Here is a 144,179-nt window from a genome sequence, read left to right on the forward strand (position 1 = left end):
AAGAGCAAGCACTTGCGATAAAAAAGTGGTGTCAATACATGACAAAAAACTCTTATCAATAGTGAAAAATTCTTTTTCATCAGCACTACCAAACATATCTTTCATTGATCAAAAGCTGTATTTATAAGTGAATTCTTTTAATCTGATTAAATTTACATCTCTTGCACAACAGTGTTTTGCATCACCCTGGTATTTATCATTTCCCTATCTTTGTAAGACAGGACTGTCTATTGTTGTTGTTAACTTGAATATTTAAGTATTTTACAGCTTAATTTCCTCATAAAATTGTATATCAGATGGAGAATGGGAAAGAAAAAGCCTGTCATTCATAAAAATACCATGCCCTTTTTTATCATCTCTGGAAGACAGTTATGTTCTATGTTGGTAATTTCAAATACAAAGGTTTCTTCATGCTCCTAGTCATTCTCCTGGGCTGTGATTGACTGTTTGAGTTGATTTGTTTCAATTTGAATGTCAGAGAGTTTATCTTAACTGAGCAACAGATCAGTCAGGGTTTGTTTCGCACCCTTATTTCAAGAAATGTATACATACTCTCTAGCATGTTGCTAGTAAGAAAAGCTATTTATTGTGGTTGGCATATTAGAACACTAATTTCCCTTGGAAAATCTCCTTCACTGAATGAAAAGCAATATTCCTATAGGCATTGCTTCAGAAATGCTTACAGATTATTCGTCATGTGGTTAGGTCAATCTAAAGCTCAATTTTTGTCATGTGTAGGTAAAGTTCACCTCCAAGGAGAGTCAGCAGAGAGTACAGTTGTCTAACTCAGAGTAGACAAAATAATACAATGCTATGAATATACTAGTTGCATAGCTTGGGTTTGATAGTTTGTGTTCACTGAGTAGAAGTTTTCACTGAATCTTCCATGATTCTTTCTGCCTGTCTTTTTTATTTTCCCTGAAAGATTTGTTACTTCAGAGCACATATAATGTGGACAGCACATGGTACAGAAAGAAAACACTCTTAAATAAAATCTCTGAATGGATACATGAAAGAGTAAAAAGCTAAGAATTTTAGGGAATTTTGAGAATATTCAGAAATCGGTTTTATTTTTATGTTAGCTGACTAAGCTGAAGAATTTAATGTGTTTATCCAACTTGCTGAAAACAGTTAGAGGAAGGTAGCAAGTACAGAAGCAACAGATCTTAAAAGCTCACCAGGCTCAAACCCTGTCGACAAACAGGGTCAGCGAGACCTACACAATTCCTGACAGATGTCTGTCTAGCCTTAATTATCTACAAGGAGATACATCATATATCTCCATATTGCAACCTATTTCAGTGCCTAATATAATCTGCAATTGGAATCTTCTAATGACAAATGCAAATCTCTGCTTTCTTGCCTGTTTTCAGTATATATTACTCTGTTCCTCTTTTACATGTGAATACTTTTTCAATGCCTACCGTTGCTTTTCTTCTCATCAGCCTAGATAATCACAGAGTTTTGAAGTCTGTCCTTGCAAGTCATGTTTTCAAAATATCTGATAGACTCCTGATGGAACAAGAGTTATATACAGAGATTTACATAAAAGAGCTATATACAGAAAGCACTGCTCATATTAAAATAAAATTGAGCCATCACATTTTCAAGCAGCTATTAGAAGAAGATCAAAAAGAATTTGTTTTTCTGTAGAAGTTACTACTAAATATCCTTATAAAATAGAAACTCTTTCGGGGGGGTAGGGTAGTGGTTAGAATTGCCAATCTTACATTAAAACCACGTCCATTTCATAGCTTCATTAAGAGTTGCACTTACTGTGTGGGTAGAAGACAGGAAACATTTATAACAAGGTTCTGAAGAGAGCTGAAGGAGTCTGTGTCCCCAGGAAAGCTGATTTTGACCCATGACAGACACTGAATATTTTTATTATCCTTTGAATTATAGATTGGATAGAAGAACCTGAAAACCACATACATTTGCTGGTTACTTTAAAGAAGCATGAAAAACATTTGTCTTGAGTCCAGAAGCATTTATGAAGAGGAAGAGAACTTTTCCCACTACTTAAGATTAAGAAGTGAGACTTACTGGAGAGCTAGATTGTCAAATGTTTTTCACCACTTTGACGTGTCAGCAACAGGATTTGGGCAGGTGCTATGAGGAAAATCGAGTACGTGTTTACACATATTCAGCACCCCCCTAGAGGCACTCTTTCCTCACACTGTCATTTGGGCTGCATTCAGCACATTTTATCCCTTCACAGGGATAAAAATACCATAGATTTTTTATTTTTGCAGAAGACAATAATGTTTAAGAAGGGAGACTCTGAATAGCTTTGGAAAGAGCTATGATACCTGGGTTTATGCTGAGAAAAAGGGAGGAGATGAATATCTGTCCTGTACAACTGAGATGTCTCTTTTCCTAGTTGTGCCAGTACAGAAAGTAAATCCCTGTAAGGTCTATGATATTGCTAGTATGCCTGCCCCAGCAAACAAGAAATAAAATGTATTTGAACAGTAAACTTCCATAGAGAAATTGATTTCTTAGGTGCCCAAAGCAGTAGTTGTAGGTACAGTTCAGAGATTCTATAACAAGGTATTTGAGACCTCCAAGGCCAGGTTGGACAGAGCCTTGGGTGCCATGGTTTAGTGTGAGGTGTCCCTGCCCATGTCAGGGGGATTGGAACTAGATGATCTTAAGGTCCTTTCCAACCCTAACTATTCTATGATTTTGTCTTTCCTACAGATCAAATATCAGATCTCTTAATCTAACTGAAATTCAGGTAAAATTAACTTTTCCCAAAGAAACTGGCAAATATTTGCACAAGTTTAGGGTTCATCTATTTGCTTGTTGTTGGGGGCATTTTTTTTTTGGTTCTTTTTAATCTGCATCAGGATCATTTGCAAACTGAACCAGCTGGAAGTTCCTGATGTTTTTATTCTAACTCTCATTCAACTAAGGAAAATGTAGTGATATCTAAACCTAGACACATAGCAATTTATTTACTAAAAAGCTTTTCTAAATCAAAAGTGGTTTACACTTTCTCTTTACAGAGAAAATAAGGAGATTATTGGTACAAGTGACTGTCAGCATATTCTCCCTTTTGGAGCCTCGAGTTATTTCTATATTCCTAAGAGGTATATAATAATACAAAGTCACTACTTTCAGAATGAAACACTTAAAAATAAGAGGTGCCACTGAGGTCCTTTCTCAAGTGAAAGAGGGACAATTTGTATTATGTCATTTGTCAAAAGATCTCAAGAATATGTTGAAATATAGATGAAAAATTATAAACGAAGCTTACTTAGGGACTGAAAAAGTACACACTTAGTGATTTTAACTGAAGATTGGTACTGAGGAGACCACTAATGTTTGTCAGGCATGCTAAAGATAGAAGTCCAATCAAGTAAGAGTCCAATTACGTAAAAAGCAATGATGGATTTTTTTTTATTGGTGCTGATGTAAATATGCTTATATGCCCTTTGTAGACTGGTCTTAATTCCCTGCTATGACTTTACTATAAGAAAGAAAAACAAAGGAGGTGGCATTGTAGTTTTAACACAGTAATATATGAAAATACAGGATTACACAGGAAAGACAATTTTGAGTGCTTTTCACTCTAATATCATTTGGACATATGTTACAGAAATATTACTAAGTATGTCTTCATTATCACTTCCTGACTCTCTTTAACAGATAAAGACAAACAGGGAATGTTTCTTATTAGAATTTTAATTAATTTAATAATCTGCAATTACGCTGCACAGATAAGGAAACAGATAAGGAAAAATATCAATGTTGGATATGTAAAGGTTAGTAGAAAAATACCAGCATGATATATTCATTACTAACAGACACATAACAGCACAAGGTCACTACCCTGAGAAAGACACCTCAAAATATTTAGATGTTACTGATGAGTTTAAGTCAGCTGATTTTTGTCTTGATTCTTCAATAAGTTCCCAGTTTTCTTGTTGGTTGCACAAAATCTTGTGTACAAATTGCTCAGGGACTCATAATTTTTAGGTCCATATGAGATATCCCAACAAGATATGCATGAAACCAAGGCTGAAGTTCTTTCCATGGAGGAGGAAAGGTGGTGTACTATGACTAATTTTTATTTTCTTCTAATGAAAAATAAAAAATAACCATCAGAAAAAAAACAGTGCTTAAAAAGCACAACAGTTTAAAGAAAAAAAAAAGAACAGGTGGAAAAATCAAAATAAGAAACCTAAAAATATATATTCCATAAAAGTTCTGCAGATGTCATTTATGTAAAATAAAATGTATGTGGTATTGGCCAAGCTATTAATTGTCCTGTCTTAAATCCATGTTGACTTTGCAGGAAGGAAAGCTGCACAGAAACATTTGTGCTACTCAAAACTGAGCAGCTAATTCACAGGGGACATAACGACTGGGGCAAAGATGGTGACTCTGCTCCTTTCATTACTTGGTCTCACATCTCTAATTTGCACCACATAAATTCCTACAGAGTTAGCTCAAGGATTTCCTAAAAGAGCCTCAAAGTCTTTTTTTCTCTTTTTGGTGATGTTTCACAATAACAATGACATTATTGTGAAACTTTAAATCTGCCTTGAAGTCTTAAGATTGAGCTCCTGGTTTTTTTAAATGTAGAGCATGTTCTTGTCTGCCTGGCTGAAAATGTTACACTTACTTACTTTCTAAATTAAGACAGGTAAGGTCATCCAAGCAGTGTAATTTCCTACTCCGTTATAGCACTAAACAGCTAATAATAAGTGAACTTCTGAGAAATAATGGGGCACCTAGAATTGTTGTTTTTCAGTATAAATCTTGATCAGCTTGCTCAGGCTGCACACATCTTTAAATAGACAATTACAGTTATTTTATACATCTCTTTTTTTGACTTAACCACTCTTTGGGAAATCTGGCTTTTTAATTAAAAACATTGCCATCCATGAATCATATACAAAAGGTGAAGGTAAAGCAACTTATCTATAGGTGTCAGTCTCATTTATTTTGGATGGTTGGTTGATGTCTGTAATTATATATACATATACAATAAATAAATAAATACAATAAATACATATACACTTGTCTGTCAAGAGTGAAGGAGATTCACAGTCTCTTTATATATGCACTTATCATATCTACATACCTGCAGATACAAGTGTTGCTAAAGGAAAGTCATTAAAAATGAGTGTTGGTGATCATTGGCAAATAGAATTTCTCCATTCTCTTTCTGTCTTTGGGAAAAAGTTCTGAAGTACTTTTCAAACTGATTGACAATCCTTTCTGAAAGCTGAGAAGCTTACAGGAATAAATTTAAAAATGTTTTTGCTATTGGAAGATTTTTATGCAAATACTTAGCCAGAGATGATTGTAAGGATTGGGTTTTTTAGTTGTTTTTGTTTCCAAAAGAAACACTTTTTTCGTCTTCTCTACCATCAAAAGAAAGAAGACAAATATGGCAAAATACAGCACTTAAGGCTTGCCAAGTGTAAAAAAAACCCAACTGACAGATTTCAACTTATAACTGCTTTTAAGAAAAGAAAATACTTGGATTAAGTCTTTTTAGGAGACGAAGATAGATACAAAAGCAGTGACTGAAGGCTAGCCAGATACATCTTGTGCATTTTATTTTGAATGCATGGCAATAACAGTGGTTAATAACTGTGGGTGTGGGGAAAGTAAATGTGCATTCTTATATTCTGATCTCATTACCTTATGAAAGATAGGCTTTCTCTAAATAAGACATACTGGGTTTTATTGCAAGAGTGAGGAAACAGTTCTGTAGGCCTCTTGTGATTTGACTAGATGACAAAGTGAACTTTTAATGTCTTTGAAATGTACTAATCATTTACAAAAAGCTTCTATATTTCTTTTTTGATAATATGACAAGTCTCTGAACCTGAGGATAATGTAGCAAAGAAGCACTGCAAAGTACATTATTTTTATTTAACATTGAAAAGCTGACAGTCAAGATATGAAAGCATATAGTTTTGAGCTGGAAATATGTTACTGTAGGACAGCCATATTTAGCAACAGCCAGGCTCCAATCCAGCAAAGTTCCTAGGTGTGAGTGCAATTCTAAGCTCAAAAACATACCTAGCAAGGCAAATAAACTAGAAAATTTATAAAGCTGTGTATGTGCTTAAATGTCTTTTTAAGCAAAACCCAGTGCAATAATGCTTGTGGCTCACTGGGTGTTACAGCTGCCATCATCATGAAATGCATTTAAGAGGTAAACACAGCATGAGAAGCACTTCTGCAGCATTATGCAAATTGGAAGTGGGATGTTTTTGTTATTGCAATTAAGCGCAATGCTTTGAAATTGCTATTAAAAACTAAATTGGCAATTCAGAAATAGTTGAACTCAGCAAAATAAGAAAAGAATACTTTGCTCAGTTTCATGGGAGGAAGAAGTTGTGAAACATTTGCTGTTTGCCTTGCAAAGCCATTTTTACCATTTGAGAAATAGGAGACCCAGTGAAACCATATAAACATTGAAACAAGGTATTTAATCTTAGTAGAGACTGGATTGTACATGGCCTCAGTAAACAAAGAGGGCTCATCTCTGAGTCCCATACTGATTTGTGAGGTGGCTCTAGTAGAAATGGCTGCTCTCATACTTATGTAAATATTCTATCTACTTTTCTTTCCACAGTTGTCAATAGTGGGTCCATTAGAGCTGTAGCATCATTCATATGCTTGAAGTAAACAAATTAAACTGGACGTCATTGCTATTATGAAAAAAATTAATTTTAAAAAGATAAAATGAGTCAAAGCAATAGCTACGGAATATCTTAATCCTCTTTTCTCTTACTATTTTTGCACAGATGTTTCTGTTAGGAAAATCCCCATCATCTTCAAAACAATGCAAAAAGTCCTTATACTCCTTTAGATTAATAAAAAGAAACAGTAGCCTTGGTAAACAGTATGAGCCAACCTCCTATTTCAATGCAGGTTCACCACCTTCACTCTGTTCTAGTAGGACCCTAAGAACTAGCTGTCCTTAATCTGATCTCTATCAGTCAATCAGGTTTCATCCTCAGCAGTGGGGAGAAGATTCCAGTGTTGACACTTAATTCCTGTGTGCTGATGAAGTACTGCTGTGTAGTGTAATCAGCATGCTTCTAGAGTCTTGAGTATTCCAGTTGGTTCTGATATCCGTTTGTTAGGTACTAACTAAGCAATCTCTCCTATGGAACCTTGGATAGGTATGTTATGGATTCTTTTTGTTTCTTGCAGTCTATTTTTATGTCAGGATTTAATAATATTAGTCTAGGGCTAGCTTTAAGGGTTACGTTGCATAAAGGCTGTTGTTGGTTTATCTCTAGCACAGTAGTCACATAGGTGGGTTTATATTTCCTGAAAAGCAGTGTCATTTAATAGGGCCTTTTGTCAGTATTTTATTTCCTTTTGCATTACTGTGAAGGTGCAGCTACATAACAGAAACCATAGGTAATAGGTGGGAGGGAAGTAAAGAGGTGCTTGTGAATTTTAGTAGGTGTTTCACTTTAAATGTGCTTGGAATTGGCGCTCTTATTTCTTTATAGTAGTTGTAGAGGAATTTGGTTTACGGATGTATTTATTTATTTATTTTTATTTTTAAGGATTTAGTGTTTTGGTATTCTGGAAAAATTAATGAGATGAAAGCTAATGTGAAGAGTGAGTCAAGACTTTGTAGAAAGAATTTTGGTGCCAGAAATGGCTTATATTTGTATAATTCTTCAGTTAAAATACTGCCAGAAAATATGGATTCAACTTTGGAATAAAAAAGAATTTTGGACAGCATTTCTTTGTCCTTTTCTGAAAGGTACTTGATCTAGTCATTGTATGAATATCAAAATGTACTTAATCTGTTTTAGATTCTTCTAAACTAAAAAAAGCTGAGGTTTAATTATAAGGGTAAAGTTAATTAATGTGATAAATTAATGTTGATAATATTTCTTCTAATGACAAAATTGCTGTATTTAATGGGGAAAGAGTTTAGAGAAGGTTTAAAGGAATTATGATGGCCACTGTCCATCATATTTGAAAAATATGGTTTTTTGAAAAACCATATGAAAATCTGGTGAAGTTCCTGACGACTGGAAAAAAGGAAATATAACCCCCTTTTTCAAAAAGGGGAAAATGGATGACCCGGGGAATTACAGATGAGTCAGTCTCACCTCTGTGCCTGGCAAAATCTTGGAGCAGATTCTCTTGGAAGGCATGCTAGGGCACATGAAAAACAACAAGGTGCTTGGTGACAGCCAGCATGGCTTCACTAAGAAGAAATCCTGCCTGACCAATTTGGTGGCCTTCTATGACGGGGCTACAGAAGTGATGGACAGGGGTGGAGCAGTTAACGTCATCTACCTGGACTTGTGCAAACCATTCGACACTGTCCCACATGACTTCCTTGTCTCTAAATTGGAGTGTCAACAATTTGATAGGTGGACCACTCAGTGGATAAATAACTGGCTGGATGGTCGCACTCAAAGAGTTGTGGTCAATGGTTCAATGTCCGGCTGGAGACCAGTAACAAGTGGTGTCCCTCAGGGATCGGTGTTGGGACTGGTCTTGTTCAGCATCTTTGTCACTGACATGGACAGTGGGATTGAGTGCTCCCTCAGCAAGTTTGACGATGACACCAAGCTGTGTGGTTCCGTTGATACACTAGAGGGAAGGAATGCCATCCAGAGGGACCTTGACACACTTGTGAGGTGGGCTGATGCCAACCTCATGAAGTTTAACCATGCCAAGTGCAAGATCCTACACCTGGGTCAGGGTAATCCCAGGCACAGCTACAGGTGGGGCAAAAAGGAAATTCAGTGCAGCCCTGCGAAGAAGGACTTGGGGGTGTTAGTCAATGAGAAAATGAACATGAGCCAGCAGTGTGCACTCACAGGCCAAAGCCAACCGTATTCTGGGCTGCATCAAAAGTAGAGTGACCAGCAGGTCAAAGGAGGTGATCCTGCCCCTCTACTCTGCTCTCATGAGACGTCACTTGGAGTATTCTGTTCAGTTCTGGTGTCCTCAACATAAAAAGGACATGGAACTGTTGGAACAAGTCCAGAGGAGGACCACGAGGATGATCAGGGGACTGGAGCACCTCCCATATGAAGACAGGCTGAGAAAGTTGGGGCTGTTCGGCCTGGAGAGGAGAAGGCTGCGTGGAGACCTCATAGCAGCCTTCCAGTATGTGAAGGAGGGTTATAGGGATGCTGGGGAGGGACTATTCTTTAGGGACTGTAGTGACAGGACAAGGGGTAACGGGTTGAAACTTAAACAGCAGAGGTTTAGACTGGATATAAGGAAGAAATTCTTTCCTGTTAGGGTGGTGAGGTACTAGAATGGGTTGCCCAGGGAGGTAGTGAATGCTCCATCCCTGGTAGTGCTCAAGACCAGGTTGGATGAAGCCTTGGGTGATATGGTTTAGTGTGAGGTGTCCCTGGCCATGGCAGGGGGGTTGGAACTAGATGATCTTGAGGTCTTTTCCAACCCTAACTATTCTATGATTTTATGATTAGTCCATAGGAGTTTAATGAAGCACTTCCTCATATATGCATGTGCTCTTAGGCCCTGATTTTATTATACCTGTTGGTAAAGGGTAGGAGTAAGTTTTGTATGGCACTTTAATAAGTATTTGTTTTTCTTATGTAAGTATTTTGTTTACTTCTTATAACCTTTAGGTTTGGGAGTAGGGGAACTACATGAAGTAGAAAAATGGATGAAAAAGTAATGTTAAGGTCATGAACAAGGGATATTATGTGGAATTATACACTTATGTGAAAAATAGATTTACTGAAGAAGTAGTGTTTCTGTAATATGAAACTAGATCAATGAGAGTGTACATATAAATTATCTACTGACAATCTGCAAGCAAAATTAGTATAGCTCTTGATGTTAAGACAAATGCACTATCTTAGTTTGGTGTGCATTTTCTCTTCCTAAGTTAATTACATATATATGTTTATTTCATTATATGTTATATACTACATATAATAATGTTTTGGCTAGTCAACTGTTACTGAAATCACCTCAGTGTATGAGAGTTCCTATATTTCTGATGTCCACCACTACATCATAATTTACTAACAGTGGTTGTTCTTACAGAAATATGATTTTTAAATTGAAATACAGTGTTAAATATGTGTTATCTAGAGACTTTCAAAGCAATTTTTCCCTTCTTTCTTGTAGCTCTTTAACTGGTGAGTATATTTCTGGAATTAGGAGGCAGATAGAATGGGATCTGCAGCAATTTCTGGAACTGTGAAAAGTCGTGTTAAACCTTTGGGAATCAGTGATTGGGTCAAAAGTAGGCAATCATAGTACTTCGATAGTACTTTCCTCTTAAGAGAATTTAGAATAGATGTAGCAGATGTTTTCTAATGCAATCTAAGTACCCCTATTAGTTTTAGTTAGTGGGTTGGGGTTTTTTTTAAGTGGCAGAAGTTGGGTGAACAAATAAAAGAAACTATGCCTCAGTTAACAGTCAGTAACTGGAGGAAAACTAATGGAGTAAGTAAAGAGAAAAAAAATTAAATGAAATAAGATCTTCCTGTGAAAACTGTCCCTTTTTTCTTCTCAGAGTGGAAATGCAGTCATTAGAAAGGTGTTTGGTTTTTTTTCTTTGAGATTGTACTGTTGATAACTATTTTTAGGTTGTTATCATGTTTTCTACACTTATTAGAAATGTGGGCCCTGAATGCCTGAGTAATTATTGCATTATTCCCTGCTCAGTGGATTTGGACAAATTAATGCAATGCATACTATGAAAAGAAAACTTTAAATGTGTAAAATGCACTAGTTTATAATCTCTAATTTCACTTTTTTTCTCCTTAATGGCAAGCAACTAAAGTTTAAACATAGGGAAAGTATACACTGAAAGTAGCAGTTTGATTTACCTCTCCCCACATCCATCTGCAGATCTGGCTGGTTAGAATCTAATTAACAAACACTGCTATGTTTGTTAAGCAGCTGATTGTTGTTTTTCTTCATCTTTGATGTGTGATATTTATTTATTTATTTTATTTTATTTTGTGCAGCCAAATTCCTGATAAGTACCTATTCCTGATTTCTGGAAAAGCTCAATGGAAGAGATAACAAAATGTAACCTCTTATTTTGTCAGACACCATGCTATTAGTCATTCAGCCTATACAGCCTAACAGTGTGAGATGGTTATTTGCAGGCAAAACTTTGGCCAGACCACTAACCAGAAAAAAAACCCCAAAACAAAACAGTCCAAATGTATTTGCATTTACACTAAGGAGGGATTAGACTTAGCATTAAATAAAAAGGAATCTTGTTTCTGAATCTTAAAAAGTTATCTCTTTCAACAAGTCCAATATGCTAAAAAAGCCAAACACGCAAGAGTTACTATTAACTCTTGTACTGAAATTTTTGCAAAAGTTACACATAGAGCAATATAGTTAGGTGAATGTGTGGGAAACTTGAGAGCTAGGAAGGAAAACTGGTACTCCTCAATTGATCGGAGTACTTGGTAAAGGAGACATATCTGCTTCAGTTCATTTTGGAATACACTGTTCCTCTTTAATTGCTACTTGTGTGCTGTCCTTATAGGTGTCCATTTTATTTATTTAAAAATACTTCAGAGGATGTTAATCTAGAAGGAAAAGACCGAAGATTCAGATTCTATTTATCTGATACTCTGTTGGTATTCTTGTGTGCCATCCTTACATACCAGAATGTGCTAATACATCATGTAAAGCATACCTGTGTTTAAATCATGTATTAAAATATCAAAATCTGTTTACTTAGTCAGTAATGGAGATAGTAACACTGTGAAATTGCATAGAGTTTAGAGCTATGAAAAGTCTTACTTGCAAGAAGAGTGTAAGATTTGCCAGTGTGTGAGGTTTTGTGTTTCGTATTCGGTAGTGTAATAAATTGCCTAGCAGTCAGAAGGCCACGGTGGCTATTCTGTTCTTGTAGAAGCATCATGTGTGCCATAAGCCTTTAGCAGATCCAAATGTACAGAAAAATTGACACTATGCTAAATTTTTATGGTCTTTGCAGCAGGACATCAATGTGCAAGCATCATTTACTCTGTCTAAACCCAGTTATCTTCCCAGTTTTGTGGTCTGTGACTGCAAGGCAGTCAGCAAGGAAAAGAGAGTCCTTTCATCAGGGAGGGAGAGTGAAGACCAAATGCTTTAGATAAGCACACATCTCCCTTCAGTATTTAATAAAGAGACAAACCACAGAAAGTAAACTCAGAGAATATGGATAACTGATGTAAAATATAATGTGGCTAGTGAATAGACAACTGAAATAAATGGGTTAGGAAATGCATTTTAATACTCACATCTCTTAAAAGAGCTTGGAATCACTTAAAGTGTCTAATCATAGAATGCTTTGGGTTGGAAGGGACCTCAGAGATCATCTAGTTCCAAACCCACAGTCACAGGGAGGGACACCTTCCACTAGACCAGGTTGCTCAAAACCTGTCCAGCCTGGCCTTGAACACTTCCAGGGAAGAGGCAGTCACAGCTTCTCTGGGAAGCCTGTTCCAGTGCCTCACCACCCTAACAATGAAGAATTTTTCATTATAGGTCAGGAAAACCAAAAACTGAGAGACAGTTCTGATGGTGGTAAGTTCATACTCTTCAAGATATTTCTTGCTCATAAGTATTGTATTTACGTTGGAATAGTCTATTTCAGAGGTGTTATTAATACAGTTTTTATAGTGACATTTCCTTGACATAAGAGCTTGCAACTATTTAGGCTCTAAAACTGAACTATGAAATACACTAAATAACTCTTTCTACAACCTACATTTACCTAAAGGAGCAATACTCTTTAGGACTATGATACTTATTGCAGTGTCTAATTTTGCTACATGTATATAAGTTTCATTTCTCGCATAATGCAGTTGACCTTAATGTAATGTGCATGAAATGAAAAGACATACTCTGAAAGCAGATACTACTTAAGACTAAGAAATCTAATAACTTGAGAACTTTCTGAATGTCACAAAGTTAGTGTTCAGAAAAGTTTAGAACTTTAAAGCTCAAAATCTTGCTGAAGCCTGGTATGTTATTTGAGTTAGTAGGCACCTGCTAGGTAGTGATCATGTCTTTCTTCATATTAGTATCTTATATTGTTTCAAAAGTGCTCCATCTTTTAAATTAAAAAAAAAAGATACCAATGAAAAAGCTATTAATTTCCATGCCTACAGACAAGGTTATGTTTATATGTACAGTTCAGGTCCTAAAGGTAATCACCATAAGATCTTAGAGGTGAAAAGGTTTTATGTGAAATAAGGTTGGAAGTTTTTTTACCTGAAAGGCTGAGAATAAATGTGGTACTATTTTCAAAAAGCTTTATAAATGTCACCAAATGCTTGGACAATGTCTTCCTCTTACTTGGGCATACGGAATGAATATTAAGTCACAACTCAATCAGCAATGTGGATTTCCTTTAAGAGAAGGTAAGTAACCAAATTATAGAACATCTTAATAGCTGAACTGCGTAGTAGAATATGAACCAAACTGTACCAGGCACTCAAAAATGCCACATTAGTGAGAGCTGTAAAAATTACCTAATGATTTTCAATGATAATTCCAGTTTAGAAAGACTAATATAAACAAGATCTGCCACTCTGTTGCCAGAATTCAATTACCTGTGTCTATTCAATAAGCTCTTTTTTTTTTCCCCCTTTTTACAAATTGCCAGAGTTTTTAAATAAACAACTCGGAGCATCTGACATAGAGAGAAAACAACATTTATTCTAAATTGACAGGAAAAACTTGCTTATGAAACCAATGTATTAAAGACCATCTTAATGCTATTATATTAAGATATTTAGGGTAGTATTTTCAAAGTATCAGTGTTAAACTTTGAGTAAAACTGAGTAAAATATCAAGTGTCTAACTTTATTACCTACCTGATGAAGAAACACAGTTACTGTTGCCTAAACCTTGGAGGGAAAAAAAATAACGATGTCAGTCTCCCAACTCCCAAATGAGTTCCCCATTCACCAGATTGTTTTGGCCCCGTAAACTTTCCATCACTGTTTCATGAGCTTTTTCAGCTTCAGAAAAACACTTCAAAATACAGGCTGTATTTGGTGACTGATTACTTTCCTAAGGGGGAAGGACAAATCTTGTGACTTTTGCATCTGTAGTTAATGACCACAGCTCTACATATATTTTTGTGCTTAATATGGCTGGAGCATACTTTAATGTTTGTTTATTGTTAGTGTTCCAGCAGCCTGAAACACATCCTGAACATTAAAATAGCAGGAGGAAAGGGAGATTATTTTTTTCTTTTTTTTTTTTCTTAAACCCTAACTCACTCTGAGTTGAGTGAAGTGCTTCTGAGTCATAGGCAGCTGTACTGACACTTCTTTCTATTTATCTCTCTGAATGTGAAGTCCTGGATATTGACATATCTATTATTTATGGTTTAGAGTGGTTCCTAAAGACACTGAATTGAACGAGAAATAAATGAGAGAATGCAACTTAAAAGATGAGAGGGAATGATTCCAACAAGAACCATCCCATTTCTCACTTTATCATCTACTGAAACATGTTATTAGCTGTAGAAAAGTAAAATAATTAGAGCAACTATTCCTTTCTTCTGATGAAAAGGCAGGCTTCTAGTTGCCCCTTAAATTTTAGGTTTTCTTATTTTAGGCTACTGCATACGTAAAACTAAGATGCTACAGAACTCAGTGGCAATGCAAATTGGTTATACCTAGAGAAGCTGCTATTCTAATTTGCATTTTTCTTTTGTTTCACATCAGATTGTAAGCATTTATTTATGACTATATAAGGGGAAAGCTGTGAAATACTGAATTCAACTAAAAGAAGAATCACTATTAACTTACAGATGGAGAGCTGATGTAATTCCCTTTTCATCTACTGCACAATATCTCAATAGAAAAAAAATAAAATTGAATGTTTATTCTGAGTTATACCAGCTAAGTTTCTAAAATAACAAAGCAGCATCATTATCTCCAATTCTGAAGTTAAATCATCATGTCATTGATCAGGCTTTATTTAAAAGGATTAAGCAGACTTCCCAGGTAGGCTCATTTCCATCCAAATCAAATCTGTCCCAAATGGTAACCCCACCCTATTTGTAATGCCTGGTGGGACACTTAGGGCTTCTGTTGTTTATGAAGTATTGCAGTGTAAGTAATTTGCCTGCATAAGAAATCTATAGCTTGAAGGTCAAAGGTCTTGACTGCCTGTGACCCAGAAACAAGAAAAGTTTATCCCTGTGTGTACATAAAGTTTAGCCACTTCAAAACCTTTTGAATATGCCTGTGTGGTGCCCCTGCAGCTTTATGTGGCTCTTCTCCCAACAGTAATTGTTTTTAAAATTCCTTCAAAAATAGTACCTTGCAGGGACTGCTTGACCTCCCAGAGTGTGAATAAAAGATACATTCATAGTCACAATCAAGCTCTAGGGACTGAATGATATACACTTGCCTAATAATTTGTTGCTTTAGGTTACTGTGTAAGCAGTAGCCTAAGTTGTGATTTTACAGATAATATTTACCCTCATGGTTTAAATGACTTGTGCAACTTTTGGTAATTAGCCTTGCTGCTTATCCCTACATTCCATAAAATCTCAGCTTACAATAATGAGGAATATATAAATAACTTGCATATGTTACCTTAGAAAAGAACTTTAGTTAACTTCAGGTATCTCTCAGATGCAAGACAGGATTTTGACAAACAATCTGGAATATATCACTGCAGCTGCTGGATCAGGCGGTAAGGAAAATTAATCCAAAAATATGCTAAAAATTTCTAAAAAATGCTAAAAACAAATTTCAGTGCAGTCTCCTTCACTGAGAGTGATCTAAGCAACATTTTAACTCTAAAGCATGCTAACCAGTGTGTGATGGCTTCTCAAGATTCTTGGAAATAAGATTTTTACAGTGAGTTGAATCTCTCCTTTGCCTCAGGGCTCTATTAGTTCTTGTAACATTCCTTTTTTTTCTTGTTTGGTAGAATATTGTTATGCTTCTAAGAGTCCTGTTAGAAATATATAGCCTAAATCCACATTAGGCAAAATGATTCTGAAGATGGCCAGTCAAATTTCCCTAGGTCTCCAATTTGCACTTTGTTCTTTTCAATACTGATGAACAGAGGCTGGTAGCAAAATAGGGTCTTAAAAGTCAAAACCAGATTTTGTTGTGGAACTAGTAAATGGTGGGTTAATGGGGAGAGCAAGGCTCTTTATCTGTCAGTTGATCATGATACAAACTTATTTTTGATTCTGAGCAGAAAAGCTCTCCTTAACACTACCCCACCAAAAAGCTTCCCATATGCAACCGTGTTGGTCTCTTTCACTGTGTACAGCTGAAACGTAAGGGTATACAGTAGGCAAGTCATGGTGAAGTGTAATTAGGATAAGAGTTTACACCAGCAACTGTGTAGCAATTCTAGAAAAAGTCATCTAAACTTGGTGTTTAATGGGTATTCTGCAGTAAATGGAGTGTCTCTGTTGCTCCAGTTATGTGCTTACTTAGCATATACACCAATTATTTTATTTGATTTGAGTTTTTATGTGTACTTAATCTCTGAGCTACATGCTTGTTAAACTTTTCAAACACTTCCCTTTCTTTTGCAGCCTTTTCTTATGGAAAGAGGGATTAAAGAAAAGCATGTTTTGACTATTAAAGCTTCTATATTTTCTTCTCAAGGGCTGGGGTGGGGTAGAAAGAAAAAGCACCGTTATTGAATGTGGCTGTGAATGAATTAGCAGTAGTCAGTATAAAGCAAATACAGATAAGTCATGACTGTACCTTGTTGTAAATTCTTTATTAATCATAGAATCAACTAGGTTGGAAAAGACCTTTAAGTTCAAGTCCAGCTGTTACCTTGGGCCTGCTAAGTCCACCGCTAAACCATATCACTAAGGGCCTTGTCTGCACATTTTTGGAACAGACAAAAGAGCCTTCTCTTATTGACACTAAACAAACCCAGTTCCTACTTTTGCTCCAGTTACCTCAGGTAAACTTCAGAAAAATATTTTCATTAATTTCATTAAGCTAAATATCTCTTCTTGTTTTTGATGTGGTTAAACAACAGCTCCTAACAGTGTTGAATGCATGTTTTTATGGTGTTTTAAAAGGTCTCTGTTTAAAAGGTCTCTGTCCCATTTAAGCTTTGGTTATATGCTAACCAAAGGCTAAAGGTAGGATGACCACTGAGAAACCTAGACAGAAGGAAAAACTAGGATACATTTCTGTATAACAGTTTCTAAATTATTCATTTTACTTTTTTATTTGTTTTAGTGATATTCATATGTTGCTGTTGATATAGAAACTGGAACATAATGTGCTTTTCTAACTACATCTTCTTTGCATAGCATGGTACACTTTAGTTGTAGATATCAGTGTACTCTTACATGGAAAATGTAAGATGAAAAGTGGGTTACTTAAGATAACCCATTTAATTGTAATTCTGAGGCAGACATGGCATGCTTGTGTTTACTGATTGTCACAGCCTAACTTTAATTGCTATAGCTGGCAATGTTTTATCTCTTTTATACATAGCTCTTAGTCCTTCATAGATTAGATCCCACTATTAATTTTCCTTGAAGCGATGGGGACTTACAGGTCAGTGATGACTTTAAATTACCATTTAGTTTTAAAGAAAGTCAAGTAGTCTGTTGACCATGTGGGCTGCTTTTCACTTTGAAAGATACCCATATTTGTAATGCTATTTGTCATTTTAAGACTTGGAATATGACCTGAGTTCGCAGGCCCACATAGCAGATAAACACTTGTGTCTCTTGGGAGCAGTACTAGTAGACTGCCACTAACTTTGGCTCATTATACCAAGATCACTGGACATTTGGTCCTTTTGATGTACTGTCTATGTGATATATGAGAATGAGTGAGTGGGTGTTGCTTGGAAATGTCCTCTGTTCATCCATAATATAAACAGGCCATATTTGCAGGTCCCTAGGTAACCAGTTTCTGACTCAATGTTTAATCTGCAGCCTCCTGAAAAGGTTGTATGTTGGACCTGATTCTGTTTGTATTCGGAAATTATCTAGGGTTTGTAGAAATCCTAATGATTTACTGTACATTTTTTTCATATATAACCTAAATTGAATGTCCTGATAATTCCCTTACCCTATATATCATAGATGCTTAAGAAATAAATCATTCTAATCTTCAGGTTAGACTGTGTGCAACAGACCCCTACAACGTCTTTTTCTTTTGGAGCTTCCAGTACACTGAACTTCATTAACTATGAGCTAACTTTCTTCTGCTAACTGCCTACTTCTTAATGATATTACCATCACTTTTAAAAATAATTACTAATGATTTATGTATAATAAATCATCTCATTATAGTGATTTGAAAATGTTTTTTTCCCATTTTCAGTTCTCCGTCTGTTGTCCCAGAGACTCAGAATTAGAAAACAGAAAAACCAGAGGGGGTGAGGCATCTGTGCTTCATCAATTATATTTTTCCTCATTATGCTCTTACTTGTATTTCATTTAGCACTTCTTGCACTGACAGTGTGGATTCTTTTAGCTTTTCTGCCCTGTCTTCATTCAAATGACAAATTATCACTCTCCTCAGTACAGTGGAGTCTTTCACTTCACAATCTTTTTTTTCCATTAGAATCTGGAAAATACCGTGAGACATTCAGCTAGCAGAAACATTAATATTTGGTTTTGGGTTTTTTTTCTGCATTAGCAGAAAGGGGATTGTAAAGGTGAATTTTAGTATTCCAAAGAGGCAGTACAGGCTTTTGACTGTCGTTTTTCATTATATTCCACTTCTAGAAAGTTCACAGTTTTAATATTTACTTCAGAATGTAGGGCTCAGAGGTACTTCAAATAATAACTAAGAAGTAGAGTGGCAGAAATGGGGCTTATCACCTGCTTGTTGTTTACTGCTCACTTGAACAAATTAATGTACTAGTTCATCAGTGCATCTGGACCCATTTATGTCATTTAAACTGCATGTCCATCATATATTCTGTACTGGGCAGCAGAAGAAGAAGCAGAAAAGTGGCAAGCACAGGAAATCGCAACTGGCAGCTTGGTAATTAATATGGATAGCACTCGTATCTGAAATGCACAGAATTTTTAAGATTAATGCAATTAAATGTATACTGAAATTCCTAAGTCCATATTGCTTACAAGTTTGAGTGGTGTGAGCTTAAACAGTAACAAATATTTTCTGTTTTGTAGCCTCTCTTGTTGAGTATTTTGATGCAACAAAGTACTAGTAAATATTGCATATTCATAACTATACCTTCAGAAAAAGGAAATATGCCTTCAAGATCCTTGCTACACACTTTGCACTTTGTCACCTGTGAGAGCAAGGTCATTTGATTAAGAGGAAAAAAGAAAAAGGCACATAGTACTATTGAGTACTCTGTTTTTCTAGTAAGCTTTACTAGGAGTGAGAGAGGGGAAGGAATAAAAAGAAAGTTGTAGTTTCCCAGATTTAAATCTGATCAGACCAGCATAAAAAGGTATGCAAGAATATGTTACCTTGAGATTTGTAACCTAGAACTGTCCTCAAAAAGAGCATATATATTTAATTAGAAGACTTGTAGCAATGATTTGTTTCAGTGAGTGTCATGCTCACTAATTACATGTAGATGATCTATTTTCATTTGTACTTGCTTTAGTTTGTTGGTTGTTTTACATTTCTGCTAAATTAAGCATTCTCATTTCTTAACTTCCATTGGTTTTTCATATGTTTTAAACTTTCTGAAGCAAATGCCTAAAATAAAGGTAACATTAGGCTTGCAACAAGACTGCATCTTATGTCAGTTAAGATTTTCAGTTAAAATTTTATGGTATAATAGAGAATGTAAACTGAAAACCATAAATCTTTTGAGAGCTGGCAGCAGCAAACGACATGATAACCACAAACCCAACGGAATTTTTTATCTTGCATGTACATGAATGTAATTTTCCAGAAATGATCGTCAGTTAAATGACTGTGACAGATGTCACTGTCAGTTGTTCATCAGGAAAAACTGCCTCTGATAGGCTGCCTAGTAAATACATCACCTTCAGCCCTTACAGAAGGTGAATTTGCTGCTGCAAGTGTATTTTTCTTGCCTTGGTTCTTACAGGGGTTTAATATAATACTGTATATTTATATATAAATAATATAAAATTTGCATTTAATATAATAATATTGTCCATTACACAGCAAAATGCTTTCAGTTCAGTGGGGAAATAGGAAAAAAGACAGGAAAAATAGCATCAGGTCATATTCTAGCAGAAATGGTAGTGATAGCCCCTTCAGGTGTTTCAGTGCAGTATTGAGCCTTTTCTTATCCAGAGTGAAGACCTCAAATATTAGTGTGTCTTTATTACTTAAGAAGTTTGTGTTCATAGCAAGTTTCTGGATGGTCTGTATGAGTTAGATAGGATTTGAGGGAATAATTCTTTGCAGGATTAGAATGTTATCCTGAAAACACTAAAATTACCTCTTAGTGAGGACACCCTTAAAACACCACTGAATCTTTACTTTTAAATTCTAAAATCAAGTATAGCATCTGTAATTTACATTGAGCCATAGGTTTAGCAAAAAAGCTGCATGCAATATGAAAGAATTTTGTTTATTTAGATTTCGGAAGCAAATTTTGTAAGCATATAAGGAATATTCCTTTATTTAATGATTAGTAATAAAGAAAGAAATCAATGTTATGAATTATTAGGAATCAAATAGAAAAACCCACCAAGCTGATTTAAACCCACAACAAACGCACATGAATTGTATGTAATCCTTTTTTCTTCATTTCAGTTGCAGATAAAAATGGGGTTAAGGAGGGTGGAAAAGATAACTGAATGTATAAGACTGTCTTCTGCATAAAAAACAAAACAAAACATACTAGCTAGGAACCTTTGGGTGCGTGTGTGGAGGAAATAAAGAAAACTAAAGGGTGTACAAAAGGAGGTTTACAAAATCAGAAGTGTAGAGGAGAATGTGGATAGGGATTTATTTCAGTTCCACCATAAAAACGAGAGGCATAAAATAAAACCAGTGATATTCAGAGCAAACCAAGGAAGATAGCTCTTCATGCAACACATTATTAAGCTGCCACATGGTGTTACGGATAGTGAGCATTTATATGATCTCATAGGGTGACGGTTCAGATTCCTGGAAAGAAAAATAATTTAAAACTGTTATATTAAAAAAGATAATGCTTCTGCTCAAGAAGTTTTTGAGCTGCATCTTGCTGAGATCTAGAAAATATTCTGGGGAAATACATCTATGGGCTTGTCTTCATCTTCCTCAGGTACCTGCTGTTGGTCACAGTCAGGGTCAAAATACCAGATTAGACACATTCTCCCTGGTATTTTCACTCAACATACAAGATGCATCTATTTCTGAAATACTTGAGGGAACCTCATAGGAAAACAGAAAGTAGGAAATAATTTTGTAAAACATATCATAATTTACTTCTGGAAATAAATGTCTTACCTCTGAAAAAGAAACAGTACTTTGAGCTTAAAGCTGTCCAAAAAAAATAGTTTATATGGGTTTGGTGTTTATTATTCCTCAATCACTTCTGGTTCAAACAGGTTATTATTGCAAAAGAAAGTCTCTCTTTGTGAGTCATGCAGGCTGTTGTGTATTCTGGATGTTAGATTGGTAGGCAGTGACTGTTTAGTGGCATGGACGAAACAAGAACTCTTAAGCATTTGTTACCTAACCTATTCAGGTTGTATTATCTCTGAAGGCAATTATATAGCAATTTGATCAGGAACTTTTTAAATTCCTAATATATTGCATCAAACATGCTTTTGCATCTTTTAAAAATATGTGCTTGAGTTCTTTGAGGTCCTTAATGTTTTCCTTCATTGACGTTTTAGGTAGCTTTCATAGTTACACAGTTTGCACAACAATGTATTTCATATTCACTTTTTAAAACAAAGAAAATTCCAGTAGTGTCTGTTATATCTCATCTAATTTGATACATGCTGTCTGAGTTGATTACTGTTGTTCTCTCTTGCTTGCTTAGTTCTCATTCCTTAGTAAGTTACCTTAAAACACTGTGGCAAAGAGTAAGATGAAATAGTTGATTATATAACACTTATTTTTTTACTAGTTTACTAGTTCTTTTACTTTATTCTGCCTAATACTTTGTTTGTTTCTTCCTTGTATTTTCCCTGTTTATACGGCCAGAAAGATTTTGTCCCAAATCCAAATTAATTATGGAGAATTCAGTTTTAGAATGAACACAAAACAATTCTCAGATAGGATTGGCAATGCTAAATTACACACTTCACAGTTTTTCTCTGGTCGAAGCACTAAAATGACTTAATATGCAGTCTTACAACTAAATGCACAATCTTACAAACTCTTGGACCTTAAGTTTGCAGGCTAAGGTGATACACTGTCCATTACAGATGAACTTTTATGGCTTTAAAAATCCAGCTAAATCAACTTTACAAATTTGTAATTGTATTGGGCTCAAATAGGAATTATTACATTTATTTTAACAGGGGAGAAAAAAATAAAATCTTAGGCTATTACATGTTGGGTATCTGGAAAGAAAAAGTCTGGGTTTATAGCCAATTTTCCCTATTATATAGTATTTATTATTATTCATCTTCAGTGTTGCAAGATAAAACCTAAAACCCCAGTTAAGCATTGTCCTCTCTTTCTGAATGTGCACACCTGTAAGCTACCACAATTGAAAAAAGAGTGTTTCTGTTTGTTAAAACAGTATTACCTGCTTAGATTCTGGGCTTGCTTTTTTCTATTCAAAATAAGTACTAATTTTTAAATGGAAAAGCAAGTATTTTTGTAATGACAGAATCAACTCATCTTGTCCTTAAATTACATTTTCATTCCTATGGAATGAAGAAATAGAAAGATATAATAGTGAGTATGCCAGGTTGAAAAGGACTGCTTCCCCTTGCTTTCAATACACGACTGAACTTAATGGAGAATTAGAGATTGGTTTTGCAACACAAAATGCTGGAGCTATGTTGCTATCAATTTTGCCAAGATCAAAGCATTTGAAAAACAAAGTATCTATAGATTTCTTCATCATGCACTGTTCTGCCTAAAATGCAAAACACTGGGGTTGAAACTTACTACAGATAGTGAAAATTTTTGTTACTGATTTTTAATAAACTTTGGATTTCACTAGCATTGGAATACCAGGTTTGGTGTTTATTTTTCTCATTTGTTTTAAACAAATAATGAATACAAGGCTCTAAATTGTGTCTGAAGTGGAACTTCTTATAACACTGTGATTTGAGTCAAATTCATAGATTAAAAACTTGGTAAAATTTTCTGCTAAGTACAACATATATTCTTACTTTATTTTAACACTTTGGTCTTTGAATTGAAAATAAAATGCTGCAGAAGGGAAATGGGAGAAATCATGAGAATGGATAAACCAAATCTTTAGAGTAGAACAAAACAGTGCTTTCAGAGTGAAATATCAGATACCAAAAATGGGAAAATACCTTATTAATCCCGTATTTGTAGAATTTTTATAGCTATATTTTTTTCTGTAGATAGCCCATCTTAAGTAACATTTGGCTACATGCTTTGTTAATTTTAGCTATTCTGGTAGCATGTATATGACTGGACAGCAGGATGTCTCTAATGTACAAAGCACCAGCTATTAGTTAAACTACACTCTTGTCAATCTTTTATTGAAGCATCCCAGCAGATCTAATAAAGGTTTGTTTCTTTCTACCAGTACAGGACAATTACAAGTACAGGAGGATAACAGGCTGAAAATTTCCTATAAACAAGTATAAGTAAATATTTTGATAAAGTATAAGTGTGCTGTAAGAGTATTAGCGACATGTTTTCTACTTTTCACAGAATGTCTTGTGGCCTTCTGCCTAATCTTCGGAAACAATAACTGTGACACTGATGTATTCACAGCTATTGTGCCTGTTGTACTAGAAGGAAAAAAAAAAAAAAGAGGATACTTCAGAATAAGACATTCTGTGTAAGACACATTTGGACAAACCAGGGGGTAAATCTGCCTGGGAAAATTAAGTGTCTAGAAAACGAGATTAGCCTTTTCCATTTGATTTTTGTTGAAATCATGTTGAACTGAGATGTTTCAAAGTTGACAGCTCCTACTGAATTCGCTTTTTCTTCATGTTACTGAATTGGAGAGCAGAGGTCACAGGTTCTGCTACCCTTTTATTGTCTTATAGCTCTGTTAAATCAATTCTCATGCAAGAATTCGTGTTGTGTTTATTGAGTAGTTAAGGCTTCACTAAGAGGATTTGACATTATAATAGATTTCCAGTCAAAATTATGGAGAAAGGTTAGATGGGTTCAAATCTCTGTGATTAATAGGATATGTTACTTCAAGCAATTTTTTTTTTTTAAATAAGAATACATAATGAACGTCATAATGTAATTATAGTCTGCAACTTTGTAGGATTACTACCTCAAATAGATGGCTAAAAAGGTAAATAACAACTCTCTCTTGGCTTAATAAAAATCAAGCATAAGCCTCTGTAGTTAATGCAAAAAGAAGGTTATGTGCTACTTTTTATTCACTTATGTAAAGATGAAGGCTACATATATGGCATCATTAAAAAAAAAAAGGGAAAAAAAAAGTACTACCACCACAGCTGTGAAATCTATTGTGTGTCAGACCAGCTAAATTCAGAAGAAATAATTCCACTGAAAAGTCTTATCTGTTCATTATGTTGTAAGACACCATCAATGCTCTAAACAGATTAAAAATACAGGGACTCCAAAGATTAGATCTCTCATGTGGAAGCTGTATCTCAGCTGGTGCTCTCTTTCTACTCTGCTATTAATTCAGTTGACCAGTTTGCATTTATTGCACAAAAAGTTGGAGTGTTTAAGTATAAAACCTCCTCATTCACAGGTCAACATTTACTGTTTGCAATGAGAAGGCGTATAGAGGCATTGGCCAGAATTTTCTAAGCTCAGCCTCAAATGGTGGAGAAAACAAGTGTTGAATTCAAAGAAACTAAACTTAGTAGCTCTTGTACAATCTGATACTTCTGAAAATCAGACTACTTATATAAAATAATTGATATTTAGCTATACATGAAAGAATACCTGGAACACTAATGTCTACTTTCCACTTATTTCATGCTTGTGAGATATACAAAGGAAAAACACCACTGTTTAAATCATAACCATAAATTTGTTTCCAACAGAAGGCAGGGGTCAACTTCTCCTGAGTTTTTCATATCTGGTTTGCTGAAAAAAACATCCCATAATACATGCAGAGTGTAAGAATCTACCAAAGCTCTATGTGAGAAGGGAAGTTCTGTGTGCTTTTCCACTAGTTCATGAAATTCTGAGACTCTTACTGAGAACACCATTCCACAGTAGTCTTCAAAAAGCTTATATGGGTATACACTCAGTCATATACAACTGGACCAGAATCAGTGATGATCAGAGCTATGTTTTTGAATAAAAGGAGTGCCTTTGCTATGAGACAGACATAGAGGAATGCATTTTGTCTCAAGTATCTGTATTTCCAATTTAGAAGACTTTATAATTGTGGGTAGAATGCTTCCTATTTTTCACCTCCTCAAGGAGGCCTGTGGTGATTTCGGGGAGCAAACTATTGCTTCACAACTCCTAGCTGGCTGGTTGGTTGGTTTTGGTTTGTTTTTTCTCTGAGATTTTTTTTTCCTTTTCTCCTTTTTGCTGGGGGCAGAACAGTATTCTAAATCTTGTCTGAAATAGGAAAAAAAATTTTGTTAGATTTTTAACATTTAATATTAGCTGTATTGTTCATCCATGATATTATCTAAGAGGTTTTCTGTAAGATTTTGTTAAATGTATTTTTACCTACAATAAAATCAGACTTGTAAAACACTTCTGCCCACTTTGTTACCTGGCCAGGCTTAAGATATGTTTTGTATACGTTATGTCTTATCAATTCCAGGAATTAACATCCTTTATAAAACAGTAGGTCTATAGAAATTTCTCCCAATTCACAAAATAAATAAATACCTTACATAGGTATTTATATAGGTATTTATTACCATACAGCAAGGCAGTTTACCACATTAGATGAAAATCCTAGTAAAGTTATGACTATTAATAATACATGTTGTAAAGGTTTGTAGTTGTGGTGCAAGAAAAAGGAAAGAAAAATTACATGCTCTTTTGACAAAAAACGTGAACCTATAAATATGGTTTCTTCTTCCTTGATAAAACAGTAACCTTTATTTATTAAGCAGTATCTATTTGTTTTGCTAACCAGAATATTTTGACTGCATTATTCCTGAAATACTAAAGGAGCCATGAGAGAGTCAGCTGCACCTACCTATAATGCATTAATCACATCATCAACATTGTTAGCAATTTTCTCTCACAAAGTAGTCTTTTATAAGAGAGGTTCTTTAACTAGTAATAGCCAAATTGGTTTTTTAGTTTTCAGAGTTTACAGGAATGGCTGCAAAAATCAGGAAAAGAGCAGTAATAATTTTAATGTCTTATTATTGAGCATATTCTGGTTACTAGTAGAGTGTGAATATTGTATGGCTAGAAAAGAAATCATAGAGTTAAACTGGTTCTATAATTCTTTATACCAACTCAAGGCACCACAGTGTATTACAGAGGATGGCAATGGAAAAAGACTATGCACTATATAGTATATTTGACATTCAGTGAAATTTTACTTTCCTGATGTAATTCTTGTTCAGATAAATTTGTTTTAAACTATTTCCTGAATAAGAAATTCTTTCCTGTTAGGGTGGTGAGGTACTGGAATGGGTTGCCCAAGGAGGTTGTGAATACTCCATCCCTGGCAGTGTTCAAGTCCAGGCTGGATGAAGCCTTGGGTGACATTGTTTAGTGTGAGGTGTCCCTGGCCATGGCAGGTGGGTTGGAACTAGATGATCTTAAGGTCTTTTCCAACCCTAACTATTCTATGATTCTATGATTCTATTTCTGTAAATAATACTTTATTCTCAGTCTCTATAGTGACTGATTATGAAAAGTACTCAGAACTTGTTTCTAAGCTTCTCAGACTTAGTAAAAATAGAAGTTACAAGTACAGTTTGTAAGTATTAAAAATGTTTAAAAAATGCAAAACTTTGATTTGCAACTACAAGTTTACCTTCCTGACATTGAGATCTATTGTACCTTTCATTTTTTGTTGAATAAAGAGCAGAAAAGAATGAGTAAGACATAAATCTAAAATAAAAGCACAAAATCAGCAGTCAGACACTCCTTTTATTTTATCAAGTATGCCACTACTACCTTTGCTCTGTTTTGACAGTCCAATTGCCAAGTTGGAGACTAATTTAATGGATTTAATTACTTACCTTGCTTTAATTCCTGGTCTGCTTTCCTCCTGTATTTCTTGGACAGCCCATTATGGCACTGGGGCTCCCCAAGGACAGATTTTCCAATGTGGATTATCAGCATGAGACTTCTGTAATTTTAAGGGTCTCACAGTTACCGTGTAGTCTCTCACTATTACTAACAGAGCGGAAACATATTTGAGTAAATATCCTAAAGTAAGTACCAAATAAATGGAGAATGAGTTGCCCTTCAGAAGGGGTCTATCAATTGACTGTAATGGACAACCAGACACTTTCCTTTAGAACAGAACTGTAATTCTGGGATGACAAAAGGGAGACAAGGTCATCTTCTGTTTGTTTTACTCTTTTTGGGTGCAGTTAGTTCTACTGAATGTCTGCCCACTCAACTGCTGTTGAAAACAATTGTAATTCTCCTTTTGGATTTCACATTCTTTGGTCCCATGTGAATTGGTGAATGCTCACATGATGTGAGAACAATATCAAGGCAACAGTGAGCTTGAGGCACTCTGGCATTTGCATGAAATTTGGGACTTCAGTGTATTGTGATGGCTGGAACAAATACAGTTCAAGTTATGAAGTGAAGAAAATGTCAAGCAGAAATTTTTTTAATCCTTGCATGGTAAAAATCAGTAGAAATAGCCTATAAATTTCTATTTTTAAGAAACTATCTCTGTTAAAGAAAGGAAGTAGTTAAATGTGCTTTGAAATGTCAAACGGACAGCTCTGTTTTGTTAAAATCAAATGGTTTGGCTTTGCATCTTAGGAGGGGGGAAAAAAAGAGTTTACTTATAAGGTCAAGTGTTCAAGCCAACCTGAAAGAATGAGTAGTGTTATAATTACTCCCACTGCTGTGCAAACATGAAGCTGACTGATGAAATGAGCCTTCTTAATTATGAAGTTTGATATTGTATATTTACAGTAAGCTTTTGAAAACTCACTGAGTTTAGACCCAGCTCTTTTTGACCTAGACTGAGAGTAGACTGAACTCAAGAAGTTGGTATATTCCTACTGGCAGTCAGCATTATTATTTAACAAGGCATCTGCTACACTATTTAACTAAACAATAGGTCTCACAATAAATAATCAGAAAAAACTTTGAAGCTACTGTACTGAAACTTCTAGACTTTGAAGTTCTGTTTGGAAAAAAGGGAATACAGTTTTCCTCTGTAGTTTTAAAACTCAAATGATTTTTCAAGACCCCCAATGAATATTAACATCTTTGCTATTAATATCACTACATACATATATCCCCATCTCAGTGAAATAGTATTTATCTTTTTTTGATAGATCATTGACACAATTGGAGAAGAGCAAGAAAATGAAAACTCTCTTGCAAAATCAGATTTTATAAGTGATTTCAGAAGCCTATTAAAATTTAAAAGGATATTACTACAATTAATAATTGTTCCTAATTCCCTCTGCATGCTTTGAAGATTTCAGTGCAAAACTGTGGGCTAGAAACATTATCTTATCAGGTGAATGTAATGTAATGTTCATGTCACAACTATGTGGAAACACATTCCTTTGGACTATTTTAATTTTACCAGCTAGAATACTAGACCTCCAGAGATCCTGCAGTAAACATCCATTTTCATTACAAGAGATTAGAGATTACTAAGAGTAACCCAAGAGCAAAATGTGTGATGTGCAGCTGTCTATCTGCAATCCCTTGTAAGCATAAGACATCATCATGTTTTTAAAGCATCATCTCTCTTGTGGCTGTCTTTGTAGCATGCAGCAGCAGCATCATGTAGTTTGAGCACAGTGAGTTTCACCAGATTCTCCAACAGTATGACCTCCTCTGTACCTCTGCAGGTGGGGCAGCACAGAACCCAGCACCAGTGTGTTCCTTGTCACTCAGTCCTTCTGCAGTACAGGGGCTGCTCCTGGCTGGTCCTATCTTAAATGACCAGAAAAAGAAGATGGAAGTATGACTAGGTCTTTCTCTATCCTTTTCAGGTGAAAGAGCTGTGAGTGGTCATATGGGGACTAAACTGCTAGGGTTACTAGGGAGGAAAAAGAAAATCTGGCTCCAACAAACATTAATGACAAAGCTGGGGTTTTGACCACTCATAAAGTAGAAAAGATAAGCAAAGGTGACTTCTGTGCATCTCTGAAAATTATTTTAATGTTATAATCCATATTTTGAAACTACCTCTTTTTTTAATATATAAAATGTTTGCAAATTTTAGCTTTTTTATTTTAAATGCTTGTTTCTCTACCTCTTCATTCTCTGTCTGGATCAGCTGGCTACCCTGGGAAGATGCCATCACTACAGGGAGTCTTACTAAGAAGCTGGGGTTGGTTTTAGTTTTGAATACACTCAGGCTTATATTCATTATCAATAGAAAAGATTAGGTTGAGTTCCACAGCTGGAACCTGCTACTGAAAATGGTCTGTTGCTCTACTCTTTGCACTTAAGAGTTTTTCGCTGGGACAGATTAGTTGAAGTGTCCCTGTGGAGTATAGCTGTAGGTTTGTGATGGGATAGGAATTTTAAAAATAGCCTAGGCCCAGCATGCTACCCGCTTATTAGATCAGTAGTAGCTGCTTAAATTCAAGTTACAAAGAGATAAGCAACCAGAAAGACGACAAATGGGCTGTGCTGTACTGAAGGCTGCTTTGCTGAATGATGATCTGGTTCCATGTTGCAAATACCAGCTGCCTAGTCTAGCCTGGAGTGTTGAAAGTCAAGAGACTGGCTAAAGGAGGTAAATTAACATTAACAGGCTGTGCTGAAAGGAAGAAGCAGTCAAGAGCTGGTCTAAGAATGTCTCTTATTACATAAATTCATTAATGATAAAGGGGGAAATTAGCATGACTTTCACTGTACCACAGGGAACTAGGATCTGTGTCACCCAGTGTTGAGTGCTTAGGAAAATGAAATTTCCTGGCTAGATACTGAGGGAAGGAATTGCTTGTGGGCTCTGGGGCAATCTGCATATCAATGCACCTTTTTGTTCTTTAATTCGTTGTCATTGGTCATTGCCCTCCCCCCCTTTTTCTTTTATCTGTTTGGTTTTTTTAGGCATTGAATTTTGAATTCTTACAGATGGTGGGCCCTCAGCCTTCTAGCTTTGTGCCCAGGATGTATCTTCAGGCCTGAGAGCAACAATAACACTCTAGATTCTGCACAAAACATACAAATATTGAAGGGAACACGTTATGGTCTTTATTAAGCAATTGTTTAGTAGAAAACAATAATCTTCTTAGTAACCAAGTTAAGCATGGTGCCAATTAAAACTATTAGCAATTATAACTTCCTGACCAAAAATTGGTATGTTGGTTTTTTGTTTTGCTATGTTTTACCATTTGGTTTAAAAAAAAAATTAAAAATCTGCTGCTTTGGCATATGTATCCAGAAAGCGGATACATGAAGTTTTTTCTAAGGTGGAATGATTTAATCTAATTTAAATGGTGATAGCAATAACACTCTTTATTAATTTCATTGTAGATTATAAAGAATATTTTACAGATTGGATTTCCTGTGTACTTTCTTCCAACCCTATCTGTTGGACTGGCTTCTGGTGCAATAATGATGTGTAAAAAACAAAGTATTGTTGTTATGACTAAGTGTATGTGGTCTGAACACAAGACTAAAAGACAAGAACACATTTACTTTGTGGTTTGGACCTGAATCAATGAGAAATTGATTCACTTTCCCTTAAAATATATGAAATGTCCTATTGGCTCCAACAAACCATCTGTCTAGACTGTCTATCTAGTTTTCTGTTTCCAGCAGTTGCAATTGAACATGCTATTTAGGGAAGAGTACACAAGACTGTCTGCTTCTGCAGTCCATTTCTTTCACACTTTTTGCAGCATCTGCATGCATTGAATTAGGCATACAAAGTTTGTACTCCTCTGCTCCTACTTTTTTTTTTTCTTTCCTGATCCTCTTTAATTTGTCTGATCCATTTTTAAACCTCACAGTTTTCTGCTTCCAACTTCTCATAACAGCAAATTCCATAAGTTCACTACCTGGTGTATCAAGAAAAGAATAAAACAACCAAAACCCAGCCTAGGCCACAAACCTCTCCTTTCCATAATTTTTAGATTAATCTCCACCTGTTTTGAACTATGTGAAAAATAAAGATGGGCCTAAGCAAGAACCTCAGATCTGAATGTCCCCACATTTTGGCAATTTTGGTTTCTGAATCAGCAAGATGGGCTGCAGCAAACCCTGCAGTCTGAACCAGCACCTCAGGAGGAAAGTTTCAACCTTCAGCCAAACCTTGCAACAGGTCACTAACAATTCTGACAAGGAATCAAAGGCAGCATAGGTTGAATACACCTTTACTTTGTTGTTTACAGATGAGATCGAGCTAGCAAGGACAGCAGAGACAGGTAGGCTTAAAATTTGAAGTTATTTTAATAAAATCAAGAATTTACTAGAAAAAAAGGAGGCAGTGGACACCGTTCTTCTGGGAAATGTGTTTAACTTATGATGGAAGAGTCAGATCAACATCTGCAGGAAAGGGAACAGCTGGCTGGATAAAAAGTCCTCAAAAAACACCCGAGTTACAGCTGATTGCAAGCTGAATGTGACTGCCTAAAAGGCAAGTATTGTATGGGAAGGTACACACGGAAGAGTGGGTTGGGGTGTTTTGTTCTGCTCCATTTCATTCTGTACAACACAGGTCAGTTTTGAAGTACTCTTTTTTTTCCTTTTTTTGTCAGTTTTGGCCATCACTTTTCAAAGCACTCCTGAATCAAAGAAAGTTCATTCAAATAATAGTTTTAAGGTACATTGATAGTTTTAAGGTACATACCATGATAGAGGTTTGTGTTTGTATGTTTTGTTAAATCTGAATTTGTTTATATAGTGACATCGCTTCAGTTACACACAGTTTAGATGTGCACAGCTTTCAGTTAAGAGGCAGCATAAATTTACAATCATTGTTTATAGTCAGACGTTATAACAATGAACGTCACTAAGTGGAGAAATTAATTAATTTACAGGATGTTAAATCAATATTCTCTTGTTTGAGACTCTGCATCACAAGATGGAAGACAAACTATAGTAGAGAGTCTAATGTAAGACAGCTGAATATGTGCCAGGGCTTTCTCCATTCTAAATTTAGGGCAGCTTTAAAGATCTGTAATTTGCTTTGGGTAATTCAAACACTTTTCTTGAGATACTGCCTTGTCTTGTCCTTTTTTGAATCATGTTAACCCCTTATTCTAGCAAGGGTTTTACACTTTTGCACTCATCCAGTCTGTAGCCTAGAAAAATTCTAATGTTGGATGCCAGTAGTCTTGATTTTAAGTTTGGAAAGAAAAGCCCTGAGAACAAAGAAACCCCAATAATCCTGTAATTCCCAAATATCAAACAATGTTAAAGGCTGAAGACTAAGGATTCTTGTTAATTTTCAAGAGGGAAGAACTTTTATACCAAATAGAAAAGAATTTTCTAGGTAATAAAGTGCAGGTTGCTAGGTCAAGCATTGCAGAAAATGTTTTTGCAGCAGTGATGTCTGTCTCATTGCATTAAAGTTATTCATCCTAACAACATTTTTAGAGAAGATAAATGGATAAATCTAAATTTAAGGAGTCCTAGCTGGAGATCTGGTGCAGAGCAGTTTCCCATGGGTTAAGTTTTATGGTGAGGACGTCTGATCAAAGTCAAGGAAAATATTTTAGTTACTTTTGATGAACTTCAAGCCACAATGCTGATTCTTTTCTAGGATCTTATAAGGAAATACTATGTGAGGGCCCATTAAAAAAAAAAAAAGGTATGTTTTTAAATCTGCTTGTGAGGAATGAGGAAGGCCATTATGCACATAATCAGTAAACCTGTGGTACTCCTAAATGTTCCCACTAAATCATATATGTTTTGTATAAAGAAAGGGGTTTGAGAAGTGGACTACAGCCTGAAATCCACTGCACCATCTTTTTTTTCTCAGTAGCTAAGTCTTCTCTTCCATAGAACTGGTTACGCCAAGTACATAAGCAATATGATACGAAATGTGTAATAAAACTTGGGATTGAAAGACTCAGTTGGCAGAAGATGTTTTAGTGAACAGCTGTTCTAGTAGTTTGGCAGTGAATCTGAAATGTCTTCTCAGTTTCTTTTCCCTATACAGCCTATATCAGGCTCTTTACACTATTTACATAAGACTTTGATATCTCAAACACTGATCAATATCCTGATTTTTTTTCCCATGCTTTTAAGCATGAGAGGAAATATAGGGAAGTCCTATCTGTAGAGGAACTAAGGACTGAAGCTTACTATACTGCCTTCATCTTTTGGAATGACTCCAGAATGGCACATCCATAGTCTTTTGAGTTGCTGCACTTAGGGAACAATGTTTTCTACCTTTCACATTTACATTAAATATAAATTCAATTGAAACTCACCAGTAAGCCTATGTGTGCTGAAACATGGCTTGTTTACAATTAGCAAACCATGCTGATTCTAACTCTTGCCTACATATGTCTATATATGCCTCTACATGTCTGTTTAAGAGGAGAGTGCAAAGGAGATTGGTTTGAATCAAACACAAAAAAATATAAGGAGAATGTAAATAACATTTTGTGGAAAGAAAACATTTAGTATTATCACTTAATTGTACCATCAGCAAGTAGATCAAATTACAGTAGCATCCTACTGACTTTTCTTGCTGCTACTGACACTTTCTATTCCCCAGTCTCAGTTCACTTTTCTTATACTGATTCCTCTCTGACTTTTTGTACTGCTGATGAATGGAGATAGGAAACAGGTATTGAAACCCATCCACATTTCAGAATGGATACAGAGAATTTATCAGAAAGGAATATACCCGGTATGTCTCAACTTAGAAGAGGAATATGCTTGACAGATGTACATTACACCAACTTGAACAACAGAATGGGCTCTGGATTTTTTTAAATGCAATTTTAAAACAACATCAAGAGAATTTATTTGAAGGCATTTTACATCTGATTATAAAAAGCTTCCTTTGTTTCTCAATAGTAGCTGTCACTGCCATTGAAACATAACAGAGTAAGACCTACACCTGTATTTCTACACTATAAGGGATATCTCTTGTGTCTTTTGTGCTTATAAGGTCAATTCACTTGCAGTGTACTGACTGCCACTTAGAACTTTAATTCTGTAGACAGATTTCTGATTATTTTTAAAACAAGAGGAGAAATATTAATTATTAGGAGGTGAGAAAAGGAGAAAATATTTTAAATCAGTAAGCCTTTAAATAAGCCATCTTTACAGGATGGAAAGAAATACAGCCTGAATTGAGGAAAACCTTAGTGTCCCAGAGCCATTGGAATACTTGTTTGTAAACAGAAGATATAAAGTATCATAGATTTAAAGCATTTTATTTTAAAAACCTTATGATTAGACTGTGAATTGAGGTGCTATGACTGTGATTACTAGCTTTCAGTTATAACACTTTAAACTTGCTATACAGAGCAGTTGGTGGAAATGCTCTCTTGTATAAAGGCTTTTGATCCTGTGATGGATGTTCTATGAATTGGGGGAGGAAAGGGACAGAATGCAAGTGCTGTGGAACTGGGGAAATAAATAATGAAGCCAGCTGATTATCATGGCACAGCAGGAGTTGTATGTTCCATCCTGGTTTGTGATTTAGTTATGGGACACTCTTTGCATGGCACTCAGTTATTGAAATATTATCTGTGCATGGTTTGTCAGGCAGATTTTATTAATCTGCTGCAAAAGTATTTGCTTTTTACAGTCTGTGATGTACCTGAGAGGTTTTAACGTGTTTAAACTCAGTAATGCTGTATTTCTATTTAAATGGGTTTTGCATCCTGGCCTGTGCTCTCTTTAGGCTTTAATCCTGTGCTTTGATCCACAGCACTGTAAGGGTCCACTGAAGAACAATAGGCTTCTTAATTTATGTACACTATCATATCTTCATAGCTTGTCTACTTAACTTCTACCACTGTCTTTGCTTCATGGCTTTACTATGTTGTGCAAGATGTTAAAAACTGTTAGTGCTTTAATTACTTTCTAGTAACTATAAAAACTTAAAATGCATCTCTACTAAAACTTCAGATTTCATTCTGATTACAAATGTGGTGAATACTTCCTAGCATCGAAATAATGTATTGTAGCAGCAAGGTGAAATACCATCTTGGAAACGGTAAGAAATAAATAAAAAAGAACAGGAGGTACCCAGAGGCCTGCTAGAGACACCTTTATGCATAACCCCCAGAATGTTGTTCCCTGAGCAGGGGAATTCACAAAGAATAAGAGCAGTGTACCATGAGGAGATTGCCAGCATCCAGCCAAGGCAGTCAGGGGTCTGCTCTCACAGTTTGTTCCCACACAATCTCAGTACCAGAAGATACATAAAAGTGATGCAGAACAATTTGAAAAGCTTTCCAAATATTTACCCAAGATTCAAAAATCCTGTTCACATTGAGCAATAATAGTAGTACAGGGAATATAACATTTTCCTTTTGCATGGCTGAGATTTGAGCAGGCTACAGTGGGACACTTTGTCAGCAATGTTCAATCCCTTTTGGGTTTACGGCTTGACTTTTCTTTTTTTTCTGTTAATCACAGTGTAACTGGAGCACAGTGTCTACTCTCTGTTTTATTTAGGGCTCTGAATGGGGTGTAACTTCTGTTCAAAGATAGCTCTGAGATGGCATTGATAGAAGTTTATAAAGAAATATGTTACTCTTGAGTTACTCGTTTCCAGGATGGCAAAATCTTTTTCTCTCTAGCCGAAACTCCCTCAAGTGAAGGGGAGTACTGCTCAACAAGTACCTGACTAGGATTAACTGAGGTTTTCTTGCGTGCTTTTTCTGTGTGCATTTTACCCAACTGCATCTGCCAGAATGAAACAAGCAGGCACTTTGCTTTCTCCTCGGGGCTGGGACCTACAGCGGGATGCATCTTCGCAGGGCCAAGGCTCGGGGCGTGACCAGCCCGACTCTGAGGAGCCGCCTGCGCCCGGGCAGTGCGGGGAGTTTAGGGCCTGTCCGCCTCCCTTTCCCGCCACAGCCCTGACGCGACGACGCGCTCCGGGCGGCGTTTTGCTCGCGGTGAGGGGCATCCACTCCCCGGGGCGCCAGCACAGCGCCGGCGGCAGGCGGCAGCAGCAGCAGGAGGAAGAGGAGGAGGAGTTGGATTAAGGCCGCCGCCGGCCCCCTCCCGCCGCGCAGAGGAGCAGGCAGAGGGCGCTTTCGCCATGCGTGGCCCCCGCCGCAGGCGCGCAGCCCCAGGCGCCGCGCACCCCCCGGGCGCGCTGCCGCTGACAGCCGTCCGGACAGACCTCCGCGAAGGGCGGAGCGGAGCCTTTCGGAGACCCTCGGCCCGGCCCAGAGAGAGGGGAACTCCCTGGGTGCGACTGGCTGTTCGGTCCCGCGCTGCCCCTCGGTCGTGCTCTGTCTCTCTCTCCTTTCCCTCCCTCCTCCTCCTCCCCTCTGCTCTTTCCACCTCCTCTGCTCCTGAGTGAGCGCAGCCTCGGATGTCCGGTTTCCTGGTGGGTTTTTACCTGGCAAACTCCGGATAACTTTGGTGAGAATTTGCAAAGCTGCTGAGAAAGTTCGGAACTCCACTGCAGGCGTCTAGGAGCTGCTGCTACCGCATCTTCTCCATCCCACGGATTTTACTGCCTTGGATTTTGCGAGGGGAGGGAGGGAGGGACGGAGGGAGAGGAAGAGAAGGAGTCTCATAATTTCGCCTGCATTCCTCCAAGTGCTCCGCAGCCCCGCTCCTCGCCCGCCCTGCCATCTTTGCACAATGCACTTGCTGGAGGTTCTCTCACTGGGCTGCTGCCTCGCTGCCGGCGCCGTGCTGCTGGGGCCGCGGCAACCCGCCGCTGCCGCCGCCTACGAGTCCGGCCACGGATACTACGAGGAGGAGCCCGACGCCGGAGAGCCGAAGGTAAGCCTGTGCCCCTGCGACAGATGCTTTCGGGGCATGTGCCTTCGGGTCCGTTTGCACGGACGGCGTGCAAAGCCCACTGAAGAAAATATTTGGGAGAAGCCTTTTTGAGGGTTCTTTAGAAGTGAGGGAAGGATTTGTTTAAGGAGAAAATAAACTACATTATCAAGATTTTCAGGATTGCTGGAAGGAAAGCTGCCTGGGGAACAGCTGCATTCACAAACGCAAAGCACCTGATGGGTAGAGGCAGCCCGTAGGCTCCGCTCCTGCAGCCGTGCGGAGCTCCCTGAGGGGAGCGGGCTGTGGCGGAACCCGGGCAGGACAGTGGCCCGCCGGTTGCAGCTGGTCCCAGCAGCCGGGCCGCGGGTGCACCCGGGACTGCCGCGGCACGGGCGAGGCTCTGGGCTCCCGCTGTGGGGTCCTGCTGCGGGCTTGGCCGGGCAGAGCCGGGAAGAGCGGGCGGGAGGACTGAGAAACGCTCCAAGCAGTAGCTGTGCACGGGACGAAGCGGCGAGGGAGGCGTGGAGGGACGGTGACCAGAACAGCCGCGACTTTCTATTTGTTGAAAAGCCTCTTGAAGTTACTGACACTTTGGATGAGTTGCTGCTGTGTGACAGAGGTGACGGGAGGTATAAGGTGACGCTCGAGTATGAAGATTCTCGTTTTGCCCAGGCTCAGGGGAAGTCTGGGTTTAAATTCTCAGATTTCAGACACAAATACTTAAAATCCTGTGTTAGTTTTTGTTTGCATAGGAAGTTTCGTAATGTAGCAGTCAAGTACCTTTGGTACTTGTGGTTGCAGTTCCCGGTATGCTGATGCATAAAAATGATGCATGGTATGCCGTTGTATAAGCATGTGGCATTACTAGGAAGATCTTTGATGTCTGAACTTTTATCAGCGCTTGCCTTCATCTCGTTGATTTGAGGATTTCTGACATAGTTACTGAAAGTGATCATGACCCAGCTCATTCATTATTCTTTTTAGTATGGGGCAGGGAGGGAAGTGTGTGAATTAAAAGTTAAGGTGATATTCTGATTTCCCCCCCACCATTCCCCTGTGCTGTTTGTTTTACTGAATAGAAATTGTACTGTACCTATGCAGGAAGCCAAGTTTTGATTGTGTACATTGCCTGTACCTATTTCAGGTATTCAAACTGTTGCAGACCTCATGTTGCTCATGGAGTTCCTGCTTTTCAAACAATATTCTGCGTGGAAAAAGTTACTGAGTATAGTGTAATGTCTCTTAAAATATTTTAATTACAGCTGAATGCTTACCATTGCAGTATTCTGAATGCTAATATACTATCAGTAATCATGTTGCTTACATCTTTATCAAGTACTTAAAAATAGGAACACAAAATCAATTCATCTGGTTGCTCTTACCACTTAGACTACTTCAAACAAATGCAGAACTTAGTGAAGGGTAAAAATACCTCAACTCTTTCCAGTCCATGACTGCAAGTCAGTTATTTACTGGGTGAGACAGGTGTTTGAGTTGAAAAGCCTCAGAATAGCTTATGTTTAAAAGGTAGAAAGAATCGTAGCTGCAGTGTGGTGCATATTTTGTACATCTGAACTGCTGAGGTGGAACAGCTGATACTGAAGATACTTTCCTTAGGGATGATGTATGTTCCCCTGCATGTGTTGTGACAGTCACTCTGTTTCTTGAAGAAACCTCAAGGTTTTGAGGAATTGCCACTGTAGTGTGTTGTGTGGAAGTGCAAATGCTCCCTGGAAAAAGGGAAGAAAGGAAGAAAAGGAAGAAAGGTCAAGAGACTGGGAAGTGAGTGGGATAGCATGTGTTAAGCGACTATGTTAACAGAAAAATGTTTTTGTGTCTGACTACTGATGAGTAGTAGAAAGAGGGGGGGGGGGGGGAATGACTCTGGACCCAACCAGACTTAGTCATGTTGGAAGCCTTCAGTTAGAAGTTTGTTGCTTTTGCTGGAACTGAGTGAGTACTGCACATTATTTGTTCCTGTGATGAGAGAATGCTGAGATAAATGCCTGAAGTAATTTTGAAAGGATTAAATAAGTAAACTGTAAGTAATTGTTTAAAGGAAAATATGATTATATCATCATGCATTTGAACTTTATTAACTTAAGTGTGAAATGTGTAGTCACTTGAGTTTGTGTTCATAGATGTTACGCTTCCTCTATTGCTTTCCATCCATATGGCATACTGCTGCATATTAAACTGATGCTTAAGTGCCGGTCATACAGACTTTTGGGTCAACTTTTTACACATTGTATTTCCCTTTGCTCCTATTTTAAGAACTTCAGCTTTAGAAACATTTTTAAAAGTTAATGGAATTGAGGGTCCTCCAGCATAGGAGTAAAAGCTGAGCAGAAAGTAAGGGTATTGTGTTTTTATGCAGGTAAATGTTATGCATTAATCTTATCTTAGATATTTGCAGCAACCGGGAAGCATTACAGATAAAAATAGTAACTGTCCCTCATATACACCTCTTGCAAGGGCGTATTCTGCAACAAGTGGGCACTGGTAAGCCTGTGCAACACTGTCTCCCCCTTATTTTTTTTTTCCAGCCTAGGGGTAAAGTTCATTATTTAACACGCTTATGGGGTCCAGACTAATACTTTTCAGCTGAACTGTCCGCTCACTGGGATGGGAATGAATCCTACCCACAAATCACCTCCTTGGGATTTCCTGCAGCACGGAGGATTGCCCCCATGAGCTGAACCCCCTCCTTTGCAGACACTCCCCAGCAAGGCAGGAGACAGGGTGGCCCTGCTCCCTCTGTCCCTCTGGGTGGCCTGCTGCAGAAGACAACCTGGTACTTCAAGTGTCTTTCTGTCTCAGTTGGGACCAGGGAAATCAGCCCTCTTGTCCTCAGTGTTCCTGCAGTTTGGATGGGACCCTCTGCCCAGCATGGATGCTCCAAGTGGCTGCAGCAAGGAGGGGGTGAATGGCAGTATGACACCAGTGACTTGTAGCTTTAGGTTCTTGTACTGTCTGTGAATGTTGTAATAACTCTTATAATGTGTTTAGTTCCTGGCTGTTGTTCTTTAGGTAGTTTTGAATTGGGAATGTGTGGTGAGTATACACTATCTACATGGGAGGGCTAAGTATTTAAAATAAATTATTTATTTGTTTGCTCAAAGTTCAAAACAAACTGGAGGGACTACATAGGCATTCTGGCCAAGAATTAAACTTCCTGGGTTATTGAAATGAAGGTGTGACAATACCTAGACTGCATAATGGTAATAGGGTAACAGGAGCAGGAGTAGTTTATTACGGTAACAATGATGGTTAACAGTGGTTTGGTAACAATAACTGGACAGAAGCCACACAGCTGGGAGGGTTTGCCCTAGTAGCTCCACCTTCATATTGTTGCATAGTCAGACCTCTAGGATTATGTGACTATAAAAAAGCAGTATTAGTCAATTGTCACACATCGTTTTAAGAGGTTTGAAACTATATTTATGCTAGATTAGTAGTTTTGTATTAGGATGGAAATAAGAAATGAAAATTAATTTGCCTGTTCTAAAGGGCATCCCTGAAAGTGGCACTCAGGCTGTTTTACGCAAAGTACAGAACAGTCTGCTGCGATTCCATGATTTTCTTTTTGCAGTGAAAATGGGTGCACTTGAGCTCCATTTGTCTTGGATGCTACCTCAGCTGAGAGCTACCTTTTTATTATTAATATTTTAAAGTTACTTTATAGCTGACCTAAACATAAAATGCTGCTTGTTGATGGCTAATGGAATTTAAATGTTGGTAGTGTGGGAGTGTGAGGAAAAGCGGTGTCAGTTTTGGGGTCCTTTCTGTCACTGCTGTAATCTCAAACCCATCAGTTCAGTGGCCATCTCTTAAGTTTATGAAGTGTGCCTTACTCTGTGTTATAATGTTTCATGTGCTGGTGAGAGATTAGTCTACATTTTCTGCTCTGAAAACATAATGTAAGCCTCACTCACAGTATTCAAGCAGTGCTAAATTGAGAGGGTAGGGAGAACGTTATTTTTCCTGTTGTTGCTGTTTTGTCTGCTACAGCTTTCCTTTTCATGTGTGTATAGCCACTTTCTTTTTCAGGCACACATGCACACACAGAGAGATGCTGTCTTTTTTTAGAAGCATAATTTGTATCACTTACAATGGGATGAACAAAAGTAGCATAATAGGATCTATTATGAAGATTAAGCAATACTTCTGCAAACATAATTTATTAAACCTTGGCCTAGCCTTTGTGTGCTAGTATTGTACTTGGCTTGCCCTAAGAACTCATGGCACTTTCTAGTTCTTGGTGTAGTTAGGCACATTCCTGGGCATCTTGTGTAAGCATGCTTGTGTGCCTGTGAAGGACTTGATGGGATTGCTGCTGACAAGCAACTGCACTTCTGAAGGTTCTAAAAAAGCTGTGGGTATCACTTTAACTAACTGCTGTTTGGAGGCATTCAGAAATGTCCCATCAAAAATATTATTTTTAGATACAGCATGTGTTTAAACTCTTGCATGTTCTTCAAGAGTGTGTCGCAGCTTATTTTAGTAAAAACAAACCAGGACTTGTTTTTTTAGCTGTTGAAGCTGAGGATGATGGCAGTAATCCTCTCCATTGATATGCTGCATCCACGATAGTAAGCCTGTCTAGAACCTTGGTTTCAGCTGCTGCTTTTTTAAATGTGGTCAATGATTCATTAAAGCAAAATGCTGGGGACAAAGGGAATCCAACTGAAGTCAGACTGGTATCCTATCAAGTTTAATATCCTGTTTAATGCAAAAAAAACATGGTACAGCTGTCTGTAGAATGAATTATAAGAAATTCCAAGCCAGATTGTTGTTTGGAAGTTGTAGGCTCTTTTGAAGTCCAAGTTGCTTCTTAACAGTTTTGTTTGGCAGGGTATTGAATTTTGTTTAGTGAGTAGGATAGGTATGAACGTTTTCATTATCTATTATAAGCATTCAGTAACTTATTTTCCTAATTCTGCCTTGCTTCTAACCTGAGTAATATGTAGTACCAGGTTCCTCTCCATGTATGTGTATCTGCTTCAAAGACACTGATGGCTGCATAAATTAGAACAGAATTTTAATTTAAAACATTGATAGCTTAGGCACACGATGGGAATTTCTTTGTTGAATTACTATTGTATGTGAACTTGTCAGCTTCTTTTTCTTGTTTTGTGTTTGTCTGTCACTAGTTTTTTTCTGATGACTTAGCGTTATGTGTTACTGTATTTTCCCCCCCTTCTATTGCATTTGAGACTTTAGTTAGGAAATAGCTAAACTGTAGGTTATTTATTCCTCTACTCTCACATTGTTATAACTGTAAATCAACCCCTGTAGCTGTGTAGTAATTTTTTCTTTTGATGTTTACTGGCTTGTCTAAGATGGCTATAACTCCTTACAATTATTTAGAGACTGCAGTTGCCAGTGGAGTGAACAAGTGTTTTTGTAAGATGTTTTTGGTCCTACATAGAAGTAGTCGGGGAATAGTATTCTTTGGTGGAGGAGGAGAAAACACAGGAAAAATACCTTCTGATAACTAAAGGAAAAAGGAAAATACCCCAGACAAGTAGTAGTTAGTATATTTTGGCTACATTATAGTCTTTGCTTGGAGGATACCATGAAAGTAGGTTTCACTGGAAGTCAAAGAACGCTTTAGGGTTTTGTTCCTCTAAAGGGATTGTTTTTTATTTGGTATACTGCTAAGGATAAAACCTCTGCTTGTTTGCAGGCTCACCATTACTCAAACAGTGGTCCTACTATTTCTTCTTAGAAATGATGCAGAAAAGGAAAATTATGTAAATTCAGTTGTTTCAGTTACGTGTATTTGTAACTGGCCACAGATACACAGAAACATATTTTGCCTGTGCATGTAATAGTACCAAGACCCTTGATGGTGACTGTCTTTTTTTTATAGAATTGCTGCTTATGGTTATATTAGCAGTGTAATTAATTGTCTAAGGAAACCAGAAATAAACTTGTGAGGTGGTGCCTTGTTGACGTTTGTCACTTGCCTAGGGACAGATGTTTCCAAATTAAAATGGAGCCCATGACTTCCTCTTCACCCCAACCACTCCCAGCAAATCTTGCATAACAGGACTGCAGTGGTACAAATGTGGCAATTTACTTCCTTTCATTATATTCATGTGTGTCAAGGTACTCATGTTAAAATTCAAAAAATCCTTACATCGACGAGATATTCAAATCTTATTTTCTTTATATAATTAATATTTAAATATTCTAGGATTTGGAGTAAGCGAGACAGTCCTGTTAATAATCAGCTGGCTTGCACTGTTGAATCACAGTAGGTAGATTCAGTAAACATAAAGTGTTTTTTCTAGAAGTGAAGATAGAGATGGATAATTGTTTTGTCCTTCTAGTTGGGTGTGTTTCTGGCTGGCTAAAGAAGAGTAAAATGGTGGTTCATTTGAAAATACTAAGAACCCTGTTGTGCAGGCCACAGGGCGCAGCTTTCAGGAGAACATTAACTATTGCTAAATAGCCCTCTGACATGACTGAATATGGTAGGTATTGGCCTGTCTCCTCTGCAATTTCATGCCCTTTCATAGAAGCTTCATCTGAACTACCAGACAGCAGAAGGCAAGAGGTTAGGCTCAAATCAAGTTCTCTGAGGGCCTCCTGGCTCACTTGCTGGGGTGTTAGTGATGCTGAGTTTGTGCCTTATACCTTGTGTTCCCAGGTGCACCATGAGACATGAGAGCATATTGGTTTTGAACACACTGTTTGGAAAGGTCTGGTCTCCTCTGTGTCTCAGCAGAGCCCAGCAGCTGGGCTTTTACCTGCTAGGAATGCAGTGTTCATAGTATTGGACACATGAGATTGTCCAGACTGCCCTTAGGAGGCAATTCACTGTGTCTGAAGAGGGAGGTTGTTTCAACTCTCTGGACTCAGACTGAGATTGGGCTGCCTTAGAATGGTGAAACTGGCTGATGAAAGGTTCTCTCTGCAGTTGCAGTTTCCTCCAAGACAGTAGTGCTCAAGTGTGAGTAAAGGTACCCATACAGCTAAAAGGTGTGGGAAGTGATTTGTGGGGAAAAAAAAAAGCTTTTCTTTTTCTTACCTGAGAAGAGCTGCCTATTTCTCTCTGATCATCAACTGTGAAAATGAGGAGGATCTTTAAGATTAATGAGAACCCTACTTCTTTTTTTTTTTTTTCCTCCAGGCAGCTGGACCAACAGATGATCAAATCACTAAAAACTAACGAAAGGAGTAAAGAGCTTTAGAGGACTTCTGAATACTTTCCATTCTGAAATATCTGTGGACAGGTTGATAAGGCAGTAAAGATACACTGAATCGTGGTCTTGAAACAGGAAGTAGGGGAAGGAGCAGTGGAGGGTTTTCAGAGGCAGGACCATGCTTCAAAGGAAGGGGGAAATAGGCTGTTCTGTTGCATCAGGTGGAACTAAAGAATTAGGCAAACTCAACAGTCATTACTAATCTGGATTAATAGAATGAAAAGGCTCTTTGTATTAATGAAACTCTTAGAATATCTTAATGGTTTCAGAAAACTAATGAAATTTTCAAATCCCCATTTCTTACGACAGGTGATCTGTATTTTTCTGTATGATCTGTATGTTTGAAACCTCATGCATGGCACATTATGAGCAATCTGTCACACCTTCCCCCTCACACCCCCCTTTTCCCAAGTTCCTTCCAGGTGGAGGCTGCCCTTTACTGTGAGGGTGGTGAGGCACTGGAATGGGTTGCCCAGGGAAGCTGGGAATGCTCCATCCCTGGCAGTGTTCAAGGCCAGGTTGGACAGAGTCTTGGGTGACATGGTTTATGTGAGGTGTCCCTAACCGTAGCAGGGGTGTTGGAACTAGATGATCTTAAGGTCCTTTCCAACCCTAACTATTCTATGATTCTGTATCACTTCTGACAAGAAGACAGCACCCACTGAATCCTGGCCACCAAAAATTTCTTTTTTTTATCCTCTGTCCTTTAGGCCGCACTGCTTGGTCCCCCTGTGGGGAGCTGTTTATACAAAATCCAGCTGATTTGTCCCCAGACCATTCCATAGAAACAGCTTGGAGGAGTCCTACTCCACTTGCTTAGTTTCTTCACCTTTGCATCCCACAGACCATGTTCATGAGAAGCCCTGGTGTAGAAGTGTGTACCTTCTGCTCCTTCCTTATTCAGCTGGGGAGCTGGGCTGGAAAACCCAACACTGGGCATCAGATGTTTACAGGGTGCCCAGGCTCATCATGTTTTTCATAGTGAAAGGGCAACTATGGCAACATGTACCTGGCTACAGCCACTCTTGCGGCTCTTCCAGTACCTCTTAGGTTTTTTTTGGCTGGCTTTCTCTTTTTATTTATGCCCTTACCAGCCAAGGTGCTGTGAAATTACAGGACCTACTTGACAACCTCCTTCTGAGCAAAGAAATGGAAAGTATCAGTACATGCTTACAGACTATTGACAGCAGGGCAGCTTGCAGACTTCCTTGCCTTAAATAATTGAGGGAAGGGGTGGATTATTTTGTTTTATTGTATAGCTTTTAGTTAACTTGTATCCTGTGTGCTATCCAAGTGCTTATTGAGCCCACAGAAGCTTTTGACATCAACACCTTTCTGTATCAAGAAGTTTGGTGTTGAGTGGATCTTCTGGTTTATATATATGTAATAGTAAATTTAAAAAAACAAGCCCCAAAACTGAAAGAACCATTCCTTCTGCTTGTCTTGAGCGTGACACCTGTTAACTATGTATGAAACTTCCCCAGTCCTTGTCCTGGACGAGAAAGAGAACAGTTCTGTCCATGCCGCTTCTGATTTCATTGAATACCACTCTACATTGTTCCTTTTCAGGCTAAAGATCCTTCACTTACGTAGCTTGCTGTTTCTAATGAAGCTGTTCCTTACCTTTGATCATCTGACTTCATACTTTTCTTAATTCTCTTTAAGCCTGCAGAACCAAGGGGAGAGCTAGGAGTGCACACAGGATCTGTGTAGGGATACAATGTTTTGTTCTCTTTCCTAATAATTAAACTTATTTTTAAAGTGTGTCTCATCTGGAGAGCATTTTGTAACATGTCAGGCAGGAGTATGATTAAAATGCCTCTTTCAAAGAACTACCTGTGTATATACTGAAAAACTGGGTGGGGGGAGGCATATCATAGTTATTACTGCTTCCTCAAAATTCACATAAAAGCTGCTTTTAAGGGCCTGTTTCAAGATGATGTACGATTATATAACCTATGTGTTCATTATGTTTTGAATGTGTTTTTCTGCCTGGCACATGTGCACAGTATGCACAGTAGAGATTTAATGGAACTAGCTATCTTCTGAATTATAAACTAGGAGCTGCCCTGGTTTAATGTCCTTAATGATTTTTTGATTTTAAGAAATGAGATGTGCTTTCAAAGTATTTTGTGAAATATGCCAGAGATCTTGCAAAGGCTGTTGATACCTGTTAACAGTAATGTGTTACTGTCAGGCAAGATTTGTGAGGGCATGGTTATATGCCCTAACTAGGTGCATATGACTAAGCAAATTTATCAAGAACCTACCACGCTTGCAAATTTTTAGGTACACCTCAAGCCTAGGCTAAAGTATATAAGAATATAAGAAATATATAATAAGAGTTTGGCCCTTGTCAGTCTCAGCAGCACATGCTATTCTTTTTAAGATGAACGCTTGGGCTTAGTTGCTTTCTGCATTTTTCCCTCATACTGTGCCTTTAGGCTTCTGCCTTTCACCTGTGTTCTTGAGCAGCTCCTGGGTTTTGGATGCATCTCTAGTTCCTTGCTGCTTTCTCTATTACCTGCTTCTCCTCTTCATCAGACTGTGGAAAGATTTTTGGTACCCACCTTCACCTTATCCATCATCCTAACTTTTAGTTGTCCTTTCTCATGTGAATAAATGGCAACAAGTCTGAACCAGGTTGTCACAGATCTGGTTCCTTTGGCTCTTTGTCTCTGCATAGCAAATACAGTGCCAGTCCAGGTCCTTCTCTGGCTTCAGATCTAGCTTTACTTTCTTGCTTCTTCCACTCTCTTCCCCAAGATCCAGGTTACATCTGCAGACTCTGGCTCTGTTCCCTCTCTGTGTCCTTCCTTTTCTTCTCGGGGTGGACTAAGCCTTTTTCTGCTTTCTTTTCCCTTCCACTCACCCTTTTTAGCTGTGTGCTCTAGCATCACTGAGAGTACATGAAGGGAAAACCTTATGGCCATCACTTCATGACCTGCTGCAGACTAAATCTATACCTGCACAGCAAGCATTGTCAAGCCCCTGCAGGGAGCATGGACTCATAGAATGGTTTGGGTTGAAAGGGATCTTAAAGCTCATCCAGTTCCAAACCCGTGCAATGGGAAGGGACACCTTCCACTAGACCAGGTTGCTCCAAGCGCCTTCCAGCCTGGCCTTTGAACACTGCCAGGGGCAGGGCATCCACAGCTTCTCTGAGCAATCTGATGCCTCTGAGGCACCCTCTGTTTTTCCTTTCTCTGCCACTCCAGATCATACTTCTGTCAGTTTAAGATGTCAGTTAAGTTCTTTTAATGTGAACAAGAAACCAGCATTAACAGTGTCCCAGTGGAAAAATCAAGCTTCAGGTTAAATAAAGTCTGTCAAAACCTTTAAATACAGTTAGAAAGAAGGTTTTAGAAGTGGAAAAAATGGAGCAGTTTCAGCTGAAGTTAACTGCTTATACCTGTGTAGTTTGGTGGCACTAGCCAAACTGTTCCCATTGCCCACTTGCTTATTTGTGCCCTGCACTGTCCCCTCCTGGGTGCCAGTAGGAGTATGGGGGAACTGAGTCAGGAATGTGATGTGAATGGCAGCTTGTGGCGGGGAGAAGGTGTGTGGGTTAAGGAGTACTTGGCTGGACCACTTTTTCAGTCTGGTTTAACTCATAACTTCAAATATGCTTGTATCTGCACTGGAAACCAAGGACTTGTGGAAGGGCAGAGATAAGCAGGTGGGAGTAGAAAGAGCAGAGGTGGATGGGCTTTTTTGATAGTAGTTTGGAACACTTACTGATCAGTAACTTCAGATCACAGTTAGGTCAGCTTCGAAGGCCTATTTTCCTCTCACTTTGCAAGGTTTTCCTCTGGAAAAATGACCTTAGAGCAGAAAATGCTTTGAAGGAGGCAGTAATTCTTTGGAAAACACCTGTGGTCCTTGATTGTCTTTATCTCACTTTATCTACTTGAAGTTTAAGCAACAGAGTCACACTGTCTGGACTCCTGTTGTAACTAAAAGACAGAGACAGGCACCTACAAGGAATACATGACATGACCTCATCAGCCATGCTTTTTTCATGATTTCTTAAGAAATTTCAAGTTTAAGAAGTTACCACTTTTAAGCGGACATTCTGGTTGGGGGGGGGGGGGTAGCATGGGCATTATTAAATGAAATAAGTGTGTATGTGCACATTTATCTTGTATAGCTACAGCAACTCTTTTCAGTTGCATTCAGTGTTTTCTATGTTCTCTTTGCTGAAATTGATGAGGGATTCTGCTTAAGTATATGAAGCTGTTCTCCTCAGACCAAGTTTGAAAGGTTGCTGAAGTACTGACGCTTTGCTTAATGTTTAAATTCTTTTTGTTGGTGCTCAGTTATAAATAGTAAGTGGCTGAAGGAAAAGGTGAAAAGGATAAGGAAATGTGCAGTCGGGAAGGGATGGGAACTACTGTCCCAATTACTCCTACAGCTTCACCGATATGTAGCAAGAAACTGAGGTTAATAGGAACACTATATAACATATTCTACAGTAAGATTCTAAAATATATATGTATTTTTTAATTGTGTATTAGATCAATGTATCCAATGCCTAATACCAGCTGTTGTCTTGACTCCCATTCAATGCCAACACTGAATAGTGGAATTAAATGAGAGATAATTATCGTATGGGATTTCCTGAGTTCATATAGTTTTATTTTAATGTATTGTTCTGTATCAGGATGCTGTTGCTTAATTTAGGTCTAACTGTAGAATATAACGATGCTGTTCCCACCCTTACGTGTATAACATGTGCACACACACGTCTATGTCTATATATACACAGATCCTTTTAAATATGTATATTATTTTTCAGATATTGAATGTGTTCTTAAAATTGTCAGTTAACAGTTCTGCTGTATCTCATGTAAAGTTACTAATTTTTTTTCTTCTGTTAAATAATCTCTTCTAATTTTATCATTTGGTTTCCAGTAAGTCAGTTACAATTTAAAAAGCACAGAATCATGGGGAAAACAAATTTAAAATGGAAATAGTCTTAAAAATAGATTTTTTTGTGAACTGTCTGTTTCCACACAATGCCTAAAACATTGGTACCAATTTTTGTAAATGTGGAGGAGAGACTCTTAACTGCAGACTGATAAGCCATTTCTCAGGAGCTGTTTATTATACTTGTGCAGTCTTGAGAATATCATTATTAGGTGTATGTTAAGACTCCAGGATGTTCACTTCCTATGTTTATTAATATGTCGTAGACATCAGGTTTTAAGTCTGTATGCTCATTTGTAAGTCTACTATTGAAATATAGTGTAGTAGAGTACAGCAAATACATGCTATCAAGAGAACAGTTTTTCTTTAGAAGAAACCTATTTTCAAGCCAAAATCATGTCTTTGTTTAGAAATTATTTTCTAATTGTTAGCTACCTGACTCACTAAATGGTCAAAAATCAGTGTCTACTTTGTCAGCTTCTATACTATGAAGTGGTACACAGTAGAATACAGTCTTTTTAAACAAGAGGAACCAAAGGTAGCTCAACTCAGCCTGCTCTTCATCCACATCAGATAAAGATACACAGGAGATAGGAGTAACTGACTTGAGCTTCTTTGTATTAATTTGATACCTTTAAGTAGTTTTTGAGGTCTTTGTTCTCTGATCTGCGTGGACTGAAGTTCATATGTGATTATAATTTGTTCCATGACTAAATGTGACTGTTCACAAATGTGCCTGTAGATATACTGAGAGACCTTTGTTGCAGTGCCAATGAATCTGTTGCCTATGGCATTTTTTGTGGCAAAATGCCGTTTAATTTCATTAGAAAGGAAAATGGAAATTGAGCAACTAAACTCCTTATTTCAAACCCTTACAGTGGAGTGCTTTAATTTTTCAGCATGATAATCCTGACCCTGTCAAGCCTTATGCTTGTTGCTGGTGATGAGTGCTGGCTGAAACAAAGCATAAGAGCAAATGCATTCTTGAAAGCTTGCAAACTTGAACAGTTCAACAGTTGTGCCATGCTAGTCTGAACAGTCGTAGTAATAAACTGCAAGTGTTTATATGGCCTATAAAATGACAACATATAAAGATAGAGCAATAAACATATATTACTGTTGCAGAAGTACTTTCTATGTCACTGCTATCTGCTGCATCACATGCAAAAGCTTTTTTCACTCTGTAAAATGCTGTCAATCTCAAATACGAAAAATCATGAGACTTTAAACTCATACTTGAAACAAAACTGATTTGTCTTCTAGTATTTCAGATTGAATATGCTTGTTATACAGGTAAAAGACTAAATAATGGAAAATAGAAGAGATTTAAGAACCATAGTAAATACAGTTCTATTCGATCCTTCATTAGACTGTTGTCACTGAGACAGGATCAAAAGAACCTTGTATATGTAGATGAGAGCAGCGGTGTGCTGCAGCAGAGATGTACCCCTCTCCCCTCTTCTGTATGTATGCAGTAAGTCAGCTACTGTCTCCAATTTTGAGGTGTACAGATGAACCTGTTCTAAAAAATTGGGTTGGGGGAAAAATGTGTAAAAAACAAAATAGTCTGAAAGAGTTGCACATGAGTAAATTGTCAAGAGGAATTATGACTTTAGCATTTATTCTGATCATCTAGGTGTTGTCAGGTAGAGCCTTGCTGTTTCCAAGACATTCAATTCAGTGCTGGGATACATAGATGAAAATGGCCATTCCATGCAGGAGGCTGAAGTAGATGATTTTTCCTTTGCTGTACCTGACTCTTAAAGCAGCATACCTTTGTATTGGCACATATAGTATGGCATGCCAAAATCCTCTTCAGTCTGACAAGTACAAAAAAGAATTAGAAATACCACGCTGAAGTTTGTCTGGGTCAGCATTTCATCTGGTTGTGTTGTGAATAGTGAAGGATTTCATGTGAAGTGGAGAGATGGGTTTTGTCAGTTTTATATTTTGGCTTCTGTCAGGCACTAGCTTAGCACTGAGGCAGGGTAAGTCTAGTCCACTGAAGTAAGTATCTGGTTATATACTCACCCACTCCAGCTTTGTCGAATTCCTCTGCTATGGCTCTTTATAGCTCTTGAATCCACAGTTTTCCACGGCAATGAATTTGGGTTACACTGTGTAGTTGAGTCTTGGGGGGTGGAACTCCTCATGTACCACCTCACCCCCCTTTATTTAAATCTGATATTTGATTGTTTCTTTTTATTTCAGCCAGTTCTTGTTTTGTAGGAAATGGTGTTGAGTCATTTGGATATCGCCATTCATAATTTCACATGTACTTTACAGCTCATACAGAAGCGGAATTTTAGCATTGTAGGTTGTACTTTTCATCTTTGACTATCTGCTTGTCAGATCCTCTTTTCATTTTTATGAGATTGAGTGATCTCATTAGTGTGTGATGTGAGAGAACATGGGGAATTAATGAGGTATAATGATACAAGAACAAAATGCAGTTATTTCCTGTCAAATCAGCTGATCCTAGTCTATGTTACGTATCCAAACATGACTTCATCCCAAGATATGCTTATCAGTGAGTAACATACAGGTGTCTCTTAATTGTATTGGCTGTATACCCCATTACATGATCAGAGTTTGCATGCTGCCTCTTATGTGTCCTTCATGTCCTTACTTGTTCTCTCAAGTGTACACGCTGCTATTATGTTAACAGACGTTCATCCATCATACATCAGTAAACCAGAGCAGGTATCATCATGGCATGTCCATTTCTAGTTAAGTGAAGAGAGAAGAGCGGTGATCTTTATGTAAACATTATGATGGGGATAAGCTGTATGAATAATTCATGCAGCTCCAGCTTGCCCTATTTGTATCTAGAAATCTAGAAGTATCTGAAAAAGAGGACAGGAGGGAGGAAGCTGTAGCTACATACAGAAGGAATTATTCTAGTGAGCCAAATCCAGCCAGTAATTTTGGAGACCTCAGTCCAAATGACCTTTCTGGCTTTGGAGGAAGTACTACATTTTTTAGAACTTTTTTTGTCATTGCTGTGTTTTTTATAGAAGCATATGCAAAAGTCTGAATTTTGATTACCTCCAGGAGTTTTGAGTAAAACAGTAAAAACTCTGAAGATGAAAATTAAGATTTGGCAGTGTTGTTAGCAGAAGAAAAAATAAGCTTTTGAGCAGTGTACTCAGCCAACAAAACTAGTTTGTTTTAGAATTAAACACACCACTTTTCCTGAACTAAGCATGCTAAGCAACCTGGAATTCACTTTGTATATCAAAAATATGTGACTATTCTAATTTGCTAAGGAGTTTAAAAATCATAAACTAAAGAAGTTAAATCTAAGAGTTATTTTGGCTTATGTTCTTTTATTTACTCAGTTGTATATCCCAGATAAATGTAAGTCTTTTACTAATGTGAAAACAGAACACTATCTGTGTTTTTGTCCCAGTTTGCAGACTTACATGCAGATCCACATATGGAAAGAGACAAAATATGTAACCAGCATTCCCAGTGCAAATCTCAAGCCTTTAGTCTTGGGTATGCTTTTGAATAAAAGACCAAGGGTCTGATCTTTTAGTCGCAGCAAAGGCAGAAAAAGAGCAACAAGCCGCCAAGGGCCAGATGCTGTGAGCTAGCAGGATGAGACCTGGGGTATCTGTAGCTAACCTTAAGGCACTGACACCCTGGATAGCAGCCTAGAGCAAAGCAAGTCAGTGTGCTGAATTGGCCCTTTGGTAATACTTGCTGGGTGGTTTCCAGCTTGTGGAGTAGCAGATCCCTGTTTCCTAGGCAAGCATTCAAGACACTTAACCATAGCTAAAACGCAGTCATTGATCACCTCCACCAAGTGTATTGGGTAGATGGAAGCACGTGTTGCACCTTGCACGGAATGCAAGCTTGTTAGGCTGTGTGAAATGCCTTCAGAGCAACGGGAGGTTTGACTTGGCAGCCCTCCTTTGTGAGTCCCAAGTAACAGTGGGGACATGCAGTTTTTCCAGACTGGTAAGCAAGCATAGTTAAATATGGTGAAATGTCATAGCTGAGGGTACTGAGCATGGTTAGAACACACAACTCCAGCTTATTTTGTCACCCAGGTAAATCTGCTGTTTTGTGTGGTGTGTGATAAAAGTGTTAGATGCATCTTCGGTGTGCCGCAGATGCTTCCTGTTATAGGTCAGAAAAAAATCCATTAGAATGGATTTTTATTTTCTGTCTTCTGAGAAGCATAAAGTGTAGATGGATGCAGGATCATCTTTAAAAGGTCAGCTTTAAGCCCTTGTAACATGAAGCAGCCTGCTGAGTAAATTAGAACTGCTTTGAAATTTTAGGCCACAGTAGTTGTGGTATGGAAGTTCTGTGGGCATTTGTCCTCCTCCTTTCATTCCCTCACTGAAGGCTCTACTTGGAAAGCCTGTAGTGCTTCATATAAAACACTTCTGATAAAGAAAATGCTTCTTTCAGCCATTGAATACCCTTCCCAGCCTGTGAATGTGGCTGGAGTGTCATGTACAGAGGGCACATCAGGTCAGACTGATTCCCTGTTTGGGAAGCAGTGGGCACCAGCCAGGGACTTGAACCACATAAGAAGCTAGTCTTGGAAGAGAAGTCATTGGCATGGTAGTGAAGATTGCTGTAACTATCTTTCAGGGGAGAAAACCCCCACAAACCCCAAAACTCATTCTGCATTTTTCAATGTGTGAGTTTGTGTTTGTATATAAATCCATATTATTGCTACAGAAAGTAAAGACCCACTGATACTGTCTTTATTTTGCTCCTATGATTTTCAACAACCAGCTGTTTGGTTAAGGATCACAGTGGGGAAAGGAGGGTTAGAAAGCAGTGACAGTTTTGAATTTCTCAAGACATCTGTGCTTGACCCACACTGTCCCACACGATATCCTTGTCTCTAAATTGGGGAGACATCAGTTTGACAGATGAACAACTCTGGATAAAGAACAGGCTGGATGGCTGCATACAAAGAGTTGTCATCAATGGCTCAATGTCCAGATGAAAACCAGTAACGAGTTGTGTCCCTCAGGGATCTGTGTTGGGACTGGTCTTGTTCAGCATCTTTGTCACTGACATGGACAGTGGGATTGAGTGTGCCCTTAGCAAGTTTGCTGATGACACCAAGCTGTGTGGTTCCGTTGATACACTGGAGGGAAGGAATGCCATCCAGAGGGACCTTGACACACTTGTGAGGTGGGCTGATGCCAGCCTTATGAAGTTTAGCAGTAACAAGTACAAGATCCTACGCCTGGGGTGGAGCAATTCCAGGCACAGCTACAGGTTGGGCAGAGAAGAGATTCAGAGCAGCCCTGCAGGGAAGGAGTTGGGGGTGTTGTTTGATGAGAAAACATGAGCCAGCTTCAGTGTGCACTCTCAGCCCAGAAAGCCAGCCGTATTCTGGGCTGCATCAAAAGGAGAGTGACCAGCAGGTCAAAGGAGGTGATCCTGCCCCCCTACTCTGCTCTCGTGGGACCTCACTTGGAGTATTGTGTTCAGTTCTGGTGTCCTCAACATAAAAAGGACATGGAACTGTTGGAACAAGTCCAGAGGAGGGCCACGAGGATGATCAGGGGACTGGAGCACCTCCTCTATGAAGACAGGCTGAGAAAGTTGGGGCTGTTCAGCCTGGAGAAGAGAAGGCTGCGTGGAGACCTCATAGCAGCCTTCCAGTACCTGAAGGAGGGCTACAAGGGTGCTGGTGAGGGACTCCTCATTAGGGACTGTAGTGACAGGACAAGGGGTAACGGGTTAAAACTTAAACAGGGGAAGTTCTGTTTGGATATAAAGAAGAAGTACTTTACTGTAAGGGTGGTGAGGCACTGGAATGGGTTGCCCAGGGAGCTTGTGAATGCTCCATCCCTGGCAGTGTTCAAGGCCAGGTTGGACAGAGCCTTGGGTGACATGGTTTAGTGTGAGGTGTCCCTGGCCATGGCAGGGGGGTTGGAACTAGATGATCTTAAGGTCCTTTCCAACCCTAGCTATTCTATGATTCTATGACCCCCTGTTTAAGATAACTAATGGGCTATTTCTAGGCATGTAGCTGAGTTAGGATGGATCTCTGGGAAAGCCTATATGAAGTCTCTTGGAAGGATTTTATCTATGCTTAGTTCCGTGTGGCAAGTCACTTTAGTGTTAGTTCACTGGGTAGCCAATTTGTTGTTAACAAATTAATTTGTTGGAAGTTAATGTCGTGATTAGATGTATCGTGCAGTGTAGGTACAATGAAGACAGTGCCAGGCTTTCTTAATTCAGAAGTCTCGATACTGGCTTTTCAGATATGTATCCCCAGCTTTGAGGTTACTGGTTACAGTTCTGTAGTTGATTTTCTTTAACTGATGACCCTATATGTAAGGAACGTGAGCTCTCTGTTGGTAGCAATGAAATTTAAGATCTAATTCAGAATTTCTGAAGTTAATGAAAGACCTAACAATGTGTTTAGTAGGCTTTGTATTAGTCCTAGTGTGTGTATAGTTATTATAGTAGGACTAAAGTGTCTACTTCAAGATCATATAAAAATTGAACAAATGCTGCCAAAAAATATTTTGCCATGACTTTTAAGAGTAAATTGAAATTCATTAATTTTATTAGGTTATTCTATAGGGATGTGTGAACATATGGTAAGTTATTTGATTTATTTTTGATATCTGTTAGTTCTAAAAGGCAGTATAAAATAACATAAAGTGATACCAGTTTTCACCCATGGTCTAAAGAAATGCAGGAACCTTTGGAAAATTAGTGATTTGCAAGATTCTGAGCAAAGGCTGAGCACTTAGTTGTTCTCATTAACTGAGTTGAATTTTTAACACCATTCAGCATGTATAGGCATTTAAATGAGTGCGGTATTAAAAAATTAGTCACCCAGTGTTGTTCTGAGAGGGATCAGGGAGACAGAGCAACTTCAGAGAATAATTTAAGCCATGCAAATTCTAAATAAGCCCCTTGAGGTCCTCTTCTCTCAGCATTGCCTGAAGAATTGAGAAACCTGAGATCACTTTGTGCCTAAAGTTGAATGGAATGCATGTGTTGGGGTTTGTTTGTTGTTTCATTTTTAAGGTGGGTTTTTTGTGTGTGTGGGTTTGTTATTTTGTTTGTTTGTTTTTTCAACTTGTTACGAAATCTCTTTTGTGTTAATAAAGGTCAAGTTTATTTCCTTATTTTTTTATATTCACAGCAGTTTTAAAAATACTGGCCTTTTAGGTTCATGTCTTGGATCTGTTTTTTATTTGTTTGGGTTTGCAGGGCTTTGGAGTTTGTTTAGGAATCCAGTACTCATGGGTGTGCTGTGCTTGGATTTCATTATGATGAATCTGCATGGCTTCTCTTAATCAAGATATGCTGAACACTGTATCTTGCCTTGATGTACCTCTCATCTCTGAGAGAAGCACTTTCAGACACCCTAGGCATCCACTACCTTAAACATCTGTTTGCCTAGCTCCAACTATGTGGTTTCTTGTAAACACTATTATAGAGCCTCTACATGCTTTCCTCTGCTTCAGTTTTTCACCACTACCGTTTAGAGAGCTTTAGAGGGCAACCAAGATTTCTCTTCTAAATGACTGCTGAAATGGAAGTTCTTCCTCAGCTGGAGCTGTAGTAGTCCAAAATTCTGTTTTGCTATGAAGCCATGTTCCTTTTCTCTATTTTTTCCAGATTTCATTCCCTCCTGAAGCCTCTTACCATGATCCTTTGTCTTCTTTGTTACTTTATGAATGCAGACAGTCAAGCTGTTTTCAGCCTCTCACTGAAAATTAGTTGTCTTTGCAATCTTTGTGGTTTGTTCTATTGCTTCTTCAAACAGCAGTCCAAACAGATATCATCTACAAAGCTAGATGACATCCTAAGAACTGGGTACACAGGGATGCAACAGAGCTTCATGGACTTATCATACCATATCCAGTGCAACCTTTCTTTTAGCCTTAGTGGTCTGTAGAGCCAGTTTTAGTTAATATATAAGATTTATGTCTCTTTTGATCACTATTCTTTTTGGATATAGGGTTTTTTTTGTAGGTAGCTGACTGATCCAACTGCATTTTGTGTTCTTAAATAGTTTTGATATCTCTACATTACTTGAAAAAAAAGTCTCTTCTAGCTTAAGTCTTCTGAGAGCTGATCACCACTGCAATCTCAGTCATACCGTATCATGAGTTATGTGACAAGTTCCAGCTGTTCCAAAATCAAACCAATAATATCAGGAAGGAGTTTAAAACTTAGTATGTGTGCCAAGCAAATGTCCACAAACCAGTGATACAGGTCACACATTTCAATTGACTCAAATTTGTTTACTTACTAACAAAGCTCTATTTTCTGCTCAGTCAAAACTTACTGAGTTAGGTTTTTATGAGTGCAATGAATAGTAAGGTAAGTACCTGTTGATCGGCTATTAGAGTGTACACCTTGAAGGGAGAACAGTTTGAATGTGTAAACATTGTGTCCTGGCAAATATTGAAGCTTTTTACTGTTGAAGGCTTCTGTTTGTGTATTTTTCTTCCCGCCACATGATGTCTGGCATGGTTGTAAAGCTATGCAAGTTAGTGAGGTTTTTAAAAGATATGATATATGTGTAATTTTGTTGTATGCATTAGTGCTCCTGTAGCAATAATTGTTAACCTTGTTTGGCATTACTTAGGCCTTTCAGTATGATGCATCTTATGTTACTGTACATTGTGTAGTGGCAAGAGCAGAACCCTGCTTCAAAGGGATTAAAGTTCAAACAGAGAGACAAACAGGAGAGCAGTGTTGCTTTTATGCCCATTTAGTAGATCTGTGTGTATCTCTATCCACTTCATTGTAACCTTATATACCCAAGAAATTTGTGGTCTAACATCAAGATGAAAATATGGTCATTGATCTATAGGTTTAAAATTTATTTACTTATTTTTCCATCTAGACCAAAGCCATAAAGGGTTACTTTCAGCAGTGGAATTTCTCACATGCAGAGAATAAGGTTATTCTTTGGAGATTTAATTTATTTAGAAATTAGCTAGAGTTAAGGTTCAATATGGAGCTGTTTCAGAGTGCATTTAAAATGATGTGCTCAAGAGTGTTTAATTTTTATCTTTAGCAAGTGTTTTAAATTAAACTTGAGTTGTACTAAAAGTTACCAATAGTAATTTTCATTCTCCCTAAAATTAAGTATTTTAAAACAGCAAAGCATTTGAGCTCAGTTATATGAGTGGAACCTCAGCTAGAGCTGCAGTGCTAGTGGCTTTATTATAGGGGAGAATTCTTTCTGGAAAGCCAAATATTGCAGGTTTTGATGATGTAATTATTATGAAAGATGCTTACTCTTACTTTAAATTGTTATGCAGCTCAAATAGGCTGATGACTTGATTTCAGGATTCCTCTTTCAGATTAAAGCCATAATGTGATACTGAGTAAGTTTTGATTAGATTAATTCATACCCATATAGTTTATTAGAACTTTAGAACACTGTTGCTTATTAGAAAATTGTAGCTTTAAAAAAGTACCTTATTTAAATGCAACATTTAGTTTCATGTTTGATTGACTTTTCAACTCTTGAAATACAACAGGACTGCTTCCGAAAGATTTCCCACTGATGCCCTCATGATTATGAGCAGTCTAAAATTAGCGGTCTGTCTGTTTTCAGATTAGTAACAATTCATTTTTAAGACTTCTCATCCATCTTACTCCTAGTGGTTAATTTGGTTTTGCTTATATTTTTTCCTTACAGTGGTGATAGGTAGGAAACAGATGGTAAATGTAAATGCCAATTATCACTACATTATGGGCTTATTTAGACAAAGAAAGTCTATAGCAAAGACTCCTTGTAAGTGTTCCTGTAAACTTTCTTGAAGAGATGACTGTGGATTTGGCTGTATGAATTATTGTAAATGGCAGCAAAACTGAATAAATTTGATTAATAACTCTAATGATATTTCCTCTTCTTACATCTTCCACTTCAGACAACTTTCTGTATAATTAATAGGAAGAATTTTGGAAGATGGTAAGTCATAAAAGCAGTACTCATGCTTACTGTGTCTCAAATATCATTCTTTAGATGCGGGCATTCCTCGTGTGTGCATTTGGTTTATCATCCACAAAAACTGGTGGATATTTCATTGTCGATTTCAGTGACGGTTGGACCAAGATTCTGCGTTTGCATAGTTTGTTTGGTTTTTTTGTTTTTGTTTTCTTGAATTATGATGTCTTTTCAATTAGAAGATTTATTTGTCCAAGTGTAGTTTGTGAACCTCTGCATTGTTTAGAGTAACATACCAGCTTTTGGGGCGTTTGTTTTAAAGAGGAGGTGCAATTTCTGGTTTTGTGTGTCCTAAACTATACCACTTTACGTAAAGCAAGTTATTAATTTGTATTAATTTATATTACCATTTACTTTATATTTTACTAATTAAATACTTTTTTTTTCATTATTTCACTTTAAGGATACCTGATCATAAAATATTCTAGTAAACAACATGGCAAAACAATCATTAAAATGGTGCCATTATTTCGTACTAGCTACTTAGTAAGCTGTCATTATTCTAAATGCAGAGCTTTAACTTAAGAATGATCCCTAGTGTTATGTTTATGAAGCCTAAGTAAAAATGTTGGTGTTGAGGTCTGTATATTATGGATATATTGTTACAAGACTGCATTTTTTTTCTTCTTGTAAAGAACTTCATAGCTTTTTAGTGGGTCAATAAATCAAGCCAACTATACAAGTGTTTTTTACACAAAGAATTGGCTTCTGCTGAATGTCTGCATAGTGCAGCTAGAATGGAAACTCATTTTGTTTATACATTTTCAGAAAGATATTTTGTTGGCTGGTTATATCCCACACATTTAATGAAAAATCAGTCTGTTAGATTATTTCTTGTGCATTTTTAAAGCAACTGTACTTTCCTTGTAATAGATATAATTAATTATACACAAGGACGCTTTTTCATGGAAATGAGCTCACATGTTGAGCCCATAAAAAGCTGTCCACATGAATTTTGAAATAGTATTTGGTCCAGTAAATCTACCTGAAGCCTCAGAATAAAAAGAAATTTTGAAAAAACACGTCTTTATTTTGTTGCATAGACTTTGGAATCTTTATAGCAATTTTTAATAAGCTATACTCATCTATATCTGTTAGAGAAATTTGCCTTGATTGCTTTCTGTGACTTCATCTCTGGTGGTACAGTTTTGCCAAAAAACTGGCAGAAGAGTAAGACCCTGCCTAGATTAAAAGCAAACAAAAAAAAACATGGTAGGTTTTTGTATGGGGCTGTAAAGGGAAAACTGTTATGAGATAAACAGGGGGCTTTGCTTATATGCTTGTATAGATCTGTAGAAAAAGAGATTATTCAACACAACTCTTTTTCTTGACATCCAGTGTAAATATCATGTGCTGTAAATCTAAGTCTGTTACTGTTTGGCCTGGATAATGTGGATACGGGAGATGGCTTATTTCCTCCTCCTTTATATTTAGCCCTTTACTCCTCTCAAGCTCTTCTTCAGACAAAACAGTGGTCTCTTCAGTTTGTTCTTTGTAGTTGTTAACTTGTGTTTAGCTTGTGACTCAGATGGCTTTTCTGGAGAGCTGCTACGAAGTTGGAACCTCTTCAATTTGTGTTTGTCCACTTGAGTATTCCTGCTTGAGGGACAGAACTTAAAAGATCCTGAAGAGTAGAAGTGTCGTGACAAAATCTCATTGTCTTGCTTTTTCTTTTTTTGAGTGTTTCTATTATCAACCATGTTCCTTGTGAATTCTGATCATGTCCTCCAAAGCTTCTACAACATATCACACAGCAGTCAGCTGCATATTTTGCAAGCATTTCCCTCTTCTGCCATCCAAATCCAGAACAAATATGTTAAACAGCACAGCACCAAGAGTACAGCTGGGTTCACTTTGGCAGTGAACCATTGATAAACACTGTAGGGTACAGTTTTCCAAGTTTTACTTCCCTCTTTGTAGTAACTTCCTCTAGATCATATTTCCTGCATCTTAGAATATCAAGGAAAAAGTCTTACCAAAGTCAAAATAAATGACAGAGTGGACAAGATGAGGCTTGTAATGAACACTGAAGCCACAAGCTTTCCAAGAAAACAGGGGTCAGGCATCTGAACTGACAGAAAAAAATGTCACATTTTTTCTTAATAATAATTGGAAGAGGAAGTGCAGCTCCATGACAACTGTTTCTGTTTCTTGTAGTCTTTAATCAGTGCAGCACATTGGAGAAAGGGCCAAGTTTGTTTATCAGGATCTTTTAGTGGGACACTTTGGCCACAGGACTTTACAAGATCATACATGGTTGGAGGGAAGCTGTTATACAAATATTTGATGTGCAGCTATGGCAGATTTTGGCTGCAAATTTTTATTATGCTGCAGAAATAGTATGTTTAAAAGTGTGATCTTTCTAGCAGCAGAAGCTGTTTGAGTCTGACTGGTGTCTGCATTTGCATGCGGGGATGGTACAAGGTTGGGAAGAAGGGTGCAGGGGGCTGGGCTATGGGTTTGCAGGAAGAAAATGTGGCTCTTCCTGTGTGAAAATGTTAGAATACTGCTTATTACCATGTAGAGGGTTTATCCTAACTCATCTGATCCCTATCGCTGCTTCCTTATCAGAATGAACCATTTCCCTGTCATAGCAGGAAAATATAATGAGACTCATCTGGCATGATTTGTGCATTATATATGGCTATATCAGAGGTTTACAGTCTCTTGCAGGGTAGGGGATAAGGATTCTTCTTGTTCCACTCCCGAAGAACTTACAAACAGCTTGTCTGTTTATCGTTTGCTCTAGTGTTTGTGCAGTTGGAGTGGAGCCTGGGAGAAGAGCTCTGGTTTTCTTTTCCAGGCTCCTGAAACCACCACTCTTCCAGACTGGTTATCCTTCTCAAATGTAGCAACTAATAGTTCTGTTGTTCCTTCTGTCAAAATTAAAAGTATCTTAGGGAAAACTAGATTAAGTAATTTGATTTTCTTTTCCTAATGTGGAGAAGAATGGTTTCTCCATTTTAGTTGGAACTCTTCATCACTGTGTTGATCATGTCAGCTGCCTGATTGCAGCTAACCTTTTAGAAAAAAAGTAAAGACTAAATAATATAAATCTGTCTTCCCAGTGCAATCTCAATAAGCTGCTCCTCTCTATTAGGTAGAAGATCAACTTTTGAAGGTTAATGGACTTTTAAATTGAAAACTCTTTTTCCTTCTTCACATTCTTGACTAAGTTCTCCCAGGTAGTTTGAGTCAAATTTAGAAATGTTTGCTTTTCAGTGGTTTTCTCTATCCTCTACTGAAAATTGTGATGAGTATATAACAGAAGCTTGCTGGACAATCTGTTCTGCTTTGTTCCTTCTTCAGCAGATTGGAAAGTTAAATCACATTTGTTTCCCAGTACTGATGTCCTGTACATTGGGTTGGATTGTGGGAGGCTATGTCCTACTCAACTTTCAGTGGTTAATGTCCTTACCTTCTTTTCATTCTTGTCACTATCCAGCTGAGGTAGTGGTTATGTGTTTATACAGCATGTGCTGTAATAGATATAACGATGCACTAATTGGCATCTCCTGTAATTATAACTTTGACCAAAACCAGCAGTGCTTGCAGATACCAGTGCTGTAATAGGTTTCTGTGCAGAACTCAATCACCTGATTCAAAACAAAACACACACACAAACAAACAAAAACCCCAAACAAACAAAACCAAACAAAAACAAAATACAAACAAGCAAAAAACAACAATAAAAAAACCACCACAACATGAAACATCTGTAAAAGCTAAGTGACATAAATCATTTGAACAGATGAGAAGATAGAGGGCTGGATTTAGAGCTGTGCCATTTTATATAAGCTAACAATCTGGTCTAGAAAGGAAAAACAGCTTTGTATTTATAGGGACATGAGGTAGACTTATCAGAATTTATGTGTTGCTGGTGATTGATGTAGTACATAGACATAATAAGTGCCAGCTGTTCCTCCCCCATAAATCAGAAACAGTAATATCGCCTTTTATTTCAGTGTGAACTCACTTGTTTGAATTCCTTTTTAATTCAAATGACCTTTTATTTAGTTACATATTTAGATCTATATCTACACAAACAAATTAGAAACCTTGTGATATAAGAGTATAATGCAACTGGAAAACAGCATCACAAATATCTTTGTATTATCAGGGTTTGCTATCCTTCAAGAACTATGTAAAAAACACTTTTCCATTTCTGCCCCTTTTTCAGAAATATGTCTTTCTCCATTAAAGTTGATGTGCTTGTGGTTGCCCATATCACTTGGTATTCTAGCTATATATGGAAGCATCATGTTTTTGTAATGTTAACTGTACTCAAACATATTTGACTTTTATTCCTTTTGATCTCCACTTTCAAAATTCCTGCTTTGTCAGCAACTATGAAAAAAGAGATTTACATATTTATTATAAAAAAAATCTAGAGGATTGATGTACTAACATATAAATATAGTGAACTACATGATGCAAGTAGTTGTCTGAAAGTTATGGCTTATCTGTCCTCTTTAGGCCTTAAGGAGATTGCATTTTCTTACTATTTCCTTTCAGTTTTCTGTAACTGATAGGTGTGTTGATGAATGTCATGTGTACTGTAACAGGATCAAAAAAAAAGTGTTATGTGTTTGCACAGTGCTAATGGTTGTAGACTGTGTAAGACAGAAGGAAGTGAAGCTGAAATAAAACACTTGTTCAATATGCATAGTCAGGTAATGCAACAAGCACATTCCTGCAGCCTGTTAATAAATTCAATAGATGAGAGTTATCAGTGGCTGGTATCTGCCTTTATAGTTACCCAAATGAACAACTGGTGCATGGTGACCTTTGATAATTTATTTTAATTATATTTTAGTAGCTGTTTAGGGTTCTCAGACAGGTTTAGTTAATAATAGAAAATTTTCCTCATTAGCATTCTCAAAAGGTATGTCTAGCCCTGTTTCTCAGCCTTCAATTTACATCATTTTTGTCTTTTTAAAATGAAACCATACTGTTACTTGTAAAAGAAGACATGGCTACTCAGTTCATGTGTATGATAAGTGGCACCAGTTCCTTTAAAACAGCTTGCTGTGTTCTGGTGGTGTTTCGTTTCTAGGCCCAAATCCTGCTAATTTGTATGTACTTCATATGATGCGAATTTACTGAATTTTCAACTCCACACTAGGATAGGTTACGGATTGTACAAAATATACAATGCTTGCCTTTTTTTTTTTTTTTGCATGTGAATTGTTTTTTCTATTTTTGAATATATGAAAAAGTTTTACTTTTTCTCATGTTCTAAGCTTAAACAGAAATTAATTAAAGCATTTTAATTTGTTAAAACACACAAACTACCTATTTGCCTTTTAATATGTTATTCCACCATTTCAAATGTATTTTATTCTATCATTTTAATCCATTTACTTTTAAAAAAGATTATTAGAAGTCATGGAGGTGCTACTGCTTTGAAATGTAAGCTGAAGCCTTATTATTTCAGGACTTGTGCTTTTCAGAAATACATTTCCCTAATTTGACCCCCAGTAACCCTTGAGAGACCTAAGCACAAGTTACAAACTAATTACATGAATTGCTTTACTGGAACTTGTTAGGCATTTCTGTTTATACATTAATGTAATATAAATATAACTTAGGCAAGAAAAGCCCTTGGGGTAAATTTATGTCCTGAGTAACCCTGTTCTAGTGACCTCAACAGAATTACTCAAAGTCAAGACAGAATTTAAATTGGAAGACCAGATCTTCAGCTGCCGTAAGTAGTCTGAACTCCACTAAAATCAGTGTAGCTGCAGTCGCAACAGCTGTAAAGACAGAACTGCACCTTCAAGTTTATTTTTGACTGGGATTTTTTGATTTATGATCACTTCTATCAAATGGATTGGGCTGTCTTTTCTTTCCATAGTTTACAGCCAAGCAGAATTTATTTGTAGAAGTAATTCTGATTTTAGTCCAGGGCTATTATAATGTTATACAATCTGCTTTTGTCTGAATTTTGAAAAAATGGTTTGTGGACTACCAGGGAACATAGCATATTCTGGTCCTACATCTTTGTTTTTAATTTCCCTTTTTTCTGTGCTATTATCTAGCTTCTAACAAAAGTTTCTCTAACGAAGCAATAAATACGAAATTATACTCAGGTCCTGCTGAAGAGTTTGTAAATATTGTCACCAGACAGTGTTTGTCTTTCATAATAGCTTTGTTTCAAAAACAGATATTAAATACTGGCTAATCTGTACTCCATCCCTAGTGATGTATATATAATTTTTCTTTTATCTTGGGGAATATCTCTTTGGTTTAGTTTAAAAAAAAAAGTGCTTAGTATTAAGTCTGGACGTGTGGCTTCACAACTGAAAATCTGGATTAAAAGTATTTTGTTAATGAGGAGCCATGAGTGATCTGTATTTTTTACAATTTTATAACAATAATCAATAGGAGTTGTCTGCTATGTTTTTAAGTAGTCATTAACACTGTGGGGTTCTCTGAGCTAACTGTAGGGGTCAATAACATCTTGGATTTTTAGTGACAGTGAGTATTAAGTTATCATTAGTCAATTGACTTCCTGGAAGAGAAGCAGCATACATTTCTTAAAATGCTAGCTCACAATGAGACTCTTCTTGTCATTATCTAGGATTCTTCTGCAGGCTTGGCCAAGGGACTGGAATTGTGGTTCAGGATGTGAGGCTGGTGATCCTCACTGTTGCTCAGTGTTTCCATGTCTTGCTGGGCAATATCCCCAGCAGAACTTAGGTCCTGCTGATTTTTCTGGCTTAGGACACATTTTGGGTTCTATTGCTATTTGCTCTTTATATCTTAAGCCCTGAACTGGGGTAGCATAAGTGTTGCAAACAATTCTGTGCCTCTTCTTAAGAGTTTAAACAGCTGCCCTTTCTGCTTTTCTGTGTCAGTGCAGCACAGTTAGCTTTCCTGAGAAAACGTCTTCCTTGTAATGTGCTTTAGACTTCCTATTCAACATGCAGTTCAGCTTCAGTGGGATGGCACTCTTCATTTCCAGATGCTAGAATAGAATAGAGTATTAGTTAGAAGGGACCTACAATGATCATCTCGTCCAACTGCCTTACCACTTCAGTGCTGACCAAAAGGTAAAACATATTATTAAATTGTCCGAATCCCTCTTAAACCATGACAGGCATGGGGCATCAATCACCTCTCTAGGAAGCTTATTCCAGCATTTGACCATCCTCTCAGTAAAGAAATGCTTTCCAATGTCCAGTCTAAACCTTCTCAGGCACAGTCTTGAACTATTCCCATACGTTCCATCACTGGATCCCATGGAGAAATGATCAGCACCCCCTCCCTCTTCCGGAAGCTGTAGAGGGCAATGAGGTTGCCCCTCACCCTCTTTTTCTCCAAACTAGACAAATCCAAAGTCCTCAGCTGCTCCTCATAGGGCATTCCTCTCAGCCCTTTCACCAGCTTTGTTGTCATCTTCTGGGCACATTTAAGGACCATCACATATTTCTTGAATAGTGGCAGCCAGAACTGCACATGGGGTGAGACCACACCAATGCCGAATACAGCAGGATAATCACCTCTTTTGACAGGCTGGTTACACTGTGTTTGATGCACGACATCAAATGTGATTTGCTCTTTGGGCTGCCAGGGTACACTGCTGTCTCGAGTCTGCTGTCAACCAGCACCCCCAGATCCCTTTCTGCAGGGCTGCTCTCCAGGCACACATCTCCCAGTTCATACTAGTAACTAGGAGTTACTCCATCTTAGCTGCAGAATCCAGCATTTGGGCTTGTTAAATTTCATCCCATTGCCCAATGCTCCAATCTATGTAGATCCCTCTGCAAGGCCTCCTCTCTGTCCAGTGTCAGCAGCACCTCCCAGCTAGGGAGCCAGTGTCCCATGGGAGTGTATCCCATGCAAAACAATAAAGTTAGGCAATCTCATCACTGCAATTGATAGATGTCCTTAGGGTAGCTTTTAATTGAAGGAGTTGGAGTACCAGTGCAGGATAACAGCACTTATATGGCTGTTCTTTCAGTCCAACATACTGTTTTCTGTTTGCAGTTTCAGTCTTTAAAAATCATTGTGTTACAAGAGATTTTAGCCTTGCTGGCTAAATAGCCTTTCCTTCCATTGCCTGAATACATGATACTGACTGAATGTGCTAATGCACAGACTTCTACATCTTTTTCATCATTTTAATTTAATTTACCACAGCACAGCTTTCCCAGAAGTAGCAGTGCTAATCTGAGAGTGTGATAGCTGACAAGCAGACTGCTACTTTGTTAGATTGTATGCACTTTTTAATTAATGTTTTCTTACTGGAGTGGAGAGAGATAGAAACTGATTTTAAAAAGAAAGAAAAAATCTGTTGGGATAAAATAATACAAAATTTGGATGACAGACAGAAAAGTACTATCAGCAGATGGTCAAATCTGAGGAAGAACTCTAAAGCAAAACATAAATCTTCTGGTTTATAGACTGTCAGGGAAGAATTGTGTGCACACTGGTGCACGCAACCTAGGAATCAATTAGGAGACAGAACTCTGCATGCAGGCACATCACTAAGGCATTGTTGTTCCAAACAGTGATGGATGTATATAGGAAAACAGGCAGGGAACAAAGGATTTCCTTTTACATAAAGAAGCAGTTTGGATGGGTTGTTTGTGGATTAGTATCAGAGGAGGGGCTGGTATGGGTGACATTATGGTATGTGTTACACATCATCTAGTTAGTATGAGGAAGAGGACAAAGTCATATTTAAGCAACTTGGAGCCCCTTGCTCTTGGAGGAGACTTTAGCCTCCCTGACACCTGCAGGAAGGGCAACACATAAGCAACCCAGCAGGTTTCTGAAGACTGTCAAGGGACTGTAGCATAGATGCAGTATACCTAGGTGATGCTGTTTTTCCAAATAAAGAACTGGCTAAGGAGGTAATAATAAGTAGTAGCCTTGGCTTTTAGCAGCCATTAATTATTAGAGCAAACATCCTTAGGGGAATGCGGAAGGCAAGTAGCAGAGTACATGTCCTGGCCTTTGACAGAGCAAATTTTGTTTTATTCTGAGAACTGCTAAATGGGATCCTTTTGGAGGCAGCATGGTTATGCTAAGGCTAAAATATGATTGCATAATCCAATCACCATTGGTGATGAAATTACTAGATCTGTGGATAAGGACAGGGAAGTGGTTTTCAACTACCTTGACTTCAGCAAGGCTTTTGACACTGTCTTCTGCAGCAGAGATGTTGATAAACTTGCTTGCATCTAGCAGTGGGCCACTGAGATCAGCTGAAACACATGCCCTATGAGAAGAGTCTGAAAGGATGGGACCTAATAGTGGTCTTCCAAAACTTGAAGTTACTAAGATGGAGCTTGGCTCTTCAGTGAGATGCACAGACTTAGAGTAAGAGACAGTGATCCTAAGTAGAAACAGGAGAGGCTTCCAAAAGATAGAAGAAAAAAAAAAAAAAAAGGAGGAGGGGGAAACGATTAAGCATCAGAACAAGGTTCCCAGAGAGGTCGTAGGATTTTTTTTTTTGTCTTTGATCTAGGTTGGACTAAATGGCCATTGGAGGATCTTTCCAGCCCAAATAATTCTGTCATTCTGGGAGGAACAGCAAGTATCCAGTGCCAGCCAGCATTAAGCAAACAAACAAAACAAGAGGAAAAGAAAAAAAAAAAACCAACCCCAAACCTGCTTCTTTTTTGCATAACTCAAATAATAGTTTAGTGGACTATGCTGCATGTTTATAGCATACAAATACACCATGCTTTTACAACTTAAATATTTTGTTCAAGTTACCAGTTCACACAAGCTATTATTTGGCAATGAAGGGGGGGAGGCACATAGAAATGCATTCCCATTTTTAGAAATGATCAAGTTAATACCCCACATTCCAGTGGCGAATGTGCAGATGTCAGAAATGTCAAAAAATGTCAAAACCTGGAATGCTGCTGTAAAATTGAGTTATCGTTCTTCAGTTTCCAGTTTTTGTGTTTAGGCTTGATAAAGAGACTACTATTCTACTGCTGTTAATCCTTTCAGTATTGTTATAGGAGCTCTGGTTTCCCTGATGATATCCAAGGGGATGAGATCAGAAGGTGAAACACTACTCTTCAGTCAATATTGAAGGAAAGAAGATGAAATCCCAAAGAAATAGATGTTAAAAATGAGGATCCAGGGGAAGCTTGGAGAGGAGTAGGAGGAGGGATTTCTTGGAAGGAGTCCTATAACACATACGCAGGAACAATGCAAAAGACAGAATGGGAGACTTCTCCAGTTTTTCTCATTTCATAGAATCATAGTATAGTTAGGGCTGGAAAGGACCTTAAGATCATCTAGTTCCAACCCCCCTTCGATGGGCAGGGACACCTCACACTAAACTATGTCACCCAAGGCTTCGTCCAGCCTGGCCTTGAACACCGCCAGGGATGGAGCATTCACAATATCCCTGGGCAACCAATTCCGGTGCTTCACCACACTTACAGTAAAGAACTTCTTCCTTATATCCAATATAAACTTCCCCTGTTTAAGTTTTGACCCATTACCCCTTGTCCTATCACTATAGTCCCTAATGAAGAGTCCCTCCCCAGCAATGTAAATCAGGGTTATTTTTTCATTTGTTGAGAAATTATAATTTGTCTATGTAAAATCTGTCGCTGCTGAAGTTCACCTGTCTCTCAATGCAAAGTAACTTCTTTGTGAGATGAAATTTTCTATGTATTAGTTTTCTCAATCTGTTCTGAACACCTATGCTTCAAATGTGGGAGGTGTTAATTATATTTTAAAGACTTTTTGTAACCACATGAGTTGCAGAATCTGGGCTTTTAGTATAAGCTACAAACACTGTTGATGTCATAGAAGTTTGGCTTTTAGATCTGTATCTTTGTGCCACCTTTTTTTTTTTTTTTTTTTCAAATTATGTCCTTTTGTAAGGCAATCAGGTACATGAATAAAAACAAGGAATAGCCACTCAAATTTCAGCTTTAGGCTGCATTTACCTATTTTTTTACTACATTTGGGAGATTTTTAATGAAAATTATATTTCCCAATTCTTTAATTCTTCCCACATATTGTCTGTTCCTTACACACAAAAAATGTTTCCATGTGACCCACTAATATATCTGAGATCATATAAATGTGATTCATTAATATATCTGATAAATCTGAAATTATCAAAAAACACATAACTATATTTGTGCCATTTATATTGTTGCTGGATTTGACTTTATTTTCTATTTAACATTACTTTGTCAAAGATCATAAGCAAATTATTTATTCATAATAATGTGCCATATTTTATGCCTGGATGTGGGCTTCCTGCTACTTATTTCTGTCTAGGTTAGCCTGTGCTTTCTGAAGACCAGATTAAGTATAAATCCCAGGCAATAACTTTAAATATAACAGCAAATCAACATCTTTGTAATATGCTGTACTTCCTGATTCAGGATTTGATAACAAGGGTACCTTCTACCTTACATTTATTAGGAGATGTAAAGCAATTTATCGAGATTATTGGTTTGGTCAGTTACACAGTGCTTTTCCTTTGTTTTCCACAGAAATTCTATTGCTTCAAGTTTAGACATACATAGGTGTAATTCTGTCTGCCAGTGATGTTTGCCTGACATGGCTATCTCAAACAATTGAGATAGAGCTTTAGTGTGTGTGGTCTTTTTTATTGCCACTGGGCAAAGCTGTAGGAACAGAGGATTTATAGTACCGCTCCCTTTCCCATGTATTTCCTGCAGTTACTATTTGAATACTAATTTTGTAAATGGAGAGTATCATGAAATGTTGCTACTCATGTCAGCAATGTCCACATGCTTTCCAAAACTACTTGCAAGTGTGTTTAGCCCTAAGATGCTGACTTAGGCAGCATTGGAGTCTGAGGGCAGAATTAGTAGGTGCAGATACTGTTGCATGGACAGGCACTGCAGAGAGATTTTAATTCATGTGTCATTTGGTCTTAAAGACTTTTGAGAGGAGTTTTAGGCATTTCATGTAAGGAATGTTCTGAGAGAATGCTGGGATTAAGCTCAGGAAGCCAACCACATATGGTTGCAGAGAACAGGGATCCATCCTTAAATGACAAGTATTTGTTAAAAATCTGAAAAAGGCCGAGAATGGAAAAGATATATCTGGATACTTCAGCAAGAAAGTATTTTCTGTCCTGTCTCTAGGCTACAAACTACCATGGCTTAGTGCAGGCTTTACTGAAAGAAGGTCAGAATAAGTCACACAAGAATTTCAATTCACGTAAACGCTACAGTTTTAAGTTCATTTTAAAGATGTGCGCTTACTTGGCAGGGCTAGTTACCTTCCAAAAATTGGATTGTCCAGTTCTGATTCATGCCCTCCATGGGTTTGCTCTATGTTGCTTACAGACTTCATAGCAAGATAACTCATCTTTCATTTAAATTGCAGCAGTCTAGCCTTTGAAGCTAATCCAGCCTCCTTTACTTGTTGTGACTGAATACCATGATACTGAAAGAGACATAAGTTCTCATGCAAAACTAGCAAGCATCTACTGATTACTACATTATCTGGCAATCAGCTGTGTACTCCAGTGCAACTGTGTATGCCAGGGGCAGCTAGAGTATGATAACCACACTGTTGCTTGAGCCCCAGAAAGAAAATTGTCTCTGCATGTGATCCAGACCTGACAGTGCCTATCGACTACAGCCTTGTAGCAGTGTCCCAGACATGGCACTGACTTTGCATCCCTTGTTTCTCAGTAAGAGTTAAGTGCTTTTTGGTGTTCAAAGTAAATAGTTGATAAAATCTCCTGACTAGCACATGCTTTTCAAGCATGGAAAATACAGCTGTGTATGTTGATTGACAGTGACTGTTTCACACGTACTGGGAACATAACGTAACCTTGACAGCAGACCCTGTTAAATAGTATTCTGATCCCTCACATAGGGGTATCAGAGGAACTGCAAAATGGGAGCAGTGATTATACATCTTCTGTTGCTTGCAACGAACTGGTGACTTTTTAACTAAATGAATATACTTAGTGTGTCACTTCAGTTAATGCTTCTGATTCTAATGTAACCAATTCTTCATCTTTCATCTACTGCTCCAAAAATCTTGTTCAAATGACAATAAAATTATACTGAAATGCATGTGCACCAGAGGATAGAAAATAGTTATATGTTTATGATATTTCTTTCTATAGTTTTAAAATGCCATAATTCACAGTTGTACAGAAAAGAGGCTTTGCAAATAAAAACATGTTAGTGTGTTGACCTCTCATAAGAAAAAAATCTGTTAACTCACAGCTTCCCAGTGAGTTCTCTTTAACTGTGGTGCACAGTTAATGTATTGCTTAAAAATCAGAAATAAATAGTTAAAGCTGAGGCCAACAGAAAATTTGATATTTCCCAAACACCAGCATAAGCTGAAGACCACTGATCTTGGTAGAATGTGCATGGTATTTCCTAAGAAAGCAAAGACTATATCCTGGTGGTCTCTGTGGACTGTAGTAGAGACCAGATTCTAGGCCCTAGGCTGCTTGGGTATGGGTCCAACCCCTGTTGATGCTGCCCAGAGCATGCTGACCACACACTGGAACACAGCAGTTTAAATGAGTCCCCTTATCTCCTATGTAACATCTGAGGCATAAATCCTTTTTTGTTGTTTTGGAGGGTTCTTTTGTTCAGAGGCATTTTTGCTTTTTTTTTTTTTTAGTATGGTTTGTTTTTTAAATAGTCACAGGGTGTGTTTAAGCCACCTGGAAAGGTGTTTGTGGAGTGTAATGCTGCAGGTGCCAGTTGCATGCTCTGGGAGGAGGCAGAAGGGCTTTGCTGGTGCCCGACCAGCTGGGACATAGAATCATAGAATCATTTGGTTTGGAAAGGACCTTCAAAGCTCATCTAGTTCAAACCCCCTGCAATGAGCAGAGACATCTTCAACTAGATCAGATTGCCCAGAACCACATCCAGCCTGACCTTGAATGCCTCCAGGGATGGCACATCCGCCACCTCCCTGCACAACCTGTTCCAGCATCCTACCACCCTCACTGCAAAAAAATTCTTCCTCACATCTAGCCCAAATCTCCCCTCTTTTAGTTTAAACCCATCAGACCTCACCCTATCACAACAGGTCCTGCTAAATGTCTTTCCCCATCTTTCTTATAGGCCTCTTTTAAGAACTGAAAGGCCTCAACAAGGTCTCCCTGAAGTCTTCTCTTTTTACAGTCTGAACAACCCTAACTCCTCAGTCTTTCCTTATAGGAGAGGTGCTTCATCCCTTGATCAGTTTTGTGGCCCTTCTCTGAACCCTCTCCAACAGGTCCATGTCTTTCCAGTGTTGGGGCCTCAGAGCTGAAAGCTGTACTGCAGGTGGGGTGTCATGAGAGTGAGTAGAGGAGGAGAATTACCTCCCTCAACCTGCTGGCCACGCTCCTTTGGATGTAGCCCAAGATACGGTTGGCTTTCTGGAGATGAACTTGTGGCATTTTGTATTTGCATTGTTAGAATCGCAGGCACTTGAGTGGATTCTCCTGTCAGCTGTGTCTTGATTTCCTCATCCATCCAGTTTGGATGAGGAAGAGACCAACAGGCCTGAACTGCCAATGCAGAAACGCCCTTGCCTTTGAGTTGTACAGCTGGTCTGATAAAAAATGATAGCATGCACTTTGTCTAGATTGTACTGTTTGCCTAATGGTGAAAAGATGTTTTATGAACACATGTTGGGGGGTAAACTATGGACTGACTGCAGGGGACCTGATGTAAACATCTGAAAAGAAAATAGGAATTGAGAGTTAATTGTACAAACATGCTGTGACAGGCAAAAATGTTCAGAGAAGTCAACAAAAGCTATTATGGGCATCAGTAAGATCGTCTAAAAATTAGCAGACTGCTTTAATAAGGAGCTGAAATGTAACCAAGGATTTAGGAGAAAGACTTTAGGGTAGGAAAAATACTGTCTTTGTATTTTAGCAGAATGACTAATAAGGTAGCTTGGTCAGTAGGTTTTGAAAGCAAATTAGCATGTTTGAAATGAAAAATGAAGCAGCAGTGAGACACACATTGGCTGCCAGGTGACAGGTCCAATAATCTTGACCATAGAAGAGCTAAAGAAAGTTGAGCATAACAGAAGGAAATTGAGTTTGAGTTTTAAGGCTTTGTGAGGGTGAAAGATTAAAAAGCACAACATGATATTTCAGGCTAGTAAAATTACAGACACTGACTGTAGGGACTGAATCATACTGCACACAGTGATGTATAGATGCAATACTTAAGCTAGGAGGCGAAATCCTGTAATCCTTACTAAACAAAAATCCTACTCAAGTCGGCAAAAGATTGGGTGAACAAGGAATGTATAACCGGGCAATTAGAGACAAACTTGCAGCCTGACCTTGACTGGGCCTTTGTGCCTGTGATTAGCTGTACCCTGAGCATCTGGGCACATTCATTTAAAGGCACAGTCAATTTTAATGACATCTAAAAAAAAACCCCAAAAAACAAAAAAACCAAAACAAACAAAAAAAAAGCCAAAAAAACAAAAAAGCCAATTATGCCATAGTTAAAGTTCTAATTGATCCAAATGCAAAGAACTGCAGAGAGACATATTAAGGCTACACTTTCAAAATCTGAGTCTTTTGGAACAGCAAAACTCTGCATTCTTTGTTCCTTTCCTTCTCAGGGAAAACATGAATTTAATTGATACTGTTTTTAGTTTTGTCCATAGTAATTTAGAGTGACTCTTATGTCACTTTTCAGAGACTTAAGACAGTATGGGAGATTGTTGTGTAGGATGTCAGAAATAACCTCCATATGAATTAATAAAAATATGTAACAGTGTCTGCCATATGTGTTTATTAAGCTATGTTAATAATTGCTCTCCAAATTGTCTTAAAGCTATTTCAGTATGAAACAAAATGTTCTTAAAGATCATTCATTTACATTTTTCCCCTCCTTTGCAATCCTAGTTCAAGTAAAATTGAAAATAAACAAAACACTTTCTTTTGAAACAAAATCTAATTCAGCATACCAGAAATGTCATTCTCACTGCCAGTTACTCTAATGGGACATGTGTTCCTTGTGTCTGAATCTACTTTGTTTGAAAAGAGCTGCTCTCTCAAAGCTTTGAGGAAATTGCAGTTCTCAGTAAAAGAAATGCTAGAAACGTGTGCAAAGAACAGACAGAAATTGTTTCATGGTCTGGTCCTGTAAATGGTAACCTCAGTGAATACAATGGGCTTTTAGTATTAACAAGTGTGTGTCCAAAATTCCAATTTCCAGGACTGCGATCCTGCAGACATGTATGTCCTTCATGGTGCACACAATTAGCTTCTGGGAAAAAAGGCAAAAGAATCCTTCTGATACATTAATTTTGTGTAAACCATTGCAATCACTGCAGATTGACTTTGGGAAGTGGTTGAATATGTTTGAAAAAGTGCTTCCTTAAGGGTTGCTGGTAGTACTATAGAATTTGAAATTCTTATTCTGCATAAACTTTCCTTTTTTGACACTTTCTTTTGCTAAAAACTCTACAAAACTCTAGAACCTTTTATTTTGAGGAAACTTGACTAATGCAACAAGATCTGCTTTATTCAGAAAGTCTAGAGCCCTTTGTTTCTTCCTTTTGTATTAGAATCTATTATCTTGAGAAGTCTACCTTTGCTTCTGAAGAATAAAATCTCAGCCTGAGACTGAGTTTGAGGTTGCATTATCTTGCTACTAACTTTTACTTCCTTGTCCCTTTCTTCCCTCACTTCAATTTTCAGCTCACATACCTGATACCTGGTTTGTTTACTTAAAGCTCTTCTGTTCAAGACTGTGACCAGTTGAATGCAAAATACAGTGACACAAAACCTTTTTGTTCCGTAAAATAATTGTTTACTTCTATGAGCAAACAAAAAGCTTAATATGAGTAAATATTTCAATATAACAGTAAAGGTTATTTATAAGCTTAGCTTAATTTTGAACATCTTCATTTTATCTTTCTATAGACTGAATAACTAGAGCTTCTTTTCCTCTTTCTTATTCTCTCTGTATGCCTCCTTTTAGTGTGTATATATATATATATATATATATATACACATAAAACCTATAAATCTATTTTCTTTTTCATTAGTTTCTGGGTCTGGAGAAGAATGCAGTATGGCGATATAGGACAAGTCATAACTAATGGTAACTATAATGGATTTCAAAATGCAGTATTATACCTTCCATAACAGATTGTACGTGTTCTTGCAATCCAGAGGAAGATGACAGCTCAGGGCATACTTTGTAAATCTTGTATTGCAAAAACCTCATTCTGCAGTCAAGCCTCATTCAAAAAGTCTTCTGATAGCATGCTGTGTTCAGCATTGGATTAGTCTGTGTCCTGTCAGTATAAATTAGGATCTAATTTAATACTGCTGATGTTCCCTGACCCTTTTTAAGTAACATTACAGTACAATACACTATTCAGAATAATTTAAGCCAAAAATAATGGGCAACATACATTTTTCCTGCTTTGATTCATGAAAGGGAATTGTGACCAAATCTCAATCTATTTTTTGGATTTGCTGTTCTCAAGGATTCGTTTGCCTTTCTCCATCTCTCATGCTTTGCTGGCAAATCTCTTAATACCTGTCAGGTTTTACATGGTACAATAGGCTTTCTCCTTCAGTGGTACAGAAGCATTACTACTCTTTTTGTGATCAAAACCCCTTGTTTTTTATTTCCCCATAAGGGATGTGACAGCTCCACAGAACTATTGATCTTTTATGTTGTAGTTTGTAATTAAGTTAACTCATCAGGGAAAAAGGAAAAACGTATTATAGGGTCAATATCTGAACAAGCATTTTTGTTTCTGTGTATCTTCTCTGTAGCAGATAGTGATCCAAAGCATGTTCCATACAGAATTTAGGATTGAACAAATTTCAGACCCAAGTTATCAGGTTGGGCACAAGTGGGCAGAATTTTGCTTTCTATATCTACCTCAGGCTTTGCATTCTATATCTACCTCAGGCTACTGAAAGTCAGATGATCTCTTTCTTTTGCTTACATTACTAAAGAATCTTTACATAAAATACTTGGGTAACACATTAACAACAAAAATAAAAGCTGCTTCTGGTATTTTGTTTATTAATGAAATCTCACAATTTCATACCTTAGTTACCAAAAGGTTTAGCTATATGATGCATTATTCTGGTGTGTTACTTTGAGTTACCGAATAGACTTTTTAGTGACTTGTGTAAAAAATTACTTGAAGAAATGTGATGCTAAATAAAATAGATAATAATCTCATTTTAATGGTGTACACTTAGAAAATCTAAAATAGAATGAAATCCCCAGGTTTCTAAGAGACTTTGTGATTTTTTTTTCCATATATGCAAAACTTGTTTGTAATAATTTAAAACTAAGATTTTTCTGTGTTCTAACATCCACATTATTCTTTAGGTTTTGTTGAGTTTTAAATAGCATATTGTGTTTAGAGCTGGAATGTTTGTTGAAATAGGCAGTGTGACAAGGTAGGTGGTCTTCTAATTAATATTTCTATACAGATTTGTAAACTGTGCAAGGCTTGTTTAACAAAACAGAAATTATGTCCTTTTGGATTAAGACATTTGTTTGGGAATAAAGTTCAACTTTTTCTTTGAAATTCACTTGATCTTGTTTCATGGCCTATCAAATAATTTGTTTTAAGAGCTGTTTTAAAAGTATAAGTAATTCAAGAAATCCTGTTAACTGTTGCTAAATATTTAGACCACATATTAATTACATTTGTTCAGGGCTTCAAACAGTGATCTTAAAAACTTGGTTGAAAGGAAAGTTACTTAGTAGTGTGAGAAATTATACAACAGTGGTAAGAGGTGACATGTTCATATAATCTTTCTGTCCTACAAATGGCTATATTGTTAAAAATTCAAGACTAAACAAGAGTGTTGAATTGAAAACTAAAAACATTCATCACAGTGAGAACACACCACGTGCTGTAGCCTATGTGTTCAACATAACTCAGGAATGTTCTTAAGAATGTGCAATTTCTTATTCCAGCTCTTAGTGAAACCTTTTTGTATGTACTTTTGACCTGTAGAATAGAAAATGTTACATTAAAACTATATCTACTGCTTTTTTGAAGCCCATTACTTGATACTTGGCCAGAACTCTTATTTTTCACTCATTAGGGTCTAGGACATCTCTGCATAGCTCACATACTGTGCTCAGGCAGGATCTTAGAATGGTCTGGCATTCACATTAAATGAAACGGTTGTCCTTTACCTTCAGGCTTAGAAGCTTAGTAAATCTCTGCTTGATACTGAGAAGGTTTTTAATACTCACTGCCTGTGTTACAGCTGCTGATGTGATGACAGATAATTGCAGCGTTACCAGGATAGTAGTTTTCTTTAAAAACTGTCTCCATATTTGTTTGCTTTTACTGACAAAGATAATGGCAGTTGTTAATAAGAGTAATGATAATACCAGTGAAAGCTCAGTACAGACTGAAAATAAACAACTTTCTTATAAAGGCCTTATAGTTTATTCGTGTGTACTTATTTTAATGAGACACATCTGACTGTTGGAAGGAAAACAAAAAGTTGCAGGGTATAAAAAAACGCCAAAACAATATCCAAACCATTACAAAATTTGGCTTGACTGGTGTTTTATCTTCTGAGAGAGTAAGATGTTATAACCACAATTTTTAGTTGGAGTTCCATTTTGAAGTACTTCAGTTTTCAGAATTGCATGATTCACTTTCCTCAATGTTAGTTAAAAGTTACTTTAAAGTATTCAAAGCAAACATATTGTTTTTATAATGTGTCAAATTCTCCAGAACTGCCATGTGGCATCACCTCAGATGCCTCACAGTTGCGGCATACACAATTGGCACCAGAACTTCACCAGCTGCAGTGGCTGTTTTGCAGAAGGCATTGGAGTTCTCATGCTGCTGGCTGACTCCTTTCCAGTGGATTGCTGTGTCTGTTAGCCACTTTGATAACCCAGCAGTCATCACAGTGTTGTCCTTTAATTTCACTTTGCAAATGTGTTTTACTTTTGATTTACAAATATTTTCCCCTTTCTTCTGGTCATGCATGGTGATCCTTGCATTCATCACCGACTGGTCACTGTAGCTGCAGATGACCAAGAAAATAACGCAAATCTCATACAGATTGCACTGCCTGATGTCTCCAAGATTTAATCAGTTGGAAGCCTTTCGGCAGCAATAATCCAAATCCTTGTTGAATCCCAATCTACTCTTAATGCTAGCTGTAAGCTTTGGCATGAGTCTTCATCTCAATTAAATAATCCAGATGTAGCTGCACTTACCAAATGGTTATTCCACAACTTTTCATGGCTGCTGTGCAGCTTTTGACCTGTAATTTTAGGGCTCATCTAGTGCAAGTTCCTGAATAGTGAATCAAGTCCATTGATAATGGGCTTGATTTTTGTATTTTACTATGCAGTTATGACTTGCCGTATTCTTAGAAATGGTCTGTGTGGAGTTTATGAATACAAATTGAAGACTACTGCTGTGGAACAATGCAAATTTCAAAGATCAGGCTGAAGTGTATGAGAACAAAACCATTTGTTACTGTTATCTAATTGTGAAATTACTTCAAAAAAGGACATAGATGTTTAGAGTCTGGATAAGGTGCCACCAAGCCTCTTTCTTAAGACTCCTTTCCATCATGGTCAGGAATGGTATTTGACAACTTTTCTTTTTTTGTTTCTGTGCACATGTGCACGCATGTCTGGACTGTATGGATTTCTGTCATGGCGCTGTGGCATTACTGTCTCTAATTACATGAGATACTGTGATACCTACAGCAGTGTCTTAATTACCCAAATTCATAGGAACCTGGCAGAACTGGCCACTTAAGACAACCTTCTAAAGAAACCAGGGAGCAGAGCAGGGAGTTGCTCTATAAAGCAACTAGAACAGTTTTTTTCTCTCTCTCTGCTTCCCAGGGAAATCAGACTCAAATCAAAAAATGATATTTTCATAAATAATTACCATTGAATGCATAAAAGTACCAGCATTTTATTAGGGAAGGTTGAGAACAATTCAATAATGTGGGTACATGAGGAATAAGCACTAGGCAAGAAGCATGTTTCAGAACCTCAGCAGCAGCTAAATGTTTGATTAAATGACTGAACAGAAGTGCCTTTGTGCAAATCTATAATCTTAGATACATCTTTCAGCATTTTCTAAGAATATCTAGATGAAATTTTACCTGGAAGATGTTGACTTGCATAAAAAAAATCCTTTTCTGTAGAAATTTTGCACCTTGTACCTCAGCTTAAATATTTGTGCTTACAAATAGGAGACCAGTACTAAATAATATAGTCCTAGATTATTTTTCTAGCAGTTTAAGCATCACCCTCTCAAGAAATGGTCTGGACAAAAGAAAAAAATATGATGTATAATATAGAACTGAAACATCTGTAGTCTTAAGCTTATCCTTATAGCCAATGTCTTTATCTTCTTTTTTAACAAATTCTCTCTCAAGTGTCTTCTCAAACTTTTTTTATTTTTCCTTCTCTATATGCTTTATACACTCCACTCATCACCCATTTATTTGGGGCTTTTTGCCTGGTGTTATTGGTATATAAAATGCCAGAATGAATAGAGGTCACTTAAATCAGAATATAGTTCAGACTGGTTTATTTATTTTATACTTTCATTCTTATGTTTTATGTTTGTCTGATGTGGTTTGTAAGCTCTTTGGAGCAGAGACCAGTTCTAATCTCTGCTGTTTTCATGATGTTTTGATTTAATTTAAATTAAGTGCAGTGGTCTTACTGCTTATTTAATGTGAACTAAAAAATTATGTTCACTTACCACTTCAATTCTGTTAGGCACTGTTTTGTAACTATATTGAAGGGTAACTTAAAATGTTGCAACTGCAGGCAGTCATTCAATTTTACTAGTGACAAATTGATGCGTAAGAGATAAAAATAAGACTATTTAGCATGATCGTATAAGTGAACAAAAAAGGTTAATTTAATACCTAACTTTGGCTAAGATATTTAATTAGAATATTTTCTTCTTTTAGTGGCATCTGCTTCCAAAAAACCTAGCTCTGAAATACAAGAAAATTACAAGAAATATTATGCAAGTGAAATGTTTATACATATTTTTCTTTTGCAATATTTTCATTTGCTTATTATTTCAACATTTGGATTTAACCTCTTGATTTTTACTACATACCAGTCAGTCAATAAATAAAGAATATAAGCATATTAAAATGGAGGGAGGTATAGACAGCATTTTCCTATTAAGCATTGTCAACAAAATCCTTGAAAATGAATTGAGCTGACAACTATATTCAGAGCAGATGCGTAAAGTACTGTTATAGCACATTGCACCATCAATTATGTGTCAAGCATGCTGCCAAATATTAAGTGTTCTAACCTTTGTTATTAATAATAGGGGCAGACACCGGGGACATGTGAGACAAATAATACATGGAAAATCTATTAAATATTTGATTTATTTTTTATAGATATGGAGCCTATTTAATATCCTGCCCCTCCCCTTGCAAGCCATGAAAAACAGGACATAATATGTGATGGAAAGCCACATTGTGAAAATTAGGAACATTTTATTCTATAAAAGCATATGTTAAATAAATAATACTGAGAGAGTGCTTGTCATGAAGCTTTACTGCCTGATTTATATGTGTATTTGTCATTTTCCCCTGTTCCTTGGGAAATAATGTGGAAGAAGTGGAATGAGCAAGCTTGTCTTTACTGTATTCTCCATTCATTCTTGTCTTTTCAAGTTGTTATTTTGCTCAGTATCACCTATCATCTTGTAGAGATTGGCTGGCCGAAGAAACATCTTTCTCCAGAATATAGACTCTAGCATTTTTAGGTGGTCATGCAAGACAACATTGATAATATGTGAAAATAAAAAAAAAAAAAACCAAAAGAACAAAACGCAGAATGGCCAACCAAAGGACAGAGATAAGCACTTATAAAAGGAGTGGTGGTTAGAAAAAAAAAAAGGCAGGATGTAAAGGAGGGAGGTACAAAACCCAACCCCTTAACTAACTTAAAAGAGCAAAGAAAGTAGAAAATGGGGGACAGAGAAAACTTTCCTCCACAGGCACTGATGGCACTATTTCCTGTTTCCTTCTCAATGTATAGATCCCAGAGCGTCCTGCCAGTAAAACCTTGAGCAGTTGGTCTAGGATTTTATGTGGACTGCACTGCAACTGATGATATGAAAATCAGCCTGGTCTAATGGAATGTGTTGCTGCCTGTGCCCAGGGGGTTGGAACTAGATGATCTTTAAGGACCCTTCCAACCCAAGCCGTTCTATCATTAATCAAAAAGCTTACTTTGGTCCTAAAAATTGTAGAATTTCTCTTATCACAACGTTTGTTAACATTATAGTATTTTCAGACAATGGAACAATTTTTTACTTTTTTTTAATTGAAGATTACATTTGGGAAAAAACAGCTTATTAGTGTGATATTAACTTGCATCTACAGATCATATTTCTTCCTAAACTTCAGTAATCTGGACTTGCATAAGATAAGTGAAAAATTAGAGCTCTGATTTCTAGCACATGCTTATGGATGTCTGTCATAAATTTTGGGCAGGTGTCTTGATTTCCACTGGAAAACATTTTGAGGTTTTAATTATTTTTTTCAGTGTCCTATCTTAAAAGCCAGTGCACAGTTAAGAAAGAGCAAAGAATTTGGGATAAAAGGTAGGGACTGAGTTGGTGTATTTTTTTCACATTAACCAAAATTAGAACAAAATGAAAATGTTGCCAGACAGCTGCTACATTTGCAGAAGCAGTTGCATTCATCTCCTAAAAATTTAGAAACTCTTTAGCAATCCTTAATGATCTGATGCTTTTACTGTATGCAGGACACACTTTTCTAATCAATCAGAACTTAAGATTTTATTTGAGGTTTGTGCCAAAGTTTGACTGTTAGACAAAATTAAATCATTCCACAAGAGCCTTACTTATGTCCCACGAAACATTTTGACACAGGTGAGAGCAATTTTGCAACAGTTAAAATACATAGACTTACAATGAGCATTTCAGGAAGAGGTCACTGATCTGTGTGTCAAGGTAATATTGGAAACATTGAAAAAATCAACTTTTTTCTATTTGTTTTTTCTTTCTAGCTCTGGTCACTGCAGGTCTGTATTTATTATACATGTATGGATTTCCTTCTCCCTTTCTTGCTAAATCAAAAGAGGGAAGAGAACAAAATCCCTCTAGCGATCAAGTTGGTTTTTCACAGTGTAAGTTTTAATTGAAGCCATGGTTACAAGCAAGCGGCTTTATTAAAGTAAGCACAAAATAATTCGGATGCAAAAGTGGTGATTAATCTAAAAAAAACAAACCACAAACTAAATACCCAGTAATTTTATATGTCTGCTCCAAAAATTGTTTTCCTTTTGTTCACATTAAGTGAGCACTTCATCTTGTAGACACAGGGTGCTTGGGCCCATGCGATACCCAGGAAGAAATGCAGTTGAAAGCAATACTTGTTTAAATTTGATACAATACTCTGTTAAAGCCATTCATTCTTTCGTGTTTTGACTTTTAGTCATACATATTTTATATGTGGATACTGAATTTTCTGTCCAGCTGGAAAGACATGACTTGATTTCCCGACCAGGAAGGATTTCAGCAATGCATGTATGTTATTTCTAACAAGTATAACCTCTTTCCTGCTCTATACTCTGGATTCTTATCAGTTGATTTTATCTTTTGTTACTTTTTTTTCTGATGATCTAGGCCTGTACTTTGAATATCTGAAATAGTAATAGCCAACATTTATATACAGTGGGTGTCAGAAACTTTTAAACGATTCATCAGACGACTTTTAAAGGTTTTATCCATATGCAATGGACTGGCATCAAGCCTTGTGACAGGATATACATGCTGTCTCCATACCATGACCTCACGTGGCACTCATATTCCCATCATGTGGCAGACATGCATCTGCAACACTGGCATTTAGTGTACTGGCACAGTGATCTCATTCCTATTACCCAAGGCATGCGCTGCAGCACCCTCAGGAAACAGTCTGTCAGGAATGAGGCTGCTCAAACCCTGCTCTTCTCACCTTGCAAGAGAAATGAAAGCAAGCAGATGGTGGCCAAATTGGTAGTTTGTTCAGCTTGTTTTTTTTTTTTGTCTGTGGCCCATTGATAGGGAACATCTGTGGCATCTTTTGAGGAGAGCAGGGCTGGTGAGGAGTGAGATGCTCTGTGTTGCCAGTGAATTGGAAGGCAAGACCCCAAGATACTGCTTGCTGGGTGGCTTGGGTCAGAGATGGTCCTTCTTATGGAGGCAGGGAAAGAGATGAAGTCCTGAATAAGCATGTTTCCAAGACTGGTAGCTTGACTGTTGAAATCTCTCGGGACAGAGTAGTTTATCGTGACACTACGGTTAGGGAGGCTTTAATGAGAGAATTTTCTCAAACTTGTTAACTCTTGGACATATAAAATGACTTTGAAATCTATATTAGTTTTGGCTTCTGTATTTAACTGTATTTATGAAAATGAGTCCCGTGAGTCTGCCTTATCCCAAGATGTCTCCCCTGTACTTGACACCTAATAAGGAAGTGAATGTGGCTGCAGGAGCCATTTTGTACCTTTTCAGTTGTTTGTGAGAAAAGGAGCAGTTTTGATTCAGGTGAGCTATCTCGGGACTGGTTGTGTTGCTCGTGTAATGTTCAAAATCATTGAATTTAATGTCTGTTTATTAGTAGTGGAGTTTAATGAGGAATCTGAAATTTCACTTTCTGTAGTTACATATTCCTGGGTTTAGACATGTGTTTTACACTGTAACAGCTTAATGTTTCCTAGATTAAAGCAATAGTTTTGTAGTAAGTCTGCAGCCAGCTGCTGGACATGTTTCCCGGGGTTTTTCTGTCTCATACTGCCATCTAAGGGCCACGTAGGCTGAGAAGGTGGCTAAAGGTTCTTCAGTACTTTTCTTTACTGCCCTTCCTTTTGGAAAGTCAGCAATTCATGGATGAGAAGAGTGGGCAGGGAATAACGACAGTGTTTTGATGCAGGATGTTGTTTCATCTAAGAGGATAGAGGGATCTTCCAGGTAAGTCATGAATTAGAATATAAATATGAATTGTAGTATTTTAGGAAGATGCAATTGCAGTGTTTGTGTAAAAGCCAGCAAGTAAGAAAGTGATGTTACAGGATTTGAGGCTACTGTTAAAACAAGTTAAGGAATTTAGTTCTTAGAGTCCTAAAGAGTTTCAGTTGAAAGTCTTAGGAGTGAGAGTATGTGCTGTTCAGATTCTGAAAGGTGCCAAAGTCCTTGACTCCTACTGATTTCAGGATTAGTGCTGTATAATAGAATTTGTTTAGTAAGATTTTCCCTATAAGGTACAAAATAACATGAATTATTTTCTTCCTTTTTAAAAAATTGTTTTTGTATTTCTAGGTGTTTTGATTTTTCCTGGATTAGGGGAAAATGAGCAAAAAAGTTGGTGTTATTTCAAGAGTATGTAGTATTAAATGACATAAATATAATTTAAGTATTTTGGAGTTTCACAATTTTAGTATGAAAACTTTTTTTTCCAAGATAAAAATGCATTAATCTGTAAGCTATAATACCTGTATTGCCTTAATGCTGTAGCTGATTTTCTCACAAAGGTATTTTGAATTACAAATGTGATAAAGAATTAGTGGCAGAAGCAAAACATTTCAGTATTTGTTAATGTAGTACTGTTGGCATTGACTGACAAAAGCAGTTTTTATAATCAGGACCCCTTTGAGCACATTTTTATTTTACAATATAGGTGTTTTTCAGGCTAGTTTCCAACAAACCTTGGGTCATAGAGAAAGTAAATTAATCTTGCATGTTACTTTGACAGGCTCATGCAAGCAAAGACCTGGAAGAGCAATTGCGGTCTGTGTCCAGCGTGGATGAACTCATGACAGTACTTTACCCAGAGTACTGGAAAATGTTCAAATGTCAGTTGAGGAAAGGAGGTTGGCAACACAACAGGGAACACTCCAGCTTTGACACAAGATCAGATGATTCCATGAAATTTGCCGCAGCACACTATAATGCAGACATCCTGAAAAGTAAGTACAGGACACAAACTGTGTTCTAACACACAACAAATAAAAATTTGAAGGCTTCTTAGTTGTGTCAGAAATACTTTAAAAGCTAAGTATTGTCAGTAAACCAACCTCAGCAGTTTGATTTGATGTCATGTTTGTAATATAAAATCCTTGACAATCAACTTTCCAAAATGTAACAAATGCTCTGCAGACATATTTTTTGCATATCCATTGTAAGAAGGGTGAATTTGGCTTTGTAGAGGCTGTAATAATTTTGCATAAATCAAAGAGAGCACTAATAATTGGATTCTTTGAACAGTTTCTGCTCATTTTCTGTGACTACATCACAGCTTGTAAAGCTTTCTTCTCATGCATGTTGTTCCTTTAGGACACCAAATAATGCACTTGTAGGTTTTTCCTGTTACAAAAGGGTAGTTGTCATGTTATGTTCAAACCAGAAAAAAAAACATCTTTCAAACAAATATGTCTGAAGTGTTTCGGATGGCCTGGATAAAAACATAATAGCTTACAGATTAAGCAAGCACTTGCAAGCAGAGAAACACAGGATTTATAGCAGGAGGTGTATTTTTTTACATGATGCTGGAAATCATATACTTAATGGAGACTAAGTTATACATTAGGTGAAATTTCCATTTTTGCTGAATAGCCTACCAAGAACTAACTGCAGGAGAGAATAAAGGGACCTGTACAGCTGCAAGTCTAATGGGTGTTTCATGTAAGATTGTATTTGATAAAAGGCTTTATAACATGGTATGTTTGCCCAGAGTTACGTGAATAATCTGGGTACAAATATCACCTTTCAGATTAAATTTTATGATATGTATAATTGCTGAATAGTATCCTGTTGCTTTAAATTGTACTCTTGTAGTAAACAAAGTAAATGTATTCAAATGAATTTCAAGTTAAGTGCGTAGGCATCAAATTTATTGTTTCTAATATATAGTATCCAAGGGAAGTACCGTGTCAGATTGCTTAAAAATTATTTTGCAGAGACTTGCAGTGCTTCTTTAGTCTTCAGTCAAGGCAGAACAGCCCAGGCACACCAGAAAGAGTATGTACATCTTTAGCTGCTGGCCAGTAGGTCAAGGGAGATAATTCTCCCACTCCTCTCTTCAAGACCCCACCTGGAGTACTATGTTCAGCTCTGGGGCCCCCAACAATGGAAAGGCTTGGACCTGTTGGAGCAGGTCCAGAGGAGGGCCACAAAGTTGCTCAGAGGATGGGAGCACCTCTGCTATGAAGACAGACTGAGAGAGTTGGGCTTGTTCAGCCTGAAGAAGGCCCCGGGATGACCTTATTATGGCCTTTCCATACATAAAGGAGGCTTATAAGAAAGATGGTGACAGACTTTTTAGTAGGACTTGTTGCAGTTGGACAAGGAGTAGTGGTTTAAACTAAAAGAGGGTAGATTTAGATGAGATATAAGGAACAAATATTTTACAGTGAGGGTGGTAAGACACTGGAACAGGTTGCCCAGAGAAGCTGTGGATGCCATCCTTGGAAACATTCAAGGTCAAGCTGGATGGGGCTCTGAGCAGCATGGTCTAGCTGAAAATGTCCCTGCTCACTGCAGGAGGGTTGCACTAGATGAGCTTTAAAGGTCCCTTCCAACTCAAACCTTTCTATGGTTCTATGTCGTAAGCTCTCCCCAACTCTGTTGTTACTTTTTCTGTCGCTTTCCTTCTGCTCCATGACAGTATGTCAGATCTCTATGGAGAAAAAAAAAAATAGCTAGAAATTAAGAGTTGTGTATTTCATTGAATAAAGGGTCTGACTCTAGCAGTGCATATTCTGGTTCTAAACTTTAAAAAAAATCCTACTAATTTACTGCAAGAGAATATTGTTTTTAAACAGTTACTTTATAACACGTGAAATTCCCTATAACTTGGCAGGTATTGATACTGAATGGAGAAAAACTCAGTGCATGCCACGTGAAGTGTGTGTGGATGTGGGAAAAGAGTTTGGAGCAACTACAAACACCTTCTTTAAACCCCCATGTGTATCCATCTACAGATGTGGAGGTTGCTGCAATAGTGAAGGACTCCAGTGTATGAATATCAGCACAAGTTACATCAGCAAGACAGTAAGTTCTCACTTTTACTACAATTTGAGTGCACCTTGCAGATCCATTTATGATCATGCATTTTTTAAACCTTACTGCTATTGTGAGAAAAGAAAAAAATCAATTCCAGAATACATAGAAAAAAGAGCTGAAGAGACTACTTCCTGGAAGAAAGTGTTTAACACTCTTTCCCCATAAATATACATCTATTTATTATTTTTAGGGGAAAAAATATGATGTTCCCCTTTTTTTTTCCTCATCTACCATTTGCCTAATGCATGAGGCAAGCACTCTGAAAAGCTAGCCTGTAATTGTATCAGTGAAGAAAAAGACTGTTTCAGGACATGTGCAGACAGGATACATGTTGCAAATAAGGCCTTTTAGCAACTGAATTTTACTGTATTAAGAAATATTAGTGTAATGTACCTATTTGTTTTGTTTTAATCCATCTCCTTCAGGTACATGTATGGGTTTTAGTCTTCAAGTTCAAGGCTAGTGATGAAGTAGGAGTGTGCAGAGGTTGTACACTGAGCCTGTGAGCTGCCTTTAAAAGAAAAGCATACATGCTATAACATATATGTAGTATATAAGTAGCTGTAACAATTGTTACAATTATTTTGCAACTTTTCTCTCAAAAATCATATAAAAATAGCTATGCTTCAGAATGATATCTAGATTATTTTGCTTTTGTTACAGTACTTGGTAGTATTTTTGTTGATTGTGGCTTTTTGCTTTTTATCTCATCTTTCTGATACTTTGAAGAAAACTAATTTTGGTGTAAATCTTGCTTCCTTTTTCAAGTAGTTGAAGATGCAGTACATATTTATAAGGAAGACACACAACTTCATAGCCAACTTTAAAATTCTAGTGCATAGAAATATCATTCCTTTATCATTAAACTACTTAGTGCTCTGAGCCTGCTTGAGAGGGAATTAGAAAAAGGGGATATACAGAAACCATTTAGTACATTTTCTGTCCTAGTTGAAAATGTTTAGTGTTAAGTTTCTTTTTTAAGATCTTGATGTCATTGGTGGTGATATGATACAGGAGTAGTTAAAGATTTGAGAGACTCTGGGAAGGAAAATGTTGAAGGACTTAGTCGAAAGAAGAAAGAGGCAATAGCATTGTTTTGTTTCTTAACTGATTCTGTAAAAGCAAGCAGTTTAATCTCTGAGTTTTCTATCTTGCTTCTGCTTTCCAGTTTTATCTGGTCCTTGACAGAATGCAATTAAAAAAAAAACCCTTAATAAAGGAAGAGAGCTATAGCTATATCTCTTCATCTGTCATCATCTCAAATATTTTTAAAGTTATGTGGCCACAGCTTACCCCTATGTCAGATGAGAATTAGGAAGAAAAAAGTATTGGATTCAAGACCCTTCTGTGGAATTCAGGTACCCTACATGCCTATTTTCACTACTGTTTTCCTTTTATTTCCTGAATGAAATGAGAACTTATGGTTAGTAACCAGCCATCTTCTGGCTTTTTGTAAGTCACCATTTTTGAAGCTTTATTAATGGTGCATAAATTTCCTAAGATAACTTCATACTGTTCACCCAGCAGAAAACGTGCTAAATGGGAAATAAACTTTTCAGCTGGAGGTCTTACTGTGAGGGCAAGCTCTAGCATTGGTTCCAGACATTAAAAACTAAAAGAAGTTGATATCAGCTGTAATAAGAAATAATTGAAAAGAGAAGAGCTAAGCATAGAAATTATTTTATGGGGAGCAAATCATTTATTGCCAGGAGAATGGACTAGGTCAGATGTTCCCAGATTGGCTTGTGGAACACTGTGGTGGTCCAGAGAGAGGTCAGTAGTTCTCCAGTTCAGGCTGTGTTCCTCCTTTCTAGGAACTTAACTTTATTAAGGGAAGAATGGAACAGTATTCTGCTTTGCTTTTAATACCATTTTCCCCACAAAAACTGTTTCTGTATTTGCAAAGGGGTGTTTATACAGTTATGATTTGGACATGAGAAAATTTCTTAGTTAGAGATGTGGTCCAAGGAATATGAAAACATTTGATCCCCTAGGCTAATCCATAAAATGCAGTAGAACTTTTCCTTTATCTGTGACATTGCAGTAGCCCAACTGTGTAAGTGGTGGCTTGTCTAGTAAAGGTCTGATGGGAAAGTGGTTTTTTGGATTTTGGTTTTGTGGTGTGGTTGTGTTGGTTTTTCCTCTTAATTTATTATTCAGTTATTCTTCATTTCCATGACATGAGCAAATCAACTGCAGTTACAAAGATAGGAACTACCTGGTGGAGCAACATCCTATCCAGTTGCACTTTTTTATGCCACATATATAGATACTTGCTTATACATTAAAGCAGTAAGCAGATGGCAGAGAGCTGTCTCATTCCATTCTTCCTCTTGGCTGGCAGGATGGACAGTTTTTTGACTTCTTTCAGATCATATGATGTAAAGGTCCTAAATCTTCCTTTTTCATGTTTACAGTAATAGTTCCTCAAGGGAAAGCATGTTTCAAAGTAATTTGAAAATAGATTTAGAGGAGTTTTTCTCACAGCAAAAAGTTAACAGCTTGAAATGGTTTTCCATATTTGATACGTACGTGGAGTTCCTTTACATGATTTGGAGATGCATGTCACAAGAATATTCAGTTGGTTTGAACTTTACCATTTATGCCATGCATTTTTCTATGTGAGATTTAGGATTGTAATGATTGATATAGTAGGTACTATTAATAGTGGGAGATACATCAGTATAATTTCCAAATGCTTTTTGTTAAAAGATTTGCGGAAAAAAATATTTTGAAAAATGATTCAAATATAAAAAGATAAAGTGAGTATACTAATTAAGCATATTAATCAGATATGAAATGTATTTTATCAGATAGGTTAGCTGTTGCCTTGAACAGTTTACACATAAGCCTTGAAATACTGTTTTGTCAAGAAAGTTAGATGGTAAAATAAATAATGATGATTTACTATTTTTCAATAGCTCATTTTCATTCTTTCCAGCATAGAAATATTTAGAGTTTTGAAATCGAGCAGTCTTACATCCTTAGCTTAATAACTTCTCTAGACACATTGTGCTCTGTTACACTCATTGTTTGGCCAGCTTTATTGACACTTTAGGAAGTGCAAAGATCACAAGTGATGGAAATTTGGAGTCAATCAATTTAAGGGAAACTTGCCAAAATAAACCACAGTCCATCAGAGGAATATAATGTAGTTAATGTAAATCTGGGAAAAAAATAATTCATAAATCCTGTATTTGAAAAGTATCTGGAATTACAAGCTTTCCTTATCCTGATATGGAAATAACAGTTTTGATTGTTTTATATTTCAGAAGTCAGAGATCATAATAATTTAATGTGTGCTGATACAATGGATATTGGCACATCTGATGATAGTGTTGAATAAATTAGCCACTGAAGCAAATAAATAATTCATATAGAAATTAACAGGGGTTTATTGTGGGGTTTTTTTTCTTTGAAAGTATGGCATTAAGTCCTTCTAGTCTAAAGAAGGAGCTATCAGTGCAGTGAATCAAAAATACATGCCTTTATAAGGATCAGTGTGGAGGAGTTATATGGGAATTTTTTCCAAAAGGAATTCTGATAGTGCTTTTGGTCAAGCTGTTAGCTATTTTTGTGTTTTGGGAGCTTGGGTTGTTTTTTAAGCTTAGAATCATGCTGAGCTATAGGTTGTGGTCCCGACTATGGTCCCACTCTTGTTGCTGTTCTCCACTCAACTCTGTAACTGGCTAAAGGAAGAGCGCTGGAAGTATGAGAACAGAAAAGAGCCCACTACAGGGGTGGTCTGTGGGACCATGCAGCTCTGGCCTGGACACCTGATAGGATGGGTGAAAAAATAACAAAGTTGGGAAAAAGGGGGACCCTGGTACACATAGCATCACAGTAATTGCAGGTTGTGGAGTGCCAAAGACCAAGTCTGGTTGGGTAGAGCAATTAGGGCTCACCTTCTCCTAGTATCCTCTTGCTGCACTTCTTACCTGATATGTACTGATCTTCAAGAATTTAAAAACCCAGATGGGAAAAGAATGAAAATCCAGGGAAAAAGTTATTTGTAGTTGCATGCATAGTTGTAAAAGTGGTGTGCTTGTTCACTTACCTTTGTATTAGTCTGAAAAGTTCTTTAATAACATACCTGTCTGTACTGGGGGGCAGAAAGTACAAGAAGCTGATGTTTGTGTCTGTAGGATAAGCTGCCTTTTAATTTTGGCTGGTGCAGTGGAACAAAGGTTAAGGATTAAGGCTAAAATACATTTTATTACAGATTATGTAATCCAGATGCATGAAGAAAAATTACCTTCCTGCATATTTGAAAATGAATGTTTCAGGTTTGGCTAGGCAGATATAAAGTCAGTGCAAACTACAGAAAATACATATCCTTAACAAATAATTTTAAAAAATTGTCCTGTAACCAAAACTTTTGTTTGATTTTGGTTTTAAATCCATAAGGTACCAATGACTGTCATGGGTTTAGCATACAATTTATATTTAAGCCATTTACTGTAAGAAAGACATTTTTTCATGACATAAAGATGGGGACTTTTATAAGGAAGCTCAGTTATTAACACCAAGAACATCCCATTTCCTTTACCAGGGATGTATCAACTGTTTCTTTCAACTGTTCTTCAGTTACATAGAGCTTCCATTAGTATGTGTTACACATTGATATTAACAGCATGTTACTGACTTATGCTTATGATACTAGCTTCTATGGAAAAGGTTAGGATTGCGCTTCCACTATGATTTTGTGGTTTTGTTTATTTGGGTTATGGAGTTTGGTTTTTTTGTTATATATGTTACCTTTTAGTTATCTCTCACGCATTTCTTCAGCACTTGACCAATGACCAATATCAGAGGGGAGAATCAAGCTGGATGTGAGGAAAAATTTCTTTACAATGAAGGTGGCAGAATACTTGAACAGAGCATTGGTGGATATGCCATCACTGGAGGCATTCAGAACCCATCTGGATGTGGTTCTGAGCAGCCTGATCTGGTTGAAGATGTCCCTGCTCATTGCGGTGTGGTTGGACTAGATGAGCTTTGAGAGTTCCTTCCAACCCAAATGATTTTATAGTCTCAAATAATCTTGTTCCATGATAAACAATTCTAGTTTAAGTAATCTAATACTGAGGTTATCCAACATATTCCATTATAAACTCTCTTGTCATTCTCATCCTAATTTTGCCATTCATTAACAAGAGGGAGTGAAATTTTCTCTGCCAGATGCAACTTAATGTGTTTTTTTTTTTTTGAAAATCACAGAAAAATTGTGATTCTGCATTTCCTTAGACCAGAGTGAAAAAGAAGTGTATATGGCTTTATTGGTAAAACATAAATTGTGATTTTTTTTTTTTATATTAAAAATTTTTTCATTTTTTCTCATTTTAGGTAAAGAATATAGTACTTGAGGGTTTTGTATGAGGAATTTGTGTTTTGTTATCTTACAGACAATCTGTTTACTTTTAAATGTTAAAAGAAAGACTTATGGAGGCAAATGGAATTGTTGGGAGACTCAGGTTTATTTTTAACTAGAAGACTTTGTAACTTGGAGCTCAACAAAAATTTGATGCAGTTTCGGATCTAGGCACCTAAATCCCATCTTCTACAGAGAGCCTGTCATTGATACATTATCCTTTATCTTGTGGAGAAGGAAGGAATCTGGTTCATCCAGAAGTAGCTGGGACAAGATGTGTGTGTGAAAGAATGCTAAAAATTATGCTAAGGAACCCAAAAAGAGGGAAGGAAAATCAAGTTTTGTGTGCTGGCTGAAAGGGAAAATTGGGTTGGGCTAAATAGCATGGAGAATCATATTGGGTGAAGACCTAAGGAGATGAGGGCTGAACAGAGTACATTGAAGAGAAATGTTAGCTATGGTAGAAAAGACTGTAGAAATGACCTTCAATCTGGCTTTCTGTGACAAAACAGCCTTAGACTAGCTGAATGGTATGTGTTGGGTTCTTTTGAAATGCATTAACTGTGTATGGCTTTCAACTGTTCTTCAGTTACATAGAGCTTCCATTAGTATGTGTTACACATTGATATTAACAGCATGTTACTGACTTAATGCTTATGATATTAGCTTCTATGGAAAAGGTTAGGATTGAGCTTCCACTATGATTTTGTGGTTTTGTTTATTTGGGTTATGGAGTTTGGTTTTTTGTTATATATGACACCTTTTAGTTACTCTCTCACACATTTCTTCAGCACTTGATTTCCACTGGATTCATGGCAACGAAGCGTTGGTAGCACAAATGTACAGGACTGCATAAGCAAGTTGAGTCTAGTTTTTTTGCTTCTAGCTTTTGAGTGTTTGCTTCTAACTCTGGCAACACTCACAATGTAGTATAACTACTAACATTTTTCTGAAAACTGCAAGCAATGAAAGCTCTCCCCTTTGAAAAAACTGCTCTAATCCCTACTCCTGTCAGATCTCATGTTCTTTTGGCAGCTGGAGCTCGTTCTTGGCAGTCTTTATTCCTGAATGTCTGTCTTCAGGCATTGGTCTCTGAAGAAAGGACCTGAATGAAATGTCTTTTCTCCATTGCCTGTAGTATGAATTAGTCAGATTTTTACTATCATTTGAAGTTCAGAGAGAAGATTCAGCCCCCTAAGAATACAGTTAAAATAAATCCTTTACTGAATGAGGGATCAGACAAAAATATAAGCTATTTTCTGTCCAAGAAGAGGTACCCATTAGGGCAGTGTGGCAACAAACAATGGTACCCACAGTCAGCCATGATGCCAGAAAAGAAGGGAGTCAAGAACCAGCCTTTCCTTCATAAATGTTATGGTGTACTTCTCATAGAAATATCCTTTCTAGATGTTGACGTTTAGCTGTTATGTGTTGCCAGACATGCCCGTTAGTGACAACGGTGTTGAGCTTATTGTTCTGTTGGATGAGGAAGATGAGCAAGAAATAAATTAGAGATGTTGGCAAAAACAGAAAGCATTACACAAGGTCTGATCTTGCCTAACTTGAAATGGTTTATTAAGGTGATAATTCAAACACAGCTAATGCATTTTGAGAGTTGATTCACTTACACTTAAGTAACTTCATTGGATTTAGGGAGCACAACACAGTTGAGAGCATAATACAGATTTTCTGTAGAATGGATCTTATTTTAAAATGCCATAGATTATTTAAACTGAATTATTCTGAGTATTAAATACATTTTCTGTAACAAACTACTTTTCAAGAATTAGATTCTTGTGAAGTCTCTTCTTGATATATTCTCATTATCAGAAGAGAAGAATAAGTATCTCCTTTTCAGTGTGCATCAGAATATAGTATCTTAATAGCATATGCAGACAAAAGTGTAGGAAGGACAAAACAATTCCAATCCTATTATTTCGCTTCCGTCATTTCTAGTAATGAAAATAGAGCTGGTTTATATTTTTTTTTCAAAATGCTAGTTCATGTATCACTTCAGCACTTTCCAAAAGCGAGGACTAAAAATGTAATACCTAATTATATTATGTTATAGTCTCTAATGTAAATGCTAAGTTTTTTTACTTTATATAAACAGTAGCTACTATTGGGTGATGTAAAATACATTATTATTAAGAGAATTTAGTTGAACAAACTGAAGGTAATTCAGTGAGGTCAAGGAAGCTAGTCTACCTTTGCACTGTTTAGTTAGGCTTGTTTTGCATTGCACCATTAAAGTGCTGATGGGAATAACTGCTAATAAGATTGCTCTCTAAGCTGATACCTGTTGCAGTTTAAATTGAAGGATAAATGTAGATTAAAATAATTAATGGTCACTGTCATTTATACTCGCAGTTTGTATGTGTGTTATAGAAAGTTCTCTCAGTGCGCTCCTGAAGCCAAGCAGGAGTACAGTTAGGCTGTCAGGAACCTGAAGGATCATGCTTATATTCATTTTCTAAGTTTTATCAGTTCTCCCTGTAGTGGCTTTTTACTTCAGCTTCTGAAAAGAAAGTTCATACTGTCGTAAGAGAGCAAACAAGATTCACTTTACATGTGTAATATTCTAATTAAGCCCATATTCTGTCTTCTGTCCTGTGATTCATACATGTCTTTTAAGGGCATGTTTTCTTATGAAATATTTAATATAGTAAAGGCTGTTGCACCTATAGATTCTTAGCTGTCTAGATTTTCAGAGGTCTCAACAGTTGTACTGTCCTGAAAGCACAACTTGTTTAAACAACATACAAACCTTGTATATGTAGGTAAGTTTCGTCATCTGATTAAAGATACCCAAGGAAAGCAGCATATATTTTCTCTAATATATGCTATGATCCTATACTATACAAACATGGTCTTTTCTGTCTTTATCTACACCACCACCATCCTCCTCTACAATTTCTAGACTACACAAATATATACTATGGTACTATACTACACAAACATGATCCTTTCTTTCTTTATCTACACCACCACCATCCTCCTCTACAATTTCTTAGTTAGTTTGTGCATTGTAATAAAATCCATGATGGCCTTCAAATAGGTGGATAATTTTCAAATAAATTAGTAAGTACATAAAGCTATTTGCATATAACATCAGTATAAAAATGATAGTTTTGTGTTATGATTATTGCTCTTTTTTGTATGAAGCATCTTAGTATGAGTGCATTTTGTGATTAATTTAAAAGAATATTTATAATACATAAGGGTAAAGGAGCCAGTATCAGGTTTGAAGCCAAAAAGCATTGTGATAAAAACTCAATTAGAAAGTCCCCTGAAGTCTGTATTGAACTTAGTGAAAACCCTGTAGGTATGTCTGGTAATAATTAAGCATTCATTTATTGGTACCAATAGATATGGACTTGTGCTCTTATCTTTTTAATGATTCAAGACCAAAATTTTAAGAAGTCTTACTTATTTTGCAGCTGGAGCAAGAATCCAAGTGTTACTATGCTTTGGCTAGAAGTCTCTCTAATGAGAAAAACTCATGATAGCTCCCTAGAAACTGGAACAATATCTAATGGCCATGTTTATAAAGGATGCAGAAATATTCTCAAATATATATATGGAGAAGTGACTAAACACCTAAAAGGCATAAGCTATTTGCTGTAACTAACTTTTCAGGAGACTGAGTCATACAATGAAACCTTCTTAACTTGATAAAGTAGATGTCCCAAATTCAATACTGAAATGAGTCTCATTGTTTGTCTGTTATCACATGTTCGGTTTTTCTACAAGATATTGTTGAAGTTGTCCTCTTCCACCAGCTGAATTACATTTACCACTAGAATTAGGATTTTATTTGTTCACATACATGATTATTTTATTAGTAGTGGATATTTCTTAATATCTTGGGGAAAAAAAAAAGTACAATATAAATTCTGTTAGGGTAACCATATAATTTACATCTATAGAAACACTGGCAAGTCAGAAGTACAGTATGCTGCAGTTTAGAACTTGTTCATCCAAAAATATTTTGATCTAAGTCCAATATATTGCTGTTTTACACAAGCTTTTGTGATTGTGCAACTGTTGTATTAGGTTTTAGCTTACCCCCTTTTAAAGTTATTCTTGCACTTTCCAAATGTTAAGTTTTAGATTTTTGAAAAGACTGCCAATTTTAAGACATTTCCTCTAGAGAAATGAGTTTTTAGTACATTTTCCTCTTTTAGCTTAAATGTTATAGTAGGCAAACAGGTACGTAATAGGCTTTAACCCTAAAAGTGTTAATTGTCATACCATAGCTACTGTATTCATTTTGCACATAAAGATTATTTAGCAGCATAATTGAATATGCCACAGAATGACGGTAGATAACAAAACCCTAAAATAAATTCCTTATAGCTTTTTCTGTATGTCCTTATGTTATTTTTAGTTGTACTGTTACTGCTGTATAAAAAAAAAAGTTCTTTTCTTTCCCTTTTATAGTTATTTGAGATCACAGTGCCTCTTTCTCATGGCCCCAAACCTGTAACTGTCAGCTTTGCCAATCACACATCCTGCCGATGCATGTCGAAGTTGGACGTTTACAGACAAGTTCATTCCATCATAAGACGTTCCTTGCCAGAAACACAAACTCAGTAAGTATGAGACTTGTCTTTTTTTTTCATATTATGAGCAAACCTATCTAATTAGATATAAAATATTTCTGGAATCTTTCACAATTAAGATAGATGAACTTAGTTACTAAGTGAATTACACATTAGTAGTAGCAGAATGCATTTTGCAAAGGACCTAATACTGTTTTACATGAAGAGAGTGTACTGAAATAACATTACCTTTTTACCCAGTGGATAAACTGGGGCTAAGTGATTTAAAAATGAAAAATAATGTTTGTGGGAGTTTTTTCATAGAAAGAGCTAAGGTGCAATTGAAGCTTAAAGGAATCATCAATAAAAACAACTTCTTTTAAAAAAAACAAGTAATCAAGAAAAACTAAAAATATTTCCTGTTGCAAATGAGGAGTAGACATTTCTCTCTTAACTCTATTTTCCTATTTCAAATGCTGTTAAAAGAAAAAAAAAAAAAGGCCTATTTTTACAGAATCTTTATCTACAAGTCTTTTTGGACATCTTTATATGCCAGAGGTGAGAACAGAATCTGAAGAGAAAACAAAGGGTTAATTGACAGTTCACATAATTAACATAGTTTTTTTTTTTTTTGCAATTTTGAATTTAAAAAGAAATCTGGCACTGAAACAGGTGTTATTGAAATGCTTGAAGAGCTCCTTCCCTTCGTTTTAGAGGACTGAGTAATGATTTTACGATGCATAAATACTTATGAGGAAAAAAATGTAAAATAGCTGCTTTATGGAAGAATCAATGACTAGAAGCTGAACTGGAATTAAATGCAGACATTTTTAATAATGTGAATGAATAGTGCAGAATGCCCACAGATGTGAGCTACCTTGTTTTCCCTGTTTTCATTCAGTTAAAATGTGGATGTTTTCTGACATGTTGCAGCTAAACAGATTATATTCTGTTTGGATTCAAATTACTGAATTTTTTCATCAAAACATGGATCATAAACAGTAAATTAGAATTGAAAATAAATCTAGTAATAGTTTAATTATTGCACAATTAACACATTATTTAAAAAACAAACAAAGAAACAAAAAGAACAACTCAAGAGTCAATAATAAATTTAAATTATGCTGACTGCTGGCAGCTTCTAAGTGTTTCCAGGTTAAGAGAAGTTGTAATTACCAGTACAAGAGTTTATTCTAGATGGGAAACAGCTATTTGTAGTTAGAGGGAAGTAAGAGTACAGACAAAATACTTTGACCAGCACTCACAATCGACTGTCCTGTAAGTAAGGAATTATGCTCCAACAAAGATAAGACATAGTAGTACTAGATTGGATTATATATAGGCCTTCTCTACTGTTAAGTACTGTCTTTAAGTTTAAAATCTATATCTCTCCACAATAAAATAGAAAAAAAAACCCCAAAAAAACAATCCACCAAAACCCCAAACTACATGCTTCTAGATTCTAGATAGGAAAGATACTTGCATGTTCTTGGTGGGTGCTTGGATGCTTTTCAGAATCCTCACTGTGTTTTTTTTAATTTGTACTAAAGTTCTCAATTTCTTTCCAGCTTCTTATTTTTCCTTAAGATTTTTATTTATAGGTTTGAATGCTGATGAAACTGTTGTAAAGCCTATTCTTGGATATGTACTTTCTTGTCACAGTGGCAGATCTGCATGTGTGCATGTATTTATGTACATGCTCTTTTTAACAAAATATATTAATGACTTCCTTATGTATTACTGAGAAGAAAAGCCTAAGAGTATGATCTCTGCTTTTAGCATTGTAACACTGGGGATCTAATAAGAATTCAAGGCTGGATTATGCCACAATGCACAGGCACATGTTAGAAAGAAGAGTGACATGACATGTAAGATAGAAAATAGTCAATCTTTTTTTTGTATAAAATATATTTTCTGCACAACTTTATCCTGAGAATTAATGTCTAAGTCTTTGCCTGTTCTCCCACTTTTTTCTTCCTTTTCTTTCTAAAAAGTAGTAGCTACTTCTACATGCTCGCAAAGCTGAGGCATGTCAGTTCATGTTGACCGGTGTTTCAGAATACCTCCTGGATTAATGGTGTCTTAAATTGTACACTTCTCTGTTCATATACAATGTCTCAAGATGTGAAACTGAGAAAATTGTCACTATTTTAGAAGTTTAGCAATTTTGGCAGGGGGAGCAGAGAAGCCTTTAATATACATAATTCAGATCAAGTCTCTATGATGACATTTTTTTTCACTATTGATTGTAGGTAGGTGCTCACAGAGCTAATAAGCATATTTTAGATGTGGTTTGCATGTATACTGTACACGTATGTTTCCTGCTCTTACACATTATCTGTGCTGACACTGACAAGTAACAAGTTAGCCTGCTTTAGTTGAGTTGACAACAATTTGGGAAGAGGTAGTGAAATTATCTGTAAAGTGGTTTTGCCTCTAGTATTTTTTCTGATTTTTTTTTAGCCTTCCTGAACTTTCTGAAATGTTGCAGTAAGTAATTTTAACATTTCAGCCATATCCCCCAGTCATTTTCTGTACTAGCAGCCGGAGTAGAATTTGTGAACAAACATTTGCACTTTCTTTTGCTGTATGTCTCCAACCCTGATGCTGGAATACATATCATTCTCTTCAAGTTTTGGTAACTTAGGGTTTGTATCAATATTGTGTTCTCATGGGTTCATGTGTTCTTGGTGGTTTGGGGTTTTTTTGTACTTCCAGCTAGAGCAAGGCTGCTCCAGGTGTGAATGATTTGTTATTTTCTAAAAGAGAATGCAATAATGTGTCTGTAAATTATCCTTGTTTTCCAAGCAGAATCAGGAGGTAGGACATGTGCCAAGTGAGGGAGCAAGAGTGAGATCATTAGAGGAATTAAATCAGGAAACACCAGCTTGATAAAACATGAGGTGATGCAGGGTGATGTTAAAATACAGCAGTCTTTACAAGCAGAGTAGTTTAATGTGGTGAATGGGAGTGGTTATATTTGAATGATGAGTATGGAAGAATGTCCCAGCACCTACATTTTTGAATGCTTGAGTAGTGGTGCTCAGGGGAATGAAAAGTGCTTCAAATGTGTAACGTATGTGCTGCCTTAACAGATGCAAACTATTGGAATACTACAGAAACAATGAATAAATAACACAGCCTGGATGCATGATGTTAGGTTTGACTTGTTAAAAGTTATAATGTGACCTGTGGTGATAAAGAAATTGCAAGCAAAGGAAGATAAGATAATACTCATAAATATCCTATCTGTTGTATACCTACCAGCTAAATTCACTCATCCTTTAAAAAGGCACCAGCTGCTGTTAGGATTTGATGCTTTCTGTGATACCATTGTGTTGGACTCAAAACTTTAGCAGGTAAAGAGCACTGACTGTTAAATATGAAGAGGCATCACTGCTGGAGTCCAAATCTTTAGATTCATGAAAGCTGTCCAGGATTTAGAAATCAGTTTAGTCAACAGCATTCATTCAGAAACTGTTACCAGTTTTCTTTTGGCATCTGTATGTGTGAAAATGTTTTTATACTTCAAAAAAAAACATAGAAAATTATGCCTGTTTCCACCTGTACAGAAATTGGTATGCAAATATTTTTTTATACTACTTTATTTTCTATATAAGACTTACATTACTGTTTCCAAACTGTATTTGGAAAGTACAGATATCAGCTTCTAGAATTTAGAGCTAAAACTTGAAATGTGAGAAGGTATCTTCAACAAATGGTTGAAGATTCCTGCCATGGAGAAAACATTAATTCGTAACAGATTTGAGAGGAGCTAAAGATAAGATTATGAATGAGCTGAAGCTCCTAGAAAGGTCTTTCTAATGGAGGGAAGCAAAAGCAGTCAACACCTAAAATTGTTTGGGTTTCATTTTTTTATTCTGAAGTTCTTATGGTAGTAAAGCAAAAGTACATTTAATTCCACAGGTGTCATGTGGCAAACAAGACCTGTCCAAAAAATCATATTTGGAATAATGAAGTTTGCAGATGTTTGGCACAGCATGATTTTGGTTTCTCTTTCCATCTTGGAGATTCTGGTAAGCAGTTTTGCTTCAGTGTTTAAATGTATTTCCATGTTTTGATTTACTTAAACAAATTAAAAAATATTAAAAGTAATAGTTGAATCTTTTTCTTTGTCAATACAATTACTCATAGTTGCCTGTCTTTTGACATATACCTGGTCATGGTTAAAACACCTTAGGTTTCAAGGTTAAAACACCTTAAAAGTTACAGATTTGCTGTCATTTCTTCATTTATAATAGGTGAATGGGTAAACACAAAATTATGACAATTCTGTAACTTCTCTGCTGTATTTCTAGACCCATCTGAAGCATTCCATATTTGTGGACCAAACAAAGAGCTGGATGAGGAAACCTGTCAATGTGTCTGCAAAGGAGGTGTGCGACCCTCAAGCTGTGGACCTCACAAAGAATTAGACAGATCGTCATGTCAGTGCATATGCAAAAACAAACTTCTCCCCACTTCCTGTGGGCCCAACAAGGAATTTGATGAAGATAAATGTCAGTGTGTATGTAAAAAGACCTGCCCTAAACATCAGCCACTAAATCCTGCAAAATGCATTTGTGAATGTATAGAATCTCCCAATAAATGCTTCTTAAAAGGAAAAAGGTTCCATCACCAGACATGCAGGTAAAAACTCAAGTCTTCAGCCCTTTCATTGTGTTTAAGGTATAAAAATTTGGTTTGTGTGATTAGCCATCTTGTTGAACTGATTTTTAGTCTGAAGTAAACAGTAAGCCTCTCTTCAGTTCAGTTTTATCTTATATGATTTTTATCATCTTTAAGAGGAAACTACTAGGTAGAATAAGTATTTTAAAGCACATTTAGTTTCTTGTAAACTTACTACTTCATGTGATTTAGTTTTCTCTTTTGATGAAAATGAGCTGTGAGTTCAAGCTCCCTGCTTTTTTATGCTACTTAAAATCACACCCTGTTTGTATCAAGAATTGAATATTGCAAGTCAAATGCATCGAATATTCCTAATTAGGATTCAAGTGATTACTTAATTTTCACTTCCTAATTTTTTTGCATATCCTTCATTTCATTAAACTAATCCTAAAGATTTAAGAGTGCATAAACAGTCTTACAGATATACATAACTATAAAACAGACTGCCCGGATTCATCATTTAAAATGAGATTTGGTCAGGAAGAAAACTCTCTATATGTCACCAGTGCACACCCATAGCAGTAACAGTCTGTATATAAAAAAGTGAATGTCTTTAGGTTCTGAGGTTTTTAGGTTTCATTATTTATACTTTGTATATTTTTTGAGGAAAATTTTCCTATAAAGTGAATTTGTTAGAATGCAATTTGGAGCAGAAAGATCACTTATTTTTTAATATATGAGAATCATTAAATATATTTAAATTAATGGCAAATAATTTCAGAAATGTTCAAGCACTGGAAATGGAAAATAGCAAATTTGGACATCTAAATGTCTGTGGTAATTTGTTGTTTATCAATAATAAACCTTATGTATTTTTAATATGATATGTAATTAGATGGCATAAATATATAACAATAATAGTTATATATATATAGTCATATATATACAGATGAGTTCATCCTGAATAAGGAAAAAATGTCTAATATTAGGAATGACATCTGGGGAAATAGGAAATATATTAGTAATAACTGTTATTACCTGTTCTGTTATGCTTGGCCTTTTGAGTGGAATAGAATAGTTCTTAGAAACATAAGAAATTTCTTCTCTATCATTCAGTTTTTATTTCGGTTTTCTGTTTATAGAGGAAAACTACCTGATCACAAGAGCTTTGGATGTTGCATAGCTTTATAGCACTACTCTAGTGTGCAGTTCCATAAGTGCTACACATATTTTAAGAGAACATTCACATGAGAAAAAGTCAGGCATTTAAAAAAGCTAAGAAACACCTTAATAAATATCTTACACCACCTGTCCTGATTTAAAGTCTTACTATTTGAAGGAGGGAACTGAGCCCAGCTTTTCTCTGTGATGATGTACTTGAACATGATAAGGAATTTCAATTTCTTTCTTACTTCCAAGGACAATGTGATATCAAACACCTTTAGCTGTTTCTCTTTTCCATGCATTTCATCTTAGTGTGGAGAAAGAAATATCTGTACATGATATTACTCTATAGCTCCACAACCAATAGCCCTGTAGATGTTGGTACTGCCAAGGGAAACAGAGGATGCAGTCTTTACTCCTTCTTGGCACAGGATTATCACATTCTCGCTCTGTCCCCCACAAGCTTTCTCTAAAAGGAATAAAGCCCCAGCAGCATTCTGTTTGCCTTTGTAAGAAAGATCTCTTGCTGTTAAGAGACCATGTAAATGGGGGCACACTCTGTAACTTTGTGCAAGATGCCCAAGACCTAGACGTGAGCAGATTCCTGTGGCCATGTCCCAGACAGCTCACCATGAAGTGTAGTTCTTGTAGGTCCTGGTTTTGAAGTATCAACATTTTTATACGCTGTACCTAAAATGTCTGTCCCTCTAATGTTATACCCTGCTATAGAGGAAAGGAATACAGTCATTCACAAAACACAGGATAGGAAGAAAAACCCCAACACAACATCCACCTCTCCTCCCCCCCACACCAAAAAAAAAAAAAACACAACAAAAAACCACAAACAAAAATCCCCACCATAAAGCATACTGGCTTTTAATATGATCATATTGTCATTACCCCTAAAAGTAGCATTTCTACTTCAGTTTCATCTGTGGAGTTGTTAAACTGACCAAACTGATAAACTGAGGCATTTGGTAGCAAAAATCCCGAATACTGGTCACAAAGTTGCTGCTGACTCACCCAGCACTATACCTATTGACTGAGCATCTACCTATCTTAGTTCCAGCATGCTCAGATTATCCTCATCAAAACAGACATCTTTCACATGAAAGCACTCTGTAAACAACATTGAGCCCAAATCTTTTGAAAGACCTGGCCTATTGTTCAGCAGAGTTTCCTAAGGAAACCACATTTATGTAGTTACAATGACTGCTGCTATTCACCCTGTGCTATCACCTCAAAAAATTATTTTGGTCAGTTTTGGCAGGGCCAGATAACTAGGCACCTCAGCTGCAAAGCGTTTTACAGGAGAGGAGCTTTCTTGCTCTGTTCGGATGTCCCAAATAAGGATAAGAGTGCAGTAACCTGACCTTGACTGCTGTCAGACACAAACTCACATGGGAGAGATGCTTTGTAGCACTCTCAAGTTCAAGTTCACAGTTCACCAGCAGTCATATTCCAAACAGAGTGAACTCCTAATATTTAATGATTACGTGACTGCTTTTCATTTTGTTCAATGTGTCAGGTGGATCGAAGAATTTGACTTTTCCTTTTTTTTTTTTCTTATTTAATTTTATGGTCATTCAGTACATGAAATAGTCTAACTTTCATGGTAGAGGCAGGCAAAAAGGCAAGTGAGTTTCATCTATTCCATCTCTGTGTAGTACCTTTAGCCCAGAACGGACCTACTGCTGGCTGCCCATTTGCTCAGAGTATTAGATACTTTTGCAAACATTCTGTTGCTTTTTACCACTGTTTCCAACTTCATTGGCCAAAAGATCAGTGGGGCTGTAACAGATTCCAATGAGCTGTTACACTGATCTCAGATATCTGTATTGTGGCACAAAATGTTACTCCCTTAGTTACAGAGACCACACTGTTTAACTAGTCTATGATTAATGACACTGAAAACACTGAGCAAGATGTGACTAGTTAATAAATGTCATGTTGGCAGTTTTCCTCATTCTTTATTGTTTTCTCATAGCCAGCTTTATTGGTTGAAACTAGCTGGCATGAATTAACATAACTGTAATCCAGACCTCATATCATAAACAAATTATTGCAAAGTATTAACTTGGTATCCAAAACAAGCACACAACATATTAACTTACCTGCAACAATAATAGGAGTAGCCACAAGCCTGAAACCAGGATTACCTAAAAGGATAGTGATATTGCCTTAACATAGTAATACTGTAGTGCTTTGAACTGAAGTAAGTATAAATTATAGTAATAGATCATAATATCAGGGTTCCACAAACAGGCACACATTATTTAAGTACAAGTTTTAAGTATAACTGTGTTGAAATTCAAAACATATACTTTTGTCTTTTGATTCATTGCCAGCATCTGAAAAAACACACCAGACTTGTACTTTGTCTCCATTATGCACCAGAAAGTATTTAGGCATTGTTATTTTAAGGTTATTCTAGGTCAAGTTCTTGTTTTAATAGAAAAATAAACTAGGAAAAGGAAGAGTTCAGGGACAGCCACAGATATTTTCTTTGTGTGAGTTCTATTTTTCCATCAAGGAATCTGCAAAGAAAAATGCTGCTTTTTAGGTAGATGTAACTTGTGGTTTAACACTCTATTTCTGTTAAACTTATTTTAATCAAATAGTGACTATTTCTATTCTTACCTTTAAGATTTATCATAAAAACTTAGACTCTGATCTTACTTCAGTGTGCGCATAGATGCAGTATGAAGTGTGGATATATTTTCAATAGACTTAATAGCTATAGGAGTTTGAAACTTGAAGTTCTCATTTTCAAGACTCAAATCACAGCATAACATATGTAGACAAAGCTCTCTCAGGCTATTGCATTAGTGAATACGGTAAGAAACAGTCCTGGGTAAGAAGATGGTAGATGTAGTTACGTGATTCTGGATTGCCACCTCAAACTGGCAGCATGCAATAGGTCATAACAAGCTACTTTAAGTACAGAAAATTATTTCTGCATTTTCAAAATTAAATTAATTAAACCACTCAAGACTAGAACATGACTAGAATCTGGCAATATATTAAAAATACACATGAGTATCCATTGCATTTCTCTTCAATAGCAATCAGTATTCTTACGCTGATTTTCTGAATAGTCCAATTAAAAGTAGTTGCAAAAACATAAACAGAAGTTAAAAGTATTTATAGGAATTAAATCTCCCATTGATCAATTGCAGTCTACATGCACACAGATTTCTACTCCAGGCTGATATAAATGATCATGTTATATTAATGCCCACTTTTTTTTTGTTAATGTCTTTAGCTGTTACAGACCACCATGTACAGTCCGAACGAAACGCTGTGATGCTGGATTTTATTTTAGTGAAGAAGTGTGCCGCTGTGTACCCACATACTGGAAAAGACCACTTATGAATTAGTGAAGAGAGCACTACTTGCTATTTTGGTGTACATTTTTCCACTAGAACAAAAGAACAACAGAAACTTTGCTAATATTTGCAATTTAATGTGCACCAGAGACCCTGTGGGACTTTCAGAGACAGACTCGTTACGCTTTTCTCAAGATGTGGAGAGCAAATGTAGAAAATAACTGGGGTTCATGTTTTGTAAAGAACTCAATATGGACTTATTTTCTGCCAATGACCAAACAGCCTAGGTTCTTCTTCTTGTGATTTTTTTTTAAGAGATAATGACTATATAATTTATTTCCACTAAAACCATTGTGCAGCATTTCTGTTTATAGCAGTAACAATTGTTAAAGCTCACTGTGATCAATATTTTTATATCTTGCAAAGTATGTTTAAAATAAAATGGAAATTGTATTATATAATGGTGAGAATATTTAATCTTCTGCCTAAAGAAAGGAACAACAATTCAGCTTTACTGTCAGGGTTCTTAAAGGGGGGGGAAGGCATTTAAAAGAAAGCACTTTTATGAAAGGAAGACTACAGCCATTTTCTCATACCCATTTTACATATGTTTGACAAAGTTATACTTAGTGTTTCGTGACCCAGTGATATTTCTGTCTCTAGACTGCAACTAGCAAAGCAAGTACAATTAAAGACTAATGAAAACCTTGGAGAGTCTGCATGTGACAGCATTCAGCTCTTGGACCCCCAACAAAAGAAGGATGTGGACTTATTGGAGCAAGTCCTGAGGAGGCCACGAAGATGCTTCGAGGGCTGGAGCACCTGTCCTATTGAAACAGGCTGAGTTGGTGTGTTCAGCCTGGAGAAGAGAAGGCTCAGGGAAGACCTTATAGCAGGACATCTGGAGAGTGACTTTTTACAAAGGGAATGGCTTTAAACTAGAAAAGGGTAGATTTAGATTAGCTATTAGGAAAAAGTTCTTTACTATTAGGGTGGTGAGGTACTGGAACAGGTTGCCCAGAGAAGCCGTGGCTGCCCCATCACTGGCAGTATTCAAGACTAGGTTGCATGGGGCTTTGAATAACCTGGTCTCGTGGAAGGTGTCTCTGCCTACGGCAGGGGTTTTAGTACTAGATGATCTTTAAGGTCACAATCCTAATCATTCTATGATTCTGTGACTGCCCAAGGATAAAGACTTTGTTTAAAGGACAGCAACAACTCACATTCCAACATACCTTCAATTTTATTACTTGATAGTATTCTTAAATAATAATATAAAAGAATGTCCACTGAAGGTTATTATTAGTATAAAAATGGAAACACCAACCATGCTTTTTATTTAGTATTACAGCCTATATTGTAGAATTTAAAACTAAGTAATTCACTTTAATAATAAAACTAAATAATAATAGCAATGATAAAATAATATAAAATATTTTATATTATTTTATATTATACTATAATAACTAAATGGTGATTAATAATAAATAATGCACTTTAGTCTTTCCTATAGTCATACAGTTATCTTGATCAACAGTATATGTGTATTCACAAATACTTTGAGGGAACAAAACTAATACAATTTATATTCCAGTGGAGACATGAAAGGACATCTGCCAGTCTGGTATGGATTTACATGATCTCTACGTAAAATATTGCAGCACTTCTCTTTATTAAAGAGAATGCAAAATCAACATTTACAACTCCAAAAAGAGGTAAGGTTTTATTTTTTTAGTTGCATGGGAAGAGCCATTTTCATAGAACAATCTATTCAAAATTAAAATATTTTTGAAGTTAAACTTGTTAACTATGAAAACCTTACTGGGTGCAGAAATGAAACAAAGCTGCAAAGCCAGATTTTTGTGACAGGAGTGGTTAGATCTATAAAAACAATCTTAGATGTCAGCACTGGTTCTAAGCAGCTTTTCTTAAAAGAGTTATTAATAAAGTAGTATTAGTTCCTAGCAGGAGCATGTTGCTTTTCTAGATTCTTATATATTTAGCTATAAGAGTTCCTAAAACTTACTGAATCCTACTTTAAATGCTCAGTCACCTTCATGGACTAAGACAGTCTACCAATCATGCAGAATAAGAGGCAGTTTGAGAGTTTTCATTCTATATCTAGTGTCCCCAATGTTTTTTAATAAGAGGCCACCTGTTTGTAGGATAATAGAATAAAGTGTAGGCGTACAAATACTGAGGAATGTCTTTATTACTATACTGCCTCAGCAGCCAAATGCAGGTAGAATGCCAGATGACAGTGTTGATATACAACTTTAGGTAGTATAACAACACACAATTCCTATCAGTTGGATTATTAGTCATGCAAATCATCAGTGTCTAAACTGGCAATATCAGTCTAATTGCAAGAGTCAAAACTTCATTTAGTATTACTAAAGATACAGACATCCACTTCTGTATGTCAGCTGCTTGAAGGGAGCATAAAATACTTTAAGAAATCAATTAAAGGGCAAATTAATGAAGACTCAAGAAAACAAACTGTAGGTGAAGCTCCCCAGATAAGCTTTTTAATTTCTGTGCAAGCCCAATACAGAAGAGAGGCAGTGAGGAAAACACAAACCAAATCTGAAACCCGGAACAGAGGCTAAGTAAGCACTAACAGAAAAAATATGTACTTGTGGTTAAAAAGGAAGAGGGCACAAGTAAAGACAGAGCAAAACTGCATTCCAACAAGAAATTGTATGTAGATTATAAAAAAAAATGTATGTTACAATACTGGGCAAATAAAAAAAAAAACCCAAAACCTACTAAAGTCAGCAATGTTCACTTTACATGTCTAAACTATTTGAAAGGAATTCATGAATACAGCTAATAAAACCATTCTGGCTAAACAGATATTTGGATTTCTGCTGAGCATGCTACATGCCAAAATAGTAAAACCCATCAGGATAAGGAAGGGAAGGCAGGGAGTTTGAAAATGAGAGCACTGAACAGGAAGCTCCAACTTTGTAACAGACATCATTCAACAGGAATTACTTCCTTGAATGTCTTTTTTTTTAATTTTAATTTCAATTTGTTAACTTTCCAAATATTGAGGTTTTCAGACACAAGTAAACTGCTAAGTAAAACTGTGATTTAAAGAAAGAGCAGACTCTTAAAAGTTACCACAATATAGGTTTATGTCTGACCAAAGCAACTGGCCAATCATTCTCAAAGGTATGCAGGTGAGTAGAATAATATATGCAAGCAGTTGACAGAATTTTCTGGTAGTCAGACTCTCCAATTCTGCTTCACATGAAAGTAGTAGGTTTTTTTAAAAATGCATATGACACAAGAACACAGTAAAAGTCACAATTATTAGCACAAGCTACAGAATTTTCATTTTGTGTGATAAAATGTGATTCTGTTTATATCAGTACTGTCACAAAATCATCTATATTTAAGTGTTTTTCTGAGAGAAATAGAGTGGTGGCATAATCTACATAGCAGGTCTTCCTTGCATCTCGTAGATTTACACCATTTTCAGTTTTGAAGTGTTATTTGATTATAAGCTCCTTGCCATTTTCATCTTCATTTCAAATATTAATTTAGTGTTCCTAAAATATATAAAAAAACAGACTATGCAGCTTAAAAGATTAGCAATATAGGTGATGATTCTATATGCAATTTATTCTGCACTAACTTTAAATAAGAAGCTTATTTATATTGTCATTTGTCTGAAATTCTGATATTCTCTACAGAAAAATACAATTGTGAGGGAGAGAGCAAGCATGGATAACTGCAATAAATCCCATTTAATAGTAAACAGACTTACGCTTCAATTTCATCAGGAATTTACAAGTTTTTGTGCTCTTTCAATATTATTCTATCTGGAGACTGTATATTATGCGGAGCAACCCTCTCTACCTGTAATAAAAGAAGGATGTACTATATATCGTATGAGTGTTGTTGATCTCCTGACGTGTTTGTTTAATTCATGTTGAAGAAGAGAGCTCTCTTAGTTCTATTTAAAAGATCAGTGTGAAACCTTGCATATCTACCATAGCATCTCGAAAGGCTTAATTTTAGGATTGCTTTCAGTATTCTCATTTTTAGTCTTCAGATCTTGGTGACAATTCCAGATGCCCTTGAATTTTAACATATCTCTCTCTCACACTGATTTTCTGGAAGTATAACTAGCTACCACATCTACGCCAAAAGCTAGGGACGAAATATTTTATGCAGTCAGTAAACTCAGTAACAGATTAGCATAAGAAATAGACTATATTCTTTTAAAGATTATTTAAATATTATTTTAATTGTTTAAGAATATGTTCTTTCAAGGTTATTTATTAAATATTATTTAATTTCTCATTATTTGGAGGTACAAAAGATTACCCTTAAATAGAAAAGTTTAAAGGTGATCAACTTAGAATTTTCAGAACTTCTGTAATTTAGTCAATATGATATAGTAATAGTTTTTAATATAATGGGATTTTTACTTTATTGAAAAAAATGAAAATAAGTTGATAAATTATTTAATAGTTTCTTTCTTGTTCTCTTTTCCTTTCACATTTCAGATAAAAAATTCTGGGAAAGACCACAGGACAACCTTCTGATTGAGTGATGAAATACTAAGATCAAATGTACCAGGTATTATTTTGGTTTTTAGTGCACTAAATATGAAAGACTAATAAAATTAGGTCAGTTTAATGCAGGCTTAAGGCTCCAGACTAGATTTCTTAAAAGCTCTATATAGATCAAAACATTTTTGTAAAATATCTACTCATTTTACGTATATTTTCATGCCCAGATATACTGCAATCTGAACAGTAGTAAGGCACCAATTTTACAGTAGCACAGGTTATAAAATTTCAGTAATTTATCATTATGAAAATACGTATTTGATCAATATTGTGAAGCTGTGAATCACTGAACCTTACTTCCATTTGAGAATGTGTTAACTGCAACATATAGCACATTCCAGGGGAAGAAAAAAAAAAAAGAACCCTAAAACACAATGCTGTACTCCTTTGTATAAGCATTTCTACATGTGGCAAACCACTGTGGAAATCTCTGAAAATTGCATATCACCATTTATCCCTTTTTCTTCTCAGCAAAATGTTTAATGAAAATAACATCTTGTAGATTCAGGTATTTTTCCTGGGGAAGGGTAATGTATCCATTGCTGACAGACATTGGCCTGAGTTTCAGCAAGGTCTTTATCCATTTTCTACATTTACAATCAGCTGTATGTGGTCATTGAACTCTTCCCCTTTGCCCCCTTTCTCAGCTTCAGTTACTTCTCTTAGATTTCTGGACCATACCTCAGTCTCCCCATAAGTATATCTGTATTTCCCTTTCAGTCTTTCTCACATATCATTGTTAACTCTGAGCCTTCTATTTCCTTTTTATATCCAACCTCTCCCTAAAAATCGCATTGCCTTCCTCTGTATTACCATTAAGACGTTTTTTCTCTCTCTACTTTAAATAATCACGCCAACACAGGGATTAATCTGTTCTTAGATGTCTACTGATAGTTTTAACACTTATTCTTCCAGCTATGTAGAGTTAAGAACTCTGAAACTTCACATTCCAAATGTTCAAATCCAGTTTGCCCAAACAAATAAGTAAAATTATTAGAGTTGGAAGCCTCCCAAACCAAACTTGCAAATAAGAGTAACAGATGCAGTAATCACCCTAGCTAATTACACTTGAAATACAAAGGACAATTTCTGACATCTCACTCCCTGTAAAAAATACAAGCTTTCATTCTGCTGTATGCTGGGTACTATCTCTGTGGTCTAACTCTGGACTCATGCAGTCCTTAATGATACCCAGCACAGCACTCTGGAACTAAATTCAGCCTTGTAAATAAGTTTATGTTCATTACTCATTCACATTCTGTGGAAGAAGTTCAGGACTCAAAGGCAGGTAAGAAGGCTTTTGGAAACATACCACAAAAAAAACAAAGTATGTGTTCTTCCTTGGCACATGTGTACCCCCTTCTATGCTTTACACTACTGTGAAGACAGATGGAATGTGGTTGCAGCATCCTTCCCAGAAAGATATTGCTGTTTTTAAGGACAGAGGGTATTTGTAAACTCAGGTTGCCATCATAAAATAAATGTGCTTTTCACCAGCATGCACCCTGACCAGTAATTTGGATGCAGAGAGCTACCAACATACAGAACACTTTAGGCTCAGCTTAATGCATGAGTTAATATCAACATAGATACTATATTGGTTTCATTTTCTCCAATCAGTTTTGAATAAACCATTTAAGAGATACTTATTTTAAAATATGGCAACCTGTTACTGAAGCACTAAAATATCTTGGACTTGTATTTCTTTCAGAAAAAAAATAAACACACGAGCAGACATGTTGCCTGGAATCTTATTTGGATTTAAATGCAAGTAAAATTAAGGTGGGCTAAATCAAACCAGTTACATCCATTAGAGGAAGATACAGTACTACGACATTTACTTTCATTTCCAAACTATGAAAATAAATACAAACATGTTTTATGTAGAGTTTAAGCACTTACAAAAGGTAATTTAAAAAAATAAGAGAGTGAGTTTTCGAGTACATATTAGTGTGATCTGAGAGAGAGCTATAAAAGTGTCTGACAGCACTTTTTGTATTTATTTGCAAGAGCAGACAGTGCAGCAATGAGATGTTTTAATATTGCTGTAAGTGTATATATAGATATTTTTAATCAGTATTTTGCTATTTCTTTTGAAAGATTAGTACTCAGTAAAAGGTTACACTTTAGAGAGTCCAAGCATTAGAAGTTCATCTATTCATGCAGTACATGACTGCAGTAGATTTATCCTATATTAACTGTAAGTTTACAAACATTCAGATTTTACAAATCTTTACAGTAACAAGTCTTTAGCTATTGAAGATCTCCCAGTTAACATTTCCCTTTATTAATTATTTGCCCTTGTTCTTTAAAACATGCAGGAAGTATATCTTATATTCTTTAGCTGTAGTTTTCCCACATTGGCCTTTTTAGCCATCAGCGTGCCTGTAGTAAGAGTGGGTAAAACCCTTCCCAAATCTTTGTTTGCGAAGTCAAGTCATGATGATGATGATGATTTTGAAAAATACTTCCAAAATAGCTATTTTTATTTTAGTAACTCTAACAGTGATATGACAGAAAGCTCATAAAGAAACCCCAACAGGTTAATAAAACTTCACCTTTCATAGCCCACTTATTCACTCTACCATCAGCTGTGGTCCTGCAGAGCTGTGTATGTGGATTCCTAAACTAACATACTCTCTCTGAGTGGTTTCAATTTGGGCTTGCAGCCACCAGTGCTGCCAAGATCCTGGCTTCTCAGTCATAGGACAATTTCTTTGACCTTCTTTTAGCTTAGACTGTTATCTGTATTAAGGACTTCTAAAACACCCAGGAATAAAAATCAATATTCAGGAAAGCAAAAATAAATAAATGACTAAATAAACTAATAATTATCGTTGCCTCTGAGAAGAACATCAAGAGGAGGTTAGCTAAAGGCAAGCCAAACCCATTGTATCTGCCGGAGACAGCTTGTTGCTGACATCACTTGATTCTTTCTTCTCATTTAAATGCTATTATTCATTTTAATGGCATCACTTTAAGACTCTGATCAGTCTTCAGAGTAGCAAGGCCTGGTAAGTGTCATCAAGCACTCCTGTTCTTTACAGGTTATTTTAACGTTGTTGATTGCTCAAGGAGCAAAGACCTACATATATTCAGGAATAATCTACCTCAAACTCTTTACATTTACTAAGTAGGTATTTATAGCTGTTAGAGTGCTGCAGCTTGGGAAGACATCATCCATAACTTCTGTAACAGTTCTTACACAAAATGAAGCAACAGATAACCTACCAGAATTCTTGTTAGTTTTTCAAGAGAGTGAGAAACACTGCCAAGCTCAAAGAATGCCTCATGGAAAAGGACTGAAAATATGAGAGAGAGAAAATTAAACATCCCACCGTTAATTGTTAATTAAGATTAAGTGCATTTGAAACAACCCCCACAGACAGCAAAACTGTTTGGTATAACGTTTAAGAATTCTTCAGAGTTTAGACCAAATTGTGGTCTCTTAACTACATTGTTCTTGCCACGGGAGTTTGCAACACAGTGAAATACCATACCAAAAACTAATTAAGTCTCACAAATACTCATGTGTCAATACTTCAGATTTCCATATTTATCACTGTAAAGAAGAATCCTTGAAGAGAAAAACCAAAGGACACATAAAGGAAAAACATATAAGGGATTTGATCCACAATTGACTTTATAATCACTGTGAACAGTACCTAAATCCTAAACTTAGACCCTAAAAACCTCCATTCATTTGTCCCCAGTTCACAGGGGGCACATTTTCAAAGTAAGTAAGGTTTCTGAAAATACATTTCTGGAAATGCCTGGAGTGCAGCACACCTATATGCCTAAACTCTCATCAAGATGCATAAACTGATGATGCCGCTATTTACTCCCTGAAGTAAAATCCAGTAGATATTCAGAAGGTACTAACATCTTTACACACAAAACACATGGAAGAAGTTTCTCTCACCCCCTTCTGTTTGAGTTGTTATACTTCATATGAAATACTAAAATTCATGTCAGAAATAGAGAATACAGTATTCTAAAATATTGTTGTTGATTTTAAAATGGAAGACCTATATTCCAGTCCTATTTAATTGACTATCATGTGCTTGTAATATGCCAGCAGATATTAGAGAAGGACTGAACTATCCTGGATGTTATCACTTGCTGTTATCTTACAATTCTGGAAACTTGACAAACATGGGAATAAATTCTTTTTATCTAGTTCACGTGACTAATTCCCATTTCTCACTTTTGCCTTACTTCTCTTATGTAATATATGACAAGTTTTGTTTTCTTTGACTAAGAAAATCTTACTGTTGTGAGTTGCAATTGTTCTATAATTGTCATGGGTTCAGCAGTAGTTCATGCCCTGCCAGGGAGGAGGGAGAGATAGAGTGCCTGGTCTGGGCTAGTCAGGGAGGTATTCCATACCGCAGCACGTCCTGCTCGGGGAGGGGACTGGAAGCTGGTCGGAAGGGGAGGGGTTAGCACTCTTCCGGGTTGGGCTCGGGGAGGGAACTGGAAGTTGGCCAGGAGGGGAGGGGTTAGCTCTCTTCCGGGCTGGGCTCGTTTTGGCGGGTGGTATCGTATTCTTTCTCCCTGTTTGTTTCCTCTAACATTGATTTGTTAGTGGTAGCAGTAGTGATTTGTGTTATACCGTAATTGCTGGACTGATTTTACCTCAATCCGTGGGAGTTGTATTCCTCTGGCTCTCCTTCCCATCCCTCCGGGAGTGGGGAGGTGGGGGGAACAAAGGAGTGTGTGGTACTGCGGGAGACTGAGGTGGGGTTTTAAACCACGACAATAATGAACTAAAAAAATCTCCACATCTTTCTGTGTTTTTGCTGTGGTTTCATTGATTTGTAGGGTAAATTGATACAGTTTATGTTTTATGCTTAGATTTCCATCTGCCTTGCTCAGCTTTGTCTGGTGTCCATTGTTTTGGAGCATTACTTGGTTTACAATGATAATTGTTGATATGATTACTTAATAGTTTATATACTTCACTGAAAGCAATAAATTTTCATTTCCTAAGCTATTATCTTCTTGTTAGTCAGGTATAACCACTGAAAGAATTCAGAGAAGAAAAATATTTTGAACCAAAAAGCCTCTTTACTTAGACTTCAGTGGTTTAAAATCTGTTAAAGAGGTGAATAAGGCAGTAGTAATTTCTTTTATGTCAGTATTAGAAGTCCAGTTTTTTTTCCTTCAAACCATATAGGAAAATCAGAGATCTAAATGGCAAAATTCTGCCACATATATGCACATATACATGTGTCTGCAAAGCATTCATCCCCAAGTTTATCAGTAATTTCATAGTATAAATTCAAGGTGAATCTCAGAGCAAGTTTGAATTAAGACATAAGTACAGTATCACATACTCATCTTTGGCTGACTGTGATAACCTCCCTGTAAGTCCTGCTTTGTACTTGCACTCTATGTAGTAAAACTGCCACAAGTCAGTTCAAAACTTGGTGGTTCAGGTGCCATGTTCTGGACATTTTGGCCAATTTGCGTGAGCACTGCATCTACCATTAATGTTACAGAAGCTTTCTTGAAATAACTTTTGAAAGAATATGTATAAACCAAGAGCACGTTACTATAGGACTTGATGCGAAAGAACGAAACACACCCATATTCACAGTGCTTATCAGCAGTACCGTATCATTGACACCAGTTATTGTGATGTTTTGATGTTGATGAATGTTCAACTTGTTTCTCCAGATGTGAGAAAAAGATTAAAAATCCATCTTCATCTCTTTAGTTCTTGTCACACACTTTGAATACTAAAAAAATAGAATATTCTCAGGGAAGGGGGGAGAGTTGGAGTCACAAGAACTACCCATTCCCTCAGAAAGCCTCAAAAGTACTTAAGTCTAGTTTGTGTAAGATATGAGATATACTCATAGCCCATGAATCTATTTTGTATTTTTTCTGATGAAGCTATTGGCTAAATAAGCTGAAATTAAGAAAAAGTAATTGTCTTTCAAAGTCAAAACCAATGTTCTGGGATTAATGAGAGCTATTCCATTCTACCTCTAGAATTCTGGTAAATACTGTTTCACTTCCAGATTATGCCAAATATGTATTCTGATACATATCTAAACTCCCTTTCATACTATAATATATAGAAAAATCAGTGTTAAACCATATTCCTTAGAGATGCTTAATTATGGATAAGACTGAGAACACTGCAAGTTTTTCATAGAACTCAATAAAACAATGCTTCCAGTGCTATTTATATATTTTATAAATTTTCAATGAATGAAAAAATATTTAATAACTGATGTACTGAAAAATTAAAAAAAAATAAAGGCATTTGCTCTTGCACAAGCTCTTTCAGACCAGCATTATGTTGTCCTCTAAACAGTCCATAAACAATAGACTAATTCCATGACAAGATGCTAACAAGACAAATCTGTTTCACTGCAGACTTTGATGGAAATTAAAAATGCTTGAAGTGCTGCACTACCAGGTATTAAGATCTGGTGTCCAGCACTGGTGAAACAGGTAGTTCATCATATATCGTACATAGCTCATACCTAATATACAGTTTATATGTTGTCTGATCCATTGCAACATTAACAGAGGACTCTCTCTCCAACTTTTCTGATCCATTTCTAACCTTTCATCACAGCTACTCTTTCTGCAAGAAGCACCAATATCCTCACAAGAGCAGAGCGGCAGTCTCCTTTCTGGCTCAATTAGGTTCATGCATCCTTCCATATAGAATCTCAAAACCTCACATCTGTACACACCCTACTAAGAAGCAAAGTTCTTCCTTTATTACAAAACCTTACAGGTACTTTACCTTCAAAACCTATCTCAAATGCCTGACTAGTTTCTTGCATAATGCCAAGACTGCAGGAAGGTACTTGCATCCAACAAAATCCGTGTCACAGCCGAGTTTTTGAAAGGGAAATGGTTGCCTTTGAAAGACAGCAGGAATGACAGTGACTTACTATTCAAAATGAATAATCCCTTCAAAGTATATATTTCCTAAATATCTTTAACACCACCTGAATTCCTACACATATATATTTAGATAACTAAGGCAGCTTGTATAATATATCTGTATAGGTATAAATATGTATAAATGTATATATATAAAGCATGAATATTTGTATATACATGTGTATATATATATATACATAGTGTGTGCATATATAAGTAGATAGGGTAAAAATATCAGAGATTTGAGTCTCAAACTGAAGGGAAATGTGGGAAAAAGCTGCTTCCTATTTTGTTAAATAAAATATAATTACAGTTTAGAAAAAAATAAATATGAGGAATACAAAGTATCTCTGCAAATATCATGATTTCCTTACAATAAGGATGGCAAGATTTTACCCTGAGCACTGAAATAAGCTCTTGTTCTTGGTCTTTGAGATTATCAGTCTTGCTCTGATACTGCTGAAGTTCCCAGTTTTTCAGGCATGTCCCATGATGCACCATCTTCTCCCAGTACGTAATATAAGTGACTTGGAGAAGAATTATATTTTTACCTACAATTATACAACCAGTAAGAGAACTATATATTAAGCTTCGTTTTGGTTTGGTTGTTTTTTTAAGAAAATATGTTTTGTGGAGGTTAACTGGAAGTTAACATGTAAAATGTTACATCAAATCTGAGTTTCTCTCAACTTTTGACTTCAGTTTTTAATTTCATACAGAGACACTGTACAGGGATTTATATCCCCCAGTTGTTTTCTTAGTCACTGGCTGATTCCCTGTTCAAGATAATCTCCCTGTCACCAAAACTGGGGCTGATTACTGTTTGCCCCTGGATCATACCAAGAGCCAGTGTCATGGCACCCAGCCTCACATTTGCTTCTTCTATATTCCATAGTAGTACGCTGTCATGAAGAAGGCCTGAATGTGTCATCACATACTTTCTCTCCTAATAAAACAGCAGAGTCTCAAAATTGAGGTCAGTGATTCAGAATTTCAGATATTAGAATCACAGAATAGTTAGGGTTGGAAAGGACCTTAAGATCATCAAGTTCCAACCCCCTGCTACGGGCAGGGACACCTCACACTAAACCATATCACCCAAGGCTTCATCAACCTGGCCTTGAACACTGCCAGGGATGGAGCATTCACTACCTCCCTGGGCAACCCATTCCAGTACCTCACCACCCTTACAGTAAAGTATTTCTTCCTTATATCCAATCTAAACTTCTGCTGTTTAAGTTTTAACCCGTTACCCCTTGTGCTGTTACTACAGTCCCTACTGAATAGTCCCTCCCCAGCATCCCTGTAGGCCCCCTTCAGATACTGGAAGGCTGCTATGAGGTCTCCACGCAGCCTTCTCTTCTCCAGGCCGAACAGCCCCAACTTTCTCAGCCTGTCTTCATATGGGAGGTGCTCCAGTCCCCTGATCACCCTCGTGGTCCTCCTCTGGACTTGTTCTAACAGTTCCATGTCCTTTTTATGTTGAGGACACCAGAACTGCACACAGTACTCCAAGTGAAGTCTCACGGGAGCAGAGTAGAGGGGCAGGATCACCTCCTTCGACCTGCTGGTCACTCTACTTTTGATGCAGCCCAGAATACGGTTGGCTTTCTGGGCTGTGAGTGCACACTGTTGGCTCATGTTCATTTTCTCATTGACTAACACCCCCAAGTCCTTCCCTGCAGGGCTGCTCTGAATCTCTTCTCTGCTCAGCCTGTAGCTGTGCCTGGGATTGCTCCAACCCAGGTGTAGGACCTTGCACTTGGCATGGTTAAACTTCATGAGGTTGGCATCAGCCCACCTCACAAGCTTGTCAAGGTCCCTCTGGATGGCATTCCTTCCCTCTAGTGTATCAACGGAACCACACAGCTTGGTGTCATTGACAAACTTGCTGAGGGCAAACTCAATCCCACTGTCCATGTCACCGACAAAGATATTAAACAAGGCCTGTCCCAACACCGATCCCTGAGGGCCACCACTCCTTACAGGTCTCCAGCTGGATATTGAGCCACTGACCACAGCTCTTGGTGTGCAGCCACCCAGCCAGTTCTGTATGCACTGAGTGATCCACCTATCAAACTGATGTCTCTAATTTAGAGACAAGGATGTCGAGTGTGACAGCATCAAACACTTTGTACAAGTCCAGGTAGATGACATCAACTGCTCTACCCCTGTCCATCAGTTCTGCAGCCCCACCATGGAAGGCCACCAAATAGGCAGGATTTCCTCTCAGTGAAGCCATGCTGGCTGTCACCAAACACCTTCTTGCTTTTCATGTGCCCTGGCATGCCTTCCAGGAGAATCTGCTCCAAAATTTTTCCAGGCACAGAGGTGAGACTGACTGGTCTGTAATTCCCTGGGTCATCCATTTTCCCCTTTTTGAAAATGGGGGTTATATTTCCCTTTTTCCAGTCATTGGGAACTTCACCTGACTGCCATGGTTTTTCAAATATGATGGACAGTGGCTTTGCAATTTCATTCGCCAGCTCCTTCAGTACACACAGATGGGACTTGTGCACATTCAGGTTCTTAAGATGGTCTCAAACCAGATCCTCTCCTACAGTGGGCCCAAGGTCTTCATTCTCACAGTCCCTGCGTCTGCCTTCCAAGACTTGGGTGCTGCGGTCAGAGCCTTTGCCAGTGAAGACTGATGCAAAGAAGTCATTCAGCTCTTCAGCCTTCTCCAAATCCAGGGTAGCCAGTTCTCCCGACAGCTTCTGGAGAGGGCCTACATTGTCCCTAGTCTATCTTTTATTTGCTGCGTACTTATAAAATCTCTTCTTGTTATCTTTAACATCCCTAGCCAAGTTGAATTCTAACTGGGCCTTAGCTTTCCTAACCTGGTCCCTAGCTTCCCAGACAACATCCCTGTATTCTTCCTAGGCTGCCTGTCCTTGCTTCCACCTTTTGTAAGCCTCTTTTTTCCTTGGAAGTTTCCTCAGCAGCTCCTTATCCATCCAAGGAGGTTTCCTGGCCCTCCTGTTGCATTTCTTTCTAGCTGGGATGCAACACTTCTGAGCTTGTAGCAGGTGATCCTTGAATAACAACCAAGAGTCTTGGCCCCCCCTGCCCTCTAGGGCTATATCCCATGGAACCTTACTAAGCAGGTTCCTGAAGAGACCAAAGTCTGCTCTCTAACATTCATATTGCAGGACTGCTATTTAGCATCTTCTTTAATTAAGCTCACCTTCTCTTTGAAGAGCTGTGAACATGAAAATATCAATCTTCATACTACTTTACCTACAGCTTGTTCTACTTTGAAATAATTACTGAGCCACAGAGATCAGACTCTCAGTTCTGGTCTCTTAATAGCAATTTTCTAAATTCATGCAGGTAGATGAGGAAAAAGTGCTCTGCTGAATGTAATTTTACCTTTTGGATTTCATTTGTACTAGGTGGACACTAGTTACAACTGGAGACTGAAAGTTATGCCATTGGACATTAAAATCTCATTAAAATGGCTGAATTATCGTGATTATACGGAACATAGATGCATTCACAAATTAATATGTAGTTTTCATTCTTTTCAGGAAATGGCAGTCTGTACAAATATTTCCGAGCTTATTGGCTTCTCATGTACAGGCTTGTAGAGTAGTTGCTTATACAGGATATATAATTCCAGCCATCTTTCCACACAACATGTTAAACTGTATAAACTGGTGGATGAAAACAGGAAACATGATTACTTTGGATCAAAGCCCTCAACGCTTTTCTCTGTGGTAGGAATGTAGGAAAATTATGTGATGTTGTACCCCATTCATTCGTATCACATTTGCACAGCACTCAAGTAACCACTTATTCCCAAGTGAATGACTGTGCCAACAGCATTTTCTTTTTACATTAGAGCTAAGGATGGCTGTGTCTCAATTATTTCAAGTACAACACACTAATCACATACACAAATCTTCATATCACCAAGAGTTGTGACTTGGCAAGGTCCCAAAAGAGCTGAGACATGCCAAAGCCCTGTAAGTAGTGCTGCAACTGGAAGGGACAACTGCTCTTCTAGCACCCCAGGGCAACAGGTCCAGACCTGTACCAGGACTGACAGCCTCATGCACCTCTGTCACCACCTTCTGCTAGTGCCATTCATATGCTGCACTAAGGGCAGGAGAGCTTCCCTTAAAACCCAAGACTTCCAAGGTTCACATATGGAGCATTCCAACAACAATTGATGCAAATATAAAATAGGAGTTAATAAGAAGAAATTACCTATTTACTCCTCTTAAAAGGAGTTATGTTGCTTGGCATGGAAAAAAATGTATGGATTCCGTACCTGTAGAGTGACTGCATAGCTTCTAATCCATATAAAATATGCAATGTAATAATAATAGTCCTTCTATTTTAAGACTGAAAACAAATCTGTCAAATATTGCGTGTTTATCATATAAAACCTGTATTTTAATTATAAGTTTGATTCATATTTGAGACTTATGCATCACTTAAAATGTGTTCCAAAAATATTTTTGATAGCAAGTCTAGGAGTACTAATTATGTATCATTCACCATTACCAAACATGTTTTACTCAATATATGGAATAGGAAGTAACTGCACAATCCCATTTTTAGCTTCATAGCATTGGCAAATATTGCCTTCTTAAAAAATCTGCCAGTGAGATCTGATAGGGAATAGCTGTCCAATCCAGACATGCTCTAAGCTGTCTCTAGAGAAATCTAATTGGACAAAGCCTTTAACACATCAATAGGAAATTCAAATCAGACATCCAAAAACTTAGTAACATAATATTACAGAATTTATTTGACTGTCCCATTCTATACTACTAAACCCACTAACTCCACAGACCGTCTTTTGTACTATCAGGTAAAGTCAGCTTGTCTTCTTATGTGTTATGAATGATGACATTTTTCCCTGTAAGAATATGAAGAAGGTAGTAGAAGGTGATTTCTCAAACTAGACACTGTGCATACCTGACACTTCAGTTCAGGGTGTCAGATATAAATTCAAGGACTACAGGAGACCAGGATTCACTTGGACATCTAAAATACCACTGTCTCCACCCAGACTGAAAACCCTGAAGTTTTACTTTCTCAACCATTTTTGACACTTTAGTATCTTTTTTCTCTTTGAAATATTTAATTTTTCAATTACATTACTTATTTAGATTTTGCTAAAATTCTACTACATTCTTATCCTAAGCTGAGTTCGGTAAGTTTTGATATTGCTGTATCTCCATAGTACTTACTAAGCTTCCATATTGCTGAGTAGTCTAAGTGACCACACTATTACTTTATGCATATATAAAAATACCCCTTGTGAGAAACACATTTTCTAAGAATACTCTCTTATAAAACTTCTCATATTGACAACCTTCCCTGCAACTGACTTTAATCCCATGACTAAGAATATTTGGAGTCTATTCCATCATTGTTTGTATCTCCTGTTGCACCTGAGAAGGCATTTGATCTCATACAATATGCAGCAGTTGTTATTGTTCTAAAAATTGCCTCTATTGGCTTTTCTGTGTGAACGGTTTCTGAAAATTATGATGGTTGAACTTATGGTCAAGTCAGTCATTCTGAGAAAGCTCATAAAATCCCGAGAGACTTGCAAAGAACAATCAATCCCTATATCAGGAAGCAAAAAGGAAGTGCCAACCCAGTGGAAATTTATTTATTACACGTTTGAAGTCTGCTGAAATAACAAAACGCTGAACTTAACAGTCAACAGGGCATACACAAAGGCAATAGAATTAAATCTTTTTTTCAACAAGGGAATGATGTTCAAGTAATTATTACAAATGTATTTTTTTCCAAAGTGACTCCTCTAAAAGTTGAAGGAAAAAGTAAATGTGATCATATAAATTACATTAGGCATCACTGAGAAACTTTCCTTGAGCTATATCCTTGCAGGAAATTGGCTAAATGTAGCCCCTTGGCGCCAAGAAGGTCATGAGCTCTGCGTCAGAGCTAATTCATTTTTTGTGACCACATTGTGTTGGGAATTCCCAATTCCCAGTGCTGAAGTGTAAAGCAAGACTTTGAACTCTATGGGATTATGCATATGATGTGCCAAACATGAATGAAATTTCATTTTCTTAAACCTGTAAAGAGTGTATGAACACAGATACTGTTCCATGTCTCAGTAGTTACTCTCTTTTGCAAAAGTTCCAGACAATTTTCTCTTCTGAAATAAAAATTACATTTGGAATGAAATTACCTAATATAATACCATTTTCTCTCCAAGATTCAGTCAATGGCAAACAGGTAGTCACAAAAAAAAGCTAACTCATATTTACAAGAAGGCTACAAAAATAATCTGATCCAAGTGTCTCCATAGAGACACTTTTTAGTCTCTCCATAGAGACTAAAAGGACTCAACCAACAGGCTTTGCTTCCAAGTCAGAACTTCCATTTAAGCTACAACTTCTGCTAAACAAAAGACAAGCTTGAATGTAAGTGGTCCATCTATCAAATCATTTTGGAATGTTTCATTTCAGAGAGAAAAGGTAATACTTTTTATCTAATGCACAACTACCATGTCCATATAGTCACAGACTAGAATTCAGGACATTCTAAAACTGTTTTATAGATTTTCATGTCTTTGCAGACACTACTTGAAGAGTCCCACCAGCTTTTCTGCTCCTTCACCTGCTCCTTGCACTGTTGTCATTTGTTTGTCTAGCCAGATCTGTGCTAAACTGTTTCTAACCTAAATTCAGATTCCTCTATAAAAGGGGAAATGAAAGTCAGTTTTCACTGAGTGAACACTCCAGGTGGAGCTTTGCACCGTCATCCACAAAGCAGCCGCCTGAAGTGACTCTTGTTGAATCTGGAATAAAATTGGATTAAGCAATAGAGCTTTCCCTAGTACTGAAATGCTGTAGCAGGGAGCGCAATAGTACACACGAGTTCTTAGTTTTAGGACATATATGAATCATTAGCAATGGGGAGGGTTAATCCCCCCTGAAACATATTTACTGTCCAAGTTACTTGAGGTGACGAAGTACATTTCTCTACAGCAGCAAATACAATCTGGGGTGATGTTAGGGAAGAATTTGACTCTTGAACACATACAGGTGATTGGTCTTCTCTCCGTTGTGTGGTACTTCGATATTAACAGGCAGATTGCCACAGTTTGAGACAGACTGAAGTGGAATTCCTGCAGCCCCAGGAGTTTCCCTGTATGGAATCACTGGAGTCAGTACAAATTTTCATTTGAATGTAACCAAGCCAAAATCCTCTGCTGAAAACTTTACAGTAGTTAGGAGTTTAACATAAAACTCTTTCTACCCAAGTACAGCACCAACAGAAGTATAAGTTTTCTTTGTTGCCTAATTTCTGGGTCTGTACTTGTCCCCCATTTTCTTTGGTCTCTTCCAGGTTTCATGCCCTACCACCACATACATGTTAAGAAGGGAAAATTTTACCACTGCTTGTTGACACTGGCTTTATCTTCTGTTTGGTTTCCATACAAAATCCACATTATGCTTTTATGGAATTTAGACCAACTATTAGATATACAACAGGTTTTAAGATAATATCTGTCAGAGAAAAGATTATAGCATAGCTAGGGTATCAGTGAAAACAACAGTTCAAACGATGTCTGCAAAGAAGAATCAAAGTCTACCAACACATTTTGCATGATTATGGTGTCAACACAGATCTGTTTTAAAATAGAAATAAGCTAAATTATCATCCAGAGCTTGTTGTAGCTTATGAAGATACATGAGACATTTATGGTATATCCATAGGGCTTACAAGCTTTTCAGTAAAGAATGTACTTTAAAGATGTATGAATTAGGAAAGCATCAAAGTTTACTGGATTACGTACTCTGGTCATTTCAGAATCCATCTATTTTCTGTTTACTTCCAGACAAGTAATTTTAAAGCTACCAGCTTCCAGTCCCCTCCCCAAGCAGGACGTGCTGTGGTATGGAATACCTCCCCGACTAGCCCAGACCAGGCGCCCTATCTCTCCCTCCTCACTGGCAGAGCATGAGCTACTGCTGAACCCATGACACTAGTAGCACAGCCAACAGATTTTCTAGTGAAAGCATTAAGACAAACAGCTGAAGCAAGGATTATTTTGTTACTGATTGGTCTGCTTCTTTCTATCTGAGAATATCAAAAAAGTACTTCCAGAGAAATCAGTGTGCATATTTTTGTAAGACTTATAACATGAATCATCCCAAGCAAGGAAGGAGGCAGGTGGGGGGGAGTAAGAAAGAAAAAGATGGGAGACATCCCAGCCCTTAGTTAAAATGAGAGCTTTTGCTGTCCAGTCCTCTGTCCTTTCCTTTCTCTGAATACAATCAGTAAACATCAACAGTGGCTAATATCTCTTGGAGGAAAAAAATAAAAGCTTTCTTTAGTTGCTTGTGAAAAAGAAGCAACAGTTCAGGGCTGTTGGGTTTTTTCCAAAGTGCCACTTGAAATGGGATGTAAATTTTGCCTTTGCAAAGCAGATTTTCTATGAGCTACCTGGAGAACAAGAGTTTCTCACTGTGGTCAGTGCAGTAACTTGAAATAATCACCAGTGTTTATTTATAGTGAATTCTAACACAGGCTTTACTCTCTCTCCAGGCCTTGTTGATTAGTTCTTAGTTAGAGTCTCTAATATTAAACACAAACCTCAACAACTGCAGTCAACAAGACATATGCCTTATGCTTGAACAGTATTAGCCAGGGAGATTATAAAAAACCCTAATCTCATAACCTTTGATAACTTCTAATTCTGGCAAAATTAGTTTAAGAAGATACATTTTTGATGAACTTGTAACATTTTCTTGATACTTGTTACCAGACCTGAACTGTCAAAAGTCTTGAAAACACTTATCCAATTCCCACCAATAAGCCATTTGGAGTATGTTACTTTTTGAGCTTTGTTACCATCATTAAGAATGTTTCAACTGCCACATGTTCATAGCCATTAACCCTTTGGCTTTTGCAGATTCTTTTGTATTACTATTTAAAACAGAATCAAAATACTACTCTTATTTGGGGCTAGTGATAAAGATCTTGTTCTCTTCTTATTTATATATCTAAAGAATCTTTTTGTTTATTTGTTTTAATTTCATTGCAAAGGTTGCTTCAGCTTGATTTCTGGCAATTCCAACCTCTTCCTACTTTCTCTGACCTACAAGATACAGCTCTCTTTCATGCTGTGTTTAGGGAAGAAGGGTCACTATTCATCCAGATAAGTCTGGAGAACTTTCCTGCAAGGATGATGGTTTAAGTTCTCTTTTTGTACATTGTGATTTGCAATCTTTCGCTGCATTAAGTCCTTGACCTATTTAGTTCAAGGTAATTAGACCAGTACTTTAGAAGCAAAATCCTCTTAAAACACCAATTTGGGTTTTTTCATGCTTATATTTTCTAGTAATATTATTACTGAAATATCTTTCTAGATGTTTAAACTGTATGTGTCAGAACACATACTTAGTAGTTCGTATAATGTCCTGCTATACACTGAATATGCATGTATATATGTATTGGCTTTTGCCACTCACAGACCCAGTAATTATTTTATAAATATTATTTGACATATACATATTCACACTGAAGAAATAACACATCATACACAGCTTGTAAGGGGCATTTAAGCATGCATAAGTACAGCTATGAATCTTTACACAAATAATGCTTTGATCCCCCAGACTTTCAGTAAAGTGTTTATTCTCCTTTAGGCAGTATATACAATTTGAAACCTAAGCATAATGTGCCTCTTTGAGTTAACCACTATACTCAAGGGCTGCCATGCACACATCTAGTAGGTCAGACAAAACGCACATTAGGTGTTGTCCCACATCCCAAGGATGTTATCTGACGTGTTAACATTACAGTTTTTCTTTTTATTAGTCCCTGGAGTTACAGTAATTTTGACAGCTGCTAAAATCTTTTTCCTGCATTTTAACTGCTCTAAGACAATCATCATAAAGGAGCAAATCCTGCTTGGTTTCATAATGGAGAAGGGCTGTGCACAAGCCTTTTAAAACATGATGAAGCAAAGTGATTGTTAACACTTTATGGTTTGTTTGGGTTTTTTGTTCCTTTCAAAGCAAGGCAAAGTAACCAAGCAGTGATCTTTGTCCCTCTCTTTTCCCCTCCTCAACATTTAGAAGGTAACTCCCTAAGCACTGACATTTAAAATTACATATTCTGACAGCTGCTAAACTGTAAGGATAAGCTAGTAAGCATTTGTTTAGTTAAACATTTTCTAAAGACAGGTACAGAATCAAATTGCTAATGTATTTAAACAAATCTCTTCTGAAGCAATTTCTTACCCTTAAAGTTTAAATTGTATTTAAAGTGAATATAAATATATTTTAAAGGTAATTAGTAGCTATGTTTTATGCTGCCACTTCTCCAAAATGTGCATTGTCTTGTCTTTTCATATACACTGTGTGACAAACATTGGAAAAACCCCAAGAAAAATATAAAAATCTCAGCAGTAGTTTTGAAAGCGAATACAATGAGAAGAGCAGGGAGGAAGAATTACCTCAAAGGATGCTGTCATTGCAAGAAAAGGAGCTATACATTTAGCCAAGACAGCTTGTGAGACGCATTTCAAGGAAGAAAATGAAAAGACAATCCTTCCGGAGAAACATCCATCCTTTCAGATAAAGCAGTAGGGAATGTTGTCTAAAATGTGGTTAATGAAACCAAGCATCTGAATTACTATCATATGCAAAGCTATACACTGACATTAACATTTTCAGGTAAAGTATTATTTAGAACTATTATCGAGAAGCAAATCTAGAAGTGAGTTTCACAGGCCAGAATCTAAAGCTATTACATATGCTATAAGAGTTCCTATTTCACCTGCCATTTTCACCCCATGGAAATATTCAATATTCCATGATTACATGTTAACTCAGGCTGGTTTCACAGAAATTACCATCTTCCTTATGACCAATCTGTATATAAAAAGCACTTTATAAAGCTTGCAGACATTCTGAAAGCAGCTTACACTATGAAATCTCTTACTTCCAGCTTTGTAATAACCAGAAATGCAATTATCTTTGTAGGAGTGTGCAAAGAGATCACAATTCCATCTATAATATTGCACTGGGTTTGTATGATGAGGTCTGGGGGGGGTTGGAGGCGGTGGAGGAGAGAAGGGCACAGTGGTGGCTTCTGTGAGAAGCTGCCAGAAGCTTCCCCCTTGTCTGATAGAGCCAACGCCAGCTGGACACAAGACAGACCCACTGCTGGCCAAGGCTGAGCCCATTAGTAATAGTGGTAGTGCCTCTGTGATAATGTATTTAAGAAGGAGGGAAAGTTATTGCACAGGAGCAATTGCAGCCTGAGAAATGAGTGAGAGAGAATACGTGAGATCAACAACACTGCAAACACCAAGGTCAGTGAAGCAGTAGGGGGAGGATGCACTCCAGGCACTGGAATAGAGGTTCCCCTGCAGCCCCGGTGCAGACCATGGTGAGGCAGCTGTGCCCCTGCAGCCCATGGAGAGAGGTCCATGTTGGAGCAGATCTCCACCTGCAGCCCATGGGGGACCCCATGCCAGAGCAGAGGGATGCCTGAAGGAGGCTGCAACCCTGTGGGCAGCCTGCACTGGAGCAGGCTCCTGTTAGGACCTGTGGTCCCATGGAGAGAGGAGCCCAGGCTGGGCCAGGTTTACTGGTAGGGCTTGTGACCCTGTGAAGGACACATGCTGGAGCAGCCTGTTCCTGAAAGATGCATCCTGGGGAAGGGATGTGCAGTTCGTGAAGAGCTGCAGCCTGTGGGAGAGACCCCACCCTGGAGCAGGGGAACGGTGTGAGAAGTTATTCTCTGAGGAGGAAGAAGCAGCAGAGACAACATGTGATGAACTAACCTAAGCCCCCATTCCCTGTTCACCTGTGCCACTGACAAGGGGGAGGTAGGGAAAATCAGGAGAGAAGTTTAGCCCAGGAAGAGGGGAAGGGTGACAGGAAGGTGTCTTAAAGATTTGGTTTTATCTCTCATTTTTTATTCTGATTTGATTGTCAATAAATGGAACTAATTTCCCCAAGTTGTGCCTGTGTTATCTGTGCCAGCAATTGGTGAGTGATCTCCATCCGCCTTTATCTTTACCCATGAGCCTTTCATTATATCTTCTCTCACCTGTCCAGCTACAGAGGGGAGTGACAGCGCAGCTTTGGTGGGATACTGGGGTCAACCTAACACACATTTATTTGCAGTAAGTGAAACTTCATATGCTTCCTAAACTGTATCAAATGCATCAAGTTCCCTTCCTTGCCTGTAACAGTCTGTTCTTTGAGGAGCAAAGAAAGAATCTCAAAAACCTAGTCAGAGGGGAAAAATTAAAGAAAAAAATCAACCATATCTTTGCTTGTATATATTCTACTAAGTAAAAAGTGAGACATCCATCAGCACTGTTTGTTAAAGACAGTAAATGAAATTATTATTTAAATCTTCCCAATAAAGGGGAGGAAGGAGTTACAAAAAACATGGTTAATATGCATGGTTAAAACATGGTTAAAAACACGGTTAAAAAACATGCCAATATCGATTACATGCAGGCTGATGGGAAATGCTCTTCAATTCTGACAAAAGCTGATCAATTTTGTACTTTTATTTAACTGAAAATACTTCTTCAAACTTACACAAATTATTGTGTTCTCAGTTACATACTGAAACATTGTGATGGCATCAAGATAGTCTCACTAAACAGCAGTATGGAGAATTTATCTGCAGGTGACATGACCTCATGCTAGTGGAGTTAACAGAAGAAGATACCTACTACATTGGTTGCTGTGTCTCAGTGCGTTTCTCACCCCCTAACCAACTTCCATTGAAATGAAGTCTCAAGGCAAAATTTTATTTTAGTTCAGTCTTAGCAGGACTCATAGGAAAATGGGCTATAATTGTCCTCTTCACCTCTATGACTTCATGAAGAAGTAATCCTGCATGCTCCCTTGCAAAACACTGTTATTCTTAGTTCACACCTTTATCTGATGTTACACCATAAACTTACTGAGCATTTACGTACAAAACCCTTCAACACCACCGTAACAGTCACGTCCTGATATATTGTCATCTTACAGTAGAATTTAAGGCAGATTCAAAAAAGACCTAGTAGCTATTTTAAAAGGCTTTTCTTTAACAGCTCCCTTAAAGGCATTTCCTTCTATTGTCTTTTGAAATCTGTCAACCATCCATTGTTCTTCAGGGTCTGGGCTGACAGCATAATTTTTAAATGTGCCCAGGTTTGAGTGCCACATTCAATTTTCAATGACATTTAGGTAGTGTTCAAATACATAACCATAAGAACTGAGATTCCAGATCTTGTATGACTTTGAAACTGATTTTATGGAGAGTTATATGGCAACAAAGCATAAGCCAGTGCTGAAGAACAAATGATCTGTTTTGCAAGGGTCAGCAACCTAGTGCAGCATTTTAGTAGGTTCAGGTCATTTTTCCCAGCTCCATAGTACAGCTCCATGCATGCGTATTTTTCACAAAAAGTACTTAATCACTTCCTCTCATATTTGTACTAAGCTAAAATAGCATCTTTGCAAATCTGGATTTTTTTCCTCATGCTTTCCTTACTAGGAAAATATATCACAGCCTGCATTGCATGTACTGGAGGATTACATTTGCTTTGCAAATTTTATAAAGGACATCAAGTTATTAAAAGAATCAGAGTCACTTATATCAATACCTAAGTGAAGGTTGCTTGGGATCTGAGGACTGCAAGCTTGGTTTTAATGAATCAAGGATACTTTAAACAGTAAATGAGATTTAGTGAGGAGTTAAATACATCAACACTTTTTCATATAACTCAAAATTTCTTAAAAAACACGTCCAGATTTTTCTCTGACTTGGACTGAAACTATTGCTATGACCCAAAAAAATGCATGAGACACACACAATGCAAACCAGTCCAGAAATTTGAAGTCAGTCAAAGCTCCTATATTATTTATTTTTTCAGGTCTTACAGAGTTTTTCTCGGCCTCTCCCCTTCCTTTTCTGCTCAGGAACAGGTACTTGCTAGCTTATAATGCCTGTTTTGTGTCACTGGGAATGAACTTGAAGTTAGCTATTTTCAGCAGGGAGCCTAGGAGTATATGCATGTTGCTTCTTTAAACAATCAGTTCTTCTATTGTTTAGTCCTAGAAAATACGAATTGAATATCTTATTATAGAATTATTCTGCATATATCACCCACAATGCTATTCTGCATGGAACTGCTTGTATATCTGAAGTGTATACACAATCTCATGCTAGACATGGAGGTTGATTCACAACATGAGAATGCCTCTTTTTGCTTTGTTACAATTTCCCTTATTTTATTTTTGAACAGATTACATATTTTCTCATATCCAGACCCTTGGCCATATGAAGGGCTTAGAACTTTCCATATTTGATTATCTGCAATATAATAATGTCAAAGCATCTATGAATGTCTAAGTACTTTTGCTGCTGCCAGGCATTATGGTTAGAGTTTAAAGCCTCATTCTCCCCGACATCACTTTGCACTTCAATACAACTTTTTAATTTCTTAGTTTTGCAATCCAGTATTTGTCAGACTCCATGAGCTGTTGACAACATAATATTCGCAGCATGCAAGAATATCTAGCAATATCCTTCTTCATTTCCATGTGATAAATTATCTTGTGCCTTTTAAAATATCTTGAGGCTTTTTTCTACATACGTAGCTGAAATTCTATCCCACTTGATTTAAACTGGCAATCTGCACTTACAAAATATCATAGGTAAGATAATAGGCTATATATATTATGTAGACTGAAAACACACGCAGGGACAAGGAAAGAGTAGTAGAAGGATTCTATAAGTGCCTTCAAGACAGTCTTTATTGCATTCTCATATGTTAAGGTGCGGATCACCCGCACTCATAATTCTCAAACAGAAAAATTTGCAAATATAAAGAAATTGTTAAAAAAATTATAGAGATTCCATAACTCTCCTAGTAATCTATTAATCTGCCTTTACCTTTTATAATTTTCTGTCTTGCCTTATTTTTCTGTATTGCAATTTGAAGCCAACTGATTCCTTTGTTATCAATTCTGAATTCTTTTCGAGGAGTATTTTTCCCCGTAGTCACTGATACACCATTCAACCCAGTCTTTATGCTTTTCTGTATTCTAAACAACCTGAATTCCACCCACTTTTCTTCATGGAATCATATGTTCTAAAACCAGGTACAGGGAAAACAAGGAAATAAAATCATAATATGGAGTACTGACAATTATGTATTTCCTGCACTGCAATGCAGTCATTCACAAGTTTTGTTTTGGAAGAGGAGTTGTTTTTCTCACAATACAGGTTGATTCTATTTGTTCCTGTAGAAGATACAGACCTTTTGTTTATAATGAAACCTGTGAGTGGGGAGGACTGTACTATTGTACATTTATCATTACACATATATGGTCTGAACCAATTTAAGAAAAAAATCAAACTATTCTGGTTGATTGTCATGGATGATGGGAAGAAAGTGCTTAAAAAGGAACCTGTGCTGCTATCTTCTTTCTGTTCACTGGGGACCTTCTAATAATATTAAAATCCCATGGAAAGCAAGGAGTAAAATATTTATATTTATAAAGCTAAAATACCCCATTCAAGTCTTCTCTGGAGTACAAAACTGAGTTATGTACTGACAAATCTAAAACCTTACAACTGAGCAGAAGCAAATTCCTCTAGAAACAGTTCCTACTAAAGAGAACATGTTTTTTCTGAACTAAGCTCTAAAGCCAGCTGATAAGTTCATAAGTGAAATGTTGGCCTAAATAAACCCCAACTGTTACCCCTTTTCATGGATGTCCAAGGGAAAAAAAAAAAGTCGGAAATAGCACGCACAACTTGGTTGAAAGCAGAGCACTGCTAAGTAAATCTTCAGAGGCACTTTGTAAACAGCCAGAAACATCCAGGCAGTTTTCTCTAAACAGCCAAGTCACACACCAGCTGAAGACGGCAGCCTTCTCTGGAAGTGTTTGGTTGATGTTTAACAGGGTTAGATTTTAAACCAGCAAATAGTCACAGCTATTATCACTGCAGTTTGATTGTACAAACCAGAAAACACTTCAAAAAAATGAGCCACAGCCTGTTCTGATTTGGTGATGCCGTTTGAGACTTTGACAGGACAGAATAAGTTGGAGAGAAAAATCAATATATCTCCTATTAAAATATGAGAGGCCAATTTATGCATGGTCCATCCTTAATCCTCATGCATAAGCAGAAAAAATTAAATTCACCTTGAGTTTCCAAGTTTCAACTCAGTGCAACAGATAAATACAAATATTTATGTCTTCCTTGTTTGCTTCTTTCTATTTGACAATTTACACCCCCATTAACATACTTTGAGAAGGAATTAAACTGATCATGTGAGTGATTTCCCTGACCTTAAAAGCTTGAAAAATTTAAGACTTCATTCAAAGCAATATTGCATGTTTATCCAGTTAAATTCTCCTCTTACTTTTGATGACCATTCTTGGATTTCTTCATAAAGTGAATCTATCACCGTCACTCCCACAGGAATACAACTGAGTTTAACAACTTAATCTTTTCAATCCTGTCTTTCTGATTGCACTTTATAAATAAACAAAATTACTGTAAAACGCTCCAAGTGCCACAGAAATTAAGATTTGGCAAATTGACCACAATTCAGATCTAGGCTGCTCTTATAAACTGCCTGTGAAAACTCACAAACTCTTTGAAAAGCAATGTACAAATCACTAAATTTACATGTTTCCTGTACAATTTATGTTCTCTGAAAAAATAACTCCAAGAGCCTGTTCTCTGTTTCACTGATAGAAACCAAAAGTGACATTGCAGAACTTCTACGTAAGGGCTTTTACATTATCATTTTTATTTTTTACAGGTGTAAGATCAATAAATATCACCTAGCCTGACTACCCACTGTTATTTTGCAGCAAAGATAACTGGTTTTGATATTGTACATAGCCTACCCTGATGCTGAGTTGAAATAGCCCCCCAGATTCTCCTCTTAAAAAAAAAAGGGAATTGAAGATAGTTCTAGTTTTCCAAAGCCTGAACACTGCTAAAGAAATTTTAAGAGATTTAAATAAAAAAGCTAAAATTTAATATAATGCTGCATTACTAGTGCAAGTTTCTCAGTAGCTTCAGCAAAGTACAGGCCTAAAAGGCCAAAATACTTGCAAGCTATAGGATAAGTGTACTTAGGGCACCTTGATATCTGTGATTAGTATGCAAAAAATGTTAGGAATTTTGTTATGCCATGGATTCTGAACACAGTTTCCCAAATCTAAATTCAATGGATTTCTGAAGTTATAGATTTTTCAGAGTTCAACGTATGCTTTACTTTTTTTATCTTACCATTATATTAAATGTACACTATAAAAATGCAGTGTCACTAGGAACTTTGACAAAAAACCCAACAGATTAGGTCATTAAAGATAGTAATAACATTGTTCGCATATCTGGACTGTTACTAGTCAAGCTAACGGGTAATTTGTTAAGTTATGAATAATAAGGCCCTAAGGAATTTTTTTTTTATTTTAAAAGCCAGCATTAGAAGGATATAAATAATATGAATTTCTACTTACCTGAGCATTTTCAAAATATTGCATATCTTAAAGTCACAAAAGTAATCTTTGTTTTTATCTTGTTATTCCTGGGGAGTAGGCAGACAGGAAACATGGAAAGCAGACTGCACCTAATTTCTTTGACTTCCCTTCCTTGCACCCTTGGCAGGTTTTTCTCCATCTATGCCAAGGAACTAATCAAAAGTATATTTGATAGCTTTTACTGAAGGTTGGAAATTGCTGACCATAATAATTTTTGATATTAAAATTTCCATAAATTTTGACAAATTCTTATAAATTTTAGGTCTTCCTAACCCTTATTGTATTAAATAACAGCATTTTTTAACTCACCAGAATATTAGAATCAGGAAACATAAAGGGAGATACACTGAAGGGTGTGAAGTCAGAGTGACCCTACAGTTTTAGCCTGTAAACTGAAGTGATATCTGCTTATGAAAATCCCTATTCAGCCTTTGTTTTGAAGAAAAAATGTGAGAGGAAAAACCTAGAGTGGACTAACTCTTGTTTTTTTGATATCAAAGCAATATAAGTATGGATGTGTTTCACTTCTTAAGCAAACAGAAAGAACTTTCACCTCATATCAACTGAGAGACAAGTACATAGAGGATGTGAAACTAAAGCTAAAAAGGTTTGGCAAAATCACATTTTGCAGAAAACAGTTATGGAATAAGGAAGGTTGCAGTACGGACTTTTCCAAATTATAGAGATTTTCTGAGCACTGCTTCATTAAGCTGCTAACAGTGTATCAGTAGAAAATATTGTCTACAAGATCCGTTTCTATCTCTAATTATATTTGTTTTGTAATCATAAAATTATGAGATATGACTTTTTTTTTGTCTATATAAACTGATATCATCTTTCTCATCTCAAAATAGGTGCTCATTGTTTTAATTTCCTATGGGGAAATGGCATTTCCTTACCCTGGCATGCTATATTACACATGATGTAACAATTCAGCTCATTCAAATTTTTACAAGCTATCTAATTTTCCTTATCTAATGAAATTAGCCTAAAGATGTGATAAAAAAATAAAAACAAAACTTTCATAATTACTGGGTACTGCTCAGAACCGCACAGAAATTCTTTAAGAAGCCGTACAGTGAGAAGAGGTCTCTCTTCCTGCTATTGAATACAAAGAAATTTGAAATTTTGTATTTTTTTTTTAATCTTATATAAATTTTACTTTACAAATGGGGGGAGGGAAGGAGAGGGAAACAATGCAGATGGATTTTATAGTCTCATAACTAACAATGCTCAAAAATGTCACCTAACAGCCTACAGCTCTTGGTGCCACTGCAATTGTCACTTTGCCTGTGTCAACATAATGAAGCATCTTCACCGTGACCCTGGTGAGACACAGTACGTATAATCTAGATGGGGAATCTGGCAAACAGATATAATGAAAGTGTGAGATATGTGACCTCAATTCTATTGAAGCATCACGTAGCTTAAGGAGGCAAATTTTAGACTGACTTAAAAAGCATTAGGTTTTTGTGGTTCACTGAAAGCAAACATATTGCTGGAACTCTCACAAAAATAGTAACAGGACATGTAGATTCTTACACTTAGGGGTTTCCTGGTTAAATGCTTAGATATCTAGTGAGCTGAGGCTTTTCCCACAAATGGATCAACTCAAAAGCCCACAGGATTTCCCTGCTTAACCTCATACCACAGCATTGCATTCAGGAGACATCACCTATACATGAGATTCAAATTAGTTTTCATAGATGAGTATGGACTTATTAGCTTTGAGTTGAAGTAGGCCAACTGACTTAAATTTATCAAAAAAGGAAAGTGAACTTGACTGGAATTATTTTGTTTATTTTTTAATATGGAGATTGAAGCAGCAGAAAAGATGGTGCATGATTACTTTCCAATTAGAATGTAAAAAATTGCATAAGATTTCATTCATGCCTCCATTTTGGTTCAATTTTGAGTGCAGACACCTGTTTTAACTGTATAGTTTTTCACTTAAAAAAATGTTTAAATATTTAAGAAACTAGAGAAATTATAAGGTGAAAGTACCATTAGAAAGCTGAATTAAAAAACATACCCTAATAAATATAGGTAATAGATAAAACACTGGATAAAACAGGTTTTCAGATAGACAACTGAAAAGCAAAATAGGAGCATAGATTTTTCTGATATGGAGAAGGTTGGCAGATTTTGTGTTAAAACCAACTTAGATAATGCCAAAATAATCAGGGCTGACAGCATGAGAAATACTTTTAAAAGTGTTCTGTAAATTCTTGAATATTTTTAATTAAGTCAAGTTAATTTCTGCAATATTTGGCTACCCAAAGCAAAGTCCTTCGGGCATGATAGTAAACATCTGATGAAATCTTTTCCTTTCCAATAGATGTCAACATTTAACTATAGTTTAGTACAGAACACTGGACAGAAGAACTCTATCTAACCCTAACCAAAATCTGATATAGTAAAGCAATATATGAGTTGCATAGAAGTAATAAAAACATGTAGTTCTGATTTGTTTCTAGGGTATGGGTTCAAACTGTCTAAAAATGTTAATCTAAATGTTGAACTGGAGTGCTCTCACATCTCCCACACCATTTCCAATTCACATCATAACTAGAGAGTATTTCCATCTGTTACTGGTACATTAATAGGACCACTGTGAATACATACTATTTTTTTAAACCATACATAGACAAAGGAGTATGGGTAATATCACCAATATCACCAAGATAATTTCATTCAGCCCTGCAATGACTTTTTTTTTCCCTTTGAAAGTTATACTCTCTTTTCTTACTAACAATTAAGTTAGCCACATTAGGAATGCCAATGGTATCCTAATAATGTTTGCTAAAATACACACACTTGGACTACAGAAAAGTGAGAAAGTGTTACAGAAAAGTTGTTAAACATTACATCATCTGAAAACATACATAGTATGTATGAAGTCTCATTCTCTCATCTTGCCACTTCCAAATATTTTCTTTATCTTCTTTCCCCTGTTCATGCAATGATCCCCAGGAGGGGGAAGTAAAATGCAGTGCTGCTAAAATGCTGGAAATGTTGCATCCAAATTGTAATCTAAGGTGACCATCTGTTTTTAGAGCTACAACTTGCAAAGTCTACATGGGCTAAAGAAACATCTTACAGGTTAAAAATTACAGCTCATTCCTGTAACTCTCAAATCAGAACAGTCTAATAAAGGAATTAATATTAGCCCAGACCTGCTTATTGTAGGGGGGGAGGGAGATACAACTCAAAGGAAGAATATCATAATAGAAAAAGCTTCCAAAATATTAGTTAAAATTGAGTCCACATGTTTCCTGGTATCTACACCTTATTTTTTGTGTTATCTCACTCTTATTCTGGGAGAAGACAATGGTTTAAAATGGAAACCGTTGACTGCTTTCTTCTTTTCTTTGGGAGCAGGGTGATATTGAAGTTTTTTTCCTCCCCTCTATGGTTACTACTATGCTGATGTGCTTTCTAGCATGTTCTACACATTGCTCATATTGCCAGTTTACAATTCCACACTACAATAAAATTTACTAGATATAGAATGATTCTAATCTGGATACTTCCTCTCTTTTCTCTTTGCAATCTGGTTTTGACAAGTTCCAAGGCTGTATTTCTGTGGTGACCAATGACCAAGTCCATGGAGTAGTTCACAGCACCAAGGCTTCCAGTATAATTTAAAAGGCTTCCATTGTTATCCCATCTCCTCCACATTTTATTCCAGGGTCACATGTAGTTCATTCTATATAGAATAACTTCACAATATTTTTACCTATTATTAAAACATATACATAACAGTAAGCACCATACCACAAAATTGCACAAAACTAAACAAAAAAGAACAAATCACGGTCATTTTGTCATTACATAGTTGCTGCAACAGCTAAATAAGATAAAACAAACTTCCAGTAAGACTGAGACAAGGTCCGGACAGAGCCTGATAAACCTGAGGCTTATGCCATTAGTTTAACATAAAGACCCATGGCATTTTTCTAGCAATGGCAACACCTTATAGCTATGAGGCTACGTAACTGTAATATGAATGGTAGTGGAAAGCTAAATCAAATACTTTCTCCTGCACTTCCAGACTCTGTGCAGTGTGATTCAATGACACTGATGTTGGTAAAGTGGAGGTACAGATGCAAGCACAGATTGTAATGATTATGGTTAGAAGTTTTTTGACATGACATCCAGAATTTTCCCAAAAATATATAACAGAAGGAAAACCCATGTCCAAAACCTGGGTCCTAAGTACAGTGAGATACAAATCTTTTGGACTTTATTTCACTAGACCAAAAATCAAAACATGAAAACTAAAAGCCTTCACTGTTGTTCGAAACAAATAAATAATCAGTGACAGCATCATGAACAGGAAATATTCAAAATTTCAAAAGCATTAGGAGATCTATAAAAAGCTAACTGTAACAAGTTACACCTTGACAATAGGAAAGCACAAGCATATTCAGCAACTGCTGTTGGGATTACAGCACCACCTAGTGTGGTGTGGATCTGCTCCTAAGAGGAGGACTTAATGTTTGCCTTTGAAATTGAAATCAAGTCACAATCTTTTTAGTTTCACTAAATTCATTGATTTGGAATACACAAGAACGTTACCAGAGGAAGTGTTGCATATTCTTTCACTAATTCACACTCTGGTGCCAAGACAGGATTTATTCCATCACCTAACAAAAAGATAAACAAGACTTTATTTTCCTCTGACCCTTTATAAGGAAATTAACAGGGTTTTCTTCAGTCATAGATGGAGGAGCTCATCTACAGAAACTAAGATAGCCCAGCTTTAGGACTGGCTACCCTCATAAGTGTGCAAACATGGGCTCTCCAATTTTTCAGACTTTTCAAGAAATGGAAGGACATCATCTTCTTTTGATTTGTCTTGAGCTATTTGCCTGATAAGCTGTGGAACAAACCCCTTACTGAGTAATTAGGTTTTGGGTTTTTTTCCCCATGTAGAACAGGATAATCCTAGATAACCATAGGCACAATTTAGAAGTGATACATGATAATGATAAACTACCTTTCATCTTTTCCTCTGATTGCAATGCATACACAAGGGAGGACAGTGGAAGGTCTGTATAAGGAAGGTAGGTTATTTATTTACACACTTATCAAGGAGAAAAAACAGTGCTAGAATTAAAAAGGAAGAACAGACACAGTGATTGAACAAGCCTCTGAATTTTCACATATTTGGGAGGTCACAGTTCAGTTGTACCACTTGACTACTTCCAGATTTGAAATGGATGTATTGGTGGGGATTTCTTGCTTTCTTTCTGTTGGAGGAAACAGATCAGGAGGACTGGAAAAATCACCACCTTTTCAGGCATTCCATGGCATATTTGTGTACATACTATTTACATACATTTAAAAATGTACAAGTTGAAATCTAGTATTTAAATACTAATTTGAAGTTGTCTAAATTAATCCATGCCATTGCAAAAGGGAATATACGTACGACTGCATGAGACTTTCTCATTGCACTCCTGTCTCATACAGTGAATTTACTGCTGAACATAACTGCTGCTCCAAAAATTACTTTCTTACTCTCTTCTTATAGTCTTTATGTAGAATTTTGCTGTGTTACTGTTCATTGTTCAAACCTAATACTGAAGACAAAGGTAGTCAAGGTTTCCAGGTTAGGGGTTTGCCTTGAAGAAGGGCAATACGGTTGCAAATTGAAGGAAGTACCTATCTTTGTACAATCACCTCCTGATTAGAGCACCTTTCCAGGAAGTAACATATCCTCCTAACTGATAAACTATGAGTGGGCTATAACTGGACTAGTCTCTTTCCCCTCAATGGTAAATAGGTCTCTGTGCTGAAAATAGTCAAATATTTAATGCATAAGAGACAGCCTGATTGTGTAACCTTACAAGACAGACATTTCCCATGGGAAGCTCCAAGGTCTCATTATTGTTCACTGTGTCCCTTGTGTGCTTATTGTCAATGCCTCTAAGCAAATAGCTGTAAGTATGTCTTATGAAGGAATCAGATATACATGTCTATGCATGTCTCCTCTGTCCAATGGAATTTACTTCACAAAACCAAAGTTTGTCAACATTCTCAAGAATAAACATGTGTCATTTACTAAATCTTAAATAAATGAAGACAAAAGACAGTCTAAATATGTAAGGGGAAAGTTACAAACATGACCATAATTGCATCATAAATTTCTAGAGCAAACTAAGCCATTAGATGCTTTAATATATTTTTTAACATTTCCAAAGTTTATATCACAAACCAAAATAAGTATGAACTTCATAACTTCACAGGAATACAAAATGAGAATTGCAGTAATAGTACTTATAATTGAGATTTTAACAAAGGATTCTAAGAAATTCACAAAGAGTTGTCCTTGTTTTTTTGTGGACAAGAAGCCTAATAAGTCAAGAAAATGTAATAAAATATAAAACCAGAATCTAATTAAAGTTTACTCTTAGCAGCAAAATAGAACCCTGTATTATTTATGCAGAGTAACATATACTTACATCTGGTTTCAGTTACACACTGTATGTATGGGTAGCTGAATGGTGATCTCTCTCAACCCTGTAGACAGTGGCATGACAGCTTGCTATATATCAGCTTTACCTCTGTGTCCCTTCATAGACAATGGAGAGCACTCAAAGTGTGTGTTTTATCTTTCCAATTTTAGAATGCCATTGAAATGCTTGCTTCTTTCTTCTGCCTGTAAATGAACCCATATGACTAATTCCAATACTGGTATCTGTATTATGGATGTCAATATTTTGTCAAAACCCAAACCAACTGTCTTTTCTCCTTGTACCACTCTTACAGCAGAAATAGCAATTTTCTGGCTTGAAAACATACATGACTTAACATGTGTGACTTGGGAGCAAAACATCTTAACCATAACTTTTACCTTACATGCTATCAGCATGCTTTAGAAATACCAGTTTGAATCTGGAGTGGCAGTTGTCAATAAAAGTATTATTTATTTATTCATTTCCACTAAGTATGAATCTCTCGTAACTGGATGCAGAATGCTTCACTGTCAATATTATTGACATATAACTTTGTGCTACTAAGATTCATTTAAATGATCACAGGAGAAAATAGACAGAAAAAACTGGTTCTCCATAAGAGATAACCGAATAGCCTAGTTTTATGTAAAAATAAATATATAAAGGTGAAGAGATCAATTGACAGTCCATCGGCATCAAATCTTGCAGTCTCCAAGCATTTTTTTTTTAAACTACTATGTTCATACATGAGGAAATATTCTAGCAAGGAAAAAGGAAAATAAAATAGAAAGTCAAGAAATTTTGGGCAATGAGATGAAAAACATCCTTAAGTTTCAAAGCTAATAAATACAGCAGCTCAGAACAGCATTTTTTTTCCTACTAAGTAGGTCAAGAAGGCACAATGCTCAGATGTTGAAAAGTGATAATTTATAAATCATCAGACAACATGTTTCATTGAATGTGAAAAGTAGGAGTTACTGAGATTGTAGAGGGAATGGAGTGAGAAGACAAAATACAGTTATACCCACTTGGAAATCTGTAGACTATATGATGATATAAAAGGCTGGAAGACCATATCTAATCATATATGTATATATATATATATATATATATATATATATATACACACTAGAACTTTTTTTTTATATGGTTTATAGAAATTTCTGGCTTGTGGCAAGGCACCAAATAGATAAAAGGAATGAATCAATCAAAGCAATCTGAAGACCAAAACCAGCTGTACAATGAAAATTAAATCTAGCAGCAGTTTTTATCATGCTAGATTGTATGAGATGCATACACACAATGTCATCATATGGCATGAAATCAAATTTTTTTCCATGGAGCCATCAGTACAAATACCACTTGGCAGCTCAGAAACTTGGCAATATTCAGCAGTAGTGTGTTACAGTGGCATATTTTAACA

At 36.8% G+C, this 144,179-nt stretch overlaps 1 protein-coding gene across 1 annotated transcript; it reads left to right on the forward strand.

Annotated features, from left to right (window-relative positions):
* The first annotated feature begins 36,366 nt into the window (after positions 1-36,366).
* VEGFC (vascular endothelial growth factor C) lies at positions 36,367-107,674 on the forward strand. Its single transcript, XM_034064823.1, is given in 10 exon segments — positions 36,367-36,658; positions 36,661-36,732; positions 36,735-36,828; positions 36,830-37,064; positions 85,921-86,134; positions 88,027-88,217; positions 98,044-98,195; positions 102,072-102,181; positions 102,464-102,794; positions 107,203-107,674. Coding segments are annotated over 10 exon segments (1,806 nt in total). The 3' UTR covers positions 107,318-107,674.
* The last annotated feature ends 36,505 nt before the right edge of the window (positions 107,675-144,179 follow it).

The sequence above is a fragment of the Melopsittacus undulatus genome, chromosome 7 (genome assembly GCF_012275295.1).
Source record: "Melopsittacus undulatus isolate bMelUnd1 chromosome 7, bMelUnd1.mat.Z, whole genome shotgun sequence".
NCBI classification, from domain to species: domain Eukaryota; kingdom Metazoa; phylum Chordata; class Aves; order Psittaciformes; family Psittaculidae; genus Melopsittacus; species Melopsittacus undulatus.